The sequence below is a fragment of the Martes martes genome (assembly GCF_963455335.1).
Source record: "Martes martes genome assembly, chromosome: 5".
Lineage (NCBI taxonomy): Eukaryota > Metazoa > Chordata > Mammalia > Carnivora > Mustelidae > Martes > Martes martes.
In genome coordinates this window covers 144,363,316-144,507,494 of record NC_137892.1, presented here as the reverse complement: position 1 = coordinate 144,507,494, position 144,179 = coordinate 144,363,316, and positions in this window count along the sequence as shown.

The window sequence follows — 144,179 nt, the reverse complement described above, 5'->3', positions numbered from 1 at the left end:
TGTCTCTTAAAAATGAGGCTTGGAAACATGCTTGTAGCATTTCTTCTGCCTGTTTCATATGAACTTTCAGTAACTCAACATCTCCAACAAGTACTTCAGAATTCATTTGAGATTAATAATGCCTACCTTGTCTACCTCTGAGGATTGTTGAAAGAACAAATGAGTCTCACTGGAGAAAAGTGAGTGCTTCCAGGAGAGGTAATAGTGATTCAAATACTCAGACCAAAAGCTTGGAAGAGAATCAGCCAGGCAGAACGTAGAAAGACAGAAAATCAGCAATAAAAAAGAACAGACCAAAAAAAAAAAAAAAAAAAAAGAATGGATGATTTTGAATGTGATATGTCCTGAATTTTTTCTCCCTTAATATTAGTCAAAAACATAAAGAGTATATGTCTCAGTTATAAATGGAAACACTCAGGAAGGATAAGTAGAAAAAGTTGAAGAAATGACTCAAGGCAGATAAAGAGAAAGTATCAGCTGCATGTCAAAAAGTTATGTGCTAGATTATTTTCAAGAAATCTTAAAGAATACATCTATAGAGTTATTCAGATTTTAGAAAGTTCAGGAGCATAGAGAGGAAATGGACAGAACAAATCATGAGGAGAGAAGAACCAGAATTTCCAGAATGATTTCACTCATATCTAGGTCAAAAAAAAAAAAAAAAAAACCAGATATACAAAGAGTGAAAAAGTTACATATAATTTAAAACATGCATTGTCATATATTTATAATTTTCATGTAAAACCCTGGCAGATTTAGGATTTACACTGAAGAATAGCTATTACAACAGTATCAGATACACAGAATTTGATAAGAATAATATAGTTCCTTTGAAAAAATACCCAAAGTTAAAGTGTTAATTTATTTAATCTCTAATAAGCATTGCAAATATATATAAAGATGGCATAATTCCTGACATATTAGTGTCATAACTGAGTAAAGTATATGTAAAGAAATATTCTATGAGAGAAAAAATGGATAGATGACAAACACTTCTGAGTCTTAATGTAACTACTGTTAGTGTATCAGTCCACAATGGAAGGAAAGTAGGGCATGGATAGAATTTTTTTAAACGGAAACATAAGGCAGTTATCTACAATTAATATCAGATTAGACATACTTTGGGTTTTCTACACAGTAACCCCTCTTCTAGCTACTGGCCTATTTTACATCTGATCACTAGGTTCTTTTTAGAGTGGCATCGTTTTATGTGTCTCAATTCCCATGGGCACACTTGATTGAAACAGGGATGCTGTCAGTTATAATGTGAATTGGTGAGTCCATATCTAAGGTATTAGATATTGTGACTAAAGAAAGCTCAAGTTAATCTCATATAACTAATATTGTAAAGTTGTATTTTTTTTTTTTAAGTTGGAAGTTTTGAATGGTTAAGTATTATGTGATGTGGAAAATTCTGGTCATAACAGAGAAAATGTCAATAAGTCAACAGAAAGAAGAGGAAAAGAAAGTCAGATATTCTAATTGGTATTTGAATCTCTCATCTCACCTGGCTTTTTTTTTTAAACTCTTTTTTTATTATTATGTTCATTTAGCCAGCATATAGTACATCATTAGTTTTTGATGTAGTGTTCAACAATTCCGCTGTTTTTAATGAATTTCTACATCTCCGTTATTTCTATTATTTAGTTGATCCTTGAGATAACCTTGTATCTCAAGATTTGGGGGAGATTTCTGTTTTATTTTGTTTTGATGTTTTCCTTTTTTATGTTAGTACAGTTTTTTGTTTGTTGTTTGTCTTCCTATCATTCGTTCCTATTCCTGACATACAAGTATCTATTTGATTTTGGGGAAACTGGACTTTATTCACTGGACCTGGATAAAACATACGACCTGTGCATGCTAAGCTGACCAATTAATTTCATATCCCTGCCAACAGTGGTTGGGATAGGGATAAGCTTCTTAAGCTGAGCCATTACTAATAGTGCTAATCCTCTCTACTGGGGCTAGAATAATCCACAAGACACTATAATACTGGAGCAAAGGACTTCCTTTTTCATTTGGATAAAGATAAAGAAACATATACCACTTATAGTTACCAGGAGCTATCTTAGTATCTATGAGAGGAGCCAGCCTGAAGAGAGTTGACACAATGAGAAGAAGGAGGGAAGTGGGAAAGGGGAAAGAGGTGGTCCTTGATGACATTGTTGAGTTGATAGATCAAGCCTTACCTTTATTCTCCTTTGTGTTTTCTTTGTGTGTTTGTGTGTGTATGAACTTTCAAATTATAGGACATTCAGTTGCCTTTATTTTTAGTCCAGTTTGTATGAGGCTTTCTATTACTTGTAAGAAAACAAATCCAGATGATCTATTTAGTCTCTGTTGGATTATACTCCTTTGCAACAAAACAACTAACTTTCTAGACGTTCAGTACGTATTTTGCATAAATGGCTTTGGTGTCACTTAGATCTAGCACTCTGGAGTAGGGAGAATTTGCAAAGCAGGACATAATGACAAGGAAATTGATGTTCAATGTAAGACCTCTTTAAACTTTTAAAAAGTCTAGTATCATGTCACACACTTGTCTCCATATTGGGTCTCATGTACCTTGGGTGTTTCCTTCTTGAAGTGGAATTGGTAATTGCTGAAACCATACATTATGAAATGTGGCAATATAGGAAAATGCCTGAAATTCATCGGAGATCTTAAGAAGCCAGTGTGAACAAACATTTCTTTGACAACTATTCTGTGTCAGACTTAGTCTTAGATGCATTTAAAAAGAGATAATTTCTTCCATTCTCTTAAGAAGGTAGGCAAAATTATTACTATGATACAAATGAGGAGCCTATCAGCAAAGTCAAAGACAACTGATGTCTAACAAAGCATCGATTAAGTATTTAAAGAAGGCTTGCAGATCAGAATAGATTCACTTTATTTCATATAACACTTCATTAAATAAAATTGATTTGCACAAAGCAGTTTTACAACTTCTTACCTGTTGGGGTTGGAACAATGTAAAGTGTAAATAAACAAATCCCTTTGTTGTTATGCTCAGAAATAGAAGGGACAGATGTAAAAAGACCTAAAAGCAAAATAGAATTGAAGACATATAAATACCCCTCCCTTATTTTAGCTCTCATGAAAATGCCATGCTAAGCATCATTTTGGAGTTTGGTGAAGCACAGGAGAACCTATAATTTAAATAATGGCTACTGAAAAAATATGAAATTGCTAAATAATAATAACTTTTTCTGAGGTTGTCTTTATTTATTTTATTTTATTTTATTGAGCCCTTGTTGGAGACACAAAAACATTTGATGTTTAAAGTTTAGATGCCAGGGGCCATTCTTTAATGTAAGTTAATAGCTGTATTTTTAAATGTTGCTGGCATTAAATTTATTAAGAATTTAATCTCAAAATTGAATGCAACTGGCAATTATCCTGAGGGACAATTTACTTAGGCTTTAATCAATTTGGTCATTATCAGGTTACTTGCTGTAAATTTTTGGTTCATGACAGGATTAAAAAAAGAAGGCCTGCACAAATCTTCATGGAAAGGTCAGAAACTAAATAGATATTAGTCTTTAAACTGATGGGAAATAATTTTTACACTGTGGTATGGAGTTACTGCCACTGGTATGGGGTTTCTTTTGAGGTGATGAAGATGTTGTGGAATTAGGTAATGGTAATAGTTAAATAACTTTAAATACACTAAAACCAACAGAATCACACCCTTTAAAGTGATTTGTCATGTGTATTATATTTCAATAAAAATAAACATGAAGCTTCCATAAGAATTGAATATATGAAGTGTTTTCCTTTGCTTTCATTTAAAAATGCTTTTTCTTGGGGTCCGTGGGTGGCTCAGTCTTTAAGCGTCTGCCTTCAGCTCAGGTCATGATCTCAGGGTCCTGGGATGGAGCCCCACGTCCTGCTCATCGGGAAACCTGCTTCTCCCTCTCCCAGTTCCCCTGCTTGTGTTCCCTCTCTTGCTGTGTCTCTCTGACAAATAAATAAATAAAATCTATAAAAAAAAAATAAAGCTTCTTCTTGGGGTGCCTGGGTGTCTCAGACGGTTCGGTATCCGCTTTAGGCTCAGGTCAGGATCTCAGGATCCTAGTGACCAAGCCCCTTACTGGGCTCACTGCTCAGCGGACCTGCTCAGCAGGGAGTCTGCTTCTCCCTCTACCCCGCCCCTCCCCCTCCTTGTGCATGTGCTCTCAAATAAATAAAATCTTTTAAATAAATAAGTAAATAAAATTCTTTTTCTTTTATTTTTTAAAAACATGGAATAATTGTATTTTCTAATGCTGCCCTTACACAGTGCCACAAATGCAGTGTCTGAAAACAGAACACATTTTATTTTCTCACAATCCTCTAAGTCAGAAGTGTAAGTCTTCTGCTTAGTGTTACACAAAACTGGAAACAAAGTGGCAGCAAGGCTGAGTTTCTTGCTTGGAAAAAAAAAAAAAAAAAAGTATCTGTATCCAGGTTTATTAAGGTTATAGTTGGGTTAAGTGACTTGTGGTTGCCGGACCGAGTTTTCTGTTTCCTTGCAGGTTGTCAGCGGGATCCTCGCTAAGCTGCTTAAGGCCACCTACATTGGTTCTCTCATTACCCCTCCATCTCAAAGCCAGCAATATTGGAGTCGTCACACTTTGAATCGCCTCAATATCCTTTCTACTGAATCACTTAAGTCTCCAGCTAGAGAGTGTACTCTGCTTTTAAGGGCTGATGTGATTACACCGACCTGCCCAGATAAACCAGGACCATTTCCCTATTTTAAAATACCTAATCTTAATTAAATCTGGAAAATCCCTTTGGGTATCATATTCACAGGTACTGAGGTTCAGGGCATGGAGGTCTTTGGTTCTGAAGTCATTCAGCATACCCCCAGAATTATAAATAATTTATAAAGAAATGGAAAAGTTGGCTATCTTTTAGTTATTAATTTTAAATGTATCAGGAAAATTACATAAAAATGAATATGATATGCTTTATAGTATATACACATATTGTTTGACCATATTAATGGTGTTATGTAAATCTTATTTTTTTTTAAATATTTCATTTATTTATTTGGCAGAGAGAGAGAGAGAGATCACAAGCAGGCAGAAAGGCAGGCGGAGAGAAAGGGTGAAGCAGGCTTCCCACTGAGCAGAGAGCCCCATGCGGAACTCAGTCCCAGGACCCTGAGATCATGACTTGAGCAGAAGGCAGAGGCTTAACACACTGAGCCACCCAGGCAGTCCTTATTTTTTTAATAAGATATTTTCTAGGAGACTTTTATTAAAGGACTCCGTTATATTTGCGGGATTATAATTTATTCCATGTACTTTGAAGTTTTTGTGGATGAACAATCAAATAATAACACATTCATTATTTTGTATAATTCAGCAGTATAAAATATAACCACCTTTTCAAGTTTTCAATGTAAGTTATGTTTAAACTATTATTATTAGAAATATATTTATTTTATGTTTGGTGTTTCTTAATATCTTTCTTATTACTTAATTTTATATTTCACCTATTTTTGTCAAAATTTCATATAGCGTAGTCACTAAGATGTGAATTCTGAAGGTAAAAATACACAGATAAGAATCTGAGCTCCACTGATAATTAGCAATGTGACCTTGACTACATGACTTTTTTGCATTTATCGTTTCCTCATCTTTAAAGAATGGATGAAATGTCACCTATTTCAGAGGGTAGTATAATTGAATAAGTTAATTACATGTAAAACAGCACTTTAAAAAGTTGTAATGCTTAAATGATTATCAGATGTTTGCCATATACACACTATAAAAATGTACTTACTAACATTTCACTTACTTTTGAACTTTTTATGTTTCTAATAAATCTGAGTTCCTTTTTAATGTTGAGTTTAGTTCACTCACAATGATTGTATTTACTGATGTGTGTAGACATTTCCCACCTCTCTTTCTCTGTCAAAGTCTTTCAATCTCCCTCTCACCCCCAAGGATGCCAACCTATTGAGTCTATTTTCATCCCTAATTTTATTGGGTTAGTTGAGTTTCTTTGTTCTAGTATTTTTTTCTTTACATGTTAAGAAATTATACATTATTTTGGGTTGCTTCAGAAAATGAGTACTATCCACTGAATTTAGTATGTACAGTGTGAATATTTTATGTAACATAAATATATCCAGATGCTTATTTCTAGTTTGGGTAGGTTAATGAAATGCAAGTCACCCAATTAGCTAAAGACTTTCTGTTCCATCTCCTCGGCTTCACCCATCTGCCACCAGTTAAGCAGGCAGTTTCCATGCAAGTCAATCTTATCATGACCTTAACAGGGGAATTCTTTATTCATAGGCTGAGACTTAAAGTTCATCTGATCTTTTAGAAGTACAAATCCCTAGAAGGAAAATTCTTGTTTGAATGACTCTAATAAAAGAAATAAGCTTTTTCAGCAAACAGACAGAAGCAGTTTAATATTCATTTCTCAGATACACTAAATAAAAGCTAGATTTACTTGTCTTGATCAATAACATGTGAAATTTTATATTTCATATTGAATGCCTACTTAAAATGATGAAGGTATTGCCACTTAGAGAGCAGTTAAAAAGAGGGCTAGAAGATGATATATTTCAACCCTAAAATTTTATTTCTATGTACCATAAATGCAAAATGACTTGCAAAGTGACCTCTTTGGTACTTCTTTAGAATTCAATAGTTTAAATTTATAGTAATTTCAGATGCATTGAAAAATGAGCGTATCATGTAGGCAAATATATTTATTTTTATTTGGTTCTGATATCTGGTTTTATCTATTTTTATGAATATATATATGTTTTTTTCTGATTAGTTTATGGTTATAGGTCAATTTTATCACTGTTTTTATAAGAAAATCATCTAAAGTTTCAGCATATGTTTCCATAACAGATAGTACTGTATAAAGCCAATAACCCTAAAGATGAATAGAATTTGACTTTGCCTTGTTATCACACTATGAAGAAATCTGTTGCTCAGGTCAGACCTTAAAATAAATGTGGTAAATTTATATACTTTGTTTCCCAAACTATCTAGTTGATTCTGAATTAGCTGAAGGCTTCTTAAGATAAATATGTGAGATCTTGTGCTTTTTCACGTACTGATTCCCCCACCTTCAGTGCCTTATACGTAAAATTCCTATTTTATCAGAACTTAAGTATTCTTGTGCCAGTGTTTCTAAACCAGAGTAATATATCAATTCATTTTTTAAAAATATTTTATTTATTTATTTTTGAGAGAGAGAGAGAGAATGAGCATGAGTGGCAGAGGGAGAGGGAGAAGCAGGCTCCGCCCCAAGCAAGGAGCTAGATGTAGGATTTGATTCTAGGACCCTGGGATCATGACCTGACTCAAAGGCCGTCAGTCAGTTGCTTAACGAGCTGAGTCATCCAGATGTCCTATCAAACCATTTTAAAAGAAAATAATTCTCATTGGCTCTGTGATTAGCTTAAATTACTTGCATTTCTAAGTATAAACTATGCTAATAGTTCCTACAAAACAAAAAAATGACATTTAGCCGCAAAGATACTGCAGACCAAATGTAATTTCAATTAACATTAATTTCAAGTAAAGAAAAAATTTCTGAATATTTCTGAAATTAATTGCTTCTTTAATGTTAATATGATGTTGAATTATACAGAAAAGTTAAGTTTGGCATATCTATACAAACTATGCCAGACAATGACTCACAGATTTCTAAGATTTTCCATCATGTTGTTCATTATTCATTAATTGATTCTACTCTGGTTACTTTCCCCATTAACTCAAGTAATGTAGTAGTAACACAACATGCTACTCAATTATAAATAAAGACAAATACGTCCACAATGGGTTAAGAGATTATGTCAGCCATTGATACGTTGTTTTGTATTTCATTACAAATGAAAACATAAGATGAAAAACTTCATACAACTCACAGATAATTCCATCGAAGTTCTATCTTCTGACAGCTGATGATTGGTGGACTTAGTTTGAGACACACTGACCTACCCCGCGCACCTATCAAACTTTGATGTGGGTTTGAACCGTGCCATTTTTAGTTATGTTATAGTATGCAAATTACTTAACATTTTAAGCCTTTTTCCCTTCCTTTGCAAAATGTAGAAAATAGTAAGTAACTAAAGTTTTAAGATTTCTAGGTGGGGTTACTATATATATATATATATATATATATATATATATATATATATCTCCCACTCATGCCCCCTGCAACAGAGTGTAAATATATTAAAAAGACAGCACAAACTTGAGAGGCTACAATCCTAAAGAAACTGGGACACACACACACACACACACGTGTTTGTGCACGTACAACAATATTGTGTGCGTACAACAATATACAGTAGCTATATGTATATAGTCCCTGGCACAATGTATATCATCTTGGGCACAAAGCAAGCATTTAACAAATGGTAGGCACTATTACTGTTATTACCACATAAAAATGAATAACTGCATTGTTGATTAGATAAGTATTTCTCCAACAATATTAACTTGCAAAGCACAATAGCACAATAGACTTAAAATATTTTTTATTTTTTATTATGCTTCCTTAAGAAGCGTAATTGCAGCCCTTCAAATGATCCAGCAAGGGAGATACTTTATTCAGGGGTATATTTAGTTCCTTTTACATCACACTGGAGCAATTGTGTCTCTTCTACATAGAACTAGTTCAGTGGCTACATTAAATATATGCATTTGTGTGCTCTTTTTCCAAATGATGTAATTTTTATATCGATAAGTGTTCAGTTTTTACTGTGGCAATAGGCAGCTATACTAAAAAGTGAAACTTCTTTCACTATTCTTGGCATTCTGAACTGGTCATTAATTATCTGTATGAATTAACATTTTGCTGTGCATCAAAAAATGTTAAGGCTTTCTTCACAGGACAGTTATCTCCATTTCAATTGTACGTAATTTTTTGCTTCAGTTGCATAGTTACAGTACCATCAGGTGCCACATTTACAAATAATGATGGCCAGTTTTACTGGGAACTGTATTTTAATTGTTGTATCTCAATATAATCTGATTTACAGTGAACTGCTATGAAATGTGCATCTAATTGAACATCTCTATAGAAGATTTAGATGTAACTCAAATGGGTATAAGCTGCTAACTTTTTATGCCTGCACTAAAACACCTTCAAGACTGAAAAGAAATTTGGAGATGAATCCTAAGCTTCCAACGGATATGCATATTTCTTGGAGTGATCAAACAATTAAAAAATCTAAGAAAGTTTGTTGTATGTAATTGTGGACCAGCTTGTTCAGACCAAGTTTCCTCCAGAAAATTTAGAAAATATGGAGGAAAATACATGTTTTAAATCTGCTTAAAAGAATGGGAAGATTCAAAAGGCAGGAGGACCTGAAAGGCTGCAGTCCCAGAGGAAAGCAAAGACTAGAAATGTGAGCCCAACATCTGATGTCTATATTCTTCTTGACCAAATTACTATATCTGCAGATGGAGAGCTTGGAAAGTTGAGCTTCACAAAGCTAGAAGGACAAAAATTGAAGTCCAGAGGCTGCAGAAAGGAAGGACTCTGATAAAATAAATAAGTTTTAATTGGCTTTGGAGGCAGTTAGGTAGGTGTGCGTGGAACCAGCAACACGGACTCAAATCATGTCACACTCTCACTGCATTAAGGCAACTGGCTTCTAGCTTTATTGCTAAACACAAGTAAAATACATTCTTTCGTGAAATTGGCTTAAGTAACAAGATTTTAAAATTGTCCCACAAAATGATAAAAATGTCTTAAAGAATAATTGGGTTTTATAAGATTTGACCCAAAACTTGGAGAAAAATAAGATAATAGAGTAGGACTACAAATATGTGTCTTGATAGGTCCAAGAAATTTTCTAAATATAGAAAATGTGAGCAGAGAGCTAGGAAAATACAAAATAAACAATGTAAAGAGAATTTCCTAAATAAAGGGGAAAATCACTAAATAAAATTGAAATAAAAACTCAGTATATTGGTTTAAGCACATCTGAACAGATACTTAATGAATTGGAAAGTTTCAGAAGAAAAGACCTGTCGTGAATCATAAAAAGACAGAAGTTTGGCAATTAGAGCAAAGTGTATAAGAGACATAGGAGTCACAGAATGAGACAACAGGATAGTTACAGGCTATATAAGGAGAATACAATATCACACTTTCGGAAAGATAAGGAAAGCAGAATTTTCCAGATTTGGATATTAAACACTGATTTTATTTGTATTAATACAATTAGCTCTTTATTTCTACAATAGATATTCCTTTCTTAAAGTTTAGATGTGTTCTAATGCAAATATTCCATTATCTAATGAAAATATTCCATTAAACAAAAATGATCATAAAATTTGCATTAAAACACATAAAACACATATGGCTCTGTGGTTTGTTACGTTCTCTTTCTCCTCTTTCTCTGTTTTATATACATACATAGACGCACACACATAGACACACTAGCATAACTGGGCAAAACACACATATATTTAGATACATGAGTTTGAGGTGGTTCATTGTTAAATTTAAATTTAACTTTAAATTTAAAATTTAATGAGTTATAATGGTAGATCATTACAGTGGCACCTTATGTTACTGTAACACACATAAATCTTCTTCAGTGAATGTTTTAAAATTGGAACTCAGGATACCTGCTTAGAACCTTCAAACTTGATTTTTTTAAATTAATTTTTTAATTTTTTATAAGCACATAATGTATTTTTATCCCCAGGGGTACAGGTCTGTGAATCGCCAGGTTTACACATTTCACAGCACTCACCATAGCACATACCCTCCCCAATTCAAATTTGATTTTAAAAAGAAAAAAATATATTTTTTTTCATTAGCACCAATTTATTCCCACCCTAGGGCCCACTTTGATTCGCTCTAAAGAGCCAACCAGTCAGAGCAAGAGTTTCTTGTTGAAACTATAGAGTTGATGTTTAAAATATTAATGACATTTTTAGGAGAATCCTTGCTGCTTTGGTAGAGGAAGAGGATATTTGATGACAGGACCAGTCAACTCAGAATTATCAACAGTTCACAGTTCACAGTTTCCATTTGAAGACTGAGGGGGAAAAAATATATATATATATATATATATATATATTTTTTTTTTTTTTTTTTTTTAACTAGTCCTTACCAAATCAGAATTAGTTATACTTGGGGGGGTTAAGTGGCATTTTGTTGCAAGTGATAAGGGACCTTTATACGAAGCCTTCATTGAGAAAGAACCAGATATTAAGTTCCATTACCTCTGTGCTTCTTGGAGAAAATACCATGGGAAGGGTAGAGTGCCCGCTGTTTTCCACAGCTATTCATGATCAAGAGCTCCACCTATGAGCCCCTCATTGTTTCTATATTTTTCCCTAGTAGTTTGAAATGAAAGTTGACTCATATATTTATAAATATTATTCACTTAAAATCCTTTATTCAAAACATTTTCATAACCAGATGGGCTATATACATAGACATGTAGTTAGCGATTTTGGTTTTGAAAACATGAACGTGAACAGTGAATTTCTTTGCTGAAAATACGAATTCTGGGCACAATCTAACACTCGATCTTTGTGTGCCCTTGGACAAGTCACTTAATAGATCTGGGCCTAAATTTCTTCATCTGTAATAAGAGAGGGTTCCTTCCAGCACTAAGATTTTATCACTGCGAGGTGAAGCGCGTGCTGCTTTCTGCCTTTTCAGAGACTTGTCTAATGTTTTGTTTTTTATTCACTAGTAATTCAGATGTTTGCTGTGATGAAAGTGAACATTTAATTCAACTCTGCCAGACACAAATTACAAAAAAAAGTAAGTCACTTAATAAAAAAATAAAGCAGTAAAATAGATTATCCTTTTGATGACTATTTGTATCACCTATAATTAGCTACATGACTGATAGCATAATACGCACATAGTGCATTAACTCTGAGTAAACAAAGTTTACCAAAATCAGAATTTTGTTTTGTGATCTGACAACTGCTACTGTGCTGAACAGAGGATGTTGCCTGGAGACGAATTACAACATTTGATGCTTGATGTGGTCTACGATATTGTCTGAAATGAAGGAACATTATATACAAAGCTTATTATTGCAGTGATGGTTTCCTGCTTTCTGAATCAAATTAGGATTATAGCTGGAACCAAAACTAATAAAAGGAAACCTCTGTGTTTCCATAAAATAACTACTAATGTATACCCAATAGTAATGAAAATGAAAAAAAAAATTCCTAGTAAAACTTGTAAAATGTAAACTATCAATCAACAGAAATCCAATAATGCCTGAAAGTGACTACCTCTGAAAATGCAAAGGAAAAAGAAAAGCTAAGACTCTGTCAGCTGTCAACTACTGTGACTTTGGATATCAGGTTTTGAGTCATATTCTTACTTTTAACCACTGTATTACACAAAATCTTAGACTAGTTTTGAATTCGAGAACATTTATTTTGATTCAATACCTCAGGTTGAAATATTTGATAAACCAGAGAATATTTAACAAAGGTTTATTACTTATTAAATACCCCAGGAACACCAGAGGTTTGATGAAATTTAAACCTAGGAGGGAAAGAGAAAAATAACCAAATAATAGCAACAACAAGAATATTATAACAATTTCAGGAGCATTATAATTATATTTGACTGACTATAGAGGAAACACTATCAGTTTTTATAATTATATTTGACTGACTATAGAGGAAACACTATGAGTTTTTCAGTGTGGGTTTTTCATATATGGCCTTTATTATGTTGAGGTACGTTCCCTCTAAACCTGCTTTGTTGAGGGTTTTCTCATGAATGGATGGTGTTCTTTGTCCAGTGCTTTTTCTGTGTCTATTGAAACGACCATATGTGGTTATTATCCTTTCTTTTATTAATGTAACATATCACCTTGATTGATTTGTGAATATTGAACCACCCTCATAGACTGGGAATAAATCCCATTTGACCGTGGTCAATGATATTTTTAATATATTGTTGGATTCAGTTTGCTAGTATTTTATTGAGAATTTTTGCAGCCATATTCATCAGGGATATTGGCCTATAGTTCTCTTTTTTACTGGAGTCTATCTGACTTTGGTATCAGGGTGATGCTGGCCTTATAGAATGAATTCGAAAGTGCTCCTCCCTTTTCTTTTTTTGGAATAGTTTGAGAAGAATAGGGATTAGTTCTTTTTCAACTGTTTAACTCTTTTTTAAACTAACTCTTCTTTTAAGTGTTTGGTAGAATTTACCTGTGAAATCATCTGGTCCTGGACTTTTGTTTTTTGGGAGTTTTTTATTACTGATTTAATTTCTATGCTAGTTATCAGTCTGTTCAAATTTTTTATTTCTTCTGTTTGAGTTTTGGTAGTTTTAATCCTTTATGTATGTTTAATAGTTTTAATAGCTTGTATGTTTCTCAGAATTTGTCCATTTCTTCCGGATTGTCCAATTTTTGGTATATAGATTTCATTATATTCTCATAATTGTTTGTATTCCGTGGTGTTGGTTGTTATTTCTCCTCTCTCCTTTGCGATTCTATTCATTTGGTTCCTTTCTCTTTTCTTTTTGATAAATTTGGCTAGAGACTTATCAATTTTTTTTAAATTTTCTCCAAGAACCAGTTCCTGGTTTCATTGATCTGTTCTATTGTCTTTTTAGTTTCTATCTCATTTATTTCTGCTCTAATATTTATTACTTCCTTCCTTCTGCTGGTTTTCAGCTTCATCTGTTGTGCTTTTTCAGTCAGTTCAGATGTAAGGTTAAGTTGTTTATGTGAGGTTTTTCTTGTTTGTTTTGAGAGAGAGAGAGTGACCAAGTGGGGAGGAACAGAGGGAGAGGAAGAGGGAATCTTAAGCAGGCTCTACATCCAGCACAGAGCCTGACATGGGGCTCGATCTCATGACCCAGAAGAGATCATTACCTACGCCCAAATCAAGAGTTGGTCACTTAAGTGACTGAACCATCCAGGCACTCCTTCTTGCTTCTTGAGGTAGGCCTACTACTCTTGCCACTATTATTTAACATCTACTGGAAGTCCTGTCACAGCAATCAGACAACAAAAACGAAATAAAAGTCATCCAAATTGGCAAAGAAGTAAAACTTACACTATTTGCAGTCAACACAATACTCTATATAGAAAACTTGAAAGACTCCACCAAAATTGCTAGAACTGATAAATGAATTCAGTAAAGTCTCAGGATACAAAATCAATGTACAGAAATCTATTGATTTCTATACACCAGTAGTGAAGCAGCAGAAAGAGAAGTTAAGGAATTGGTTCCCTGTACAACTGCACCCAAACCAGTAAGATACCTAGGAATAAAACTGACGAAAGACCTATACTCTGAAAACTATAAAACACTTATGAAAGAGGGGCGCCTGGGTGGCTCAGTGGATTAAGCCGCTGCCTTCGGTTCAGGTCATGATCTCAGGGTCCTGGGATCGAGCCCCGTATCTGCCTCAGCATCCCTGCTGAGCAGAGAGCCTGCTTCCCCCTCTCTCTCTGCCTGACTCTCTGCCTACTTGTGATCTCTCTCTCTGTCAAGTAAATAAATAAAATCTTAAAAAAAAAAAAAAACCCTTATGAAAGAAATTGATGACACAAAGAAATGGAAAAACATTCTATGCTCATGGGTTGGAAGAACAAATATTGTTAAAACATCTGTACTACCCAAAGCAATCTATATATTTATACAATCCCTATCAAAATGTCAACAGCATTTTTCACAGAGCTAGAACAATCCACCCTAAAATTTGTATGGAATCACAAAAGGCCGCAAATAGCCAAAGCAACCTTGGAAAAGAAAAACAAAGCTGGAGACTTCAAAATTCCAAGTTATATTACAAAGCTGTCACGGCAAAAACAGTATAGTATTGGCACAAAAAGAGATTCATAAATCAATAGAACAGAATATAAAACCCAGAAATGGACCCACAGCTCTATGGTCAATTTTTGATAAAGCAAGAAAGACAGTCTCTTCAACAAATGGTGCTGGGAAAACGGGACAGTAACATGCAAAAGAATGAAACTGGACCACTTTCATACATCATACACACATAAATCCAAATGGATTAGATACCTAAATGAGAGCACACACAGTTTCTTCCAAATAAATAAATAAATCGTTGGGGGTGGGGGGAAGGGACTGCACTTGCTGCAATGAGCACCAGGTGTTGTATGGAAGTATTGAATCACTATATTGTATACCTGAAATTAATATTATACTGAATGTCAACTGAAGTTTAAATAAAAGGAAAAAACATATTTGAATTTCCAATTTTTAGATTTCAGTTTTCATCTTAAATATTAAATATGAGTTATCTTGAAAGTTTGGCACTTGTCTGCTTTTCCTGCCTACTCGTGCTTTACAGGTCAAGAACAGTTTCTGAGGGTTTTCTGTCATAGTGGTGTAGAATCTCCAAAAATAAAACAAAATATGAAACTATGTATAAAAGAATAGCTTATAAAAGAAAAGAAACTATTAATCATGAGTTTGATTCACACATAATAATCTGTGTATAAAAATGTAAATAATAATTCAGGGATAGTATGATAAGACTTAAAATGTTCTTGAAAAAGATCCTAATGTGTTTTCATCTGAGATAGCAATGTATTTATTATTTCAACAAAATTGTATTAGCACCTATTATGAACAAAAACTTAAAAGCATTGTTTGAGGGCTTAAGTTGCCTGAAAGAGTTAATACATCAGTTACTTTGGGGATATAAATAATTTAATAATGATTTTAGACAAAATGGTATACTAGAGTTGAAATAATGTAGTCAGTTTTAAAAATATGGGTGCCACATAATCATATTGGGGAAAATGAGTCAAGCATAGTTATATGTCCACAGTTCTAGGTAACAGGATAGTAAAGAATACCAAGTACTATTCTCTAGCAAGTACATGGCTGACCCATTTATTTATGGGTCCGTGGGATTGTAGCAGATATTATCGATTCTGTATCACTTCATTCCATCTCTTGGTCCATGTGCAGATGTGTTATGCATATTGCAGAAGAGAGGTAGCACAGGTTCCTCACTGCACTTCTTTATTTTCCAGAGTAGCTGGTGGTGGGCAAGTGGGAGTTGGAAGGTTGGGGAAGTCATTCTCCAGGGGTAAACCCTCAGGCAATGGGAAAGAAGCAGCATTGGATAAACCTCCCAATCTCCTTACCTCATAATGAGAATAATTTGAAGTGTGTCCCACATAATTTCCGGAATGTTCCTAAGAAGATTATATCCAAGTTACTTACAACAGTAATCCATTTATTGATACACTTTATTGGATTTGCTCCCCTCACTTTTTCATCCTCCCTCCTACTTTTGCTCTTTCTGAGACCACCTCTAAACAAACTACCTACACACAAGTCGTTGTCTTATGATCTGCTTTTGGGAGAACACAACCAAGAGAGTATGGCAAAGAGAGTTTGTATACCAAAGAAGAAAGTTTGTTTTGTTTTGTTTTGTTTTGTTTTGTTTTTTGTCAATGCAATTAAAAGAGAGATGGGAATAATGGGAAGCCACATTATGTAACAATCTAGACTAGGTTATGTCATTATGTAATATCGAGACTAGAAATTGGAAGAAATATGGTTAGCTTTTTTTTTTTTTTGCACTAATCTGCTATGCAATTTTTTCAAGCCATTTAAAGGTTTTGATAATATATGCCTTAAACTTAAAAAATAGTACAGGAGTAAAGATAGTAGGAATAGATGACTTTTAAAGTTATTCACAGTTCAAACAATATATACACTTGAAACTCTTTTATCTGATATCATTATGGCACACAATGGGTAAGTTAATTGAAAAGCTTGTTTAAAATGATGATGCATAAAAATGACAGATTCCCAATTTATATACTTTATTTTAAACCATACGCATGTATATTAATAAAAATATTTTGTGTTGCAAAGAACTTTTCAGTGTGGGTTGGCTTATTTTTTTCTTTCATAAATCACACCCACGATGCAGTCTTTTGGGGTTAAAGTGGAAAAATAATTTAAAGACAGTTGATTCAGGTGCTAATTATTGCTATAATGGCAATCAAATCACAGTATATAAATGTATCAAATAAACATGTTAAACATCTTAAAGAAGATGTTGTTGAAGCGATTTCACTACAGAATCACTTCCAAGATTTTTATATTTCCTGCAATATTTTATACGCCTTCCAATAGCAATAGTATATCTTCAATAACTAATTGAAAAACATTTTTGTGGCTATTTGCTTCTATCAGTCCTTTTTAAGTAATTACAATAAAAAATTTATTTTACATATATTACATTTATTTTTCATTATTTTACACACTCTGGTGATATAATAGTTGAGTGAAATTAAATAACAAATACAACCAGAAAAACACATCCCCTCGATACTGACTCTTGATGAATAAGCTGGTGGGCGGGTGACTGACTGCCGGAACTCTCAGTAATCCCTGTACCCCCGGACCGACGGACAAAAGATGACTCCAAACTTTGCTGTGAAAAAGAGGAGAAGGAAAGGAGGTCAACACTCAGAGATGAAGACCCTCTGTCCTTCTTTGCTCCCACTTTTAATGGTCCTTCAGGATAATCACGAATCCTTATCGCTGTTTCTCAAGCCTGTGAGGTGTGACAAGGGGTCTTACTGGAACGAGGAGGATCTGTTTATGGGAAAGATAGGGTATGCTAATCAGTGTGGTCAAGGAGTTCTGCTAAACATAGCCTAAGGGACAATGCATACATCTCTTAGATGGGTGCATTTGGCGGTTTGGGTTAAGAAAGGGTGGCGGTTTGGGTTAAGAAAGCCTTGGGCTCAGTGGGTTAAGCCTCTGCCTTCGGCTCGGGTCATGATCTCAGGGTCTTGGGATCGAGCCCCATGTCGGGCTCTCTGCTCAGTGGGGAGTCTGCTTCCCTTCCTCTCTCTTGGCCTGCCTCTCTGCCTACTTGTGATCTCTGTCTGTCAAATGAATAAACAAAAATCTTAAAAAAAAAAAAAAATTAAAAAAAAAAAAAAAAAAAAAAAAAAAGAAAGCCTTGGGGAAGGCAACTCCCTGCGGCATTCCAGCAGTAGAGTGGTGCTGCAGGCCTGGCATTCCAAAGGCCTGAGCCCTTCTCCTGCCCCCGGAGGCCTTCCTGTTACATTTTAGCAAGCCAGGTATTATGGCTGATTTCACGCTCTACAGGAACCCCCAACAGGTGACTTCAGGTGTAGCCACTTCGATATGTTCTTTAGGCAGAACAATTTAATCCAAGTCAGTTACATGAGGGTTTGTTAATAGATTCTCCTCCTCTAAACTTCCAAAATTTCAATTGAGCTTTAAAGCAAGTTGTGGAAAGTTAGCATGGTTTTAGCCATTTTCTCACTCAGAAGAGTGTATGAAGCACCCACATGAGGGGTCTTTAATTGTATTTATGTGGATAAAAAAACAAATAATCAACATTTAACCTTAGAATGGCATTACTAAGAAATATTTTGGAACTCAGTAAGTCCTCCACTTTAGAGATCATCCAGTAGCCCAAGATTCTTGGCATATCATTAGTGAGTTTTAGAATCCGAAGATACACTTGATCAGGAAGTTGCTGAATGAGCGGGGCTCTGTGATTTTCCTCTTTGCTCTCTCCTGTGAATCCAAAACCGCAACCTCAATTACTGGCTCTTACGTCAGTTGGCTTTGGAGATTACAGTTTTGCACTATGGCTCATGAGATGATAAGCCTGTAAGCTTAGCTTTAAGTGCTATGTGGACATAAAATATAACACATAAGTTACTAATAGAGCATAGTCAAAAAAATGATATGTGCTACTGAAAAGATTGAGCAGGGTAATGAAGAGTCAGAAGAATAGAGGAAGATATATTTGTGCAGACTGAAATTTCTAATAGGAATTTAGGATAAAAGTCACTAAGAAAATGACACTTAGCAAAGATTTGAAGTTACTGAGGGAGTATATTAGTGTAAATAGGCTAGGCTATTCTGCAGCAGCAATGAAAAGCCAAATCTCAGAGGTTTAAAACCAAAGATTAAATTCTCATTTGAAGTCCATTGCATACTGACCTGCGGCTCTGCCCTGTCTCATCTTCCTCTGAACACAGGCTAACAAAGACTCCATCATCTGGAATTTAAAAAAACCAAAACAAAAAAAACCCACCACCACCAACAACAACAACAAAAAGCAAAACTGCACTGACTTGCAAAAGCTTCCAGCAAAAGATGACATATGCTAATGCTGCTCACATTTTATTGGCTGGCGCAGGTCATGTGGACAAGCTGAACCTCAGGGGTGCAGAGAAGTGCAGCCTGACAAATGCTGTCAAGTTGGAGACTCCAACAGGTGTTCTAATGTCAATCACTGAGAAAGGATAATTCAGCCTCATAGCCAGTACTAGGATGAGGGTGAGGTGAATAAAACACTCAAACCTTAAGTGCAAAGCTTAGGGGCGGCACCAAAAATTCATAAGTGAAATAAATAATATTGGGATGCAATGTTTTATTTATTTATTTATTTTTAATTTTTGAGGGAATGCAGTGTTTTAAAAATAGCTCAAAATTAGTTCAAAAAACCATGATGAACAAATATCTAAATTTTAAATTAAGATGGAATCAATATATAGTTAGATTTGAGCCTGTGGTGGGGGGGAGCCTCCCTGAGTGGAAGTAAGTAATACTGATACGGTTTTGTTCGTTTGCTTGTTTTTTTATACTGATACTGTTTTTATTCAAAATATATTTTGTATATCATGGACTATTTTATATTAACATTGGTTGCTTGAAATAATGAATTAGGGGAGCCTGGGTGGCTCAGTCAGTAATGATCTGCCTTTGGTTCAGGTCCTGATCCCAGGGTCCTGGTAGCAAGCCCTGAATCGGGATCCCCCCCCCCCTCAGCAGGGAGGCTGCTTCTCCCTCTCCCGCTGCCTATTGCCCTTACTCGTGCTCCCTCTTTCTCTGTCAAGTAAATAAATAAAAACTTTAAAAAAAATAAAATGATGAATTAAAAATATTTTAATCTTCATTACTGGCCTCTGTGGTGCCACTTTAAATTTTGTGCCTGAGACGGCATTACATTCATATCACTCTAGCCTGTATATTCCACAGTAGCTATTACCAAGGAGGTAGTGGTAGGTGCAGTGGCTTAGAATATTATTCAGGTCTTTATATTTTCTAAATGTAAATTTCATTTTCATTTTTGAGGCTCTTTGAAATGCTGGGTAAACTTCCTAACCTATCTCAGCCCCACCATGTTTGTGAAACAAAGTTATATATCCTCATACAGTCATTGTGAAGATAATCAGAAAAAAATGCTTCTAACATTTCTTAATATATTTCTCCTGCCATGTAAGCACTCAATAAATGCTATATTTTATTATGATTTAAAAACAAAGAAAAGAATCTATTTCCCTAAAGAGGTAAAGTGCACTAAGAAAAACTTTGTGGGATGAGACACAAAAATGGATAGCATGAACATATTTTTAATTTAATAATTGTACTGTTGTCTTTAAGCTTCCTGCACTTGCATTTTAATATAGCTTCAGAGTACTAAAAATACAATCATACAAAACTCAGAAGATATAAAAATCAAAACATCAGCGAGTCACTTAATTTGACCTATGTATATCAAGGCAAAATATAGAGATGTCTTCTAGACACTTCAAGGAGCCATGCGACTATTAAGAAAACATTTGGGCATAATTGACATCACAGTATTCAAGGCAGTGGCAGAAGTATAGAAAGAATGATGATAGAAGGTAGTACCTTAACAGTAAGGCCAAAGCCTAAAGGTCAAATAAAAGAGGTATTAAGAATGAAAAAATATCACACACCTTTCAAGTATGTGATTTAGGTAAGAAGTACTGGGGCATTAAAGGGAAAGAAGGTCATTTGGAAAATATTAGAACTATTGTTACAGAGATAAGGATTGTACCCAATACTCAAAAAGGAATTTACCTTGTTTAGTCTTAACAATTCCATTTTTCTTGAAAAAAAATGCCTTGGGCAAAGCAAGTATTGAATATCTTGTGCTTTTTACTCATTTTTTCCTGTCAGCAGTGAATTACTAGTTATTTGGCTAAGCATCTCCCACATGTTTATATATACTATCCTGCCGCACTCACAAATGTGTAACCCAAAGGGCCTTTCTGTGCCACACTGAAAAGGAATTTAAGTCAGAAAGTCAATAGGCCAGGCAGAAAGAAGATCAAGTAAAATGAGGTGAGGAATAAAATAGTAGTTTTAGTGAGCAAAATAAAATAATAAGCCGTCAAAATGCAATGAGGCTTAAAAGTCACTGTTAATGATTTGAAAGAAAGCTAACCCATCTGTTTCATTAAAAGTTTAAAAAAAAAAAAAAAAAAAAGGCCAGATGAGTCTCCCAATGAGGCTACTTTGTGGATCACTTTACATTTGAGGGGGAAGAAAAAGGAACAGAGGATCAGGTAGGAATGACAATGGAAACTTGTCATGGAGAATAAGTTAGTAAAATTGGAGAATATTTGAACCTAACAGATAATTCTTTGGTTAAAGTAACATTCCAAATCTTTTTAACTTCCAGTTGTTCGTGGTGCTGAAGAAGATCATAGTATGACATAGATTCAAGGGAATTTTTAAGGTTTTCATTATTATTACTAATGATTATGTGCTGACCACTTAAAATTAGCAAGATGTACTCAGTAGTTCATAAGCATTAGCTTTTTGATGCTCAGATTAGGGTCGTAATGTATTGTTTCCATTTTTGCCTGTGTAGCAATTGGTTTGATTGTTGACAAACTTGAATAAAAGTCACCCATGTAACAAACTGAAACAGTGTCCTCATCGCAGACTTTAAGAGCATGTGTTATTTAGGTGATAACATACGTTTCTTCTCTGGAAAAGATATGTTTCCAGCGATATCTTATGTCTATGTTTGTATGTATTTATGTATGTATGTATCTACCTACCAACGGGTTTATCTGTAAATCTTATCAAACAGCAAAGATCCTACAGTACCACTCACCTTTTCCAAATATATCTGTAGACCGGGAGGGTGCCATTCAAAGAAATGTTTGCACAGTAAGCCGCTAGTAGAACAATACAAAAGCCCAGGTATCTTGCTTCTCCCCGGATGGTTCTTCCAAATCCATCAAGTGCTCTGAGTTTAAGTGGAATTTTCTTCTCTGTCTGACAGACATTACTGCAACCAGAGAGGTTTTGAGGCTCCTAAATAGACACGAACATTGGAGCTTTGCAAAGGCATCTTGCTTCCGAGTTCGAATCTCAAGCCGGTGGTGATACTTCTTACTAACTGGAACTCTTAAACCTTCCATCACCCAGAAAGAGCCAGAATAAGTGCATTGTTAAATCAAATGGAATATACATGAAAGATTCTACCACAGGTACTGAGAGAGAGAATTTTGCAGCATCACAAACAAGAAGCCAGAATTTTGCATAATGAATCAGAGAAAATTGAAATTGCTATAAACTCTGGGAATCTTTTATACTTGGATTACGAGAGTGTTGAGATTTCAAACAGATTTTTATAGCTTTTGTCATTGGTTATGGTGGTAGTGGTGATTAGATGGGATTTTGTTCAGGGTGTGTGTCTTGGGAAAGGAGCTTTTTGTGTTTAGTTTTGCTTAATTTATTGTTTTCATTTTCTCAAATTGTCTCGATTTAACCTTTTGTCTTTGCAAATTCCCTAGTACATCTTATTCCAGAAAAAAATTCTGGCTTTTACAGATCCTATGAATCCTGTCAGTGTAGTTTTGTGTGCGTGTGTGTGTGTTTGTGTGTGTGTGTGTGTTTATGAAAAACCTAATTGACAGAACCGTTTTAGAAAAAGCTGATTTAGCAAGCCACATCGAGAGTAAAATTTAAAGTCAGTTTGATTTACAAATGAAATTTTGGTGCTTTACTGGATCTTAATTGGTCAAAAAGATAAATTATAAACAGAAATCTTGGTATCATGAACCATTGTGAACTAGTTATGTTCGTAAAGTTAGGGATCACAGGTTATTAGTGATAAATAAATATTTTCTGCCTTCTAATGATACATATAACTCATTATCTGAGTTACATTTGATTAGAACTGGTTTTTTAAAAAGATTTTATTTATTTATTTGGGAGAACGAGAGCTTGAGAGGTGAGAGGTCAGAGGGAGAAGCAGACTCCCTGCAGAGCAGGGAGTCCAATATGAGACTCCATCCCGGGACCCCAGGATCATGACCTAATCCAAAGGCAGGCACTCAACCAACTGAGCCACCCAGGCACCCTATTTTTTGTAAGGTCAGGGTCTTAGCACATTTACAGATAAACCATTCACTTTACATTAAAATATTTTAATATTGTACTATATGAAAAAGGTAGCACCAATAATTATAGCTACATATTTGACAAATAGGTGGGCTTTTAAAAACTGGGCAGGAGGGATTATGTTATGAAGAATAGCCTGAATTTATGATTCTGCTTTCCTGTTATTTCTTATTTAGAAGGCTCAACTGGACCACTTGATTTAGGAGTGTAGGAGCAGATAATAAATACCATACGTTTTAGAATAATTCCCGACACATTTGGACTCGGAGATTTGAACAAAGCATTACTGTTATCATCTGGTAGAGATTCTGATCCTGCACCCTGAGACCCCTGGTTTAGTGGTTTTGAAGGGCTCAACAACCAGCAAAATGCAGACATTTACCAAGAGCTGCTATCGAACCATCTGAGTGGAGAAGCTGTCATTCTCCCTTGCCTAAAAGGTGGAATCTCTTCACACTTATTTTTCCTGAACTTGGTCACTTGGCTACCACGTAAAATGTTAACACTAAAAGAAGATGAAAGTGAATCCATTTTGCAATATAAAGAGAACAAAGAATAAAATGAAATATTCTGAAATAAATAAAAGCTAAGATATCAAATTTGGAATCAAAGTTTGGAAATTAAGTTATGTAAAATGGGAAAACTCGGGGCGCCTGAGTGGCTCAGTGGATTAAGCCTCTGCCTTCGGCTCAGGTCATGATCTCGGGGTCCTGGGATCGAGCCCCACATCTGGCTCTCTGCTCAGCGGGGAGCCTGCTTCCCCCTGTCTCTCTGACTACTTGTGATCTCTCTGTCTGTCTCTCTCTCTCTGCACCAAATAAATAAATAAAATCTTTAAAAAAAAAAAAAAATGGGAAAACTCTGTGTCATAAGTAGGAACAAGTTATAAACAAAATAGATTCTTTCCAGGGAGGTAATTTCTGAAAAAGCAAGGCTGAATATTAATAGCGATCTCTAGAGCAGATTCCGTGGAAGAAGGGAGGGTGAGCTCTGGAATCAATGAACCGGATTTAAAGATTCCAGACTCCAAAATGTCTAACTTTTCTGACCTAGAAAAGTCAGCTTTAACTTGCTGCATTGGTTTCTCAACAGTTTTCAGTGATGAGTTCCCAGGAAACTGATAATGGTGAGCTCTACTGTTTGTACCAGGTGCCAGTTCCGTAAGATATTTGCATTTGCCTTGCAAAATTGCTTGAATTTTTAATTAGCAAAAATCTGTAAATAAAGAACTAACTGAGCATTAATTTCCCTCCTCCCTGCTCTCTGTCAGTTCTAATTTGTAGACAGCAAAATGAAAACCAGTTTGTTGATATAAGAAAACTCTATTTACATGTTCATGTTGTTGTCATAATAATTACTGTTGTTTTTAACTTGCCCTGACAGGGAGTTGAAACTATAGAGAGTGATGAATAATTTGCAATGAATCAAGAACACGATGTGAGTATTTTGTGGACAACTTTTAGTTTAAAAAGCTTGCATAATTTGCTTTTTCATCACAGTATTTATAATAGAAATGTTTCCAAAGAAAGGGTTACAACAATTACGTAATTATTTTCTTTGAGCATAGATTTCACTTATCCTCCAAGGGAGCTGACACTTTGATTACTTCTTTTGACACATTTTGTCACATTTTCCTTTGTGGTCAACTATGATTACGCCATGAGAAGCAGGATATAATTGGAACTAATGTCTCTGATTTTTGCAAATAGCAGAAACTCACTAATTTTTTGATAAATAAAATATTAGTTTCTGGGGCGCCTGGGTAGTTCAGTGAGTTAAAGCCTCTGCCTGCGGCTCAGGTTATGATTTCAGGGTCCTGGGATCGAGCCCCGCATTGGGCTCATTGCTGAGCAGGGAGCCTGCTTCCTCCTCTCTCTCTCTGCCTACTCATGATCTCTCTGTCAAATAAATAAATAAAATCTTTAAAAAAAATCCTATAAAAAATATATTAGTTTCTTCCTTGAAACCAATAGTACTTTCCACCCACGATGAATTTGTCTTCTTTCATCACATAAAATTATTTTAAATTTCACAATTGTTTTAAAATTTTGAAACTTTATAATCATCAACAAAACGATTGGACTTCAGTGATTACAAACAAAGCCTCCTTCCTCTTGTTCACCAATTGAAATTGAATTCCCTTGTACTTTTTTTTTTCCCCCAGTACAAAATCTGTTTAGGTTCTGTTTCTTGTAAGTGGATACAAGGTGCTGTTATCCTGTGAACATGCACAAAGAAAAGATCAATGTAAATTAAAAATCTGACTTATGATGGTAAAATTGAGGGGAAAAAAAGGCAGGTCCAGAGAGTTGAATCCGATACCAGCACCATACTGAAAACAGAGTACCTCTAAAGCTGGGCAAAGCTAAAAATAATTACAAGGCAAGAGTCCAAGTCAGAGTTCACTCTTTTTATGAAAGAGGGAGTCTGGTGAACATTCTAGGCTACTTGGGGGAATCTGGATAAGCCTCAGCCTCAGAGCAGATTTGACCAGAAATAGGCTAGGGCTTGCAGGAACTAAAACTTTCTTTGAATTGTCTAAGTTATTAATTGGTTTTGGATGTTAATTAAATATTATCTAAAGGATTATAACAAAATACAGCACTTCAGGTTATCTCTAAATTTTTTCAAATACAATAATTCCAAAGCCCAGATTTTCTAAAACCATGTAGTACTATCTTAGAGATCACTAGGATCAATCATTTGCCCTTAGAAAATGAGAGAGACGAAAGCTTTTATTTTTTTTCACAGTTCACAATGCTTATCATATGCAATTGTAGTTCCTTATAATTTTCATAATTTTAATTCCATTTGTATTTTATAAATTTAATTACCTATTATTTCAACTTATTTTAATGAGTTTTCTTTCTCTTTAATGTCATCAATATTATCACTTTTTCATTTTTAAATATTAACTTACTAAATGGAAGGTAGATTAGATGTGTGTGAAAATAAGAAGCATGAAGATATTCTAATATTCTATATCTTAATCAAAAATAATGTATTGATTGATATGACTGGGTTTAAGTATGCCATCAAGCCATTTGTTTTCTTATTGTCCTTTTTTCTTTTGTTTTATTTTGTTCCTCATTTCTTCCTTTTCTGTGGTTTTTGGAGAAATTCAGAAAATCTGTTTACTATCCTATTTTATTTTCTCTTGAATATTGATGCTTAGGTATGTGTGAGTTGCTATTTACTGATCATTCTGGTGGTTATAATATATGCCATTATGTTATCATATTTTGCTTTGATGTATATTGTTCCAGTTCAAGTAAAATCTTATAATTTACAACAGTAGAATTCTTTTAGTAATTTAGTAGTGCTTGTATTATAGTATTGTTGCCATGTTTTACTTATGTGTAGTATAAGTATACACATTATGTAGCATTATTATACTACATTATATACACTATATATAGTTATACATTATATACACTATATATAGTGTATATATAGTTATACTACGTATAAGTATATAAGCTATACTTATACTACGTATATTAATGTATACATAGTATAAGTATAGTATACACATTACGTAGCATTATTATTTTTGCTTTAATGAGTTCTCTTTAAAGAAATTAGGAGAAAAAAAAGTCTTTTATATTAAGCCATATATTTATCATTTCGAATACTGTTCATTCCTTTTGTAGATCCAAGCTTCTATTTGATACATGTTCCATTCAGGTTGAAGAACTTTTAGCATTCGTTCCTTCTTTTTTTTTTTTTTAAGATTTTATTTATTTTAGAGACACAGAAAGAAGATGAGCACAGGGTGCCAGGTTGGAGGGGACAGGAGGGTGAAGGGCAGAGGAAGAGAGGGAGAGTCCTAAGCAGCACCGGCGTCTAAGTCCTAAGCACTCCAAGATCATGACCTGAGTGGAAACCAAGAGTAGGAGACTCAACCAACTGACCCACCCAGGGGTCCCTCCCCTTTGCATTTCTTATAGTAGAAATCTGCTGAAAACAAATTCTTTTTTTTTTTTTTTAATCCAAATGTATGTTTAAAGTATCCTTACTTTTAAAGAAATAATTTGAGAATATGGAATTATAAGTTGATAGACATTTTAACTTTTTTCAGAATTTTTACAATGTTGTTCCTTTGTTTCCATTTTGCACAGTATGGAATGTGTTTTTCCCCCACCAGCTGCTGCTAGTTACTTTTACTCTATTTTATTCATTTTAATATATTCCCTTTAATAGGGGAACCCTCCTACACTGTTGGTGGGAATGCAAGCTGGTGCAACCACTCTGGAAAACAGCATGGAGGTTCCTCAAAAAGTTGAAAATAGAGCTACCCTAGGACCCAGCAATTGCACTACTGGGTATTTACCCTAAAGATACAAACATAGTGATCCGAAGGGGCACGTGCACCTGAATGTTTATAGCAGCAATGTCTACAATAGCCAAACTATGGAAAGAACCTAGATGTCCATCAACAGATGAGTGGATAAAGAAGATGTGGTATATATATACAATGGAATACTATGCAGCCATCAAAAGAAATTAAATCTTGCCATTTGCGATGACATGGATGGAACTAGAGGGTATTATGCTGAGTGAAATAAGTCAATTGGAGAGACAACTATCATATGATCTCCCTGATATGAGGAAGTGGAAATGCAACATGGGGGAGTTGAGGGGGTAGGAAAAGAATAAATGAAACAAGATGGGATTGGGAGGGAGACAAACCATAAGTGACTCTTAATCTCACAAAACAAACTGAGGGTTGCTGGGGGGAGGGGGGTCAGGAGAGGGGGGTGGGGTTATGGACATTGGGGAGGGTATGTGCTATGGTGAGTGCTGTGAAGTGTGTAAACCTGGAGATTCACAGACCCGTACCCTTGGGGATAAAAATACATTATATGTTTATAAAAAAAGAAAAAAAAGAAAAAAAAAGAAAAATACATAAATAAAGTTATGTATTGATCAGCTGACCATATATATATATATATATATATATATATATATTCTCTTTAATATATTTTGTCTTTATTTTTGGTTATAATTCTTTATGACTTGCCCGTGTGTGTGTGTGTGTGTGTGTGTGTGTGTGTTGGGACTTATATACCTAGGGAACTTTTGGGGGATGGTGAAAATGTTATATATCTTTGTGTGTTGGAATCATGGGCATATGAATGAATTGTAAACCTAACATCTATGCATCTTATACCATCAAAAATTTATACTAAGTATATAATACTTGGAAAACTATCATTTAAGTAAAAGTAAAAGGGGGCGGCTGGGTGGCACAGTGGGTTAAGCCTCTGCCTTCGGCTTAGGTCATGGTCTCAAGGTCCTGGGGTTGAGCCCCACATCAGGCTCTCTGCTCAGCAGGGAGCCTGCTTCCCCTCTCTCTCTCTGCCTGCCTCTGCCTACTTGTGATCTCTCTCTGTCAAATAAATAAATAAAATCTTAAAAAAAAAATTTAAAAAAAAGTAAAAGGTGTTTACTATGAGAAAGTCTGCAGCCTTTGTAAATTGACTGATTTTCTCTCTGATTAAATTTAAGATTTTTCTTTCTCTTTATTTTCCTGGTGTTAAATCATACATATTATAGTTTTTGTTTTGTTTTGTTTTGTTTTGTTTTGTTTTGTTTTACCATTATTCATTTGAATTCCTGTGGATCTAAATCAGATGCTTTTTCTCCAACTACGATTTCCCATAGTGGATTTTGTTCTGTGTGGTGTAATTCTGGATTGTCAGTTCATTTACCTGTATAAGGATTTATTTGGGAGGAAGCTCTGAGATCTTAGTTAAAGGTTGATTCCTTCAGAAAGTATTTCTGTTTGTATCTGCCTGGTGACACAGGGCCTTATCACCCAATGACATTTTTTTTTTCTATATATAATAATCGGCTTAGAATTTACGAGACCACAGCAAAAATGAAAATTTTTATCTTCCATTTTATCTGTGTGCAGGTCACAGATAACCAATTATTAAGGGAAACTATTTGGCTGATTTCCCTGGGTTTCTAGCCTCAAGAGACAAGTTCCTATGTTTTTTACCTTTGCTGGACATTAATTGATTTTCTGGTCCACTTTTTTTACTTATGCTTTATTATTTTGAGAATTCTACTTTTTGCTGGGTTTGGAAGTCCAACACTGTAAATGGCATTATTTCCCTGTGTATCAGTTAAAACCCCATCCTCACAGATACCAAGTTTGACAAACTCCCCCAAAAGCACACCATGCTCCCATTTTTTCAGATTTTCAAGCTTAGTGATTTTGCTTATGATTCTGCGAGTTCATTTGTGCATTTAAAGTGATATATGTATATGTTATCTTTCATTTCCCATTCCTCTTTAGCAAAAGTATTTTTCCTCCTACTCTTGTCTCCCATATTTCCTAAAAAACAGACAAACAAACAAACAAACAAAAACTCTCTTATCACATACACAGTTTGTAACTGATAGTGGAACTATTAGAGTAATTTGAGATCCATTACATGATACTAGGCAACTAAATGCAGAAAATAGATTTATAAATTTAGGACAATCTTTCAGTTTCAGTCTAGATAAAATTTATTATTTATCAATGTTGTGTTCATTCTGTAGTTTTTAGTGGAGGAATTTGTGAAGATTTACTTTTGCAAAAATCTTTTCATTTAATATTTATCTTAAACTATGAGAATTCAAGTGCAACTTTTTATACACATGTTTTTAATTTATATTTACTGATTTTTCCATTGAAATTGATTCTAGTATCAATCACAAAAAGGTGCTGTCATTTTATTTTATTTAATTAATTTATTTTTTTAGGTCCTGTCATTTTAAAGAAATATATAGTGACTGTGACTTGGCTGCTTACTCATCATTTACTACCTTCTGTATGCAAACATCATGAGAGTCAAACATGGATACTCATCTTAATGAACTTTAACACATGCAGAAAGTAATGCATTAGGCAAATAAATCTGTATTTTAATGTTGTGATGCATGCCATATATTATTCTATAAATAACCAAGCAGTATGCTATGGATAACAAAGAAGCAAGCCAAGTGGGTCCTCCCTTAGAGAGTCATATTGATGTGTGTCCTTAAGAAGGAGGAAGAGCCATCAAATGAAAAAATATAAGTGAATTGAGAATTGGAGGAGCACATCAGACACAGAACAGCACATGCAAAATTAATGAAGTCGTGAAGTAGGGTATATCTTCATGGTTTTAATAATTTTGTGAAAATTATAGAGGTCAATGTGACTGGAAAATATTGAATAGATTCTTAATTGAATTTTTAAATAACTACTATTTGAATCTGCCTCTATTAATGGTGATTTTCTTGAAATCATTGAAAAATTATGGGAACACTCACTATGAAGAGAACGGCTGAAACAAATCTAAAATGATGATGAAATAGAAGTTAAGTAAAATGAAACACTAAAAATGAAAATAATTATAAAACTTAGCAATAGAAGCCAACCTCTACATCGTTTTAGAATCATCTTCAACATATGACATTAAAATTAACGTTATAATTTTGAAAATGTTCTTAATAAAATCAGAAACAAAATGGGATCTAAATAGCATCATCATATAATTATTTTACACCATCTTGGAAATGTTGATGGTTGCAATACACACAAAAAAGAAAAGGTAAAGATAATTTGAAAAGTTTTAAAACTGCCAACATTATAGTTGTGACTTTGTCTACTTTGTAAATGTATGAGTCACCAAACTCATACAAATGCTCCAAAACAATTTTTGTTCTGGAGTGTGACTATAAAGTGTTTAGTTTTTTGCAGTAGTTCTAAAGTTTGTAAATTCTAAAGGAGAATTTTAATAGTGTATGCCAATGAAGATAACTAGAGTATAGATATTATTAAACTGCAATTTGATTATATTAATTCATTTCTTACTGCATTGCTTAAGGTATTCATTTGTGCATTCATTTTTAGTACTTTTAATAGAATTTTAAATGTATCTATGTGACTTACCTTGCCTGTAGAACTTGAAACACCAACATGCTACTCCAGGCACAGGTAAATCACATAACTGCTTTTAATCTAACAAAATAGCATTCTATATTTATTGCACAAAGGGGATTTAAAATTTAATGCTATAATGGAATAACACATATGGAGCTTTTCAAAGACGATGGTATTATATGCAACCCAAAGTAACATTGCATAGAATATTGCAAACTTCATGAGTTTGCTGATCATTATCACAGTCAGAAGCAATGTGTTCCAGATTTTATTGATTAAATGTCTACTTTTCACGGATGCATCACTTTGCATTTTCCCCGAACTCTTTCCTATTCGTTGTATAAACTTTCAATTTCCGTAATATTTTTAGATGTATCAAACCTGTTCTGTTGACCTACCTGACAGTATAATATGGTCTAAAAATGACCTTGACTGTACTGCTTTCTTGTCCCCCATGATAATTAACAGAGCTCCTCGCTTAGAACAGATATGACCTACACGGCAGCCTGTTTATTGGCAGCAAGCACAAGGGAGATATATAGCATGCCTTTATAATTCACACTGTATAAAACCACAGGATGTCATTCTCACTTATTAAAAGTTATATAAATGTAAATTATATAGTATTTGGAAGCAGGAGTATTTGCCTTGTCTCTCCTCTTCCAGCTCTTTCTCCTTCTTTTTTTTCATTTAAACAATGTTAGGTGAAGCCTAAATCTTCTTTGTAGCCAGAATATAGGTAACTACTTATATTCTCTCATTGTCTGTAATCTTTATCATTTATGAAGAAATCTATGTAATTCCTGGACATGACATTTTTTCAGAACTCCTTTCTCTTCTTTAAAAATTACCGAATGAGTATCAACTAAGATTGGGACATTTTCACTGTATATCTAAAGCCAAAGCCTGCCAAAATCAAGAGCAATCTATAGTCTCATTTACCAAGAAGATTACTGGCAGTTATGTTTATTGGCATCTACGACAAAAATGATTCTGTAGAAATCATGGCATTTCCATATTTTGCAACTGAGTTATAACTGTTTAATTTCATTTCCAGATGCATATTACATCTAAACAATAAATTTGCCCTTTTAAATTAAATTAGGAGCAGTTTAAAACCAGATTGCAATATTATTAGAACTGGGAAAGTAATGGTTTGTGGTTGTTGATTATTTAATAAATTCCTGTTAGATTAATGGGAGGGCAGAAGATGGCCAATATGTCAAATAAATATACCAATAAGAGTGTGATAAATACTATGAGAACAGTATAAGCACATGGCATATAGAGAGTGAATTGTAGAGGAGAGGTTAATGAATTCTGACTTAGGTTTTGGGGACGTATTTCGTGCAAAAAAAAAAAAAAAACTTTATTCTGGGTCATGCAGTATAAAAATTATGTGCAGAAGAGAAGGTGAAGAAGCAGTCATGATATCTTAAGGCTTTCTGATTTGATATAAGTACTCATGAAAACCCACCTATCCTTTGAAGTCCCTGTGCTTTGTCAGTAACAGCTTCAAAAATTTCACCCAGTAATCTGAAGATCTAGAACAATAATCATTTTGTAAATCACATATATATTTTAAGAATAAGAACTGTTTCATACATGTCAGTTTTGAAGTTTATAGGAACTACTATAAACTTCTATAAACTACTATATACTACTATATACTTTATATATATATATATATATATATATATATATATATAAAACTGCTTATATATGGAATTACCAAAGATGAAACAGGTGACTCACTTCCAAAAATTTCTGCATCCCAAGTGTCTTCACATCTGTCTAGATTACTTAGACTTGATAGAAAATACTTGGCATAGACGGTGGCAGACTCAAATGTATACTCTTATTTCTATCTGGGAGGGAGCACACGTAAGACATTTGACCATCTCCAGGTATCAGCAGAAAAATCCACACACAGGCAACTTCTCTTTTAGACCACAATGTCAGATGATGAAACAAGTGGGACAACCCCCTTAAAATAACCAAAACCGAGTTCTTATTTACAATTTGAAGAAAAAGACAAGCATGGACATGCACCGAATAGCTCCCATCTGATATTAACACATCTGGAGACAGTCTTGATCTGTGTAGAATTCTAATACTTCACAATGGATAGTCCAGCTGTCTAAATGCACATCAAAATATATTTGCACTATAACACATCCTAAACATCTATTGTGAACACTGAAAACATTAGAGATCCATATTGGCTTTTGGTGGCTTCATATTTAGCATGAGAACTCCTTGTACACCTTCACCTGTGAAACCAGAGATCAAGGCAGGCTCTCTGTCTTTTGCACCCATTTATCATCAACTGTTTAAAACAGCAGTAGTTAAATTTAAAATTATTTATGAGTACTTACTATTTACAAGCTATTTGTTGGTAAATAAATATTCTAAATAATATAAATTAAACTAAAAAGGCAATGACTTTTCCCAGTTTTTCTGCTCCTATTAAAAGCACTGTTCATTCAACTTACTATCCCTTGTATTTACTTACCATCCGCTCTGCATCCTCATTGAGGTCATTCTCTTTAATAATAAACTTCATCTTTTATCCCCAATGTATTTATGTATGCAATATTATAATTGATATACTAGCAGTTTATTAATTCCCAGGAAGGCTTTGAGACACTTGTTAGAACTTGTAAAATGCCATACTAGTGTTCTAAGCACAAGAAGTAAGCTGAATGGAACTCTACCTGGGATAAGTATACCTTGGCCGGTATACCTTATACTCTACCTGGGATAAGTATACCTTGGCCGGTATCACAGTCTGGCTCTTAAGTGAGCTAAACACAGATATGTTAGAACTTGAAAAGACAGTTACCTTAACTCTTTGATGCAAGCTGAACATTAGCATGTTCTATTTCCTTGTCTTTCCTTGTTCTCTCATAAACCCTTTTACTTAGGAATCAACAAGACCACCCTCAGCAAAGTTGGAAGCACAAACATCTGCCATCGGAGTGGTCTTCAGAAGATATTCCAGTTAGATAACCCTCTTCTTCCTTGAGCTGAAGTTAGGAAGAATGTAATTTTTCTGAATATTGACAGAAAAATAGAGCTCCTTTGGCAAAATACTGAAATCCACTAAATCCACAAATTCTTTGAGTGATTTTTATTTTTTGTTGAAATTGGAAATGAAGCTGAGATTTAAGGTCAGGTCAATGAAGTGTGTAATGGCGGATAAAATAAAATCAACAGTTCAGAAGATCCAGGAGGCAATGAAAATGGAAGTCCACATACTGTAAGGGATCGTAGAAATCTGAGGTTGAACACCCCCAATAGCTTACAGAATTTTCACAGTCAATGAAGTTTAAGTAGACCTCATGAGGCAGGGATGCATCCACAAAAGTCTGGATTGTAATGGATTGTAACAATGGTAATGTGCCCAAAGGAAATCTACCTTTTGTAGTACAATTTCATCCAAACATTTTGTCAAAAAGATGTACTCTAGAGTACTCTATCAACTTCTATCTGCAAGTGAGGACATGGATACCATGAAAACAGAAGTGGAGATCTGTGTATAGTGATGGTTTGGGATGGTTACGCAATTCAAAAATCTGCAAAAGCGACTTTCTGTTTTCCCAGAACATTCCCTGACTTTGCACCTCTCCCCTACTTCCACTACTTTTTGATTTAAATTTTCCATATATCTCTCTCAGTTCCTTGTTTAACAATGTTCTTGTTTCAATTTAAGAATATGGTTTAGGGCACCTGGGTGGCTCAGTGGGTTAAAGCCTCTGCCTTCGGCTCAGGTCATGGTCCCAGGGTCCTGGGATCAAGCCCCATGTCAGGCTCTCTGCTCAGCGGGGAGCCTGCTTCCTCCTCTCTCTCTGCCTGCCTCTCTGCCTACTTGTGGTCTCTGTCTGTCAAATAAATAAATAAAATCTTTAAAAAAAAGAATATAGTTTAATTGAATGATCTCTTTTCTGTTTTTATTATTGCCTGATTTTACTTAACTCTAGTGCAACGTTCTATCATCATAAAAACAATTGACACCTAATCTGTAGGTAAAACATGGAGTTTGAGTTGTTCAATTCCCTTTCCAACTCTGGCTTTGTACTAGAGCTCAGTTTATCTAGGAAGCAGGAAAATCACAGAACCAAAATATTAGATTTAGCTAACATTTGAAAACTAAGCCTGTATCCCAAAGGTAGATACATGTCTAAAAATTATTTTTTTGCATCTTAGTTTCTATTTTTTACTATAAAAATAGCACATTTTGTCATCATTTTAAAAATCAGAATTATTTTGAACACTTTAACCATCAATATCAATATCTGTTAATCTATTGCTTAAATATTGTGGTAACAAAATGTCCAATTAAAATGTATATGTTTTCATGTGTACTAAGTTAATAATCAGCAATTCTACAGTTGCATTTTAATGAAAGTTGATTTGCATGAAAGCTTAACCAATTTCTAATTACATAATCTTTTGGAATAATTTAACCCTTTTAGTTATAGATCCTTCATTCATAAAGTGTTCATGAAATAACTATATCAGGTATGAAGAGGATATGAGGCAATAACAGTGCAGAGCAAGAAATCATTAAATATGCTCAGTTAATATTATAAGAATCTACAGGGTATCCTGTTTTCCTAAGCACTAGATGAAGATTCATCACTAAAAATTGCCTGTTAAATAAAGCCCCTAATTAATTATCAGCATTATGTTTATTATCAAAGCATTATTGAAAATGACATATCATTTTAAAGGATAAATAATAACACAATATCCTTGGCCTTTAAAATGTAGGTAGATATTCTTCAGGCATTATTATAATTCATTTCTTTTATATAAACCTAAAGAAATCATTCTATATTTACTCTTTAACCCAAGCTGAGCTGCAGGTGTTGTTCATGCATCATTGCTTTGGATATTTCACTGTGGATTATCAGGATATACTCGAAGGCTGAAAGCCCGTGTCAATTAACTACACTACCGCACTTAAGATCTCTATTACTGTAGAAGTTCTATTGGATTCACTCGGTTCCACATGATGTCTTCACCTTATCCCACATTATTCTCCTGACATTGATGCTTCTGCTTCTTGTTTCTTCTGGCCAAGTTATAGCTTAGCTTTTGAAATTAAAATGACAGTAAATAATAGGGCATAACCGAAAACATTATAAATATGTAGAAAGTGAATAACTATGTAGGCAAAGAGAGAGAAGAAACACAGAGGAAGAAAGGTAAAAGAGATTTGACTATAATGAAATAAAAACTGTATTTTTGTAATTATATAATTTTTCTTGTAAAAAAAAAACCTGTTAAGAGAGAGGTATCCTGGATTCTAGGATACCAAAATGCCTTGAGTTATCTGGATATTAGCAAAATTCCCCTAAGTCTGAGGTTGTGATAAGGTTGTAAGTTTGATGTGTATAAATTGATGGTTGGGGTTTTATGCACAATTTTTCATGGTGTTTTCTATTTTATCTTCTGCATAATTAATTGATTCCTCTGTGTTTCAAGTTTCAATATTCTTGGATTTCACATCTATCTATCTGTCTATCTATCTATTATCTATCCACCTACCTATCTACCTATGTAAGCCTCTTGAATTTAGACATCAATGACCACAATCTCAAATACTTATCCTGATTGGTCAAAGAGTACTGATGCTTTCTTTAATTTACTAAAAACAATAATTCATTTTAAATAAATCAAGGGCATTCTACATCTGGGCTGAACTTACAGGAAGTGTTTTTAATTTTGCTACTTTAAAATAACCTTAAATTTCCTTACTGTGGTATTTAGAGTGAGGCCACAGTAACAGAAAATCCTTGCACTTACTATCATTTTTTAAAAATATCATATGCTCATAAAGTAATTTTTAAAAAAATACATAAAACACCAAGAATAATTTGTATTAAGTTGGAACTAAATATTTAAGCTTCAAAACTATCTTAAATCTCCAGTAACAATGGTCTTTCTTGAAAGAAAGTCACCAGAAAGCCCATCTGGCAGGAATGAAGGACAAAACAAGGAAGTGAGAGAAGAAAGATAAAGGGAAGGAAGAAAAACATAAATTCCCTTGTTGTGCTTTTACCTCACAGAAGAAAGTTAAAAGGATTCAAACAGATTGTGCCACAGTTATGGCACATGCATGCCTTTTATTTTGATTGCTTCCAGAAAAATGTATAAAATATTTTATGTATGCACACATATTAGATTTGAAAGTTGAAATTTCATTTCAATTAAAATATTGTTCTTTCTCTTATGTTCATTCTGTAAACTTTGTAAAGAAAGCCTACTTGAAACTTTTGACAATTTTAACATGAAATACCCTTTTTAAGAATACTGCATTCATTGACACTGTTGTTCAATAGAACCAAATAAGGAGTAACCAAACTTTATTTTTACTTTGAAGGAAAACTGAGACCATCGAAGTTTTAAAGGGCTCTTCGATTAACGGGGCATATCATTATATGCCACCATTTTCCTGAAAAACAAAGATATATCAATTAAAAATTCCAAAATTCTGCAAGTGACTTTCTTTTGTATGCAAAACACTCAGTATTGATATTATGACATACCGAGACTATAATTTTCTTACATATATGTTAGGATATGAGATAGTCTTAAAAATAAAAAAAAAATGGATTCTAGACTTAAATTAACTAGGCCATTCTTCTAATTGCATTTTGTATGGGCCTTACTCAGAGAATATATGTGAATATGTAACAGAAGATAGTTTACACTTGTCATAGAAATTTTGACACATAAAAAGGGAATAATTCCCAGAAAGATGATGTTTAAGACAGTATTAGGAGGCTCTAGAGAGACTGTTTTGAATGGTATTTATGCAAAACTAATAACATGCAAAAGTTATTAAGACAAGAAAATGCTACCAAAATGATATAAAAACAGTGTTAGGTTTCAACCTGATCAGTAGTTAGGTTGAGAGTGAGAGCAGTGTAGGGGCATCTGGATGGTTCAGTTGGTTAAGCATCTGCCTTTAGCTCAGGTCATGATCTCAGGGTCCCGTGATTAGGATCAGGCCCAAGTCAGGCTCCCTGCTCATCAGGGAGTCGGTTTCTCCCCAACTTTTGCCACTGCCCCCTGCTTGTGCACTCTCTCTCACTCAAATAAATAAATAAAATCTTTAAAAAAGAGAGAGAGAGAGCGAGAGCAGGGTATGATAGATAATGGGTTCGGTTGAGAGCCATTAAAATATTTCATGCTGGGAAGAGAGAAGTTATTGCCCTATGTGCATTTAAAAAATAATTTTTGAAATAAATAATTAATTAATTAAGTTTTGAAACTAAGTGCAAAAATGGGCAGGAATACATATTGCTATAATTAAATGAATGAATGAAGGAATGAATAGGATAATTGATTAATATCCTATGCAAAAAAATTCCCAAAAAATTTATGGAGATATTCTGCTTTCAAAGAGATGAAACATAACTTTCTATTCCTTCAATGAGGGCTGTACGTATTGACTTTCTTCCATGTGGGATGGGATGAGGGGTGAACATCATATAATGAAGAAACCTGAGAAACACTGTTTCATCTAGGTGCCCAAGATTGGTATCAACAATCCCAAGTCATATTGAAAGTGTGAATCCCTGATGTGATGTGATGAGAATTGCACTGTGATTGATCCCCTCCCCCAAACCCATAACCCCAGTAGAACATGAGAAAAGTACTAGGTGTTGCCAGTTGAAAGACTTTCTATAAGATACCTGACCAGAATGCTTCACAACTGTGAAGGGTTTTTGTTTGTTTGTTTGCTTTCTTTTTGTTTTTATTTTTAATTTTTTAAAATTTATTTAATACAGAGAGATTGAGCACAAGCAGGTAGAATAGGAGGCAGAGGGAGAGGGAGAAGCAGGCTCCCCATTGACCAGGGAGCCCAGTGTGGGACTTGATCCCAGCACCCGGGGATCATGACCTGAGCCAATGGCAGTTCTTAACCAACTGAGCCATCCAGGCACCCCAGCTGCCAAGGCTATCAAGAAACAAGTCTGAGAAGTCACTGTAACAACTAAGAGGAGTCCAGGAGACATGACTATATAATGTAATAGGATATACCATATGGGATCCTGAAATTTAAAAACAGGACATTAGGTGAAAATTAATTACATTGAATAATGTATGGACTTCAGTTAATAACAGAATTTCAATATTGGTTCATTAATTTTGAGAAATATACCACACTAAAGTAAGATATTAATAATAGGGAAAAATGGGTGAGGGTACATGCGACATTTTCTAATATCCTCACCACTCTTCTGTAAAACTAAATTATTCTTTTTTTTTTTAAAAGATTTTATTTATTTATTTGACAGAGATCACAAGTAGGCAGAGAGTCAGGCAGAGATAGGGGGAAGCAGGCTCCCTGCCGAGCAGAGAGCCCGATGCGGGGCTCGATCCCAGGACCCTGGGATCATGACCTAAGCCGAAGGCAGAGGCTTTAAACCACTGAGCCACCCAGGTGCCCCAAAACTAAATTATTCTAAATTAAAACATTTATCTTAAAAATTGGACAGGAAGATACAAAACTGAAGAAACACAAACAGAAAACTCCTAAGAGATTATTGAAGTAATGAAGAAGAGAAATGACAATGTCTGAGATAGGATTATATCAAGAGAGAGGGAAGGATGTAGGTAGAACAGAATTACATTTTGGACGTAAAATGTTGTATCTTGTTGACAGACTGGATGTGTTGGGTGGTGAGAGAAAGGGGTGCATTGAAGATGGCTTGAATTTTCCCAGTGGAAGTAACTAAGTCGCTGCTATTACCTAGTTGATTCTGATTAGGCAAATATGTTAGAAAAAGGGAAGATTTTGGAGAACAAATTGACACATTTTATCAAACTGAACAAATTGACACAAATTTGGACACATTACTATGTTGTATGTAGGTCATGCATATAGATACTCTATATGTGACTTTTGAGACCAAAAAAGCGGTTTGAGTTCAGTTATCATTTTTGTGTCAAAAGAAGATGTACATAATTTAAATTGTGCTAATGATATAATTTAAGGAGATAATGCAAAGACAGAAAAGTAGAAAATCCACAATGAACCCCTTAGGAAACCAATACTGGTTATTTATTTGGGAAGAGGAGGTGAAGCCAGAAAGCAAACTGAATGTAAATAGCCAGGGGTATAATCTCATACAAAAAAGAGTATCATGGAAACTAACCAGGAGAAGACATGTTCAATCATTTTGACTACTATTGAGGAACCAAATTTTGCAATTGTAGTTTTATAGAAGAGAGTCATCACTCAGTATTTTAAATGATTTTCAAATAAATGCATATTGATACATAATTAAGTCCATTTTTTCCCGCAGGTTTCCTTAGTTTTAACCTCATGTGCTTTTTCTGTTTCATGATGTCACTGACAATATCACATTGGATTTTGCTGCCATGTCTTAGGCTCCTCTTCGGCTGTGACAGTATCTCAGACTTCCCTTGCTTTTTCATCATCTTGACAGTTTTGAGGGCTCCTGATTGGCAGTGATAACACAAGTATGTCTATGTAACTCCTTCCAGTTTGTCAGGAAAGTTTTAGTTAGGAGGGTAGTGGAAGATTGTGCAGAGAATAGAATATGTGAAAATGTCATCTCAGTAATTTAAAAAACTAAAGAGTATGTGTAAAAATGCATGTGTGGGGAACTGCCCTTTCTGGGGGGAAAAAAAATGAACAACAAATCTGACTTTGGATTATGAACACGAATTCATGTATCAGCCTACAATAGATTATGAAATTCTGATTTCATTATTCGACTAATAATCACAGGACAGAACCAAACTTGTGATATTTATATAATATAAATAGAAAAATGAATTTTTAAGTAGAACCCAATAGCATATTGAAACTATAATTGGAGCTTTCTGTTTCAGTATCAGGTACTGAGATAACAAAATAAAAAGTTGTTGGGGTTGGAAATTTTGGAAATTTTTATAGAGGAAAATTTTGACTACAAGATGGTTGAATGAAAATTGGTGAGAAATAGAATCTAATGTCATAGACAAAGATGAACAGGTTAATAAATATGAGTGAAGACAAGTTAAAGTACAAGGAGTGAGCTATATAAATGAATATTATAGCAGAGCATGTTCAAGAAGAGTTTTGGTTTTGTTTTCTTTTTTTAATAAACAATGCAGGCTGGAAAATAGCATTGAGAAGATTGAAAAATGCTGTATCTTACGTTAATACAAATTCTTACATTTGAATTTGAGTTTATATACATATAAAAATAAAAAGTAAAAATAAATTAAACATATATAAATATATATGTATTTTAAAAATATATAGGTATTTATATGTGTGTAAGTATGTAAGGATATGCAATTTTATTGCAGCTTAAAAATAAAACCTAAATACATTTCAATGATGATATAATACTTAATGCGATGTTTTGGTTGAAAAAAATCAAAATACCATAAAATAAGTGAACATATTGGAAGACATAGTTTCATTTTATATTTTAGGTTTTACAGTAGGATGAAAACTCTTCCTAAACAAGTAAGAAGAATGTAAGTCTTTGGTAGCATTATGAATTAGGAATATCAGTTTTACCTGGAATTCTAAACTTACTTTGTAAATCTTCTAAAAATTTAATTCAAGTCATTTTATAATCAAAATATAATATTTAGGTGCACATTATTTTTCCTATTGTCATTTATATAATAGTAGCAAAATCTATTTCATGCCAGGCTATGTTTTAAATGCTTTCCATGCGTTATCCCATTTCATTCTTAGAACAACTACAAAGTAAACACTATTATCATCTGAGATTTATCCGTGAGGAAAATGAGTCAGAGAACTTCCTAACTTACCAGATTAACAGAGCCATCAGGTGAGGAAGCCAAATTCAAATTTAGATGGGACAATTCTAGAATTTGTCGCTCAACCACTACAGTGTGTATGTATTCATCAGATATGTTTTGACCCATGGTTTGTCAGTTACAATCACTTTTTTAGAGGAAAATAAATGTAAGCCATTTAGAGATCAGTTTCCACAAACACATTTATTTTGGTCATTTTGCATGCTTTATAGTGACGGCTTTCTAATAAATGAGTATTAATTCAGCTGATCTGCAGTGGTTTATTTTCCACAACTTACATGTAAACACATTGTAAATGTCTTTAAGGATTGCTAAAGAAGTTAACACAAAAAAAGTAAAATAGAATTGACATACAGTCTTGTTGCAATATTATTTGTAAAAGACATTAAGTGAATTTGACAAATTTGTTGTGTAGCAAATTGAAACATCTAGATTTATTTTGGGTAATGCTACCCACAAAGTAAGGGTTTGCACTATTGATTCCATATTAAGTGAAATAGAGTTATAACAATGTAGAGTTACCCTTTGCTTTTCTTTTGCCCTTGTTTTTATTTAAGTTTACTTATTCATTGATAGTCTAATCCTGTTCTCTCTCTCTTTCTCTTTCACTCTCACCTTCTGTCATCTCTTTGGTTTGGTTTGTAATGTTTACCTTAACTCCAATGGAAGATAGAAACTAAAAGAATTGGGTATATCAAGAGAATATTTAAAATTTGCCTAGTTACCTTGGACTCTCCTTTATTTCTAAATTTCATTTAACCTCATAATTCAAAATTAGGAACCTTGGAAAATTGGTCATAATATTTTTTATGTGTTTATGACAGCCATTATGAAACAGATTAAATAATAACTTCTTAGAACTTTGAAAAATATAGTTATTAACATATCACATTATACTTCTTGCTCCAGACAAGGATATTCATCTTACTTTCCATATGGTTGTGATAAGAAATAAATAATATACTGTAGGTAAAATATTTAGCCCATTATCTAGATTTAGTAATCTCTAAAAAATGTTACTAAAATCTTTATTATTAGCCCAGGCATGCACTGATAAGTATAAGGAGATCCCATCATATTGCCTTTGCTGAATATTATCTCTCATAAAACTTCTCAGTTACAAGAGTTATAATAAGAAGAATGAATGAAACAAGAGGGTACCAGAGAGGGAGACAAACCATAAGAGACTCTTAATCATAGGAAACAAACTGAGGCTTGCGAGAGGGGTGGGGGCAGAGGGATGGAGTAACTGGGTGATGGATATTGGGAGGGTATGTGTTGTAATGCACACTAGGTATTATATAAGACTGAGGAATCACAAACCTGTGCCCCTGAGACAAATACTGTGTTATATGTTAATTAATTGAATTTAAATAAAAAAAGAAAAAAAGAATGAATTTTGTCTGTTTTTGGTCCATCATTTAGATAAAAATAATACCTGAAGTTTCTGTGTGAAGTGTGGAAAAGTAAAAGCAAAACATGTTTCAACATTTTTTTTATGTTTCATATGCATTCTCAAATAAAATGGGTTGAATGATGTCACTTAAAAATAATATCTAAAGGTAGGCCAATATTAATAGGTTACTCTGAATGGTGGTTGTCTATCTTGTTTTTAGGTAGAGTTGCTCAACAGATTTCTTTGCAAACACCTCCAGGAAAGAAATTGTCAGGAGAGTAGCCTGAAGGAGGGTAAACAGGCAGAAATATTTGGGAATGGTTTAGAGAAAAGTGTGAGTGAAGAACAGTCGATTTAGCTATGTTAAGCCAAAGGAGATAAATATTTACATGATGTTGTCTTGGACTTAAATTTTCATATCAGAATTTATATTTTTAAATCATTTATTTCATGAAACAAAACTAATTTTAAGTATAGCTTGAATCAATTACTGAGTGACTTTTTTTTTTTACAATGAAAATAAAGTAGCTGAATGATGAATGCCACATGATTAGCAATTGATTGAACTATTTTTAAACATTATCAGCTTCTTTTTTAGTTTGAAAAATAAAATGAAATTAGCATAACTCTGGAAAACTTGCATATATGAGACATTCAGTGTTTATGCTGTGGTTATTCTTGTTTTTAAAGAAGTGACTGTGATAAGACTAACATATAAAAAGTTATCTGTAATTAATAACTAAGGTTAGGTGAAATTCTTATTTTGAATTGAACTATTAATAAGAAGATATTGGGAAATATATCATATTTATTTAATTAGAGCATTACATTACTGCATTCCTTTAATCTTTTTTATACTAAACTAAAGGGAATTAAAAGAAACAAAATATAAAAAAAAAAAAAGAAAGAAACAAAATAGGGGCACCTGGGTGGCACAGTTGGTTATGCATCTGACTCTTGATTTCAGCTGAGGAGGAAATCTCAAGGTCATGATCTCAGGGTCAGGAGATGAAGGCCCATGTCAGTCTCCGTCCTCAATGCTGAGTCTGCTTCAGACTCTTTCCCGTCTTGCTCTGCCCCTCCCCATACCCCACCTTCACTGTCTCTCTCTCTCTCTCCAATAAATAAAATTTTTTGAAAAATGAAATAAAGGAGACAAAATAAATTATGGGGTGGATAGTATATAATCACACCTATGTAATGGCATATATGTTACTTATTTATTATATAAATGGACTTCAAAGATATGCATCAACTCTTAATGTAATGTTTCAATACCTACTTTTATCTGTAAATGATACTAGGCATTTTCTAATGTATAACTGGAGAAAAAACTGTTTACATAAAATTTTAGGTTGTCTTATGTATCTCTATATATATGTATGCATCTATGTATGTGTGTGTATATATATGTGTGTGTGTGCATATGTAAATATAATACACAGATACACATACCAAAAGAAAAATCATGGAATACAGATTGCATAAATCAAATAACCCTTAGCATAGACTATAAAAAGGGAAAAATAATCATTACAAAACTTCACACTGTAATTCTTTTCTTAAAATGAAATTAAAAAATAATACTTTTGTTTTTAAATCTAGAAAATTCTGAAATTTTGTTATCCTTATGAGAAGATTTTGTGTTCAGATAGAAATACTCCAAAGCCAGCAATTGTATTTAGGGATCCCACCACATATGAAATGTGAACACCCATAAAGAATTACTAGAAAAATCAGCCATAAGGCGGTTGAAAATAGTGTTTCCAATTTACCCATATGTAACAAACAAGATGTCTAAAGCATTATATGTGACCGTGTAGATGAGACATTATGTTAAATTTATGTTAGTGACAATTTCATGCAACTCTTGGAACTAAACTGTCAAAACCTTCTGATCTACTCTGAAACAGGGATGATTGCTTTTCTCCATGAATAGATTGCATAAATCTTGTCTCCCTTCTGTGAGATTTAGGCTGTTTGGAATTTTTATAGTCACCGTAGGGGATATTTAGTTCATGATTTGTTTTTGATATTTATTTGCCAAAACAACAACAACAAAAAATTCACAAGGGACACTGTGAATGCATTCTCAATCACATGGGTGGATATCCTATTTCTTGTACAAACATCTGTTTAGGAGATTAACAAGGAAGGTTCTCTTCTGAAGAACTCTCCAGAAAGGGAGAAATTGATTTTCTTATTTTTCTTTCTGTATTAAAATGGATATAATTTTATTTCATTCTTTTGGGCTTTAAGTTGGAACTACAAGCCCTTGTATTAAAAAGAGAAATATGTTTGTTCTAATGCACAAATATTTGGGGCATTGTCAGTGCACAGCTAAATGAATATATTCTTGCTAGTCCTGAGACTTTTCTGACTGAATGAAGACCAATCAGTGTACGGTGTTACTAATGTCTCTAAAGAAAATGTAACATGCAATGGGAAGTTTTTCTTCAAAGGATAGAAATTTAAGGTGCAACATATGGATTCCAATAAAAGAGAAATTGATCTTTTAGAGCCTGTATTCTGTGAGTATAAGGCAGAGAATAGCATTTTAACAGAAGGGTAAAAAGAAAATAATTTTAAAAATAAATAAAAACTTTGAATGGCACAATACATTTTAGATGTTGGTTGTGGTTACTTATATCATGGAAACTTTTTCCTTTCATATTCTTGAGTTGATTTTAAAAGTAGGCTTTCTTTATAATATGATTTAAAATGATACTTTCTAAGTCTGAATGAAAGGATTAAATAATCTGTTTGATTTACTTCATTTCTATATTTACTTCGATAACCACTGAGTAATTTAATTTGGAAATACAAATTGAATACATTTAGTTACATATGCAGTTTCAAGAGATAGAGTTACCAGTGGTATGTTCTCAAATTTGAATATGAAAATATACTGTATTATTTTAGTTTGAGGAAAATTGAAATATGTCATTCAAGAATGGATTTTTAAAAAATGAATTTGCATGGCAAAGTTTGAAATTTTCTTAAACACTTCATTTATTTTTTTACTTGCTATTTAATGCAGTAATTTTTGGAGTTCCCAACATTTGTAGTCTTTGTTTTGTTTTGTTTGTTATGTCTCTTTAATGCAGGGACTCCGTTTCCTATTCACGACCCCCCTAGCTCTTCCAGAGCTAACCCTACCGATTCTTGAAGTAACTGGAGTTACACTTGATAATTGTAAAACCTTGTGAAATTATTAAGTCTCAGTAGCTTTAAAAGCCAAACATTATGGGGACTCATTTCCCCAGTGCAGTTCCCTCAAGTTTGGGGTGCCTGCTGTGGGGTCTGCTTCTGTCCCTCCTCCAAGCTTGTGGTGTCCCTCCCATCTGTGGTTTGTCTCAGCAGGAGTTTGGTGCCTGATGGAGGTTATGTCCTTCCTACCCTTCCTGATGTGACCTCTCTACTATTAATTGTGGAAAGTCTGTTCTCTCAGTCCTTGTGTTCTTTTCTGGGTTAGTTGCACTGATATGGCTATTATCTAGGTGTGTCCATGAGACAAGGTGAACTGAGGATCCTCTGACTCTGCCATCTACCCAGAAGTCCAAGAGTTTGTTTTTTGTCTTTCTTTCATTGGTTTGTTTCTTAAATTCACATATGAGCGAAATCATATGGTATGAAGTCTGACTGACTTCACTTAGCATTATACCCTGTAGGTCCATTCATATTGTTGCAAATGGCAAGATATCTCATTTTTTCTTAAGACTGATAATATATATATACATGTATACACATATGTGTGTATATATATATGTATACACACACACACACACACACACACACATCTTCTTCTTCATCCATTCATCTATAGACAGACACTTGAGTTGCTTCCATATCTTGGCTGCTGTAAACAATGATGTGATAAACAGAGGAGAGCATGTATCTTTTTAAATTAGTGTTTTTATTTTCTTTGGGTAAATACCCAGTAGTGGAATTACTGGATCATATGGTAACTCTATTTTTAATTTTTTGCAGGACCTCCGTGCTATTTTCCACAGTGGCTGCACCAGCTTGCATTCCCACAACCATGCACAAAGTTTCTTTTTTCTGTACATCCTCACCGCCACTTGTTGTTTCTTGTGTTTCTGATTTTTCTGACAGGTATGAAGGAACAGCTCATGGTTTTGACTTGCATTTGCATATTCTTATATATGCATATTTGAATTTTTTCTTTTTATTACATGCCTCAGACTAAATGTCATTAATAATTGCATTTTTAAAAATGATTACTATTATTATCTGTAAACTTTTATTTCATTATATCTTAACTAAATCTCAAGTCAAAAAATTATATCTTCTCTGCTTTTAATCATTACATTAATTTATGATTTTCATAAAAACATAGCATGAGTAAAATAAAGACATATTTAAACATATTTTCTGGCTTTCTTATTATTTAGGAAGACTTTAATTTAATATATATTATGCATAAAATTAACTTTAAAACTATGCATTAAAGTATCATCTCATAGATCTAAAGCTGTGTAATTTTCTCAGTTTTGCTCCTTTTCCTAGTTTTATTTTATCATATGTGAACATATTATCCTTCTCTCTAGACAAAAACACACACTTACATTCAATGAAAAAGAATCTTGGCTTCAGTTCTTGGATCTCTCAGTCATTTAGCTGATAAAGCAATTATGTAATCAGTACATACATGGAGAATACTAATTGTGTTTTATTTTTCCATGGAAGAATACAAGTAAATTTCTTGTTAACTTATAGTTCTGACAAGCCAGTGCTCCAGCTGAATATTTTAGGAAGCTACAGTTTGGCTTGTTAAGAGTCTCAAAGGAGAAGTAAGATCAATACTTGTCACAGCAGGAGATGCGTCACTGTCAGTGGAATGCTGCAGTCTAGCAGTGAGGACGAAAAAAATACACCAGCACATCTCAGCTTGGTCTTATGTAATGAGCAGACTTCTATTAAGAAAACAAAACCACTTTCCCAGAGAATGTAATGCCCGGATCAAAAAGCTTAAGTGTCACTTTGTAGTTCCACTTACTTGTGTAGTCTGTTTTATAAAGGACATATATAGAATATACCAAACCTTTTCCTGAGTATGTGACATAAATGCCTTTGCGTTGTGTATATTGTTCAGGCAATTCTCACTTTTAGGAGAGAAACTCAACAACTAAACATGTTAAGCTTCAATACATCAATGCTCTGAAGGCATAAAACAGCTGATGATCTTTTTTTTTTTTTTCTTTCCTTCTACCCTTCCTTCCTTGCTTTAAAATTACTTTCCCATTTTCCCATTTTTCTTTCATGCCTGAGCAAACTTTTGAATTCTAGTAAATATACATGTAGATGTTTGTGGGTCATTTCTTCATAAAAATAACATGTTCTTTCTCATCTACATGCATTTTCATTCGGTTAAATGGTAACAATCATAATTAGGGGTAAGTAAATAGGCATAGATAAGTCACCAGCCGATCAGAAGTGGAAACAGTGGGGAAAGAAAATCTGAGGACAAGTCGTAGTGGAGGTGAGTGATGAGCGTCAGGTGAGGCCCTACTGAGAGCCGCAGAAGCTAGGAGCTGCAGTCATACTTTCTTCTAGGTTTTCCCAGGGACAGAGGCCTACGGACTCTTGAAGGAGCTGGTCCCAAATGTACACAGTGAATCCGAATGATGTAAGGAGTGGACTGAACTGGACTGAGTTGCACCACCCAGCTCACCTCACAAGGAAGGACACATTTTGGTGCGCCCCCCAGTGGCCTTGTAAGGATGGAGCAATTCTCTTTCTCCTCCACGCCATGACTGTCTGTAGGTAACAAACTGCCCTTGGTCTCCTCTGCCCAGTGCTAAGGAAACCCCTCCACCCCCCACACACATACTAACACCTCCTATTCACTCTATATGTGTATGTGTATAAAATACATATGTATCATTAGTGCCATAATTAGTGGTAAGTTCTAATTAGTGATAAAACTCCATTTATCAAAAGCAGAAACGGAAACAAGGAGAAACTTACTACTTTGCACAGTAATGTACACCCAGCTTTAGGTCCTGAAGCTGAGATTTCAATTCTAGGCTCTAGAGTCTTTGCTCTTAACCAGGGGACAACTAGTTATACAATAAAACTAAGTTGTTAACTGCACAGATGGTGTGATTTCATTTTTACAGTTTATAAATTGCCTTTCCAAAATGTTTTCCAAATTTTCATTCCACTTTGGGGATCAGAAAATATAATTATCAGGAAAGGAATAGCTAAACTCTGGAGTTTAGAGCTATAACATAAAGGCACACTCTAGGTTTTATGTTAGAAAAATTTGTTGACACATATTAACAGTGGTGACTCTGTTCTTACTATTCTTAAGTACCAATTTTCACATGTGATATACTTTCTAGGAGCTGGAAACTTGAGTTTAATAGTCATACATTAACAGACTCAATCCACTTGGGAATGCTTTAAAAGGCAATATTGAAAAATAAAATATTGCCTGAAACCCTTACACTTACACTAAGAATAAAAGGATGATGATAATTTTTCTGAGAGGAAACAGGAAAATAAATAGCAGATGCTTTCTGGGAAAATTGAAATTAAAAATTAAAAAGTTAGGTCTTAAGTTTTGTTAATAAAAACTAGGGAGGAAAGAGGGAGGGAAGGAAGGAAAGAGGGAGGGAAGGAAGGAAAGAGGAACGAAGGAAGGAGAAAAAGACGTGAAAATGAATGCTTTGCTGTTTAGCTGTATGAGCCATATATATAATATATAATATAATACTATATATAATTTTTTATTTGAAGCAATTATTAATGCTTAGATAAGAAACGTACGAGGAATGAAATGGAGCTTTGAGTCCGGGATGAGGGTGAAATGTCGTATGTCTCCAGTTAGTAAAATGGCCAAGTACAGTCTTGGCATTCAGCATGTGGTGCACAAACTGTTGTACATCAACCCACCAGAAACTGAAGAGGTGATATTTGAAACTTAGACAAAGGTTTTCACAGTAGCAGAATTATAGCAATTGTAAGTCAGCGAGGTTTGGACTGTGGACGTTTTTATCCTTTTAACTCTTCCAAGAATTTCAAATGGAAAAGAGGACCAAATGATATGGAGAGTAAGAATCCAGAAATAGTTCATTTCATAAAAAGTTACATGGTCTATCTCCAAGAGGAAAATGTGACAGCCAAAAGTCAGGGTATGAAATGATCTTCTTAGTTTAAGTTTTTGAGACATTGTATTCCTCTCCCCTGGAGGTTTCTGCCACTAAAGTCAAAAGTCTTATGTTTTGTAGTAAGAGGAAATTTTAAGGCAGAATATATGAATAAATTTGGAGGAAGACAAATGTAGATAAGGGAGGAAAATATGTGGATATCCTAAAGTCTACAATTACTACCTTAATGTCTTATGATTGGCTCCTTCAGACCACACAATTAATATGATAATTTTTTTGATAGAACTATTGTAAGTTTGAATAGTCAAACACAAATTAAAGGTGAGCTTCTCAAATCATCTATTTTGTCAAGTATTCATAGACCTATAGCTTTGAATACACGGATAACTCAAAAAGGTTTAAATTCTCAATACGGCTGTATGGTTGAAATCTGTGATTCTGTTTCCTTTTAAACACTCCAATGTATCTCTTTTTAAGAAAAGATTCTTCAAAGACGGCAGCATTTTTAAAATATTATCATGTGTACATATGTACATATGTATATAGTTAAAACACAGCTTTTTGCTAAAATATGGTTAAAGAGGCACACATTTGTAGAGCTGGAAAAAAGATCAGAGAGTACTTTCTTCAACTCCCATGATCTGTAGATGAGGAAATTGATGCCATGGTCAGTACAAAACTATTTAGTGTCACATTCTAGAATATTTCAGTTTAATTATCCTAATGTAATACATTCAAATATGTTTTTACAATTATATGTAGAGGCATACTTTCTTTAAAAATGTGATTATAAGGCAGTTTTGGAGATAGCATATTGATCAGCACTTACTGATTTTTTTTTCCCTGTAATTGGAAAAGATGCAACAGAAACTATGTAAAACAATATCCTGGGTTCTATGTTTATATCACAAAACTCTGACGGAAACATGACATTGCTAAACAGACACACTATTTTGGCTCTCGTATATGGGTTCTATGTAGAATCAGATTAAATTATTTTATTTATTTATTTTTTCAATTAAATTAGTTTTAATACGTAATCTAGGTCCTCCTCTCTACGTTAGGCCTTTTTAGCACAGAGATAAACCAGAGATAATTAGTCCCTTTAAAATCTAATGAGAAAGGCTACTCTATCTTCTTTTTGGCATAAGGCTTGCATACTACTAAAAGTCTTTCTCTCTTCAAGCATTTCAAGCTTATTCTCAACTTCATTTTGTAATTATTATTCCCTGAGACTAGAGTAGTCTCTGATAGGTCCTTCATATGTTCACTCCTTAAAACCATTCTGGTCTCAACTTCAAGGTCATATCCTTGGAGAAGCCTGTCCTGCTCCCAATGTCTCCTCCCTCATATTTAATCAGACCGCCTGATTGATCATCCCTGCCTAAAATTATAATGGTCATTTATTTGACAATTTGATCATCTCAACAGGAACTTGCCAGAATTCCAATCAAGACAAAGAAGTATTTGTGCTATTCATGGGCTTCGCCTCTTAAATATAGTCTGGTAATGAGCCCACAATAAAGATTAGTGAAAGAAATAGAAGATTTCTAGAAAATATGGAAGAAAAGCAGGGACTGAAGGGATAAATATATGAGCTCATTTCAACTCTCTCTCTCTATATATATATGGAAAAAATATATATGACATATTATATATTACTATATATCACATATTATATATAAATATATCACATATTATAATATATAATATGTATTTATTTATATTACATATAATAATATGTAATATTTATATTTATGTAGAAATATACATATATTTATATACATACACACACACACACACACACATATATATGGAAAGTCTATGTTGTATCAGACACTGTACTAGCTTCCACAGGAGACAGTTATGTGAAATAAATAAGTGAATAAGCGATTATAGAACCATCTCTAATGTCAAAATTTAGTGAGAAACACAGGTATGCATATACTGGCTATGCAAACACACAGGACTGGTAATGTAGGAACAACAATTTATCAGAATGGAGAGATCAAGCATATGACAATTGAACCAGACCTTAAAATATGTATTATATTTTGTTACACAGATATAGTGGTGAGAGAACATGTTGTATTAGTTTTCTATTGCTGCTTAACAAATTACCACAAGTATTAAAAAAAAAAAGTTCAGATTAGATTCTCTTTATAGCTTTAAAAGAGATATTAAAGTAATAGTTAAGATGCTATTGTAATTTAGCTAGATTTTAAACTGATTACAAGATCTCTAGTGCTAAACTATAAAAATCTCATTTTCATGTTTCCTCTATATCAATAAGAGTATGGCACAACAGTTATTTGGTTTCTAAAGATGTTTGTTGTAAAAAGTGGGAACCAACTGGAAAAAATGTAAACTATACAGGTAAAACAAAACAAAATAAACCAAAAGATCCATACACTCTTATGAGTGTATGCTGAGTAGTTATAGCAAGTATAATTGTTTAAATTTAGAGGAGAAAAGATAGGAATGCGGTTTTTTTTTGTTAGAGCAATAAAAATGGAAATTACATTTAGTGGGAAGTCACAGGGAGAAAGTGATTTCTCAAAGGATTTTATATTTTGAAAAAGAAATAGATTTCCCACCAGAAGTTGCCTTAATACTTAAAGCCAACTGGAAATTAGGATTACATTTATTTTGCTTCTAATTGCTAGTCCGGGGGAGTGAAGTTAATTCAGCCCTGACTTTTAACAGCACACTATTAAATTAAGGTCTTCTCCAGAATTGAGAAAGAAAGTATGAAAAAACCCAAATTTGTTCACAATGGAGAAGGCAGTTTTAAAAATGCGGTAGGTTGGCAAATCATGAGTCAATATTAAGTGACTGAGCAAAATTTTAATTACAAAATACATACTTAACTTTGATCAACATCACTGTACTTTTTCCGGGGATCAATGGATGTTAACATGGGTTTGAATGTTTTATTTTTTTTTATTTTTTTAAAGATTTTATTTATTTATTTGTCAGAGAGAGAGAGAGGGAGAGAGAGCAAACGAGCACAGGCAGGCAGAGTGGCAGGCAGAGGCAGAGGGAGAAGCAGGCTCCCTGCTGAGCAAGGAGCCCGATATGGGACTCGATCCCAGGACTCTGGGATCATGACCTGAGCCGAAGGCAGCCGCTTAACCAACTGAGCCAACCAGGCGTCCTGGGTTTGAATGTTTTAGTATATCTTCCAAAGAGTGATCAATGAAAATTTATTTAAAAAAAAAAAAAGAAAAGAAAAGCTCTGTATAGATCCAATAGACTTAAACATTTGATGATAGACTTTGATATTGTTTAGGATTCATTATTCCAATTTTAGAAAATGTTCTATATAAAACTGTAGTAGAAACATACTGTTGGCACCATATAGGCAAATTCATCAGGTATATATCAGCTTTCCCTGGAAGACAAGGATGATCACACTGTCAACTGTATGGGGAATGGTGACTCCTGGGGAACCTTTGAAACAAGAAAATCTCTTTCCTTAGGACTTAGGACATTTTGGTCCAGTTTGTTCTCACCACAAAAGTGTAATTATGTGAGGTGATGGATATATTAACTATCCTTATTGTGGTAGGCATTTTGCTACATAGATATATCTCACATATATATGATACTATATGTGTCATATATATGATATATATCTATATTTGATATATATATATCAAATCATCAAGTTGTATACCTTAAACTTACACAATGTTATATGTCAACAATATCTCAATAAAACTGGGGAGAAAAGGCACATGTTTACTCAGATTACTTCTGATTTTGGTGTTGGGAGGAAAAAAAGAAAACACCCTTTTTCCCCTTCTAGTTTCTTTGGCTGGCCTAGTAATTAAAGTGGCACAAAGCATACTGACAGGAGAAAAACAAATTTAATTTTGTATATATGGAAGCCCATAAAAATATGAGACTCAAAGAAGTGACCAGAGCAGAGGACTTTTGTGTCTTTTACACAAAGAAACAAATTTGTGAAAAGCTGACAAGACAAAGAAGTTTGGGCTTGGGGTAGGAAATTAGTGAAGTAACAAGGCTTGTTTAGATAACCTTCTTGACCCTAAGTGCCTTATTTCTGGTGATAAGAATAGTTTTACTGTCTTGTTATAGGGAAGGTACCTTTCACATGGGAGTTTAGTTTCTCCTTCAAGGTATAAAGGAGGGTCAGTGTATCCATCTTGCACCATCTCTTGCTCAACTACTTTTAATTCAAAATGATCAATATGCCCAAGGAGCATATTTTAGGGTGGTATATTCTGCCCCTCTTCACTGGTAACATGGGTGCCAAGCTGCCTTCGTTTTTCTAAATGTAGGATGAGATTTACAAGTGAGATAACTTGCAAAGGATACTAGAATTCTATAAGCTTTGTGGTAATTTAAAATTATTTTTTTGTATTGTATTTCATTCTGTATTATAACTGAATCTTTACTAAAAGTCCAAGTATAGTCTTTATTATGTTGTATAGGAAAGAAAAGTCTTACAACTTTTTGGTTCTGCACTCAATTCCTTATGTGTGCGTGGGGGGGCGGGGGGTGTCTTCCCTATACCACTAAGAAAGAAATGCTCCAGTATCAGCTGGGTGTCCTACAATTCAACTCGGTTCTGACACTACCAGGTGATGGCATCAAACTCCACAGGTTGAGAACTCAACCTCACAAGACTGCTCCCCAACCCCCTCAGATGCCAGTCACAAGTCCAGATCATCACCTGTACTTCGGACTGACTGTTTATAAATCAGAAGATCCCATGACTCCCTCCATGTGTTTGGTGAATTTGCTAGAGAAGCTCAGAAAGCTAATTCACTCACTAGATTGTCAGTTGGTTATAAATGGATATGACTCAGAAACAGCAAGACAAAAGAGACGCATAGGATAGGCATTCCCCATAGGATATGGGGGAAAAGCATGGAACTTCTCCAGGCACCCCACTCTCCCCAAATCTCCACGTGTTCACCACCCTGAAAGCTCTCCAAACCCAGTGCTGTTGAGTTTTTATGAGGGCCTTATTATATAGGCCCGATTGATCAAATCATTGGCCACTGGTGATTGGTTCAATTTCCAACCTCTCACTTCTCCCCAGGTCAGAATTGAAAAGTTCCAATCCTCGAATCACTTGGTTGGGTCTCCTGACAGCAGCTCCCACTCTTAGGTGTGCTCCAGAAGTTACCTCATTAACATAACAAGAGACACCTTCATAGCTCTCATCCTGGGAAATACCAAGAGTTTTAGGAGCTCTGTCCCAGAAATGGGGATGAGGAGGGCATATATATCTCTTATCATAAATCACAATATCACACCACATTTTGTAACACACTGGAAACCAAAGATCAGTGTCTCCTTTCTCATAGATAATTCCTGAGGCCCATAAAATTGTAGTTTTAATGACAGAAGAGGCAACAGGCTGGTGGCATGAATAAAAGGCTCTGATTTATTGTAATAAACATAGAGTATCTGTTCTCATTCATAACTAATAGATGAGAACATGCGGGTGCAAATTTTTAACAATAAAGCCAGTCAAGACTCATTCTTTCAAAGCCTAAGTTAGGATGACACACTGGTCTGTTTATATGTTATTTATAAGTATTCAACAAAAGTGTTTAAAGGATGCCTAGTTTTACTCCACTTCTTAGATTTAACATAGTCTTTATTTGGAACACTACTGCAGGTTGACAGAGATATTGTAAATTATTTTCCTAGATTTTCAGATTTTCCACATTTTAATTCGCATTTTAATGAGATTATATAACTCATGGGTTTCTAAAATTGATATTCTTTGTGTAATTTTTCTTCTATAATTTTTATCTACAAATTTACAAATTTTATTTACAAATTCTGCCTTTCAATCATAAATAGACATGTATTTAATTTCAACAAATTAGAAGTCATGTGTTGTAAATTTTAAATATTTAGATCCCATGGTTCTCCTGTCACCTTTTTGGGGGGTGGGGAGGGGAACTTAGCTAAATATTATATAAATATGAGACATAGAAGAAGAAGAGCTCTGAAGAGCTCTCCTCTTTTAAAACATACTTTCAGTTCAATTTACAATGTGGAAATCAACCATGTTAGTCATCAAGACAAATAGAAAGGTTGCTCAATTATCTTTTAAGTCGGAATGCTGACAGCTACAAGAACGGGGATGATATGGTTAAAGAGCAATTTATTTCTGTTTGGGGAGGAACCCTGGCTATACCATAAAAGATCCATTTTCAGATCTAACCTCAATAAGGAAGTGAGTCTCTCTGTCAGAGATAATGTGATTTAGTCCTTCTCTTGGCCACAATGTGACAGAGAAATATCACTGCATAACACATAGACACACAAAGAACACTCAAGTTGGAGAGATAAGCTTTTCTAAGGTTAAATGGAAAAACATCCAGTCAGCATTTCACCAAGCATACAGAAGAAAAGCCAGCTCACCGTAAAAATGAATTTATATAGTAAGACTTAAAGCACACATTGAACAATTTCATTATCAAAGGCAGAGTACAGGGTAGGTATGACTTTCACAAACCTTAAATTCAGATTGCAAACATGTAACATTATTTTCATATAACAGGACTTAATTTGTATCACAAGCCCTCATGTCTACATGATAATAGAAATTTTAATCAATTCCATGTAGACTCTGTCAAATTAAATTATTTTAAAGTATTAAGCACAGTGAATTTGAGGGTTTTGTGCTTTCAATCTCTCTCTTATTCTTTTTCAAACTGATCCTTATTCTGAGACATCTAATTAATTTGGGCTGAGCTTGTGATATGCCAATGAGGGCGGGTACCCGGGAGGAGGACACATTTGGTCCCATGCTCATTTCACTAGAGTATACAATTCTGTGGGTCCCTACCCATTGGCTTCCCTCAACACTGCCATCCACTGTCTTCCAAAGTAAGTTGTTCCTGTTTTGTTTTGTTTTGCCTGTAAACTCAGAATGTGATATCTCTTTTTTCCCCCTTTTATGTCTATGGTCTCCCTCCTTTTCTGTAACAGTAATTTTCTCTGAAAGAATGAGGAAGGTGAATCTAATGATAACAAAAAATTGTTGAGAATAAATAACAAAAGGCCCCAAATATTTAGTGTGATCTTTATAATAGTACCAATAGCACTAACTCAATAAACTGATAGACTGTTAGCATATAAACTAGAAAATTACAGTTACAACAAAGAAGAAGGAGAGGGATGGAAGGAAACAGGAAAGCAGGGAGGGAGGGAAGGAAGGAGGGAGGTAGGGAGGGAGGGAGGAAGGAAAGGAGAGAGAGAAAGAATGAGAGAGAGAAAAAAATAGAAAGGCACTGTGTCCGTGTTAAAACCCACAGAACCTTAAAGCACAAAGAGTGAGCCTTTGTGTATACAAATTTTTAAAGGACCACTTAGGAGTTGGGTAAACTATGAAATGGAGAATGTGATAAAACAATTGAACTGTGTTACAGTGTGTGAAACAACCACACGGGAGTGTATTTGGCATGGAGAGAGAGGAGATGCTGACCTAAATAACTATGGTAAAGAAACGGATTTTGTAAGACTAAAAATAAAACAAACTGTGCATAAGCACTATATTTGTTCATAGTTTCCCATGTGGTATAGGTTACCAGTTCTGATATTGCTATGCATGCATTGTGGCACAGAGCAGTTAATTAAATGGCTGGACCATCGTGGGATCCCACTTTACACTGTTGAGAGGGAACTTACAGGTAAAAAAAAAGGGAAGAGATTAGACTGATCCTAGTGATAATGGATCGGAGTTGGAGACATTCGTATGAAATCATATTTCGTTTAATATAGATGCAAACAATTGCATATAGAAATATTCATGCATATGTGTATATACATCACTTAGTACACACACCGTTTAATTAATTAAATAAGGAGGTCATTAGATTGAGTTGCTATAACACCTCAATGGCTTACAAAGTGCGTCAGAATCAAAGCCTGCAAATGCCTCAAGGTTAAGAAGTTGAATCCTAAGGACAACCAGTCACAAAGAGCCATCTAGGCTTTAAGCTATAACCAATCAATAGTTTCCTTACTTTGCCTTGGCACTGTTTCTATAGAAGTCCCTCCCGGGTTCCTACTGGTGGATAACTCCTAACCACTCTGGTTGGTGCTGCCTGATTGGAATCGATTTTTGTTCAAATAAACTCTTAAAAATGTTGATATACCTCAGCTTATTTTTTAACAGCACATGTATTTCCCTGCTTTTTGGGCTGGGAGAGCCTGGAAGCAATGACATCCAAAGAGCAATAACCTAACTAGCACCCGGGTTGGTTTCTAATACTATTCTCCAGCGAAATGCACCAGGGTTTCTGGAGAAATGACTCATTCTACACCTGAGGCAGGAAGTACACAAGATATGACTGGGACATGGTATAGTGCCAGACATTAAGGAAATGTACCTCCCCACTCAAAAAAAAAAAAAAAAAAAAAAAAGAAAGAAAAAAGAAGGAAAGAAAAGATTGCTTATGTCAAACAGAGGATCCACCAATTGAAAAAGTTTCCAGTGACAAAAGGGAGCAACTTGAGAACCAAAATAAATAAATTAGTGTTGAAATATAACTTAACGTTGAAGTAAATATCCATGAGTCCATACTGATATGAATAAATTATTGAATAAAGTAATACATGGAGGAGGACAGAGAAATCATTAGGTTGCGTTGACACCTTGCCCTCAACAAGGTGGAACATGGCTCTGGCACTCCTGAGTACTCCCCTTCCTCATTCTTTCAGAGAAAATTACTGCTACAGAAAAGGAGGGAGACAAAAGACCTAGAAGGAAAAAAAAAAAAAAAAAAGACAATCACATTCCGAGTTTCTTTAGGTTAAAAAAACTCATCTTAGAAGAAATAGAGATTCAATGACAGTTTACTATTGGGCAAGATGTTTTGGTTTTGATAAGATTTATATCAACTAATTAACTACCAAATGTATCATACTAAGGTAAGATGTCAGTAAGAGAAAGCACGAGGTTGGGGTATGTGTAACTCTCAGTACAATCTTCACAGTTTTTCAGAAATTGAAAGTTGTTCTAAAATAAAAAAGTTTTATTAAAAAAAAATAGAGGAAGTAAAGAAAATCCAGACTGATCTTTAAACCAAATTTATCATTTTGTTAAGGCAGTAGATTTTCTAATAAAGATGTTATAGTTGCTGGTGATTTGTCACAACCTGGTGCTATTATGGCTCTTCTGGGATTTCTTGTCCCCTAGTTCTGTTGATCCCATTATCCATGGGAGTCTTCTGGGTTTTTTTGTGTGTGTGAAGGACTATGCTGCTCCTTTCACAGTCTTTCCAGAATCACTAGTACTCTTTTAATTATCCTTCAAACATACTTACATGTTTTAAATAAACATTAGCTAAATTTTATTAAAATAGTTTCTAAAGCTGTCACGTGATGTGGTTGTACTATATAAGTGTTTTTATTCAAAGCTAATGGACACTTATTCTCATGACGTTAAACAGCAGATCGCTTTATATTTTCATACAATGCCTCATCTCCTTGTTCCACACTAAATTACTTTTTGCAACTTGATGAAATAATATACTATACTTTTATTAATGTTACCCGAAGATGTTCCAGTTGTTTACATATTATATTTTCAAAAGTAAACATATTTTTGTATTAAAAATGAAACATAATTATGTTATTCACAGTTGTATTCTCTTCAGAAAACCTTATGGTTTTAATTTGATAAATCATAGTGTTAATATAACTGACATTTCCTTGGTAGGGGGAGGATCTAATTAGATTTTATGTCACTCAGTAAAATTAAAAATTTAATTCAAATGTAAATCATAGCAGGATGGGAATATGGGACTTGAAAAAGCATCTGCTGAGGTTTTGGACTTTGGGTTTTACATTATTTTTGTTTTGTTTTTTGTTTGTTTGGGTTTGTTTGGGGTAGAGCCCTGCTTTATTTTCTACAGGCTGGCATGGTACTTGATGTCAAGAAGTTCTTGATAGAAACAAATCCCATTGGGCTTTATAGTTTACTTCACCCAAGTGAGCATATCACGCACATTGGAACATATGCTTCAGCAAAACCAAAATACCAAAACAAACAAAAAAAACCACTTTACATTATGAATATTTTAGCATTTTTGCAAAACGTAGTGTATATTTGACAGCTACGTCCATTGAGCCACAAGTTCCTATGGCCATGACAGGTGAAATGAATAAAAGCAAATGCTGTTTACAATCTAGAATATATACATATATAAATTTTATACTGTGTGTTCAGGTTGATTGGGGAAATTTCAGAGCACACACTGCTTCCATCTGCTATGAACAACAGAGACATATTCCTAACAAATAATTTAGCCCAAGGTGTCCTCTCATCTTGCTGGGTCCTACATGAACTGTTGTCCACCTGCTTCACTCGTGATGTGATCCGCACCACTTCGACCCACACAAGATAATTCTCCCACCACAGAGGAAAGTCAGTTTCACAAATACATGCCATCGTGCCTAATGACAGCTTGTGAAATAAAATACAAGAACACACAGAAAAGAAAAGTGCACTAAAGTTGGTGGCCTTTTATCACTTGGAATCTAATTTATAAGACAGTGGTAAGAAATTTAAAATGCTCATAAGAAATGTGATATAATTGTAGATCACTGTGCAAGCTAGTATCAATGAATTATGTAAAAAAGGAAAATGAAATCATCATGTTTCTTCAGTGTAATTCACTAAAAAAATTCTGCGAGTGGAGGAAGGCTTTTCTCTAGATAAATAAAACTTCTGTTATGGAATTAATAGGTTTCCAACTATTTTCCTTCCTTTTTTTGAAAATGGTTTCAGAATTGAAATAGATTACATTTTTCTTAAACACTTCAGGATAACAATCACAGATATATAGATATTTATAGTTTCTCTCATATAAACAGGACATACATCAAATGATTCATAGAATTTATATTTCATTGTCTTCCCTAGGCGTGCAGCTGTAATGAAACACAGGCCATCAGAATTACATTTCTTACACCACAATATATTATTTAACCAGTCTTCTGTATACGGAGAAATTTCTTTTTTATATTTCCCCAAATTGTGAGTCTGAAAGCCTGGACATGACTGGATGTTGTTGGGCGGGTGGTCACAACCAAGTTACTGAGGGATCACGGAGAGGGATGCCACTGTTGGCTGGGCTGTCATCCAAGTTCCAAATATGAACTACGTGCTCAGAGACTCGCATTACCAGGAGGCACCTGAGCAGCCACATCCAGACTGACGGTCTCCGGGGAATGCTTTAAAATACTCCAGTGCAGCCACACCTACCACCGACCACTGATGACTTCGTTGCGTGTGTATGATTTGTATACTAAAACAATGACATGGTACCAAGTGAGCCATATGGATTCTCTATGGGAACCATACAGATTCTGGGGCCACAGCAATATTACCTTTCAAAAAGGTCAACATCACCTTCAGGGGGAAAAAAAAATACATTGAGCCTTTTCCATTTTCCAACTAAGTTAGATTCTCCTTTAATGTTAGGGCACAGCATTGCTTTTGATCATGTTAACAGTTTTCTTCTCAAAATCATTTAACTGAGAGATTTTGGCAAAAGGATGTTTAGTAACTCTGAACAGTATTCTTTAAACCTAGAAAACTGACAGATTGCACATAATTTCTCTGCCACCCACAACCAAAAGCAAAACTATTTTCAGTGCATTGTTATTATTTACATGCTATTATCTGAATGGCCCAAGTACTAATGTCAGAATAGCTCAAGAGGTTCAGGATGGGTTCTAGCCGGTGAGCAGAGGGACCCGATATGAACACCAGAATACTACCGAGCCTTGACTTAACTATTTTAAAGGTAAATGAAGTTCTTTAACACGGCAAGGAGGAAACAAAATACTTCAAAGGACAATACACACTACAATATTATGAGTGAATTAATTCTCTGTTGCTGCAAAGAATAATTGCCATGTATACATCAATGTTTCTTACTAAATTGCAGATATATGAATACATATGAATAGCGATCATTTATGTCCTATCAACAACAAAATCATTTGATGATTTTTTATTCACGTGCTTGTGCCATCCAGAGATCACTTACTCCTTTCCTAAGCAATTTTACCACTCAAATATGCAAAAAGGCTTACACGGGTTAAAAAGATAAAATTTAGCCTTAATTCTAATAATGGGTTAACCAACTAAGCCACCCAGCCACCCCTCTGAAAAACCACTTACATCTTCCTCACTTTTGAAATATACTTTCACTGGGTATAGATTCCTACATTAACAGGATATTTTTTATACTTTGAGCCGTTTAAAGATATTATTTTATCATCTGATAGGTCACATCATGATCTAGCTTGCATGGTTTCTGATGAAAATCTTGTGTAATTTTTATTTTGGTTCTGCCGTATATCTGTGTGTATTAATTCTCTTTTCACTCTGGCTGCCTTCAATTTTTTTTTTAATTCTTTGGTTTTCAGCATTTTCAATACGATATATGTATGTGCATGTGCACACATCTGTGTATTTATTTCAGTTGGTGTTCTCTGAGCTTTGTGAATGGTGTCTGCCATTAACATTGGGAAACTCTTATTTCTTCAATTATTGATTTTGTTTTCTCTCTTTTTTCTAGGATCTAATTACATGTCTATTATTTCATTTGCTACCCCCCACCCATCACCAAGCTCGTGGATGCGTTCATTGTTCTGTTTTTATCACTTTTTTAAAAATTTGTGCTTCAGAAGGAATACTTTCTGTATTTCAGTTTGCTAATCCTTTCCTTCCCTAATCCATTTAAAGCATTTTTTCATTTCTGTCCTCCTGCTTTTTTCATTTCTAGCCTTTCTTTTGGATTTTCTTTATAATTTTCGTTTTGTGCCACCATTACCCATTTTATTTTATATGATGTCCACCTTCTCTACTACAACTTTTAACACAATATTCACAGTTATTTTAAATGTTATAGTATTGATGTCCTTTATTACTCCTGTTCTCTTTATTTATTTATTTATTTATTTATTTATTTGACAAACAGAGATCACAAGTAGGCAGAGAGACTGGCAGAGAGAGGAGGAGGCAGGCTCCCCGCAGAGCAGAGAGCCCGACGTGGGGCTCGATTCCAGGACTCTGGGATCGTGACCTGAGCCGAAGGCAGAGGCTTTAACTCACTGAGCCACCCAGGTGGCCCACTCCTATTCTCTTGCTTGCTTTGTCTCTTAGCAATATGTTTTTGTTTTACTCTTTGCTTTTCATATGCCTTGCAATTTGACATCTTTTTTAGGGCAGTAGATACTGAAGTAAGTAGATTTTCTGTGTGACATTTTGCACATCTTTCCTCTTGCTAGGTTTGAATGTGGAGTTTAAAGTCAATTTATTCAGTAGTTGAATTTATTTGGGGTCTGTTGTTGCTCTGCTTACCCTCAGCGTACTACAGGCTTTGAATTTCCAACTTCGTGTTTAGGGTGGAAATTGGCTTGCCGCATGGGATTTATAAATGTCTGCCCCACCCTCAGTTTTGTGTCTTCTCTATGTATTCTATCTAAGGATATTTTTCTCCGTGGTGCTTTAATTCTCTCAGCAGTATTCCACTAGTGTTTACACTTGAAATTTGTTAGCCTGGTGATGAGGGGGCAATGCTCTCTCCTTATCTTTATAGGCCAAGTGGAATCCAGTAGTGTAGTTTATTTTAGACTGGTGCCATCATATCATACTGATTCTACAATATATCAGACCAAATTTTTTCCCCTCTTTTAGAAAATGCTGTGAGTCTCTAAATATGGATTGAGTTCGAGGCAGTTTTGCAAAAGAGGTGGGCAACATGAAAGTCTAGAGCAAATGGTCATCAATTTTCTCATTTCTTCTGGACCTGCTCAGGCTTATCCTGATACAATGCTCCCATTATAAAATGGATTGCATTTACATAAGGCACGTCATTTGACTCAGGCAGCTCACGTTAGCAGTCACATGAGGGCCCTTCACAAACACTCTGTCTCTATCAGGGCTCAATAAAAAACAGCAAATGGCTTTCCTTTCCCTGCACAGAGTGAATTTCTCTGATCTCAATGGCATGGTCTTATAGCACAACCCTAGGGGGATCTTTGCTCAAATGCCACTTTGGCTTGCTAGAACCACCGCACACACTGTTTTCCATCACTGTTACCCCCAACCCCATCTTATGCAGTGGGTTTTCTGGACTTAGTGGTAGAACAGTTTCCACTTCAGACTTCTCCTGGTGCAGAGGACTCATGCTCCGAGATGCATAAAAAAACTCAGCTGTGTGAGAGATCTGATATTTGGAAAGGAAGCCATTTCTCTAAATGCTCTATAGTCTGCCTCTAAATTTCAGGTAGTTCTACTGAACATATTAACTTTTTATTAGTAGAGGAAGTCTGAGATGAAATAATATGCCCTATTCCTAACAGTGGGATGCTCACAATGCTGCAAATCATTGGATCTTTAAGCTCTTCACTAACATTAAAGTACCCCGAGTGTTCATGGCACTTATCTTCCCTCCTCCATTCTGCATTTGTTTTTTAAGATATTTATATCACTTGCCAAACACTGAATATCATGTCCAATCTGCATGTATCAATGTGCTCTCCTGCCCCATGGACCTCTTATGGCAGAGCCCAGGAGAATTTACAGAGTCATCAGGCAACAAAAAATGTGTATAACTATAAACGTCTTTCTCATGCAAAGAAGATACGCTTTTGATTTTATCTATCGATGCAGATTGAGAAGAAAGTATTCAGACTGTCACGGCCACGTACCAAATACTAGGGGCTACGTTAATCTAATCCTCTAAAGATATCATATTTAGAACAGTGGCTGCAATTGGGACAGGGATATGGTTAAGTATGTATCGGTGCACTGTTGTAAGTCATGCCCCTTCTGATTTCTGCAAAGGACTGACAAGGTGAATTGAAAACAGTAAGAGCATCCCACTGCATTCTTCAAATATGTGATACTGGGTGCTTATCTCTGCAGTTCCTCATGTAAGCGGTAGTGCTTCTGATTTTGATTTGCTTTCTTGAGTAGGAGTGAGGAAGCAGTTTCAGGGACTCCCGCCTAACTCTTTATGTAATAATAATCATGCTCCAGCTTTTAGGGAGCCATGATGAGGCTTCTGTCAGATGCTAAGTACATGCAATCCACCCAAAATTACTACAGAGACATGATTTTGATTGAAAACACCCAAGGACTTCTCTTCATGGCTTTCTACGACTTTGTTAAATGTAACAATCTATTATAGACACTTTGAAAGTCATTGGAACCACTCACACATGATGATCAAGCTATTATTTGTACTGAAGACTGAATTGAGTTAGAAAAGCACTCCTTTGCTCTGAGGTTTACTCAAAACTTAGAGCCTGGACAGAGCAGCATAGACACATTTATTATTCATTTCTCCAATTTCTGACCAAGCTCACAAAGTATTTCACATTTTTCTTAGAAGTAGTAGATGCAAGGCACAATGATGTGGCCTTTATTTTGCAGGGAATATTTTAATAGGCTTCCAATCAAATGTACCATCAGAAACTACCCTAAGGGTAGAGCCTTTGTATTTTCATAGACTTTATCTCCTATCCCATGATAGAAATAGCTCTCCCCAGATTAACTTGAGTGACAGCTACTTCCTGATCCCCAGCACTCATCAGCGTATTGATACTGGCATGCTGGATCAGTGTGATGTCCTGTAGGACACTGAGATAGTCAAGTTTCTTGCAGACAGTTTTGCAGCATAGGACTGGACAAGGCAATTAGCCTTCCCCATGACTCCTTTTCACTTGTGGTATACAGTTTTTATGGAGACAGAAAAAAAACAAATCTTTGACAAATCAACAACTACACAAGAGAGTGGAAGATCTGCATGTATTCTAGGGAAAAGACCATATATAGGGCATTGGCATCAATTGAAGTTCCTAACTAACTATAATTCTCTAAGGTCTATCTTTACAAGGAGGTGAGTTAAATGCGGCTATAGTAGGATTCACCATAATATATCTTCAAATCATTGAGGATGACTTTTATCTCTGTGGTTCTCCATGAAGACGTGTTTCCTTTTTATTTATATTTCTAGAAAGCTGTGCAGCTCAAGCATCTCTACCCTTCATTCCTATGATAAGTTTCTTTTTTTAAACATGTTTTTTGGGACCTGGAGCTAGGATTTTTGCGTGTGCGTGCGGGGATATCCGTGAAAACTAACTCTGAACCTACTGAATTAAGTAGACTCAAAGCAGAAATCACATAGATTGTCCAAAAACTGTAAGAGTCCCCTTTGACCAGAAAGCCATGGCGATACTCCTCCTCACGAAGTAACTTTAGTTCAGGGTTAGTGCCCACTAATCCCTTAACATGTAGGATATTTGTACTTGCTATAGTTTCCATATTAAACAGCAGGAAATTAGCATTCTGGTCACTCAAAGTGCTCCGTATCTTCTAGATTTACTGAAGTCATACGTGAGGCATGGGACTATTACTTCCTGTTATCCAGTCCAATCTCGCATCCACTTAATTTTTGCTGTTGACATTGTTGTTATACCCAGGAGGCAGAACTTTCATAGGTTGTCTGTATATTTGAATTATAGAGACGTGTGTGACTAAGCCCAGGCAACCTTTAATTCAAACCATGAAGTGACTACTATGGCCAAACTGCCTGCGTGAAAAGCATACCCATAGAGCCACTAAGAGCTGATGCTGCTACTTGACCTCTGTTCTCCAGCACTTTGGCAGATCCAGCCTAATAAAAACAGACTTACCCTTGGGCTGCAGACTTAGAGTGGGGCGTGGGGTGGGGGGAGTCCGACAGGAATTCAGTGTATTTAATTTTGGGGGGGTAGAATGCATCAATATTATTTTTGCTATTTAAAAAATTAGTAAAGAAATAATAATGGTCTATGGGTACCAGGCATTTGCATAAACTGGAGAGTTCATAAAAACCTGGGCCATGTTTGTTGGGTTTTCGTCATGATTATTCATTAGGATATTTAAATTATGGTGTGTTGTTTAGGAATGTGTGATAACGATTTCCAGTTCTTAGACTGACCTGGCTCCACTGTCCTTCCAGGCACTTGAGAGTTCGTATTCAGCCCCTTTGAGGAAAGGGCTACTAGTTCTGATCAGCGGGCTCTGAGTGACCCAGGAAATTTTCTGAAGCACTTTATTATAGGAGTCTTCTTGTCCTGCTGGGACATCCCTTGGAGCCTCGTGTCATAATGGTGACATTTTAAGGAAGTAGACTTTCCATCAGCCTGGGCTCCTCTGTCATGAGCAGAAGCCCTGCACTGCGTTGGACATATAACACGAGCCAGAAATACAAGTTTTTGACATTTTGTAGTACATTTTATCACAGCAGAGCCGAGACTACCCTAGCTAGCTGAGGATAACGGGTAGCTATCTATGGAAAAATAATGCTGGCTAAATTAAGTAAAATTAAGTTTCCCCCAAAGAATGTAAGGGGTTAAATGGATTGATGGGAGCCTGGGAAACAGGTCTGAGAATGGGATTGAGGAAATTCCAGGGGATCCAGAATATAGAAGCAAAAATCCTCTGATAACAGTAATAATCTGGATGTGTATTGTGTTACAACAGACAACTGGTTTTTCTTATTTCTTCTCAATCCTTTTCCAGGATCTGTGGCTGAAATCATATGGTACTTTGTCTTCCATGACTTATTGAAGGTGTTGGGATTTACTCTTCCAACAAGTAACAAAAATTGGAAAGAGGCAGATGATTCTCCGAAAGGAAATAGGACGTTATAAGGAAGAAAGAACTGGCAGATGTCTGGTGGTAAAACCTCACAGAAGTCCACAGTACACTGTCTGTATTTGGAAAATGGGCACAGAGGACTCCAGTGCCATCAGGACAGAATGGTGCTCATTCGGCATTAGACACGAACTTGCTACGTTCAACGTAAAGAGACTTCTGTAATACAGTTGAAAGTTTATTTTTTCATTAGTAGAAAACACTGTTAAATATTTATGTGAGTTGTTAAATGTTATTAAATAGCAGAACAATAATTATTTTGAGGGTTTTTTTTTAAAGATACTGATTTTGTATGATACTTTTCTCCCTAAGATTTCTGGTTTCTTAATAATTTTGACATTTGTATTCTTTATTGGTGAATTAAATACAATTAAATGTTTCTCTCAGAATTTACTGGCATAAGAATATCACAGTGGTATATTTCAGTACAGCCCAAATATTGAATGCCAGAATTATTGAAATATTTTCTTAATTGCATTCTTCATGTTGTATTTTTGTATGGCTAGGGCTTTTATCTAATCATTAACTAATGAGGCTGTAGACCATTTTTTTGTCTGTTTTTTATTACTTTTATATGCCTGATTTTATCAAATACATATTAGGAAAAGCTGAAACACTGGCTATGAACATAATACATTTACTTAAAAATAGTTTTTGCATTATATAGGCCATGTTTAATGTTAAAAATATAATACCAACCACTTCAGAAAGCTTTGAGTATATTACATGAGAAATAAAGTGACTTAGTTGAGTGGATTAAAAGTGATTTAAAAGTTATCTTTAAATTAACAAGTCACTTTTTCACATGTGTGTAGAATTTTATTCTGTAGCACAGAACAAATCTATCATTACCTTCATACTCATGTAATTTCTAAAGTCTTTTGGTCTTTACCAAAGTTTTGTCTAAATGGAACAATTTATAGATAAGTTATAATATTTCTTATTTTCTTTTTATGGTTTACTGCAAAAGGTATTATTCCCCCTATAAAGTGGGAAATGATTAATTTATAAATCATTATACACATAATATGGCAAAAGACTTGAAAAATTGCATTATAGTCTAGTTTCTGGAGATAGTCAATAAATAAAAAGTCAACAATTGAGACTGTATTAATGACATCATGGAGGAATTCATGAAGGAAAAAAAGTATTAAAAAAAATATTGAATGCATCTTTAAAATTGTCTTGTTACGTGATGCCTGGGTGGCTCAGTTCGTTAAGCATCTGCCTTCTGATCCCAGGGTTCTGGAATTAAGTTCCGCATCAGGTTCCCTGCTCAGTGGGGAGCCTGCTTCTCCCTCTGCCTGCTGCTCCCCCTGCTTGCACTCTGACAGATAAATAATTTAAAAAATCAAAAGTAAAATAAAAATTGTCTTGCTACATGTAGTTCTGGAACCTAGAACCCTACACAAAAGTTCACACTACTAATGAGAATCTAGTGACAACTAGTGATAATTGCAGAAACATTAAAGTATGAGTTCCTTAGGAGTCTACGAAGCTTCAGAGAAATATATCTAGTCTTAGACTTACAATATTCATCAGGAAAATTGTGTGCCATAACTCTCTTATTTAGACAATTAGTGTCACCTTCCTTTGTTTATGGTAACCAAATACACATATCCTGATTTATTTAGTGATATATTTATTTCATTTTTTTTGATATATTTATTTTTAAAACTATCACTTACTTAGCTTTATTTTGCATCTTATTAAATATATTCCTTGAAAACATAGAATATTGCCCTATTGTTATTTTCTAGTTACTATTGTGTTCCATGAGGTCTTATCTATAATATTGTATTAAGGTTTAATTTATAACTCAAATTTTATTACTTGTGCACGAAGTTACAAAGCCCAAATTGTTGTTCTCACACCCACCTGCTTCCTGGCTTAACAGCATCACTGTCTTCAAATTTCACTTTTACCTGTTTTTGATTAGGTCAAAATTATATCTCCAAGATATTTGGGCACGTTCTCTATAAACTCAACCTCATGTTATTTTCTCATTTTAAAATTTTTCCAAATATAACACTCGCCATCTTGTTTTTTTAAGATTTTGTTTTTAAGTACTCTCTATGCCCAATGTGAGGTTCAAACATAACCCCAGAGATCAAGAGTTACACGCTATATGGGCTGAACCAGCCAGGCGTCCCTTTTTGCCACCTTTTATGTAGTTTCTTTATTTGTGTATTACACTCAGACATATATGAGCTTATGTATATACAAATACATACTCAAACACCTTCACTGAGTACACATACACACCAGCATGAAGATGATGTAAACCCCTGTAATTCCTCCCTAAATATTCATTCCCTAAAGTTGAATTGGCTCCTTTTAACTGTATTATTTTTTCCCAATATAATATGGAGCACTAGGCAATAGCTAGTGATTGGCATAAATACCTTTCTAAGCTAGTCCCTGTAAATTCTCACCCCTTCCCAAAAATATATCATCTTCCAAGCAGAAATACTTAGGTTAGATCACATTTTATATTTTGTGAAAGACTGTCACGAACCATCTTCAGTGTAATACTTTTTCTTCGGTGCATTAATAAGGTAATATGATTTTTTTATACTTCTGTGATATCTTTACTATTCTTCCATTGAATGAGGTGTTCCTTATTCCTTTGATAAATCTGTATTTATTCCCACCACTAGGACCATTTAGCCTTGCATTTGACAATTCAGTTCAACAAATATTGGTATAGTGAGTACTCCAAGAAAGGTGCTTTTCTAGATCCTTTCGCTGGACAATGATAGTACATAAAAGCATATATCTAAAGGAGGTATGTGCTGTGGAAATAAATAAAGCAGATTAAGGAGTATTAGAAAGGAAGCATTTGTGGGATGCAGTTTTAGTATATGTGCTGCCGAAGCCAGCACAGTGGGATGCAGTTTTAATTGAGGTGGTCAGAACTGGACTCATCAAGAGGGTAAAATTTGATCAAGGATTGGAAGTAAGGGAGGAGGTCCTGAAGATGCCTGAAAAGCCTTTCAGACAGAGGAAAGAGAGAATATAAAAGGTCCCAAAACAGACAATGCTGAATGGGTTTGAGGAAGATCAACAAAAGCAGTGTGGCTGGAAAAAGATAAGTGATAAGCAGGGTACTTGACAATGAAATCAGAAATGTCATTAGAGGTAATGCTTTTGGCTTTTACTATAAGTGAAGGCAGGAGCACATTGAAAGGTTTAGAATAGTTGAGTGTATTGATCTGATTCATGTTTTAAAAGCATACACCTTGCTTCCCTTGAAAAGCAAATTATAGATGGCTATACTCTAATTATCTTGACATTTCCCCCTTCTTTCTATTCTCCTCAACATTGTTTTTATTGAGTCCCGTGTACAATATTTCTCCATTCACCTTTCCTTAAATGTCTTGTCTTTTGAATTCCCTTCACTATGTGACAAAAATTTTCCTCCAGTGTTTCCAGAAATCTTTTTTTCCAGGCATGCTTGAAAGATTTTATTCGCCATAAAAAAATCTGAAGGGGAAAATAGGTATATTTCAAACATTTCATCTTCTCCTTTTATGGAGATTTTATATGGCATTTTCAGGATACAAAACGACTTGCTTGTATCGCTAAATAAGTCACTTAGTGTATAAACTTCCAGAGTCGCTTCAACTAAAATCCTACATATTTCTCCTAGTAATTTCAGTTATTAGCACAGTCCCTATCTTTGTTTCCAATGCTCCTGGATATTATTGCATTAATAAGTATGTATGTTTGAATTTAACTACCATGCTATTCTGTCTTCTAACCCTAGTGCATTTAACCCAACACAATACCTAGGAGAATCATTTTCTCTCTTTGACAGTCAAATTATTTAGTATTAGCATTAACAAACTAGTACTTTGATCCTCTTCCTGTTTGCTTACTTTCTTGTCACAATATCAGTTTCTACTTTTGCTATACCGTAGTCAGAATTTACCAAGACTGTACCCAGATGACCCTTCACCATGTGCAGTTGAACTAATTATTATTACTTTCATAATTAACATAACAATATGATGCTAGACTTCCTTTTCATTCTTTTGTAAAAGCCTATTTTGAAGAGATTTATAGTTTCATATTGGAAGTGAATTTATTTCTACAGATGCAAGTGTTCTGCTGCTGCTTTTGACAGTAAATATAGATGACTCTCATCCAACTTACTAACCAAATGCAAGCTTTCTTATATGTCATAAATGGCATTACTGTTCAAAGATGAAAGCAGAATTGATGGTTGGGTACTAAGTGATGAGGTGCATAATCCACTTACCAAGAAAGATATTTACATTTGAAACATTTTAAATGGATTTTACTTCAAAAGCCATCAATTAGATATATATTAATTCAATTTTTGGAGCATTACTTCTGAAACTTACAGTTATTTTTTTCAAAACAATAAGCTTTAACACTGTGTTATTATTTAAATGGCCAAAAGTGGGTTATTGAAGTTTCACAAAGAATTCTTAAAAATTGGGCTTAAAAAGGCTTGCTATTTGTAATTTCACTCCAAGGTGTGTTATAAATAATCTTAGTTTTTAAATATCTAAAATGTATAACCAATATGATAATCAATTACTGTACTGTAATGAAGCATTAACTTAAGGATCTATTAAAATGTGTGGAATAGGGGACGCCTGGGTGGCTCAGTTGGTTAGGCAGCTGCCTTCGGCTCAGGTCATGATCCCAGCGTCCTGGGATCGAGTCCCACATCGGGCTCCTTGCTCAGCGGGGAGCCTGCTTCTCCCTCTGCCTGCCACTCTGTCTGCTTGTGCTCACTCTCGCTCCTCCCTCTCTCTCTCTCTCTGACAAATAAATAAATAAATCTTTAAAAAAAAATGTGTGGAATAGCTCTGCTGACATTAAATTATCTTGTATCACTGTGGAAAAACAAAAACAAACACGCACATGTCATGACAAAAAACAATCAACTTTCTCCCACACATCTGTGGGTTGTCTAAGATGTTGTTATTAACTGGTACAGGCTCACTGATCTCAGCTGGATTTGTGTAGTTAGTTGATAGGCTGGCCAGTCTACGGTAGTCTTGCCAGGGCTAGGGCTTAGCTATGCTACAAGTAAACTCTGAAACTCCAGCTGGATAGTCCGCACTTGTCCTTATGGTGAAAAACGTAGGAGAAAATAAAAGATCTCATTATCAAGCCATAAAAATATTGATGTGTCTATGAAAGAACACAATTGGTCAAATTTTGGATTTATTTTAATGTAAAGCAGACAGGCTTTATACATAACGAGAAGTGAGATGTGTTGGGAGAAGAAAGCGAAGTTGAATCCCAAGTTTTGGCTTGAACAAGTGGGTGAATAATGTTGTCATTTACCAAATTGTTGAAGCAGGGGAGAAGAGCCTGTTCAGTGATGAAGGGGAGCAGAGCTTGCACCCCAAGTTATGTCTAAAAACTCTTAATCAGTGGAGAAAGCAATGAAAGTTAATATCCTCATAATTAATTAAAATTAATATCTGCATAATAACTTCCTTCTTTGCTCTGCCTTTTCCCCCAAAACTAGCCTGCCCCCAACATCTTTCATCTTTAGATGGAGATGGTATTTAAGTACCAGCGGTGGCCATTTGGGGGGAACACCTCAGTTTTCTTGGTTATCTCCCATGTATGCAGAAGCTATACATGTTAATAAAATTCTGTCTTTCATTACAGGGGCATCTCAGTAAAGAACCTAGAAAGGTAGAAGAAATTATTATTTTTCCCCTATGGTAATAAAATGGTGATGGAAAAAAGAGGATTTATATTTTTTGCATGTTAAATTGAAAATGCATTGTAGATACATGGGTAGAGATATCAAAAAGCTAATTTACTACATGAGTTTGGAAATCAGACAATGTCAGACTTGGAGGAATTTATTTGGGGATTGTTAGTACATATGCAAACTAAATAGAAACCAAAAGTTAAAAAATTAGAAACAAAGAAAAAATAATATTTGGGTCAATATCCAGTGGGTAAAAGTAGGTAAAAGATAAGGTAAACCCTTATTATCATCAGATCTTTACAGAAAAAAAGTAATTATAGTACCCTATAAATTAGAAATAGTGAATAACATTGAAACTTTTTGTAAGTTAAAACAAACATTAGCTACCAATTAAATTGGGTTGGATCTATATAAAGTTAATATCCATAGTTTATGTTTATTGAAATTTTGGAACATATATGGAATCTTATTAAAAAAAAAAGATTAGTTTTAAAGACAGCCTAAGTGTAGGTCTGGCCTAGAACTAATAGAGTCATCCAAATAACACAATACTCAAAATAATCAATAGATAAATAGCATTAAATGATAACCCCAGACTACTAAAAATAAGATTCTGGGTCATATTAACTTCTGTCAGCAAAGAAACTTTGCCTTTCTTAGGGGCAGTGTGGTTTACTGAGAAAAGAAATCAGGAACTAAAAATAGGTAAGTATATTTTTTAACTCTGACATACCAATTTTGAACATATTACAAGCCTTTCTGAACATCAATTTGTGTGTGCACATCTAACACTGACTAAAACAACTGTTAAACCTGATATATATATTTTTAGGATAAGCAGCTTACATTTTGCTCGACTAAATGTTAACACAAAAGCACCTAGAAAAAAAAAAAAAAACAGGCACTAGAATATCTAAAATGTATGATTTTTTATCTCGTTAGAATGCAGCAACATCTTGGAGACAACCAGATAGACAATTTGTCCAGGTGCTGGGCAACTCAGTGGCTCAAGAATGTGCATTTGTGCCACTGCTTAAAATTACACTTTATGGATGGGTCTTCTGTTTTGTAAGAATGAGGGAGAATACTAACTAAACAGTAAGAAGAAATTGTGTTTTGTTGTACACCTGAAATGAACATAACATTGTGTGTCAACTGTACTTCAATATAAGAAAAAAAAATTAAAAAAAGAAAGAAAAGGAAAAAGAAAAAAAATATATTCTACAACTTTGTTCAAAAGGATAGTGAGAGATTTGGCTCACCAGACATAGGAAGGTGGCCCTAAACTGATGAGAGCTGTAATTGAGGACAGGTTTCCAGGTAACTGCAGCTGGAAAGACACAATGATCTTTTCTACCATATTTATGTAATAAATATAATCAACATCAGTGGGAAGTGAAAAACAGTTTGGGGAGGAGGTGGACAGAATTGAAGAAACATATGAGTATATTTTTTTACTGAACTATTGTCATCATTGCAGATGGTCTAGGATGAATCATGACAAAACATGTGTGGGGTACCCTTGAAGTCTTAGAGCTCCCCCGCCATTTTGATAATTAATTGTCAAACTCCTTCATGGAAAAGATATGAATATGAATATTCAAATGTTACTTCCATGAATACCATAATAAATCCTTATATTGTTATACTTACTTGAATTACTCTTGTCCAAAAGTCTATGTCAACAAAAATATTCTTCATAAATGAAATTGGAATTCTAAGTATTGAAGAATATTTTCAAAGGAAATGATAATAAACACACATAATATTAAACATTTATGATAGCAAATATATATATGTGAGACATAGATATATACTTCCATCATAATATACTGAGTACATTATATAATACATAATAAACTATAATGAGTAATGCATTAGACTTTTTTGGTATAATAATGTAGATACTATTATTGATACTTTTTTTCAAGGAAAGAAAATAAGGAATAACGTAAAAATCCTCAGACAAGAGGTACTTCACTTTTACTAAAAGTTTTTTCAAAATCACTTAATGTATGTTAGTTTTGATCAAAAACATATAGCATAGTAAATTGAAGACAATAGACCGCTTCTAGAAATAAATTAGTATATATGTGCATGGAGATATTCTACTAAAATAGTATAGCATTAGTGCACAGATTTGCCTTGCTGGGATTCCTCTGCAAATTGGGGACTCATAAAATCTTGACAACCTTCTCATACATTTAGGAAGAAAAAAAAAATCACTGGACATGATTTCTCGTAAGAGATTTTCCTGAATTCTTTCTGTTTAATATTGCTTTGTCATAGATTGAGGTCTAAAATATTTTTGAGTCATTTATTTTTTATGGATATCTAATATCTAAATATCTAATATCTAAATATCTAATATTTGGATATTTTAGATATTATGGATATCTAATATCTTAAATATTTTTGAGTCATTTATTTTTTACGGACATCTTATTGTCTCATGTAACATGCATTTGTGTAACAGTACATCATATGGAAAAGCTGTTCATGTTCTAATTGAACATTCTAGTTGAATGAAAGGACTAATCTTATTGAATCACATAAAGGAGGATTAATTTAAAAAAATGGTAGAAATGTTGAAATGTGTCAAGTAGCTAAGACAAGTTTCTCTGCAGAAAAGACAATCAAGACAATAGAGACTGCACTAGTTCCTAACCAACTACCTAACTAACCACTGGATTTGTCATCCAGCTACGCATAAGGAGCAGCACAAAGCAGAGAATCAGAAGTGCTAAGTAATGTCTAAGCTTAAATTAATGATGCGTCCAGGGAAGCCTTTCTCACCAAGGAGAGTGGGGTTTGAAGTTGTTGGTTGCACGACTAATATGGATAGAAGGGGAAAAATGGAATTAGTTTAAAGTTAATCCATTATAATAATTTTGGATATTCTGAAGTAAAATTGTAAGAACTCTTTGTTATCCAATTTTCCCACCATTTACAATACATTTTTAAATTTAGTAAAATTATTATATATAGCCAACCCGCATGAACACACATGCACACAAGCACACATTCTTCATCCGTGGACATACATATGTTGTCTCTCCGCGTATTTGTTCGAACTTATTGTAAGCATTTCAAACAGGCCCTGTTCAAATAGACCTCACTACCCACACAGCTTGTATGTACATGTATTCCTTATCTTAAAGAAGGGCGCCTTCTTTATCAGTTATCAGAATCATCATACTTGGAGTCTTCTTTGATTCATATATGTTATGGGCTCAATTATTTCTTCCAAAATTCATATGTTAAAGTCCGAACCTCCAGTTCTCCAGAATGTGACTGTATCTGGAGATAAAGCCTTGTACTATCTGGTTACATTAAAATAAGGCCCATTGGATGGGTCCTTGTCCAGTGTGACCAGTGTCCTTATAAGTACTTTGGACACACAGAGAGACACCAGGGGAAACATCATGGGAGGAAGCTGCAAGGAGACGGCAATCTGCAAACCCAGGAGAGAAGCCTCAAGAGAAATGAAACAAAAAAAAAAAAAAAAAAAAGAGAGAGAGAGAGAGGAACCAAATTTGCAGACACCTTGATCGTGGACTTCCAACCTCTAAAACTATGAGAAAATAAGTTTCTGTGGTTAAACTCACCCAGTGTGTGGTATTTTGTTATGGCGGCCTGAGCAAAATACTACAGTAGATTACTCTGAATCCTAATATTTAGTCAGTAAATTGGATTAAGACAACTGCCTTATATCTTTCAAAGCCTTCCCTTCTTTTGTAAGTGTCACAGTCAATCCTATTATATGTCCCCCTCACTGGACATCTTACTCAGAAATATCATTTATTGCCTCACTGCCGTTTATCTCATTGTTGTCGGAGTTATCTTCCTGATACAAGGGTGTTCATTTATTCATAATTAAACTATGTCAATGATTCGTCATCTACCATGGAAACGAAATGTCTTAGCACAACTGGAAGACTCCCGTTTATGGCTGTTAGTCATGCTGCACATCTGTCCTTGAACTTGAGTCTCAAACATAATAATCAGGTAATCCCACTCATTTGAGACACTTATTAAAAAACAGAATTCCCATGCCCCTTCTCTGGAGATTCCACTTCATTAAGTCTGGGTTGCGTCTTGGGAATCTGCATTATTAACAAACTTCCCAGGTGATTCTTATTAGCAGCCAAGCTTATAAACCATAAAGCATAATAAATTTTTGTGGTCTTTTCCCAAGACATGTGCTTCACTAAGACTTACGTACTTTACATTTGCTAAATTTAATTGGTCCTTATTGAGAAGTAAAATACTGTCTTATTTCAAACTAAAGAGAGCTTAATACTTAGATGTTAAGTTACTTAGATATTATATGAGCATTCTTATTAAGGAAGTAGAAAAACTGCATAAAAATTGCTAAACATGGTTGTGTAAATGTCCTCTTATAATTTGATTTGAAAGGATGTGGTCAGTAAAGATCCATTAGTAAGGGCACTACTCAGGTAAGGTAAGAGAAGGTAGAAGAGATTGGGGCATTCTCTGGTAAGAATCTATCACAACAGCAAAATATTCTCAAAGCAAGTAATGCTTTCTCCAGTTAAATCTTAAATATGCATGTTCATGTGTGTGTGTGTGTGTGTGTGTGTACCTTGAACAAACTTGGAATTGAGATGTTTCTCTAATTCTGTAAAATCAAATTAATTACATCCTAAGTAGACATCCTCCATGCTTGTTATTTTGTGAAATTTGTTTTACATGTATTGGTGAATAAAAAACTCTCGCTTATGCGAGTGTTTGTTATTGTAGCGTAACTTCAAAGTATTCAATAAAAAAGCATAATTTAGGCAAGGTTTCTCTCTTAAACATTATCCTCCTTTCACAGGAAAAAAAATCGCTGCATCTTCTCATATTAAATTTTGAAAAGTCACTCTCACAGCTCCAATGTTAGGAAAGTATAAGAAGAAACAAAAAAATATATTATTTTTCTAACAGTCCTAGGAATCCAAATTTGTTACTTGGAAAAGTTAAACTGGAATATCTATCTTTGCAACTACAGTAAATAATAAGAGAAATAGAAAATAATTTGCAGTGTTGCACTTGCTGTATTGTATTCCAATGACCTGTTATAAGGACCTACATGTGTCAGCTCGGGCCTTGGAATGAGATGTGCAACCTTGCTACCTGTTGCTACTGCTGGTCCCAAAAGTAAACTGAAACCTAGTCCGTAGCCTTAAACTGAGGGCCAGAGGCTGGAGGGTGGAGGTTAGCCTAACACGGTTAATTGGAAGCCAATCTGCAGGCCATTGAGATTAATATCACTCTACTTGATTAAAACCACTGAATTTATGGCTTTAAATTTTACCACAATTCTTACTGTGGAAATAACTCTCTAACATTTTCTCTCTCTTTACTCTTTCTCTCTCTCTAGTTGTTTCTATCAAATGTTTAGTTTAGTTACTTTACTTGTTGTAATTTTTACCAAGAGGGTGTAAGTAAGTGTATTTTCTGAAAGGATTACCTACAAACCATGTTTAATTGAACTTTATCATTCCTTTAATTTTATCCATTTTATGGTAAATTTAATAAATTTTAGCCAGTAAGTTACAAATTAATCACTTTTTACTTATGGATGATACAAGGATAGTGCATTTTTCAGTTTGTAAGACTTCAATACTCTTTGGGCCTACAAAGAGAGTAAGGATTTGTTTGTGCAAATAAGACTTTTAAGAGAAGACAATTTTTTTCATTTTGTCTTGATAGCTGACAAAGTAGATTTTTCACCTTATTTTGAGTATTTATACTACAAACTATGAGGCAGTAGGAGAGTCACCTATTTTTTTGCCACTCACTAATTTCATCATTAAGATAAAGTACTACAACATGACCATGACCTTTAAGACCTTTTCGGATCTTAAAATTATAATAAGAATTTGACAATCAGAAATTTTTATACACCTTCATCAAAATTACAAATTTGGTACTATAATTTTAAGAGACTATTTCAAGATAGACACATTAAATTAGCAGTTTTATTCATTTGTTTTATACTAAAAACCAGAATGTGAAACTCAATTCAGACAGCAAGCATTACGAAACATGTGCACACACTTGTTACAAATGGCTACTTCAAAAAATATTGAAGGTTTGATAATACTTACCATTATCTTTGTTTGCCAAAGATTTTGCTAAGTGTGTACAGCATGGAGAGAAAACATGTGCCTTGGTGAATAAGATTCTATTTTAGGAGATAAGGTAGTAAAAAATAACATTCATTGACCAAATAGGTTCATATATTAGTATTATTTTATGTCTCTAAATATTACTTTGATTTGGGGAATTATTTCTTTTTTATTAGCTGACTATATATTAGCTAGCATAATTCTGTTTTTTGCAAGTTTGCCCTCATCATTCAAAATACTATGCATAAAGTTCTTGGATTCATTTTCTCTTGCACCGTTTGATATATTATTTTGTTTCTTAGACTGTTTCAAACATCTAAAAAATGAAAGCAACCAATCACATAAAGACAACCTTCATCAAAATGCCACATTTACAGACTCTGGTGAGTGATGATCCTGGGAAAGCAAACCAGGGTTGCTCATGAATGCAAAACTGTCAGTGTGTTCAGTCCTAAAACCTTCTACTCTTAATTTATTTCCTTATTTAATGCTAACATTGGTATTTGTGTAATTCTTTTCATCATATATACCAATACATAACTCTGCCATGCTGGTGTGTGATTGTATTCATAACTTCTATGTAACCGTATTAAATGTATTATGAACTCAGTGGTCTACTGGTAACCCTACTTATGGGAGATTAACACTGGCATTGTTTGCAGAAATACTGGAAGGAATGAGCTGTCTGGAAAAAAAAGTAATTAAGGAAAAATATAAAGGTGATAGTCAACATGGGCTTCAAACCTAAGAAGAGATTTAGAACATTAAAATATGGAAGAACAAAGAGACTGTATTTTTGAAGATAAGGAAATGATTAAACGATGTAGTGAAACAATCTTCATGTTGGTCCTCCCTCCTCTGTCTATTGTTTCCTCTGGGTCTTCTCTCCATAATCAAGATCTGTAACTTATGATTTGGCTAGTAAGTAATGCAATGTTCTAAGACTTTTTCTTTACACTTTTATAAACTTCCATAGTGTACTTAATGAACTCATAGTGAAAAAACAAAATTCGGCTGAGTAAATTTAAAGATCTCATTGGCTTTATTCAAGGATTCATGAATTGGGCAGCATCTCTTCATCCTACCAAGCAAATAGAAGGGAGTTTGGAGGAGCCATACAGAATGAAATGCTTTTATAGACCGAAACAGGGCAAGACAGGAAGTTACTAGCAAAAGAAAAGAAAGGATTATTTCAGGCAAGGTCACCTTTTCTCTGAGAGGGAAGGGCAGGAAATCTGACCTGTAGACTCTCTCACTAATGCTTGATGAGAGAAAAACTCTCAAAGGCCTCATATTCAAGGGAAGACATTTTGGATTTCTTTCTAAGTCAACATGACTGTATATAAACCTCTTTCACTCCAAAAGCCTTATTTATGGTCTGCCATGCATGCATTATACATCTGCTTTGTGAATGAGTGCTTGAAGGAAAACCATCTTGTCCTTGAGATACCGATCAATGCTCCTACTCCCTGCATTTCTTTACTATGAAACTTGAGATTCCTGCCTATATGCTAATCTATAATCTTTTGAGCTTTTACAAAATGTAAAAAAATATATAACCCTGTAAAACCGTTCATACAATGGAACACTTTCTTTCCTGTGGACAGTGTGTTTCCCAGGCAGCTGCCCTAATGTGGGCTCAAATGAATCTCTCTTTCTCACTTTTAGAGATTCTAAAAGATTTGTCAATTTGCATGGATGTATTGATCAGGAAATTCCACTGATTTAAAATTCCACTCACGGGAGAGGCTAAAACTCCATTTAGGTTAGGTATTAAGTCTCAATGGGGCTTAACATCAGAGACTCCATTTGGGGCCTGTTTCTTTTTTAACATTATCAACAACCACATTTAAACAATATTAGCTTCCCTTCAATATCTGATATTTTAAGTAAATTTTGATAGAAATTACTATAAACTGATAATTTTAAAGAATTTGGATGTGGATATCTTCAGATTAATTTAAATTAGCTTAGTCAAATAGACATAAAATAGAAATACGTGCAAACTTTTTTTTTCTCCCAAATTTTGTTTATCTACTAACTAGGTTGTGAAAAAGTAGCTTTCTTTCAATTCTTATGTAAGTATTTTTTATCAGGGATTTAGCTGTTGGCACATTACTTTTGAGGGAAAGCAGAATTTGCAGCCCCAAAATATGCCTTTTTCTTTCTTTCTTTTTTTTTTTTTTGCATAAGGATTATCTTGAGCTGGTTATTTTTAGGAAATAGCAGATAAGGAGAAGCTTTGAAAACCAAGTGAAAGTTTCCCTTTAGTAGGAGACATTAAAATTTCTACAGGAAATCCCATTCGTAAGGGTGTCTCTCTAACTAGGAGAAAAGGATGACTAAATCTCCAGAAATTCTTCTCAGTAGAGAAGGCAACAATTTAAATCTGGATTTAAGTCTGCATAACAACCTTACACCTTTTTACTTTACCCTTTTGCTTTTTCTGGTAACCTCCCATAACTGACTTCCCACTCCAATGTCTTCTTTTGTCTTTACTAAAGATGGTTTTTAAGGCAGCAGCTTGGGCCACTTGGGGTAGTTACTTGGTTTTCCTGTATATTTTTCCATGTATATAGAGGGTATACATGTTATTAAAATTCTGTTTGTTTTTCTCTTGTTAATCTTATATTACAAGGGTTTCAGCCAAAAACCTGGAAGAGTAGAAGGAAAATTGTTTTTCCTCCCCCACATTTTCAATAGCCTGTTCAGAAATTGTTATCAGAGGAATCAGCACTTCATCTTAAATTTTGAAGAGAGCAAAAGGAGCATAATGGAAAAGAAATGTTGAAGAAAAATAACAACAATGAAACAGAATCCAAAGTGTGAAAACCTGGGTGAACTGGCAGACCAACCATTTGCTAATGCTATGATTTTGTTCCTTTGAACCTAAAGGTTCTTATCAGTGAATGGTTATGAGATCTTCTCTGACTATACTTATATATATGAAATACGTAATATGTATTGTCTACCCTATTGATTAAGTCTTTCAAAGGTAATATGTCTCAGAAGTAAATATTTCCGAAATGTCTCTAAAATATGATTATCTTGCTGATTTTTATTCCATTTGTGTGTATTTCATTATGGAGTCTCTGAACACATTCATGTCTTATTAAATTTCAAAGAAGATCTTCATTTCTAATTCCATTTTACAAGAAAGGATGTAAAATTTCTATTTAATTAATTATGTTAACTTAATCTCAATAAGCCTTTATTCAGCACAAGGAGCCAAACTGTGTCTGAAGTCTTTTTCGTACAAATGAGCACATTTACTGTTTCCTCCATTTTCCTCCTGCTGTTTCTTTTCAATAAAGTTAAATGTTCCCAGTCAATCACAGTTAAATAATTTCCTCCTGAAGTCTTTAGTATCAATCAATTATGATAAATTAAGACAGACTAAGGATAAACCTAGGGTTGATGTATGGGCAAATTTAAAACAAAATAAGGCTTACATTGAAGGGAAGTAGTTACAGGCAGCAGAAAGAAACTTTTTATTATTTAAAAAAAATCCCACAATTTTTATTATAAAAAAAAATCATTTCAAACACACATGCACACACACATATACACTACACACACACATACACACACACACACAGTTATTTTTCATTCTTCAAAATATTTTCATCTTGCTACTTTGTATAACTTGAAAATGAATAGAATGTAAGGCTTGCTTCTTTTTATTTCCTATAAAAAATATCCACTTCTTAACTACTTTCATCTGTTCTGTCATCTTCTTACATACTTTACAAATAACCTTAGTACTTGGAATAATTTCTTGTCTTTCTCCTATGTTTCTCTTCAACAAGAAATCAATTATCAAAGCATTGCACTTTATGCAAATAATTCTTAATTCTACCATGAAATACATTTTATAGTCAAATAAACACTGTACCTTTTCTTCTTTCCAATATGAGAAAAAACATTACCAAATGAGTAGGTCAAAATTGTCTGCATGTAATGTACTTTCCTAAGTATATTTTGTAAATTCTCTTACTTCCTTGAGGTAGATATTTAGTTGAACGGTACAAAAGTTAGATATAATTATATATAACTGCTGGATTTTACATAATGAGTAGGGGTAAAACACTGATGCTAATATCAGGGAGTGGTTTCTACAAGTTTGAGATTGTATTTTGCCTTAAATTTGATCTAACCATTTTATGGGTTCATTGGATATATTGAATGGTACGAATAACATGATGATAACTGCACACAAGTAATCTGTATAACATGATTATGATGACACCATATCTTATTACCAGGTACATAGAAAATACTTTTGTGTCTTAGATTCTTTAAAGAAACATTTTTGAAAGTCCGAAAGAGGGGCACCTGGGTGGCTAGGGGGTTAAGCCTCTGCCTTCAGCTCAGGTCATGGTCTCAGGGTCCTCGGATCCAGCCCTGCATAGGGCTTTCTGCTCAGAAGGGCGCCTGCTCCCCACCCCCACGCCTCTCTGTCTACTTGTGATCTCTGTTCGTCAAATAAATAAATAATAAAATCTTTTTAAAAAAAAGTACAAAAGACATTAAGCTGTGAGTTAGCAAAGGACTAAGAAAGACGGACTGATTTTCATAAACACTGCACTAAATATGAATCATCAATGTGCTGTAGCTACACAAAGATAATTTCTTGTTCCTTTTAGCATCATAATAGCAATAATTTATATTTTAATTAATTTATTTATTATATTTAATTTGGTTTTAAAATATTGAATTTTACATGTATTTCCTGAAATAATCTTCAAAATAATGTTAGAAATTATTAACATCCTTTATAGATGCGTGCACTGCATTTCAGCAAGTTTGTGTGTCTTGCCCTTGATCTTGCTACTAATAATCTTTTTCTCCTTGTTTAGTTTATGTAACATACAGTAACACAGAGCTGCATTTACTTCTGGATGGTATGAGTTAGGAAGGTGACAGAGAATCGGAAAGTGTTCAGAGAGTGAGTGGGGTAATGAGGAAACTGGGAGTACTGGGGAGCTTTAAAATGGAGCAGAGAGGACCCTGGGCAGGGAGTTCTTGAGGTAGTAGCCTCTGTGCAGCAGAACAACATTGTTGCTCACTTTCTCCTCCTTGAATCTCTTTATTGTCCTGTCTTATCATACTTTCCTAGCTATTCCAATGTACGTCCGAACATTTCTTCTCTTTCCCCTTGTCTTCCTGTTTTGCTATACATATATAAGGGACCATATATGGGAAGATTCTGATGAATCCAAACTTGAGCCCCTAGAATCCCCAAACCTTCCTTGTCAATAGTGTAGCTTGTCTCTCTTTCTGAGGACACTGATCTTCCCTTTCCTGAAGAATCTGTACTAGGTGGCCTGAGATCACTGCCCTGCAAAGCACTGCTGGTACTTCCAAGGACCTACTCCTACGCTCTCTCACTGTTCCTAGATCTATCATCAGATTGAAGTCTCAGCTGAACACATAGGTAAGGTACAAAGTATAACTGGTGAAGAATTGTTAGACATGGGAAAATAATTGCAAGATTTTACCAATTTACATTGCCCCAAATCTGGAAAACATATATGCTGATAGAGTTTAAAGGTATGGATGGAATCATAGTGGAATGGATATGATATTGTCTTAACCTGTTTGGGCTGCCTTAAGGGAATATTATAAACTGGGTGATTTATAAACAACAGAAATTTATTTTTCACAGTTCTGGGTCTGGGAAGTCGAGGGTCAAAGCACAGGTAGATTTGGTATATGGGGTGGGCCTGTATCCTGGTTCACAGGTGGGCATTTTTTTCACTGTATCTTCACATGGTAGAAGGGCAAGGAAGCTTTCTAGGGTTTCTTTTATAAGGCACTAATCTCATTCATGAGACCTCCATCCTTTTGACCTAATCACAAAGACCAAACATCCAAATAGCACCACAGTTGGAATTAGGATCTAACATATAAATTTTGAGGGGGCGGGCAATGGTGGTTTTGTGCACAAACATTCAGCTATAGCTTAGGTATCCTAGGTTCCAGGGATGATTCTGTCTGTAAAAGATATCAGCAAGGTGTCAACGGGAAGAGAATCGTGGCATCTTCTTCCATAATCATGACAAAGACGGCTTAAGGAACACAACACAAATTATTTATGAAAATAGTCACAACTTCTCAAGTAACTTTCAGTATCGTGTGAGAAAGAAATCACTTTTACATTTATTTTTATGGGGTCCAGATGTAATCTGGAACCTGAAATAAATATCGACAACATTGTTCATACTTTTCTTGACTTATTAAAAACTCAAAATAATGATTGTATGTAAAAATGCATAAATGAATACATACACCTTTATCGGACACAATCTAGAATTACCTCGGCATGATATAAATAAACTGATAAGTAAACTGATATAAGGTAAAATTGATTGTTATCTAGGAATAGAAGGCCAATAATTTACACATATCCAAGGTTGTTTTTTTTTTATAGTGTGGACTGACATTATCACATAATGACACAGGATGTGCAAGACAGAACAGAGTAATGGTTGGAAGAGACCACTCTAACAATATTTTAAGCTGATTTTTCTTTTCCTAATAAACCAATCTCGAAGGTTTCAGGTATTTCAGATGTGGCTATCGCTTTTGACCCTCTCTTTCCACACTTTCAAGGTAAAGGGCCGAGTGGACATTGGACTTATTTCAGGCTCACTGTCTGTTTGGAAGTGAGACAATTTCACAATCACTCCTGATTGGCTTCTCGGTGACAGAACTCAGAGTGAAATCAATGCTGAATGACCAGAGAACTTACACCAAGCCGGCAGCAGAAATCTAGTGGGCGAGATGGGGACAGCATGTGTTCTTTCAGACTTTCCCCTGCCAACTGCGCGGAAGCACGCTGCCTGTGGTTTCCTGTTATCCCTGCAGCCTTTTAAAAGTGTGAATAGGACTACAATGAGTCGAAGCCTTCTGTTTGAACTGATGTCTTGGAAACTTGTCTCTACTAAATGTGGGTCAGATTTCTTCCAGCTTTCAAAAAGGACAAATTAACCAAAGATATTTTATTCTATTCGTACCATTTGGTCTATGCTTAAGGTGACTGAGATTCTCAATACTGGTCATATGCAAGCATTGTTCTCCATATAAGCCGAGAATCACTTTTATCGTAGAGGTTAAAATACATTGGGACTATTGATAGAATCTCATTTCATCATCTACTTCCTTGAAATTCCAAAATATCTCCCCCATGACACATGCCCAAAAGTAGATAAGAACAAAATGAAAAGAAGGAAGTAGAGCAGAGGTGCTATATTGGTAAATCGCTATACTATATAACTTTATTTTCTGAAAGAGTATTGATACTTGTCCTAATGTGTATGTGATATTTCTGGGTATACGTATTATCAACTTATTTTACTCATTATAGGTTAAAGAATGATATTGGATTATAAAAAGCAGGTAATTACAATGACACATATTTTGTGTGAGCCATCCCTTTATGTACAAATAATTGCATGCAGCAGTCATTAATAAATCCATACCTTTGTGTATCTTTCAGTGGGCACATAGAACAAGTTAGGAAATAAATGCAGGCATAGTTTGCTTTAAGAAAACTTGGGGAAAAAATCCTCAGAACACACATATTTCGTTATGATAATTTTCATAATTAACTGGGGATTTCTAGTGACTTAGCACTGAATCATGTAATTTATTTTTAAGGGAAATGACACTGATGGGAAGTTCTTAGATCTATATCCTCTGCCAATAAGAACAACAACAACAATAACAACAACAAAAAAGCCAAACAAAAAGCCAAAATAATACTATAATTACTCAAAAGCTAATCCATTACATGCTTCCATGGGAAATCCATATTATACTATTTATTCTAACAGGGTCATAGTTGAAGAGATTGAAACAATAGCCTTAAAAACAGTTCATTGTTGAGTTTTCGTTTATGGAATAATTGTAATCACCAGTCTCTTAAAGATTCACCTGAGGAATGACTTGATGAAAATTAGCAGAATTTGAATTTCCTTTGTAATTTCTCTTTCCCCATGAAACCAACTAAAGTGGTTAATTGTGTGTGTTTTCACCTAATTAGAGTCAAAGAGACAGACTGTAGGGAAATAAGAAGACAGCATCAGCATTTCTCCTCATTAGGATATTCTGACACTGATTAAGAACAAATACCTATTTTTATGTGCTTCCACCAAATAAAGGCCCACATCCAGCTAACTCATTTCATGACAAGAGTTGTGATAGATGATACTATTTCGTGATAGAAATCATGACAGATGATGTGCTTCTTAAGAAACAATTCAGGAAAGAAGGTCATCATTTTATATAGTGAAGAGCTTTTAGCAATCTCGGTTACTAGAATTTGATCAAAGTGCATCAGAGACACTGACTTCACTCTTAAAAAGGCAATTTTATAAAGAGTTATTAATGCAAGTTAACAGTTGACATTAATTTTATATGCAGGGTTGAAATTTTAAGATTAAAAGAGTCTCCAAAAGAACAAATAAAGAAGAGAGAGCTGTCTTAGTTTCTCAGGGCCACCATGGCAAGTCACAACAAACTTGATGGCTTAAAAACCACAGAAATTTATTTTCTCACAGTTCTGGTGGCCAAAAGTCTGAAATCAAAGGATTAGTAATGTTGGTTCTTTCCAGAGGCTCAGAGGGAGAATCTGTTCCATGCCTTGCTCCTAGTTTTTGGTGTTTTTGGTGGGTGCCAAAAATCTGGTGGCTTTGGACACATCACTCCAATTTCTGCCTCTGTCTTAACATGACTTTCCTCTTTTGTGTCCTTGTGTCTCTTCTGCCTTTTATAAGGAAACTATCATTGGACTTAGGATCTAAAGATATTTAGCTTAATTTTATTTGCAAATACCTTATTTCCAAATAAAGTCACATATACAGGTACCAGGTGTTAGACTTGAATGTACTGTTTGGGACCACTACTGAACCCACTGTAACAGCACATAGGGCAAAATCAATATCTTTATAATAAAAACAGCACATGAAATTGTTGGGATAGACCCATACTATAGTGAATGTTCATATCTAAATTGCTTATACTGGAGAAATGCCTGCATAGTTAAGAGCTATATCAAAGCAGATTTTGTTGTTCTTCAGAATCCTGATTTCATTTCCAAATTTCATAATTTACTATTATTATACTGTTGGTTTTATCATTGCTTACTACTGCTTTGTCATTAGGCACTACTATAACATGAAATCATTATTCATGTACTGCTCAATGCATGCCTGGAACTATTCTAAGTAATACAAGCCTACGAAGTCGATACCATTTTAAATCCCTTTGTTACAGACATTAATATTTGAGAATGGAGAGGGGCACAACTTGTCCAGTATTGGACAGTTACTAACAGTGAACCAGAATTTGATTCAATGTCTGTTCTACATCTGAGTGTAAAATCAGTTTTCTATGTCAGGAGCATTTTATATTCAGTTTCAACAGCATGAATATTACTGTTTCAACTGGATTTTGTGGTCTAGAAAAACCAAAATAAATGCATTAAATATGTTTTTAAAATATTTCTGCCCCTAGGGGGAAAAGTATTAGGTATAATTAAGACCTTCAACTAATATTTATTTTCATATAACCAATCTTTCTGAAGAGTGTTCTTTAGTTCCCCAAAACCATTATGGATCCCAGTAGCAAACAATGTCCAGAAAAAAATTTATTACATATGTGTGGAGGAACTGTTGTGTGTCTGCCTACATACATGGCAGAGTTAGGGCAAAGCACAAACATAAAAGAATTCCGGGCTTAGATCTGATCCTCACTACCACAATTCTCCTGGGCCTTTGGGGTTCACTGAACTCTAGTAGAATTTCACTGTGCTGCGTGCAGCAGCGAGTGGCTGATTTGTAAGGGAGAATTAGAGAAAATAATGTAACCGGAAGTCTTTGGATCTGAGTGGCATTATTCTGATTTTTTTGCCATAGATGAGCAAATCTGAAATGTATTAATTAGAAAAAATGTGAATATAATTGTAGTGCTCACCGTAAGACGTTTGTTATAGACATTGTTCACCATGTTTCATCACATCTCATTTATGAGGAACCAAGAGAAAAAATCCCTATTCCTATTATTCTGTTGTCCTACTGTATTAAAAAAAATGTGTCTATTGAACAACGGATAATGTATATCTTATATATATTTTTTCCTTTATAGAACGTTAACCCCATATTTCTAAGGTTTTCACGAATACCACCTGTGGCTTCATCATGTTTTCTACTCCTAATATCTCCTTATTCTATTTTTACTGATTTTTTCAGTTATATTTTTTCTTTTGCTTTATTTTCAATATCAGCCTTAGACCCAAGCACATGTGTCCTGGGTCTTGCTCTTTAAAGAGCCCCATTAGGATCATCTCTTAAGTCCAAAATCCACAAAACAAAGGGGATATGAACATCCATGGCTCACATATTCCTTTTAATATACTTTTCAAGTACCCAGACTATGGGATTTCCTTCCCAAATGATCTCAAGTCCATTTTCAGGGCCCGTGAAGTTCATCTGTGTTCATCTTGTGGGATACACATTTTCCAAACAGTGTTTGTATCATTAGACCCAAGGGGCTGACAAGGAGCAGCTCCACGCAGAGGGTTGGGCAGACTGGACATGAGGTTTATGGTGATCACCATGTATATGTAAAGCCCCTGTTCGTGCAGAACAGAGCCACAAGAAGGAACAGAAGATGTAATGGCCAAGAGTCTGATGTCCATGTCTCTTCACACCGCTGTATTTAGAGGCTGAACGAAGTTTAATTCTTAACTTTTAAATATTAATGCATATGTATGTGGGGGTTCATATGTACTTTTGTTCTAGTTTCCACAATTGTTAGGGAGAAGTGTGCTTACCATAGCCTGCATTTTTTGTAACCATTCTTACTCCTGTATAGAGTAAGTAAATTTATAAACAACTGAGATCACAAAGCTACCCTAAGAGATATTTAGTCTCTTAATTGTTACAAATCTATTTATGTATGCATTTTGGTATCCATTTACCAATTTTTATCAATAAATTTATCAATAAATTGATCAGTTAATAAATGACACCAAAATACCTTCCTTATCCTCTTGAGATTTCTATGTTTAGAATATTGCTTTATTAATATTTCCCTCAATAAAGTCTGAGTTATATCTGGATTTTCTTTTAACTCAGTAAAGCTGGAGAGCCTATCATGTAGAACAAGCGGGCATCGACGAGGCTGTGAAGTGCTCAGACAATGTTGGTGAGTCCTGCATCTCTCCCTGCTGCTTGAAAGAGATGTTTTTTAGGATTTGTGTGTCTTCTCCTGATCTCACAGAGCCATACCAGCTGTTGAGATCCATATATATATATATATATATATATATATATATATATATTTGGACAGAAAGAAATTATTGGTAAATTTTAAAACTTGCTCTCACTCAGTTGGAAACGAAGTGGCCAAACACAGAATTTAGTTTTTTGGTTTTTTTTTTAAAGATTTTATTTATTTATTTGACAGACAGAGATCACAAGTAGGCAGAGAGGCAGGCAGAGAGAGGGGGGGAAGCAGGCTCCCCGCAGAACAGAGAGCCCGATGTGGGGCTCAATCCCAGGACCCTGAGATCACGACCTGAGCTGAAGGCAGAGGCTTTAACCCACTGAGCCACCCAGGTGCCCCCAGAATTTAGTTTTTAAATGACCTCTTGCCATCAGCAAAGGGCTACACCTTGACAGTGCATTTCCCTGAAGTTTAATATTGCAGCCATTGACAATTTAATAGTGTGGGGGTCACCCTGTTCTCTAGTTTCAAGTAGGTTTTCCTACTTTGTAGAGAACACCTTTTCAGAGCCCTTGTTTATTTTTAACCTGAAGATATGCTTTTTTTATCATCGAAGGTGGAATTTTTTGTGTTGCCTCTTCATCTGTTATAACTGAATGATTATGCTGACCCAGGATAGTTTCATAAAATACACATATAATATTTCCAAATTACTATCCAAAATCTGTTTTACAAACTATACATTTTCTTGAGTATTCTTGTTTTTGGCTGATATTTAATAAACTACCTAAAATGGGGGATTTTCAAAACCAGACATGGTCTAAAAAATATAATCATAGATTAGTGAAAGACTGTTAAGCTTTTGCCTGGAAAGGATACTAGTTTTAAACTGTGTTTGTTGTTTTCTGTAAGAGTTCTTTACAAACAAAAAAATGGAGAAAAATTTATACAGATTATGCCTTATTTCACCATTTAAAATCATGCCAGAAAATACACAGTACATAACCATTTATTGAAAATAAGTATAAAATGTATTATAAGTATAATATATGAGAAATCAGAAGTCACTAATGATTCTAAAATATTCAATGATTTACTCTTTAATTTTCTGCTACTAAAAGATTACAATGCTATGCTATGCCTCAGTAGATAAATCTTATTGATTTGAATACTAATATATTGAAATCAAAGATCATCCAGTATTACATTTTGTAATACAAATGAAGAGGGTGTATTCCTAGAATTGACACACATTTAAAATACTTTAAAAGTGTGTATGTGCATATGAATAGATTTATGTGTGTGTATATACATGTATACATAAATATACTATGTATAAAATGTATGGAAACATATGTATAAGTATATAGACATATAAAGTAGTGAAGTCTTTGAGACTCATTATTGAACAGAATTGTGAAGATAAGGAATGCTACTTGTCATTTAATATTTCAATGTTTCTCTCACTGTTCTTAATCCTTTCCCACATATTTTATAACTCCATACTAGTTATATTTCTATATTATATTGCTGATTTATGTATATGGATATGTATATACAACACATGTACATGTATATATATATATTCTTAACATATATTTAAATTAAAAATGCATATTTTAAATATAAACATAGCTATAAAGATGTGGATAAGATTTGGAAAAGAGTTGTAAGAAAATTTAGCAGAATTCTTAGATAATATTCTTAGTTTTAGAGATGATTACAAATTCTATATTGAATATCATTACCCATCTTCTGTCAAGTTCAAATATTACATTCACCAAATGGACAAAATTAGGACATAATAGCTTATATAAAAAATTATTGTATTTAAGTAAAATAAAAGGATATTTGAAGTTCATATATAATGAATTATGCTACAGCAACTTCAAAATAGAATTATTATCAAACAGTGGTTACTGTTCAGGATATGTTTAGCTATAAAAACAAATGCTCTCCCTCTTAATGCAATCTGGCAAAAAAAAAAAAAATCTGGTTAAATTTCCTGTCTGCCTCTGATAATGTATCTCAAATTATTAGATCAAGGGAAGAAAAAACAAATGTGTTTTGAAACAAGGGCTTTACAGTATTATGAATCACTTTCTTCTGTTATGATTTAGTCTTAATATAATAAAAGATTTTCAAGACTCAAATCTCGAACGACATTTTTTATAAATATTACTAGCACAAAATAAACCTATAGAGTCATTTCCAGCTAAAACTGAAATATCATTTGTTATAAAATTTACTTATTCTACTTATTTATGAACTTGTTTCTGTTTTAGTTTTCTTCCAGAAATAATTTAAAGTTACATTTGGTGGTGTATAACATTCATTTGAGTAAAGAGTAAAACAAAGAAGCATATTAAATGATTTGAAGAATAGGATAACATAAAATGTTTATATAAAATGGTTACCAAAAAAATGGTTACATACTTGCCAAGGATAAGCTTCAATGCAGTCCTTAGTTTTCTAGCAGTACGACAGAAATGAAAAATCTGGTCTGTGTACCAATATACAGAGTCCATAAGATCAAAGGAAATCTACTTGCTCAAAAATGCAAGCAATCGTAAAAACAAACAAACAAACAAAAAAAAAAAAGAAAGAATTTTTCTCAAAGAAAATATCCCTTATTTCCCTTATTGAATCCTACCTATAAATAACATGAATGTTTGTTTATTTTAATGGTAATGGATATACACAAATGCATAATTCAATAACTGTGATTATTTGGGGAGGAATCAGAAAAATATTGCATGATGCAATTACTCACTTTTGTTAATGTCTGAACTATTAAACAGTAGATTTCATATTATGTGGAAAAACTGATAAACAGGGCAGCTTGAAGGAACACTCCACAAATAAATACTCTTCTCACTCTTCTCTCAGAAGGGCCTTTGATAGATATCGGGCAGAAGGGAATTTGAGATTGTATTCCCTGGCAAGTAATTGGAATAAAGCAATTCTATGCTGCCAGATAAATATTGACCTACATGTGCTAACGGACAGTGAAGCTTGGAATAGAGTTGACCTTCTCTTGTGGAAATTGAATCGTCTAGCCAGGATGTGTGCCTGAATGAAAGACTATCTGACATTGGTTCAGTGGTTACTTGAATGAGCGCCTGTAGGCAGGGTAAAGAAAGATCTCTTGAGCATAGTTTCTAATCCACCATGCTGTACAGATGGATGGCAGACCAGAGTATTCATACAGCAGACTCACATCTTTCTTAACTAAGTTAGTTTTAAGTCAAGAGCAATTATGTAGCTACCTGAGCTATTAATAATAAAATAAAATGAAAAAGCCCACAGAACATTAAATACTGAAAAAACATTTCTTCTTTTATTTTTTTTTAAAGATTTTACTTATTTATTTTTCAGACAGAGATCACAAGTAGACAGAGAGGCAGGCAGAGAGGCGAGGCGGGCAGGAGTGGGGGGAAGCAGGCTCCCTGCTGAGCAGAGCGCCCAATGTGGGGCTCGATCCCAGGACCCTGGGATCATGGCCTGAGCCGAAGGCAGAGACTTTAACCCACTGAGCCACCCAGGTGCCCCCCAAAATCTTTCTTCTTTTAATATACTTTTTTTTTAATCTAATGTAAAAAGTTAACGCATCTACATAAAAAATAGGTACAAATCTAAGTGCTATATGGGACAATTATATGGAAATAGTTAAACATTGGTAATTATCTAAAAAAATCGGTAGGAACTTCACATTTATAGCAGGTTATTTTCTGTCCTACTGAGTTATAACGATAAAATGAGTATGCCTGGTGACTGTTAAATCTATTTCTTTAGTCATTAAAGTATTTCATATAAATATCAGATATTTATGTTTTCTCTATAGCTTTAGCACGTGCAGACTATTTTTAGTACAATAGTATCACATCACCTAAGAAATGTTTCTTTAAAGCTGAGATGAGGGACTATCCTTTTATCACACAGAATCCATCCATTACTCTGTCAACAGCAGATTCAACTGATCAAACTTTTCCTGTAGTAACAGGGTGGAGAGTTTAAGTGAGAATCATTCAGCAATGATGGAATGGGAGAGTGGGAGTGAATCGTAGCTTACACAACTTAGGTTTAATTCAAAAGATTAATTTGGATACACTTGGAAATATCACTTCTAAATTCACACAGACTAAAATCATCATAAAATGACAAATACGCAGATCTCATTAACTGAAAAGAAGCATCAAAAAAGTCTCTAAGAATATGAAATATTTGTCTTAGTTTGGGATGCCCGAACAGAATAGTATAGTCTGGGTGGCTTGTAGAAAATACATATATATATTTCATGGTTGTATAGCCTAGGAAGCCCAAGATAAAGATGCCTGCTGATTTGGCTCCTGTTAAGAACTCTCTTACAGATGGCTACCTTCTTCCCGTAGCCTCATCTAGTGGAGAGAGGGAGAGAGAGAAAGAGAGGAAGAAAGAAAAACAGAAAAGGAAGGAAGGAATAAAGGCAGAGAGGAAGGAAGGAAGAAAAGAAAGCGAGCCCTCTGTTTTCTTCTTCTTCTTCTTTTTTTAAAGATTTATTTATTTATTTATTTGATAGAGATCACAAGCAGGCAGAGAGGCAGGCAGAGAGAGAGGAAGGGAAGCAGACTCCCTGCCGAGCCGAGAGCCCAACGTGGGGCTCGATCCCAGGACTCCAGGATCATGACCTGAGCCAAAGGCAGAGGCTTTAACCCACTGAGCCACCCAGGCGCCCCTCTCTGTTTTCTTCTTATAAGGTCACCAATCCATCATGAGGGCACCACCCTCGTGACCTCATCTAAACCTAATGACCTTTCAAAGTTTTACCTCCTGATAAAAATACATTGGAAGTTAAAGTTTTAACATGGGGATTTGGAGGGGGAGGAATATAAGCATTCAGTCCATAGCAATATATAAGCAGCCATCTTTTAATTTACATAACATTTTATAGCATACTCAGCACCTACAGATTATACATTAAATTGAATAGCATTGAAAAACCTCAGGTTTCTCCTTTCCTAAATTAGAGCCCACAGATTAAGGGCTCAGTCCCACAGGACTGTTTCCTACCACACTTCAGAGGCCAATTGCAAGTAGGAGGTCCCTAGGTTGCCTGCAACATCTGTTCAATTTAGGTTTAAATTGGTAGTTCCCACCAGACCCTCTTCAAGTTCTATTAATTTCCTAAGGCAGCTCAAACTACTCAGGGAAACATTTGTTTACATTTACCAGTTTTTTTGGTTTTGTTTTGTTTTGTTTTGTTTACTTTTTACAATTTTATCATTTTACTTTATATTTATAACTGGCAGTGAGAGTTTTTAATATTTTGACAGACTTTTAAAAGTCACAGAACAATTATTTTTCCCAACGATTATTAAATACACTTTTTTTTTTTTTTTTAAAGTAAGCTCCATGCCCAGCAAGGAGCCCAGTGGGATACTTGAACTCACAACCCTGAGATCAAGACCTGAGCTGAGATCAAGAGTCAGGCACTTGAGGCACCTGGCTGGCTCAGTCACTTAGGTGTCTGCCTTCAGCTCAGGTCGCCATTTCAGGGTCCTAGGATCAATCCCTGTGTCAGGCTCCCTGCTCAGTGGGGAATCTGCTTCTCCCTCTGTCCTGCTCACTCTCTCTTTCAAATAAACAAATAAAATCTTAAAAACAAAAAAAATGAGTCAGACGCTTAACTGACTGAGCCACCCAGGCATCCCTCCCCACCAATTATTAAGATTGCTTTGAATAGCTGTGTTTTATGACCTGGCACTGCTGTGCAAGGCAAAGACTGCCTATAGCTGGGGACAATGCCTACTACAGGGAAAATTAATTTTTATAAAACTAGGTGGTTGAGTGTTAAACTATCTTGGAAATAATCTACATGTCTAAGTGCCAAAATATTTCTTCTCCCTACTGACCCTCAAAAAACAAAACAAAACAAAACAAACCAAAACCAAAACCAAAACCAAAACCAAAACCAAACAAAAAAACCTTTTAAGATAGTAAACCTTTCATTGTTTAGACCATACATTCTTGGTAAAAATTTTTTCTTGATGGCAAAATCTTATTGCTTCTATGTACGAAGCATGGGTATACTTAAACAATATATAAACAGGGAGGCGTTGTATTTGTGGTATTCAAGCTTTACAGGTTGTTGATTAGGATTAAAAGGGCTAAAAAAAAAAGGCTTTAAGGAAGTGATAATGAAGAAAACCGGTAGAGAAACGCTGGTTGAAACAGCAACATTTACCAGTTTATTTTAAAAGATATGATAAAGGATGCAATAAGCAACCAGAGGAAGAGATACTAGGGCAAGGTCAGGGAGGGTCCAAAACACAGGGGCCTCTGCCCCTTGGAGTTAAGGCACATCCCCCTCCTGGTATGGATATGTTTCCCCACCTGGAAACTCTCCAAACCCCTTGCTTTTAGGATTTTATGAAGGCTTCATCATGTGGGAAAGAGGGATCATTAACTCCATTTTCAGCCCTTTTTTCTTCCCAAGAGAATGAAAGCCTGGGCTGAAGATTTTACCCTTCTAATTGTGACTTCTTCTGGTGACCAGCCCTCTCTTCCAGGAGCCATCCAGGGGCTCACCCAGGGTTGCCTTGTTAGAACAAAAGACGCTCCTGTCACCCAGGAAATTTAAGATTTTCAGTAGCACTACATCAGGAACCAGGCTCAAAGACCAAATAATAGAGCAAAAGATGCTCCTTGAGCTCTTACCACCCAAGAATTTCTGAGGGTTTTAAGAGTTCTGTGTCAGGAACTGGGGGCAGAGAACATTATCTATCTTTCTGTTATCTCATGTTTACCAAAATTGAAAGTGTGCTTTTCTGTAAAAAAGGCAAAAACACTATTTAAGGATCAAACATAAAATAAAATGCAAAGAGGAGATACAAAATATCACCTCTCATCATAATAGAATAAAGCTACAAATCCATTGCTGGGAAATTAAACACTATACTTCTAAACAACCACCAAGTCAAAGAAAAAAATCTCAAGGATATTAATAAAATATATTAACTAAGTAAGAGTAAAAATACAAAACATTAAAGCTTGTAAAGCACACTAAATCTCAACAAAACCAAAATTTAGATCTTTGAAAATATTAATATGATGATAAATTCCCAAAAGATAGTGGGAGATAATGAAGATACCCATAAATCAGATGAAAAATGTGAATCTCTACCTCTAAGAATCTAAGCAAATTCTAATAACCCAAAAGCAAAGAAGACAATTTACAAAAAAAAAAAAAATGGTAAAGGACTAAACAGTTCTCCAGGAAGATATACAAATGGCCAATATCCACGTGGAAAGATCCTTAATGTCATTAGTTTTTAGGGCAATGCAAATCAAAAGATAATTGACATACCACTTCACTTGGATATCTGTATCCAATTGGATAACTGTAATAAAAAGGAAAATAACAAATGCTAGCAAAAATATGACATATAGGAACACTCTCATGTTGCTGGTGGGAATATAATAAAATGGTTCAGACTGACAAATCCCCAGTAAGATTAATATAGAATTACCCTATGTCATAGCAATTTTACTAAATGGATATCTCCAAAAGAACGGAAATAATTTTTTTAAAGATTTTATTCATTTATTTGACAGACAGAGATCACAAGTAGGCAAAGAGACAGGCAGAGAGAGAGAGAGAGAGAGGGAGAAGCAGGCTCCCCACTGAGCAGAGAGCCTGATGCAGGCTTGATTCCAGGACCATGGGATCAAGACCTGAGCTGAAGGCAGAGGCTTTAACCCACTGAGCCACCCAGGCGCCCCAAGAACTGAAATCATTTAGTCAAACACAAACATGTACATGAAAATTTATAGAAACACTATTCACAAGAGGTAAAGCAGAAACTAGATATTCTTCAATCAATGAATAGATAAACCGAGTGCCTTTTAGCTATATAATCCAATAGCATTCAGCCCTAAAAAAGAAATTAAGTGTTTATACATGCTACAACACAGATGATCTTTAAAAACATGTCAAGTGATATATGCCAGTCACAAAAGGTGACCTATTGTACGCTGGATCCATTTATATTCATAATAAGAAAATCCATAGAGACAAAAGCATATTATTGGGTGACAGAGGCTGGGGAGGAATTGAATGGAGAAAGACTGCTTAATGGATTACAGGGTTTCCTTTTGGGGTCATTAAATGAAATAGATAGTCAAGATGGTTATAAAACACTGAAAATATACTTACTGCCATTGAATTGTACGTTTTAAAAATGGTTAAAATGGCAAGCTTTCCATTATGGTATTACACTACAATAAAAATGAACCTGTACACCCCTATATTTAGATTGAAAATTTTCCCTCAAAGAAAATCCAGCTCCCATTAAATTTTTCTAAATGCTTAAAGAATAAATTATAATGATTTTACACAATTGAGCAGAAGAATAAGGTGTTCTTCCCAACTTATACATGAAGCCAACATAACTTTGATATCAAAAACTGACAGGCTATTCCAAGAAACTAAAATTTGAAACCTCAAATAAAAAATATCAGCAATCCAAATATAGTAATACATAAAAATCATACTACAAAAGGAGCAACTTGTATTCATTGAGGAAATCAAGGTGTATTTCCAGTTTTAAAATCACCACATTAACGACAACAAAGTAGGAGATGAAGGTGTACAGTCGAATATTAATAGGTGAGGAAAAATCATTCAATAAAGTTCAACAGGCATTCATGCTTTAAAGAGAACATTTAGGTAAAGAAGGAATAGAGGAGTAGTGTCCTAATCAGATAAGGGGTCGTCTATCAAGTAGCCTATAGCAACATCACAATTAATAAAAAAAAAAAATTGAAGCCTGTCTCCTAGGGGTCCTGATGGAAGGGCAACAAAAGAGTGAACTGGGATGAGCCGAGCATCAGAGACCAGGGAGTGCTCAGAGAACTGTAGAATCAGGCAAAAGACACTGTAGTTGCTCTTCCCAGACGGAGCCCATCTCCCAGAATGTTGTGAATTCTATAGGATTCAGGGGAGGCAGGAGAATCCTGGGATGAGAAAGGCCTGGGTGCCCCGGATGCCCAGGCCCTTCCTCTTTCCCCAGACGTATCTGTAAGGAATCTGGGTCACACCAGCCCTCAGGCACACCCCCATGTTCATAAATGCCTCCTTCCCCACCCACCACCCAAAAACCCAATTTACATTTATTCCAAGAAATCAAGGTGGGTTTACAATTCTAAAAAGAGCACATTAACCACAATAACCACAGCAAGCCCTGAGGAAACTCTAGAACTTGACTATTAAGAGGAAGGAACGTTGTGTATGTGATATTTTTATTTGATCGTAGAAAACCCACTTGTATAAAAACGTTTCCACTTTGGGGAAACTAGAATATTAAACAGCTGGGTAATGAAACAGTTGAAAGTTATATTTTTCTTAAGACAGAGACAAGTTGTAAGTTGTTACATTTATTTATTTATTTATTTATCTAAAGTTGAAATAATCAGTAACAGACTGTTAGCTTTTTTCATCTTTCCACCAGAGGAATAATATCTCTTATAATCCCCAATTGTCTTTAAGGATGTTTTTCATTACTTTAATCAACCATAAGTTTGAAAGATGGCTACTTGAAGTCTTAATACAAAATCAATTTCTTTGTCTCTACCACAGGCTTTTAGGGTATTATAAATCTTGAACTTCAGGAGATGAAGTCTTTTCACAGGATTGATTGAACTTTTTTCTACATCAGCATACATGTATCATGGTGTGGAATATTTTTTTTCAGAATAAGTTGTATATTAAAGACATACAGTATGGCAATAATTTCCTATATTTTTCCCTACTATGTAAATTCTAAAGCTCCTACTAATCTTATAGATTTTAAAAGTGTGGAAAAAAAGGTGAAAGACAAGTATCCAGTGATATTGAAAATCTACAGCAAAAGTCAGAACCATATTCTTATTCCAGAATGAGACTGGCCTACTGTCTATTACCACATAGCATGTCTCTTCCCAATTGTACTGGACAACTTAGCCAATGTAATAATGAAATAATAAGAAATATAAATTATTGGAAATGAATAAAGAAATAAAATCACCATTATTTTCAGGGGAGATAACTGTGTATTTAGAAGACCCAAGGGATGCCTGGGCAGCTCAGTAGGTTAAGTGTCTGCCTTCTGCTCAGGCCATGATGCCAGGGTCCTAGGATCAAGTCCTGCATCGGGCTCCTTGCTGAGTGGGGAGCCTTCTTCTCCCTCTCCTTGCTGCTCCCCCTGCTTGTGCTCGCTCTCTCTCTCTCTAACAAATAAATAATATCTTAAAAAAAAAAAAGAAGAAAAAAAAATCCAAGAATCTTCCGAAGAACTCTTGCAATTGATGAATTCACTATGCTGCAATCCACTATACTGTTTGTCATCTAGACAAACACCAATCGTTTGTCTAGATGAAAGCAGTAAACAGAAAATAAAAATGTTATAAATAAAATCAATCACAATGTTATACCCCAAATTAAATAAATGTAGCACTGTAAGACATCTACACACATACACATGCACACACAAAATTGTTGAGAGAAATATAAGAACTGTATAAATATAGGAATATATTGTGCTTATGTATTGGAAGACTCAATAATCTGAGTATGTTAATTACTGCTGTATTTATACTAGATGGAGAGTAAATGCAATCACCATCCAGCAGATGTATGTGGATATCTGGGTGTGTATGTGTGTTAATTGGTGACCTGATTTTAAAATATTATATGTAAAAAAACCCGAAAATAGGAAAACCACTTAAGGAAGAACAAATTTGGAAGAATAACATGGTCAGCCATAAAAATCATTATGAGGCTAATATAAATTTGACAACACCATGTAGGCACAAGGATAAAAACAATGAAACAGCGCAGAGTTTAGAACTATCTCCTTCATATAAGTTCATTGAATTTGTGACAGGTAACATTAAAATTTTCAGGGGACGATAGATTTTTCAATAAATGGTATAAGATCTACTGGATACATAAAGGAAGAAAAAAGTTAAACTTGACTTTTATCTCAAACCATATATAAAAATGAATTCAAGATATATGGTATCTCTAAATGTGGAAAATGAAACTATAAATGTTAAGACAGGAAAATAGTGTTATGACTTAATATAAGTCAAAATTTTGTAAAACAGGGCCCAAAATGCCTTGAATCAAAAGATTGACATATTGGATTCATTAAATTAAGAATATTAATCTAAAGGAAAAATCAGGAAAGTGAAAATGTATCTATTGGTGTTAGAGATAATATTCAATGTGTATGTAACCAACAAGCTTCTAGTATTTTAAGTAGATACAGGACTTCTTCAAATCACAATAAAAAGACCAGCCAATAGGAAAATGTGAGAAAGAAAGCAAAGATGTGAATGAGCAATTCACAGTAGTATTCAAATAACCAATAAGGAAATGACAAGTTGCACATCTTTATTTGTATACAGGTTAAGCAAATTAAAGCCAAAGAGAAATAAATGCTCCTACCAAAATGGTTACTATTTCCAAAGATGGAAACTCATAGTTGCCATTGAAGAAGTAGAATAATAGGAAATATTACACTCAGGAGATGAGAGCCTATATTGGTAGAAACATCTCAGAAAAGTCTTCAGCAATATACTAAATTTGAGTACACACATACTCTAAGTTCTAAAGGGTTTACTTTTAGAAATATATTCAACAAAAATGTCTGTATAGATGCATTTAGAGACAAAAGGATTAAAGATCATGGAATAAATAAAACCTAGGAGAAACTAAATGCTTATCATTAGGTTTATAGATAAATTATTTGGTGTTCAAACAATTGATATTCAGCAATCAAAAATGAGCTAATGGAAAAGAATTTCAGGTCATACATTTGTACAAAAACTGCTTAGATACATAAAAGTATACACAGTATGACTCTATTTATATGAAGTGAAAAGGACAAAAGTAATCTGTGGTGATAGAAATTAGAAGAACGCTACCCAGAGTTAGGGTGGTGTTTACAGAAACCTTCTAAAGTGTTTTTGTGGTTCTGGTAATAGTCTAATTTTTTAATCTAGGTAATAGTAACATTATGTGTGTTTACTTTGTTACAATTCATCAGTCTTTACACATAAGATTTATGTACTTTTTTTAGAAATTTATTTATTTATTTGAGAGAGAGAGAGAGCATGGCATGCACCCCCGTGTGAGGTGGGGAAGGGCAGAGGGAAAGAATCCCAAGCAGACTTCCCCCTGAGTGTGGCACAGGATTTGGGGCTCCATGTCATGACACTGAGATCATGAGCTGAGCTGAAATCAAGAGCCAGCACTTAAGTGACTGAGCCACCCAGGCACCCCAAGATTTATGTACTTCTTAATGCATATTTTAGTTCAACTAAAAATTTACCTAAAACAAGAAAATGAATAGGCACATTACTAAATACAACGTAATTCCTGCAAGTCAGATTCTTCTATATATCCCTGAAGGACTAAATGTGTTTCCTGTCTAGTACCTAAAATAGTGGGAAAATACAACAAAAATCATAATTCTATTATACAATACTAACAATTTTAATCTTTGATGAGATCATTACATGATAAACATAAAGTACTGGAATATAAGTTTAGTAAAATTGGGTAATATTTTGAGTGTATGGTTAATCACATTACATGTGCATACGAAAAGAGGTATTATGAATTCTTTTATTCAATTTCAGCTTTAAGTAAAAATGCTAATGTTAATGAAGTGAAACAAATCTTATTAAAATGCCCTTAGAATTGTCAGAAATACAGATTGCTTTGTTCTCAATTGTAGGTGTGCTCAGAGTCTCATAAATGGAATCATCCATCTTTAAGCACACCAAAATTACCTTTGCTTTAATAATTATATATGTAACCAAACTTTGTGGATCTCTATTTGTTCATGTTAACAGAACAGGACAATTTATAGACAAGTACATTTCTTGGAGAACTGAATGTATTTTGAAATGAAAAATTTCAATCATCCATGAAATTAAACAAAGCTTTAGGAAGAACAAAATTTTTCAATTATGGATTCTGTCCTCCCATCTTAGATTCTCTGCCTAAATTCCCATGTCAAAGTAAATAGTGTCTTATTCCAAAACAAGCTCCTATGAAGTTTTGTCTCATGTAGATTCCTGTTTTACTATAGCAGTCTTTATATGCGGTACCTGTGCCAGTGGTTTGACTCTCTGATGGGACTTCCTTATTGCATAATTCTGCTTGCTGACTTGATCCTGTTGGCCTCCTAACACTCTGCTCCATTGTATATTTCAAAATATTTTTCTAATTCAATGGGTGTTTACCTATTTGTAGAAGGGAAAAAGAAAGGAAAGGAGGGGAGGAGAGAGGGAGGGAGAGAGGGAGAGAGGAAAGGAGGGAGGGAGTGAAGAAGGGAGGAAGAGGGAAAAAAAGGGATTAGGAGGATCACTTTCCATCCTTGACAGGAGTGGTGTGAAATGATAGTCACCCGAGTTTCTTGTTTTCTGTCTTGGCCCTGAGATAAAAACACCATTCATTTGCCATTTTCTGACGGTTAGATTTCATTGCCTGTTATTCTTTGTTGATTGTTTTCATTTTATTTAAGCATTTTCTTAATGTTAATTATGAAGAAATCATGGAGGCTAAAATAACATAAGGTGGAAAATCTAGACAGGAATAGTCTGTAAGTTTTAATACAAAAAATTTCTGATATTAGAATAAAAATGGAACGCAGTCTGATCCTCCCCAGCTACTCATTAAATTTCCCTCAGTCTTGTCTGGTAAGGATAAATTCACCCAATTCTTTTATTCACCTGTTAAGCATGTGTGTCCTGTGTTTCTAGATCCCACAAGAATTTGCTTGTACTGTAGAACATATTAGGCAAGTTGTAAGGACAGATAATATTGCTTTAGTTAGATAAAGTACTAAGATAAAATATGTACCTTAGAAAATTGTACATGGTCTTGTCTCAATCCTAATATATCTTTCTTTGCACGAGAAAATTTGTATGATTAAGGCAAGATTAAGGCAGAAATTTCTGAAAATTTGTTTGAGGTAGAATTTTAAATATTCAAAGCATTAATGGCATATCTGCAAACACTCTCTCATAACTCTTTGTGAACATAAATTTTATTAAGAGTATCAGATAAAATCTACATGCTCTTTTCGATCGAAAATATTCAGTCATAAACTAAAGTAATGCCAATATTTTGGTTCAGTTTTAAGGAAGACTACATTGAAATTAGGGATTGCATCCCTAGGATTGGGGTAGGATTTCCTACCGAATTAAGACATAATTAGAATTGGTAGATTTTGTGACTAAACATAAAGACGTAAGGGGTGCCTGAGTAGCTCAGTCGTTAAGTGTCTGCCTTCTGCTCAGGTCATGATCCCAGGGTCCTGGGATCAAGCCCCACATTGGGCTCCCTGCTCTGCAGGGAGTCTGCTTCTCCCTCTCCCACTCCCTCTGCCACGTCCTCTTCACTGTGTCTTTCTCTCTCAAATAAATAAATAAAATCTTTAAAAAAAAATGAAAAATAGAAACATGGATACAGTGCCGGGAAGATATTTGATCTAAACAGATTTGGATTAAGAATGCATGCAAGTCATTTAATAGGCAAAGGGAATGGCATGTACCTAAAGAGGTTAAAAAAAAAAAGACATACATTGGGGTTCCCATAACTTACTGGTTGAAGTGCAGAGTTTGAAAAGGGAGACTGGTGAGAGCTTAGATAAAGAGGTAAATGGGCCTTAAATTAAATACTTTGCATTTTGTTCACAATAGTTTCAGAAGTACTAAATAAAATGTTTTCATGAAATTGGTTACCTAAGAAATTCATGAAAGGACAAAATCCAACCAAAGGTAGGTATGTTTTGAGATATCATTTAACTAGGAAATGTATTATGTTAGAACTCTGAGGCTATGTCCAAATGAATTTTGTGTGGTATGCTTTACAAAATAATGTATTATAAAGAAGTTACATTTTAATTGATATTATTTAATAACAATAGATAGAATAGTTCCAACAATAATAAATGTGTAATTTTGAAGATTGAATAGAGACTAGATTTTTTTTTCTTTCTGTAAATTCATGGATGCATTTTTTTTAAAAAAGATCCTATAAGTTGGTTAAAGAGGAAATTTATGAGGTAGAATTTGTGGAGACATTTCTTTTTACGTTATATAGAACCCATTTCCATTTGGCTCTCTATTTTTATTTTTATCATTATTGGCATGGTCTAATGAACTGAATATGCATCTAATGTATTACTGTACTTATACTGCTATAATGAAATAACCTGAGCAGAGAAAAAAAAATCTCCATCATAATGCAAATATATGGTATTTCTTTCCACCACTTTGTTTCCAGGCTGAATGTACCTATAATCATATACTATTTCTTCATTCATGTACTTTTTCTATAATTACAAATTTGATTATGAAACCAAATGTTTGGAAATGGACTTAGATTAGTTTCTACGATTATGTCTCAATTTGGTTAAACACACACACATCATATGATGAAAATGGGAATTTAATGATAGTATCTCTATAATTCAGTGAAATACATACCAACTTTAGTAATAAGATGTGTTAATTTGGGGCACATAATAAAAAAAGAAATTAATCCATTTAAAATAACTTTTTACTTAGTTTTTTAAGATATGTGACTTTTAACGAAGTGAGTGTTAATTTATTTTTCTGGCAGTACACTAAAGTAGAAGTATACAATTTTAAAGTCAAATATCTTTTTCACCCATACTAAACCCAATTTCATCTTGCAATATTAGCCAGTTATACATTATTTTAACAATCTATGCACATTAGGAAAAATGTAAAGGGTCACATATCAGACTTTATTATGCCTTTCATTGACCAGTATCTTACGTGTCTTGAAATCTTAGTAAATTTAAAAAGCACTTTAACGTTATTGGTGGCACCTGTATATGATTTTATGCACTCTGAATAAATCCTATGTTATTAGTTTCCTATTCCTGCTCTAAGAAGTTACAACAAACTTCATAGTTTAAAACACAAATTGATTACCTTCAAGTTCTGGAAGCCAGAAGCACCAAACAAATCTAACTGGGTTAAATTCCAGGTTTAGAGGATGCTGAATGCTGGATGCTCCTATGGAAAACCCCATATGTTTCTTTTCCAGATTTTAGGAACCAATGCAATTTGTGATTTGTGGCTCCATCCTCCCATATTCAAACCCCCCAAAATCAGCTCAAGTCTTTCTCACACTGCCACCTCTTTAACTCTCTCTCCCTCTTCTGTGTCTCTTGTGCATTTTTAAGCCTCCTTGTGCTTACATTGGGACCATCTCAATAATTCAGGATAATTCCACCATTTCCAGATCAGCTGATTAACAACGATAATTCTACCTGCAACTTTAAATCGTTTTGTCATGTAACCTAATGTATTCACTGGTTCCAAAGATTAAAAACACACAAAAAAGACGTGGACAGCATTGTAGAGGGGTGGGCTCATTATTTTGCCCATTATGCTTAGCTATATCTGAAGAAGAATTATTCATAATATATGCTTAGCTATATCTGAAGAAGAATTATTCATAATAAAGTGTGAACAAGTAAGTGTCCAGCAAATAGTCATAGTGTTAGTAAAATTGAGATGCTCAAAATATAAAACTTCAGGAATTACCAAACTAATATGTTAAATTCTATTATACTTTGTAATATACTACTTGCTGGATGTTTATGCTTAATAAAAAGTTGTACAGAGTTATATTCATTATAAATTATGGAGTTACAATGCCTAAGTATAAAATGGCAACAAATTAAATAATTATTAAATTATGTGATTTTTATCAATTTTTCAATTTAGCTATGGACTAAAATAATTTATAGTTTTTCATGTACAATCAGGAAGTAAAATTTAAGATTATCTATCTATCATCTATCTATCATCTATCTATCTGTCATCTATCTACCTATCTAAATTTTATCTTCATACACATGCATACATACCTTAATATCTTTATGACCTCTGGATTCATCATGTATTCACAACAAATATAATAATTCCAAAAATTTGATAAGATCAGGAGAGTTTAGTTCAATGTAAAATAATTTATTTGAGATGCTATTTGTACCAGTTATGCTCAAAAATAAAAACTAAATCCTCCACTTGTTCTATAGTACAGGAATAGTGGTTAATAAAAACTTCGCAAGAATTAATGTACAGTTTAGAGAAGACATGTGTGAAGGAAATATGTCAAGTCATGCCTCAAGGAAAGTCAGAGAAGTACCAATGTCCAGGTCATAGAATCAGACTCTGAAAGCCTCATTGTTTTTCTGAAAACGATGCAGTTCTCAAAAATTTTTGAGAAAGCTTTCCCTGAGTGTTTGCAGCAAGAAAATGGAAGGTACTCACATAGTACCCTGCAAAGTAGAACTTTGTAGAATTTAAGTGTGTCCCCATATCTAGTAATGATTACTTCAGATAATAACAATTTTTTCTTTGTCTACTTTTCCAATCCCCCAAGAGTTTCTCTTATTTAACCTGGAAACAAGTGACAGAAATTCTGGAAGCTGGAATTACTATATTCCCCTTGGGGATGCAGAAGTGACTTGAAAAGACAATGGTGAAGGTGCCCAATGCACAAGACAATCTAAAGCATGGTTCTACCATGGTTCTACTCTCAACTTTGTGTAAGGTGCTAAGAGCGTTAAGAGTGGTTAAGACGGCTTCTTCACTGGACATCATTTCATTCTTTCTCTCCTCCTTCTCCTCCTGCTCCTCTCCTTCTCCTTTTCTCCTTCTCATTCTTCTTCTACTTCTCTGTCTGACCCTGTCTTACTGCTCCACCTTCCACACATAAAATTACTTTCTTTCCAATGAGGAATGGGTGGATAATTATGAATTTATGCAGATAAGGTTATTTTATGGGTAATGTGAGTGCAAAGAGTGCCACCTAATCAAACGATTCGGAATCAGTATTATCTAGAAGTAGTGAGAAAGGAAAGATGTTGAGTGACTGCAGAGTCTAGATAATGGGTTGCTTTATATTTATGGAGCTTAGACTTCAAAAATATGACAAAACTGGTATCTTGGAAAGATCACATTGGAATCAATTTAAAGAACGCATTGAAATAGCAAGTTGAATACAGGGTTCCAGTAGCAGGCTGGGTGGTAAGATCATTAGCTGAACAAAGGATTAACAGGAAAGAACGGGTACCTTTTCTTAATTCTTGGCAATTAAACTGGTAGGTTCCAGCAATTCATTGGATGAGGAGAAGAAAGAGTCAATAATTAACTTAAGTTCTCTAACTTAGGAAGTTTGATGGGTTGTGATATCATTTACCAAGATTTAAAAAATAGCAATAGCAAGTATGTCAAATAGATACTGAACTGAGTTTCGTAGATAAAGTTCTTTAGGAAATGGAGGGACCTTCACCTTGAGTTTTTGATATGTGATTGGATCTAACATTTGTAAATATTAACAAGGTATGGACAAATACACCCTAACATTTACACAAACACAAAGACACACAAAAGAGAAAAAAATTGATGTTTCTGTGTTGATGCAAACAGTTTAGTCATTTTTTTTAACATACAAAAGAATGTATAATCCATAGACTGAGTAGTTTATAAAGCTAGGTAAAAGGAAATCCAAACAGCTAAATTGAGATTGGATGTAGACAAGATTGAGAATCTGTCATTCTTCCAGTAAGACAGGGGCAACGGTGGGCATGGTATTTAATACCTGTGATTTAAGTGTTTAAGGAATTTTCACATCATACTTTATTACTGAGGTCAGTAATGAGGATAATGTTGTGAAGATCAAGGGTAAGATTATAAAATATTTTGTAATGCTTCACAAAAGGACACAGATTTGAATTTATCTACATTTGTTATAACCACAATTCTTCTATACCTACTGCTAATCAGGGAATTTTAGTTTTATAAAAAAAAGAAAAAATGAATTCCGTAAAACCAGATTATTTTTTACAGACTCAACTTATTTAACCCGGTTTACATCATCCCCTCCAACAGGTGTCTTTCTAGTTGCTCTTACCAAAGAGGCTTTGATTAAGGCATATTACTTACTTTGGCCATGTTAGTGGCCCTGACATAATGGCTTGAAAAGCATTTGTGTGTAGTCTTCCATTAACATGAGAAAAACATACCTGTGTAAGCTATCCTGGAGAAGAAAGATTTGAAAAAATGTGAAATAGAGATAACTCAGACAAGATCAGTGTAAGCACAGGTGATGACATTGTGTAACTATCCTCCATGTAGCTGTTACACTATAGATGAAAGTATTTATGGGTTGACTCTAGATTTGGAATGTTAATAATAGACATAAAAACATTATTTTGTTGTTGTTGTGTGCAAATTTATATTCTTAGAATGGGACTCAGAATCAGATCATCTATCAGGTTTTGTTTATATTAGCATAGTTTTTGCCCTTCATTATAAATCGTATTAGCTGAATACAGAAATCTAAATTAGCTTTTCTGTCCTTATTGCTTATTCAAGATTTTTTTTGTTTTGTTTTTTTGTTTGTTTGTTTTTGAGATTTTGTCTAAGTCATTTGCCTGTCTTATTGCTGACTCTTTAAAAGTAATCTGCTGTGGTTTCCACTAACTGTCTTTGAGTTTTATTTTTCTTTTTGGCACTCTACAATCTAATGATAATGTCTCTAGTTAAGGTTTCCTGGGGATTCATAATCTGAAAGACATGTAGAGCTTCTTAAACCTGAAGATTAATGTGTTTCACACTTTTGAAAATGTCTCAGCTAATATTTTTTCAAAATACATTTTCTACATTCTGTTTCTCTTATTCTTTGGAAATGACAATGCTATATACATCAGAACTTTCATAATACTCTGTATGTCTCTCACTTCCTTTTCTGTATTTTCTATCCATTTTTGGCTGTCTGTGTTTTCGTATGGATGTTTTCTACTAATGTGCCATCCAGGCCACTCATCTTCTTTCTGACTGTATTTAATTGATATGTTGAATTCTTAATTTTAATTATAATTTTAAAACCTAATATTTCCATTTCATCTTTTTTATTTAATATTTTAATGATCTTTTCCCTTTTATCTGTTATTTGAGTGTATAAATCACTGTTTATTAAAGTTTTTAACATAACAGCAATATCTGAGATTGCCTTGGTTCTATGTCTACTTTTTAAGTTTTGCCTTTTTCTTCTTCTTTTTTTTAAGATTTTATTTATTTATTCGACAGAGAGAGAGAGAGAGATCACAAGTAGGCAGAGAGGCAGGCAGAGAGAGAGGGAGAAACAGGCTCCCCGCTGAGCAGTGAGCCTGATGCGGGGCTCAATCCCAGGACCCTGAGATCATGACCTGAGCTGAAGGCAGAGGCTTAACCCACTGAGCCACCTAGGCATCCCTGTCTTTTTCTTCTTAATTTTTCTCATTGGTTTCAATCGTTAACTTTTGTACTATGTACAAAAACAAGGTAGAGGGTCTACATGACTTTATCTTTCTAGAAAATAGTTACCCATTTTCTGGTGACAGACATTTTCTCCTGAACAAACTTTAGTCAGGGTCCTCTGAACTTTCTACTTGACTAGTCCCAAACTTGGGCTTCAATCTCTGTCCTTCTAGAGTCCAATTTTAGCAAGAATCCTGTCACTTCAGTTCAGCTATAATCCTCCCTTACCTTGTTGTTCCCTTTTATTAATTTTCCATCAAATGATCCCTTCTTACTCTGTTTTTTTGGCTATAAATTCCCACATTTTCCTTATTATATTCAGAACTCAACCTCTCTTTCATACTACAAAACCCCATTGTTGTCAGAAGTTTTTAACAAGTGTCTGAATAATTTATTTATTAATTTTTTAAACCCTGTCAGCAACTAGCGTAAAGTGGAATAAGGCTGTTCACTTTGGTCTAATCATAGTTCGGGATGTCTTAGAGAAGGGTTTCAATCCTCATGGAGGTTGTTCTAAGTCTAATTTGTCTGTAGTTTAGGGGTTTATCTGTTTAGGCCTGTCAACGACAAATCTAGAGTGTATACGGAGGCCCCCGTTAATTGGAGGTTCTTGAATTTCAATTTTTTGTTTCCTAGTACAATAAGATTGTCCAAGATCTGCTTTCGTTTTTGACTCCATTTTCTATTTTCTGCTTCACTTAATTTGCCTTTTGCCCTGTACGACGTAAGATCTGGAAGGTGTTTTGAGTGGAAAAATAAGCAAAAGAAATCTGGCACACATTTCTGATGGACTCTTTCCTTTCCGATTGGATCATTCTACTGGCTGTCAGCGGAAAGCTGAAGTCCAAATCCTTTCTTCCCTTACCCACAATTGAACTCGTCTGAACCGCTGTTTGTTTCTCCATGTTGGAGCTTCACACACCTATGAATCAGCCAATGCAGTGAGGGGAAGTGACCACACAAACTCTTTCCTTCTCCCCCAAATCAGATCCTAAAATCCTGCCTCCTTGATTGCTCTTCCATGACTTTAAGCAGCTGTTTCATGCATTTTATGCTGTTTGTATAATCAGTTTGGAGGGTCGTTCTGATATAAGCTCATCTGTCATAGCTATAAGTAGAAGTTAAAGAATTTTTTTAAACTAATGACCATTAAAGTTGATGGAGATCTTTACGTAGCTGGCTCTTTCTCATCCATGAAATTTCAGCTCAAATATCATATCCTCACACGACCTATTCCCTGACATTACTATCAAAAATTGCCACTTGCTCCAAGTCTTTCTTATACCATGGAGCTTTATTTTATAGCCAGTATCTTACTTATCACTATATTAAATAAATGTGTGTGTGTGCACGTGTGTGTGTGTGTGTGTGTGTGTGTGGTGTGTGCCTATGTTGCAGTTTATTTCATTCCACAATGAATATCTTGAAACAGAGTGAAATTATTTGTCTTGACTGTCTCAGTATTCTCTGCATGTATAATGATACATATAGAAAAAAATAGTAAATATCTACTTGTAGATTAATGAAAGTATGAGATAATGAATGGAATATACATATGATTATTCTGTTATTTTCAATATATATGAGATATATTTATTAAATTTATCCAAATCAAAAAATTCATGAGTATACCAACCAACCCTCTTAAACAAGCGTTCTAATTCCAGAGTCCAAGATGAATGTGAAAGACACATACAAAAAATAAAATAATGGAGGAGATCTTGCCATACTAGATAAGATACACTACAGAGTTTCCACTGAAATCTCGTGATTTTTAAGAAAGCTAGATTTATAGATCATACAAACTATTGGAATACAAAAGGAGGATTTACTATGTATGGAATTTTAGTATACATCAAAGGTGATGTCTCAAATTAGCAGACTGAACAAATCAGATATGGATTAAACTTTGCTTAGAAAGTTGTCTATACATTCAGAAGAAGAATGTAGCTGGGTTCTCCTCTCCTATGAACTAGTAATTGTCACTTCAGTTAAAAAGAGAAGCATGATATCTGGGTCCTGAGATGGAGCTCAGGGTTGGCTTTGCACTCAGCGAGGAGTCTGCTTCTCTCTCTCTCCCTCTCCCTCTTCCCCTCCTTCTGCTTGCATGCTCTCTCTAAGATAAATAAGTAAGTCTTTATTTTTTTTTTTCAAAAGAGAAGCATGACAAAATTATCACAAACTAAAAAAAAAGAAAAAAAACACAAACTTTTTTTTAGCAAAAGAATTTACATTCTTTTTTTTTTTTTAAGATTTTATTTATTTGACAGAGAGAGATCACAAGTAGGCAGAGAAGCAGGCAGAGAGAGAGGGGGGAAGCAGGCTCCCTGCTGAGCAGAGAGCCAAGTGCCAGGCTCGCTCCCAGGACTCTGAGACCATGACCTGAAGACAGAGGCTTAAACTGAGCCACCCAGGCACCCCTTTAAAAAAAACCTTTTAAATATTAGAAGAACCGTTAGCTGAAATTTTTCTAATACAGAGAAAGCATTGTTAAGAGAAAATATTTCGAGGTTCATTGTTTGGAATCATTTTTAACTCAAATAAATGAAAGTGAAATTCTTCCAAGATGAGTGATAGGGGCACCTGTGTGGCTCAGTCAGTTTAGCATCTGCCTTCAGCTCAGGTTATGATCCCAGGATCTGGGATCGATCTCTGCATTGGGCTCCGGCTCAGCAGGGATCATGCTTCTCCCTCTCCCCACCTTGCTGCTCCCCGTGCTTGTGTGCACTCTCTCTCTCTTTCTAAGTAAAATAAAATCTAAAAAGAAAAAGACAAGTGATAAATTTTTATCACATAATGATATGACTGGAGGAAGCAGTTGTTAGAATTATTTCAGAACCTAATATCAGAACGTCTCTGGTTCTTGTGACATTTTCCTAATGCCTCCTACACCATAGTCATTAGCTGTTGCAGGTGCAGACATCACAGTCTTATTCAAAGTGCCAGAAAAACAACTGAAACCATCTACTTTCACCATCTTTGAGATGGGGAACTGGAAGAGAGAGAACGTGGCTGGAAATGGTGGTGGTAAACAGTCAGCAAGATCATTATTGGGGACACAAACCTGAAAGTTATAATAAAATGTAGATAAGGCACAGTAGTCTAAGTTCAAAAAGAATGACAAAATGGGGGTGGCACATTAAAACCTACTTAAAAGAAAAATTGGAAATAAGCAGAAACAAGAAAAAAAAGTTCTTGTAAACCTGTTTGATACAGAAAAAACAAATAAAACCATCTCCCAAATCTATAAACAGGAAATATATAAAATCACTTTAAAGTATCAATAAAAAAAGAAAGATGCCTATCATCACTGCTGAACAGAAAGCTGCAACTTGAATCAAAAATGAAACCTCACTTTTTCTCATAAGCTTGGCAAAAAGAGTCCTGATATACAATGCAAGAAAATGAGAATTTTTATTGTATGATTTGTATAGGAGTGTATAGTGGTATAAATTAGAGAAAACTTTTACAAGTATTTCTAAGTTATTAATATTTTACATAATTTTCCACTTAATCTCTCAATTCTACTTACAGAAATCTATAGAAGTAACAATAATAATAACAGCCACCATTCATTGAGTATTTATTCTGGGCTGAAAGTGATCTGAGGTATGTGCTTCTACAAAGTATTTAACTCTCAGAATGATACCATGAAATATTTACTAGCATTGCCTCATTTTATGAGTGAGAAAACAGACGCAGAGAGATTAAAGTAGCTTACCTCTGTTCACAGAGCCAATCAGTAGCAGATAGATTAGTCTCAAGACATCTAGATTCTTCACTGTGTCATTACACTGTCCCTTTAATGTAAAAAACCAAAATGCCCATGATAGTGTATATGCAAAGATAACCTTTTTATATCTTTTAACTAAAAAATTGTAAACATTTTAATATCTACTAATGTGAGAACAATTATTGTTTATTTTACTCTAAAAATATGGAGTTATTTTAAATAATTAGGTAAAAGAAAAGCAAATGAGTGTCGTATTTTGATATTATGAGTTACAGTAAGAAATGTGCATTTGGTCTTCCTCCCATTTCTGGTACAGAGCTCCTAAAACCCTTGGAATTCCCTGAGGAGACCTAGTAGATCTTTTGTTATGTTAATGAGGTGGCTTTTGGCAAAAAGGTTGGGAGCCCATTGTTGCCAGGACACCCAAACATGGGATTATGGGGTTGGAAAGGTTAGTCCCATTCCCTGATTTCTGGGGCACAAAGATGGGCTGAAAATTGAATCATTTTGCCTGTTTAATGAAGCCTCCATAAAAGGATGGGGTTCAGAGAGCTACTGGTTTGGTGAACATGGCAAGACCGGGGAGAAAGTGGCACCCTTGAGGAAGGCATGGAAACTCCATGTTCTTTTTCCCATACTTTGCAAGCCCTATGCATCTCTTTCCTCTGGATGTTCTTGAGTTATATCTTTTTATAATGAACCAGTGATCTAATTAGTACAATGTTCCTCTGACTTCTTCAACCTGCTTTAGCAAATTAATCAAACCCAAGACAGGGGTTCTGGGAATCTCCGGTCTATAGCCAGCTGGGTCACAAGTACAGTTAATAACCTGGGCTTGTGACTGGCCTTTAAAGTAGGTGGGGACAGCCTGGTGGGACTGAACCTTTAATCTGTGGATTCAGTTGTAGGCTCTAGGTAGATAGTATCAGAATTGAGTTGAATCTGACACTCTGCTAGTATCCTAAAGAGTTCTTTGTTGGTGTGAGGAAGCCCCTCAGACAACCATCCTACCATACATTGGAATTATCATACTCGAAAGAGTATGATAACATACATATAGTAAAAATGCATATATAGACAAACATGATGAAAGAAAAGGAAGTCACAAAATATTAAAAATAATTTTTTTAGGGAAAAACTGAATTGGTCAGATTTTCATGGTTTTTTTTCATAATAATTCTGTTCTTTAATGAAGAACTAATAGGGATTTGTGAATATAAAGCTTTTGTTATAATTTTACCTAGCCACAAAAATTATTGAAATATAAAATCTTAAATATGGTGGAAAAAGAGGATTGTGGCTAAGATGTGTGAGGGGAAAGGAGTGGTGGAGGTAATGGGATGATAAGTTTTCCTTTCATAATTACGTTTTTAAGCACTTTTGCATTGTTTTTTAATATATTAAAAATAATACTTGCACAGAAATGTGAATGTACTTAATGCTACGGAACTGTGCTTATAAAATAATTAAAATGGTAATGTTTTATGTTATGTGTATATTACCCCCCCAAAAGCAGAAACTAATAAAATAAAAAATAGAGAAGAAATTACCAAAATGAAGGCTAATTTAGATAAAAACAGAAACACTTGGAGGAAACCTAATGAAGAAAATAGCCCATGAGGATTATAAATGTCAAAGTGGGAGTGTTCTTATAATTTGCAGTGTCTACATCTGTTGTTCTCCCCTCTGTCATTTCTGATCTGTATGGAGTACATCTAAAAATCTCAAAAGAACTGGGAGATATTAAAAAAAAAAAAAAGCCTGGGAATATCACTTCATATTCATTGCCCATTAGAATGTGTACTGTAACAAAGCAAAGCAAAACAGAAAATAAGTATAGATAAAGATACAGAGAAATCAATACTGCTGAATTCTGGTCAGAATGTAAAATGATTCAGCTGCTAAGGAAAACAGTATGGTAGTTCTCCCCCCTCCAAATTAAAAATAAAATCAATAGATGATGGCAAGGATGCAGAGAAGGGAAGTCCTCTTACACTGTTGGTGGGAATACAAACTGGTACAGTCACTCTGAAAACAGTATGGAGGTTCCTCAAAAAGTTAAAAATAGAACCACCCTACCACCCAGAAATTTCATTACTAGACATTTACCCAAAGGATACAAAAATAGTGACTCAAAGGGGCACATGCACCTCAATGTTTATAGCAGCAATGTCCACAATAGCCAAAATATGGAAAGAGCCCAGATGCCCATTGACTGATGAATGGACAAAGTGGTACATGTAGGGGTACCTGGGTAGCTCAGTTGGCTAAGTGTCTGCCTTCAGCTCAGATCATAATTCCAGGATTTTGGGCTTGAATCCTGTGTTGGGCTCTCTGCTCAGTGGGGAATTTGCTTCTTCCTTTACCCCTCTGCCTGCTCATGCACACTCTCTCTCTTTCTCTCAAATAAACAAATAAAATCTTTTTTTAAAAAGTGGCATATAAAGGGATGCCTGGGTGGCTCAGTCATTAAGCTTCTGCCTTCAGCTCAGGCCATAATCCCAGGGTCCTGGGATTGAGTCCTGCATGGGGCTCCTTGCTTGGCAGGGAGCCTGCTTCTCTCTCTTCCTCTGCCTGCCGCTCCTCCTGCTTGTGCTCTCTCTCTCTCTCTCTGTCAAATAAATAAATAAAATCCCTAAAAAAAAGTGGCATATAAATAAATAGATAGATAGCTATAATGGAATATTACTCAGCCATCAAAAAGAATCAAATCTTGCCATTTGCAATGACATGGGTGGAACACAAGTCTGTCCAAGAAAGACAAATACCATAATATTTTCATTCATAGGTGGGATTTAAGAAACAAAACAAAGGATCAAAGGGGAAGAGAAGGAAAAATAAAATTAGATTAAAAACAGGAAGGGATGGGTGCAGGGTAGCTCAGTGGGTTAAAGCCTCTGCCGTCAGCTCAGGTCATAATCCCAGGGTCCTGGGATCGAGCCCCACATCCGGCTCTCTGCTCCGTGGGGAGTCTGCTCCACCACCCCTGCCTACCTCTCTGCCTACTTGTGATCTCTTGTCTGTCATAAATAAATAAAATCTTAAAAAAAAAAAAAACAGGAAGGGAGGCAAACTGTAAGACACTCAACTATAGAGAACAAACTGAGGGTTGCTGGAGGGGAGCTGGATAAGGGGATGAGGTAACTGGGTGGATATTAAGGAGGACACTTGATGTTATGAGCACTGGGTGTTATATACAACTGATGAATCATTAAAGAATCACCATATAATCAAGCAATTTCACTTCTGTACATACACCCCCCCCAAAAAAAATTGAAAGCAAGATCTTGAAGAGCTATTTGTGCACTCATATTCATAACAGCATTATTCACAATAGCCAAAAGCAACTTAAGTATTCATCCATAGATGAATGGATAAACAAATGCATGTTTATATACAATGACACGTTACTCAACCTTAAAAAGGAAGGAAATTCCAATACATGCTACATAGGTGAAATGTGAAGATATCATGTTAAGTGAAATAAACCAGTTGCAAAAACAAAAACAAAAACAAAAAAAATGCTGTATGATTCAACTTATATGAGATACCTACAGTAGTCAAATTTATAGAAACAGAAAGTAGAAGTTGCTAGCAGTTGGGAGGCAGGGAGAATGAGGAGCTATTGTTTAATATGTATGAATTTCAGTTTGCAAGATGAAGAGTTCTGAGATGGATGGTGGTAATGGTTGTTCAATAATGTAAGTGTACTTAATACCACTGAATGGTATGCTTAAAAATGGTTAAAGGATAAATTTTATGTTATGTGTATTTTGCCACAATTAAAAAAAATAAAAAACAATCAATTAAAAAATAATATGGAGCATATAACTCTTTTTCCAGATTATTTCCATTGATTCACATGTCCATCTGTATACATGCCTCAAGAGCAATACAGAAAAATGTCAATGAATTTTATGAGTGTTATATAGATTGTATGAGCTCAGATACTTTAGATATTTTAAGTTTTTCAGATATTTTAAGTTTTTTGGTTGTGTTTTTCTTCTTCTTTATGTTTTGCCATATTGTTTGAAAACTTCCTGATAAGTATATGTAATTTCAAAAAATAAAGTATAGAAATATTAGAAAAATCAAAAGAAGTCATCCCAATAGATAACACTGAAAATAAAACAATCACCAGGCATGAAAATAAAAGAATGTTCAAGAAAACAGTAACATATATTTAAATGTTACTCTTTGTTAATCTGATCACTTCTTTTTTTAATTTAAACTCAATTAATTAACATATAGTGTATTATTAGTTTCAGAGGTAGAGGTCAGTAACTCATTTGTTTGTATAATACCCAGTGCTCATTATATCACATGCCTTCCTTACTGTCCATTACCCAGTTACCTCATCCCCCCACTCTGCTCCCCTCAAGTAACCCTCAGTTTATTTCCTATGGTTAGGAGTCACTTATGATTTGTCTCTCTAATTTTGTCTTGTTTTATTTTTCCCTCCTTTCCCCTGTGACCTTCTATTTTGTTTCTTTTTTTTTAAATTAACATTTAATGTATTATTAGCCCCAGGGGTACAGGTCTGTGAATTGCCAGATTTACACACTTCACAGCACTCACCATAGCACGTACCTTCCCCAATGTCCATAACCCCACCACCCTCTCCCTCTCCCCCTCCCCCTGGCAACCCTCAGTTTGTTTTGTGAGATTAAGAGTCTCTTATGGTTTGTCTCCCTCCTGATCCCATCTTGTTTCATTTATTCTTTTCCTACCCCCCAAACACCCCATGTTGCCTCTCAGCTTCCTCATATCAGGGAGATCATATAATTGTCTTTCTCTGATTGACTTATTTTGCTAAGCATAATACCCTCTAGTTCCATCCACATCATTGCAAATGATAAGATTTCATTTTTGTTTATGGCTGAGTAGTATATCACGTATATGTATATGTATGTGTGTGTGTGTGTGTGTGTGTGTATATATGTGTGTGTGTGTGTGTGTGTGTATATATATATATATATATATATATATATATAAAACGCATCTTCTTTATCCATTCATCTATTGATGGACATCTGGGCTCTTTTCATAGTTTAGCTATTGTGGACATTGCTGCTATAAATATTGGGGTGCAGGTGTCCTTTTGGATCACTACATTTGTATCTTTCGGGTATATATGTAGTAGTGCAATTGCTGGGTCATACGGTAGCTCTATTTTCAACTTTTTGAGGAACTTTCATACTGTTTTCCCAAATGGCTGCACCAGCCTGCATTCCCACCAACAGTGTAAGAAGGTTCCCTTTTCTCCATATCCTTGCCAACATCTGTTGTTTCCTGAGTTGTTTAATTTTAGCCGTTCTGACTATTGTGAGGTGGTATCTCACTGTGGTTTGATTTGTGTTTCCCTGATCTGAACGATGTTGAGCATTGTTTCATGTGTTTGTTGACTATGTGTATGTCTTCTTTGGAGTATCATCTGTTCACGTCTTCTGTACATTTCTTGATTGGATTATTCATTTTGGGGTGTTGATTTTGATAAGTTCTTTATAAATTTTGGACATTGTCCCTTTATCTGATAAGGCAGTTGCAAATACCTTCTCTTGTTCTGTTGGTTGTTTTCTGGTTTTGTCGACTGTTTCCTTTGCTGTGCAAAAGCTTTTTGTCTTGATGAAGTCCCAGTAATTCAATTTTGCCTTTGTTTCTCTTGCTTTTGGAGACTTGTCTAGCAAGAAGTTTCTGCAGCCAAGGTCACAGAGGTTGCTGCCTGTGTTCTCCTCTAGGATTTTGATGGCTTCCTGTCTCACATTAAGGCCTTTCATCCATTTTGAGTCTATTTTTGTGTATGATGTAAGAAAATGGTCCAGTTTCCTTCTTCTGCGTGTGCTGATCATCACTTTTAAAACTGGAATGCATTTTGTCTTTCCTCCCAAGAAAACTAAAGATAAAATATGTCATGTTCCTGAAGCCTTGGTTGTAGGAGCAAAATGTTCAATGTAGATTCAACATACGTACTTGAGTATACTATATTTCATTAAATGCTTTATACACTTTCATCATAAAACATCTTGTGTTATTATTTTTCCTACCCATTATTATGATCCAGGATGGGTAGTTCTTCTTTTCCAGTCTACCTGATATCTACTCATCCTCCAGCAGAAACAAAAATAAATAAATAAACGTCCCTGATTAACCTTATGATACTTCATTGCCTCAGGTATAAAATCTAAAGTGCTCATCTTCATCAGCTAGACTCACTGTGATATTGCTCTTTTCTAATTGTCAAACATATTTTGATTCACATCAAAAAGCCTATTTAACTCTGGCCAATATTGCTTTTAAACAATGCTTCAGACAGCATGCTAATTTAATTATCTTTTTTTCTCCCCAAGCATCAATTTACCACTTTCCCACCTTCTGTTCTTCTGTTCCAATCTTTAATGCCATGGTCAAGACAAAAAGTAAGGCCTTCTCTGTCAACTGTGAAAGAAGTTCTTCCATCATTTTATATATCCCTGTGATTTTTTTTTAAAACCAGGATAGCATTTAATTCAGGATCTGCTTAATAATAACCTTCTATTTACTATTTTATCCTTAATTTTCTTTCATCAAATAGATTTGAAACTAATTGAGAGCAAAGGTTATGATGTATTCTTCTTCATTTTTTCATAATAAATAGCACAGTTTTTGATACATGATTGTCATTTATTACTTGATTCATCCAAAAATACTTCTCTTTAAAGGTAAATAGTTATCTCTAATTTACCTTTGATGTAAATTATATCCATTTACCTCAGGCATCACATTAAAGTAAGTTTTTACCATTAAAATATTTGTTGTACTTTAATTCTTAAAAGTATTACTTAAAAGGAAAAAAAAAATCAACTCTAGTTCCAGACAATATTTTGACTTTAAATGATGAACATTAAATGCTATTAAATCAAGTAGGTGAGTTGATAGGTTTATTGAGGGTAGGAGAGTAAAGGAGAACTTTATTAACACTACTCCACAAATATTTATTGCATATCTGCCTTGTGCTAGGGAATCTATTAAATGCTAGAGATAGCAGATGGAACAAATTCGGCACGGCCATTGGTTCACCTATGTAGAACGTACTGTAAAGTGAAGAGGTCTGCAAGCGATGTGATGAAGGGTGATTAGGGCCATCTTATTGTAAGCACAAGATATTATGGAAGCAGAGGGTGCTTCCCAGAGGAAGTATGGTATAAGTGGATAGTTTTAAGTGTCCAAGTAAAGAAAAAATGTGACAAATGAAAGAAAAGAGTATTTTCTAGGACTTGAATAAAGTATATGACTGCAGGGTAAATTGGGTGGCTAGAGAGTGAAGGGATGGCAAGAGATAAGGCTGTTCTATCAAAAATACATGCAAACCATATCTGTCACTTCTGTCATCTATGACAAAATCTATGATCTCTTCCCTGCCTAGTCTACTGCAATAGCTTTCCAACTGGCCTCTTAACTTCTCCTCTTTCTCTTACACAGCAAAAGGTATGAGCTTTTTGAAAATATATAAACTATATGGTAATAATTACCCACTTAAAGTCATCTAGTACTTTACAGTTTTATGAAAGGCAAATTGAACCCTGTCTTCCTTGCAAGCTTCATCTCTTTATAATACTCAACTTGCCATATTTTAACCACAGCGATCTTTCAATTATTCAGGATCAAGACAATCCTTCTTATGTAAGAGACTTCAAATTTATTTGTCTTGTATCCTGAATCCTCCCTTTCCCCTGATCTTTTTGCTGGCACCTTTAATTCTCAACTTCAATATTTTACTTTCAACCAGGTCTCACTTGGAAGCTCAGGGAATTTACCTTATTTATTTTGTTGATCACCATATGATCAGCAGGTAGGAATCAGACTGGCATGCAGCTGGTTCTCAGTAAATATTTGCTCAAATGAATGAGCAGAGAAAATTTAAATAATGACTCAGTAAGAAATGACAAGTTGTAAGCTTGCCTGGCTGCTGTATGTAAATGGATTGGAGACCATTTCTTTAAAAACAGAAAAAAATAATTGGAAGACAGAGTAATCCCATTGAGCAGGGAAGAGATAATGACAGCAAAGTCTAGGAACATGGAGAATGGTGGGGATATACATAGTTTGAAAGGGTATTTTAGGCATATAATTTATGGCACTTTTTAAATGATTGGATGTGGTTAATAAGGGGAGCATAGACAAAAGAGTCATGGAAGGATTTTCTGCCTCAGAAAATGAGGTTAATTGTGCCTTTTTATTTTTAAGAAAGGAAACAAAGAAAGAAAAATTTTAAATTTTGGAAGTTGTGAACAACCTGATTTTAGGTACCTTTTGGACATATACGTAACAATGTCCAGAAAACTGTAATATATAATGATATGCAGCTTAAGGGAGCAATCTAATTGAAGCTAAACTTATGTCAATCATCTCTTATGGTTGACAACTGGAAAAATGTTATTGAATGAGCTTGCTTGAAGAGAGGACTAGGGAGAAAGAAAATAAGGTTCTTAAGACATTTAAAGATAAAAACAAAACAAGAAGAAAATTGAGTCTGCAAAGAAGATCAAAATAAATGGTTTTGGACAAAACTAAGGGAATTTGATATCATGAAATGCAAGCGATGAGAATGCTTGAAGTGTGAGGATATAGTCCACAGACCCAAATAATGCCTAAGAACAATTTACATAAAAAGAGTCTGTTAAATTCTTCACCAAGATAACTGCTAAGTCTGTTTTATTTCATTTTGGAAGCGGTGGCTAAAATTCACACAGTTTAAGGCTGAATGGGATTAGGACACAATAAGATGACATTTTTTTCAATAGGTCTACCAATAAAGGGTAAGAAAAGAAAAACGGTAGTACTGAGAGGGGATTTTATGTACAAAGTATTATTTGAAGATGAAGAGAATTCATAATTAGCTCTTTATGGGAAGTATCTAATTAAGATCTGAGTGATGAAGACAGCTGATTCAAAAAGGAGTGTCTCACTCTAAGGCAGGAATATTGAGAATCATATCCAGCTAGATGTGTCACAGACAAAAGAGATTCAAGAAAATGTATAATAAGCCTAGTGTCCAGAAAATAGTTCTGTTCTTACCCAGTGTCTTTTATTGTCTCTGGGAAGTACAAGTTAGTGTCACTATTTCAGAGTGGGACAAAGTTGGGCTCATCAAAGATAACAGAAAACTAAAGTTTTGAGATGGCTACATGACCCTACACTAATTGGGTGAAATTATTAAATTGATGAATTTTATTTGTAATGTTTTTAACTAAATTCTACTTTATATTCCCATGAACTTCAACATGTTAAAATGCTTCTTTTGTGTAAATTTGCATGACTACAACAATTAAATATTGTAGGATAAAAGAAATAATAATATCACATACGTACCTTATTCTTTACTTATAACATTTGAAAAATCTGATGGGATTGTCTAAAAAAACCATTTCACTAAGAAGGGTGCCATGGTAAGAAGGGCCAGATTATATTCAGATGGTCAACTTTCTTATTCAGATAAGGCCAACATGTACACTTATAAACGCTTTCAGGTAAAACTGATTTGCCTTGAATCTTCCCTATATAAATAATTGGTTAATATGAAGACATGTATTAAAATTGTTGACTAAATTTTAGACTAACATAGTTCTAGATTATATTAATATCACAGTTATATTTCCCTAACTGCCTTTATGCAGAATTTAGCATGTTCTATTTTGAAACATAAGAAAAAACTTTGAAAACATTTTCAAATTTATAATGCTGCCTAGAGATAGCTTATTCCCTGCTATGTCAAGATGTCAAAGATCTATTATTGTTAGAGATCTATTATTATCCTTAATGAATAAATAAGCAATTATTACATTTAAAGAGAAAGTGGCTTCACTATAAAATACAAAATATAAGTAAATAAACACCAAATTCTTACATATCAGCTTTTTATTGTCAATGCAAGAAACTCTAATGGGAAAAAATACATCAAAATATGTTGTATTGCTTTTGCTATTATGGTTCTATATCAACCTCTAGAGAAAGTATTATTATTAATAGTAGTTATTGCTCTTGAAACCATATTGCCTTTCCAATAAAATATAATCCAGAGGTCTTGAACTTTATAAAACTAGCCTGGAAACAGATGTTATAACAGCAAAGGTACTTCTGATTTTCTATCCAAAAGTCATAAAAGTAATTACAGGAGTTGCTGTCCATGTTAAAGCCCTGATGATTTTACTGAATAATATATATATATTTTTTCTTTTCTCAACTACTTAGTGGTTTTACCTTTCACCATTTGGTAAGTTGTGAACTAGCCCTTGGCTTTAACAGAACAGGACCAATTTCTTGAAATATTTTTGAGAGTGAGAGCCTCTGTACACACAGATAATGCCCAATAGTATGTTTTCTTTATTACTTGAAAATATTCATTCCAGATTTTCCCAATTGTTCAGTTATGCCTAAACAACATTGAAAATCACATGAAACACTTTATTCTATAATTATGTGAATTAGTGAAATCAGCTTAAATAAATATATATTAGCTTCATGAAGCAAGACTATTGTAAAGTTTATGCACTTTACATTTTTTGACTAGGTTGTCTACTGTAATAATCGGTTAAATTCTGTTTGGGGTTGGATTCTGTACCTTGGGCATTTGGATTGAAATGTGTGAGAAGTCAAATTATTTGATGATATGAAAATTTTTTATGATTTTCTTATATTTACATACAAATAACATAATTATAAATAATATATGATGAAATTCACTTACAAATGTTTGCATTTCTATAAAGAAAAAAATAATGGAACAATTAAGCAACATGGTCAAACAGACAGTTTCCATTTTGGTCCATGATAAATTTCCTTCTTTCTTTCAAGTGAATCTGACCATCTATTTTGATGTCCTAAGTCATTTTTACCTCCACCGTATTCTGTATATGGAGAGTCCTGCCCTTGAATCAGGAAATACATTATTTTCAGATTATCCTAAGTCAACCAGTCAAAATTATCCTAGTAAAATCCTGTCAGTGTCTTCTCTGGACATAGGTAGACATCTAAGTTTGTTGCTGTTCACTTACTCATGTCATATCTTTTCCTGTATCTGGCTGAGTTAAGTCTATTCCTTCTTTCCCATTATGTGCTTTACTGTAGGTGGGCAATAGAAGAGATTCTCAACATCTTCGCCGAGAAAGAATCTTTTACTGATTAGAGCTGAAGATATAAAGGTTTGTTTAGATAGAAATGAAGATATAATGACACTTCATAATATAAAAGAGTGAATTTCCTTCCTCACAGTAGCAGCTCATGAAATATGTATTTAACCAAGAAGAGCCAAGAAGCTGGAATACTGGTTAGGAGGAGATACTTAACATGTATATAGAAGAAATGATTTAAATCATGTGAAAGTGGGGGTGTCTGGTTGTCTCAATTGGTTCAGCCACCAACTCTTGGTTTCAGCTCAGGTCATGATCTCAGCATCATGAGATCCAGCCCAATGTCAGACTCCATGCTTAATGCAGAATCTGCTTGGGATTCTCTCTCCCTCTGCCCTTCCCCAATGCATGTGTACTCTCTCTCTCTCAAAAAAATAAATAAATATTTTTTTAAAAAACAATGCTTTTATAATTCACAATTTTGTTTTACTGATATTTTGTATTTTCCCCAATATTTGTAATATTTCAATAATGTTAGAACAAGGTTTGTAATAAAAAATTACAAATTTAACTCTTGCAAAAATTAGACCAAAATAAATAAGCTAAATATTCAAAGTGATGGGGAACCTGGGTGGCTCAGTCGGTTTAGTGTCTGACTTTAGCTTGGGTCATTATCTTGGGGTTCTGGGATTGAGCCATGAATCAGCTTCTATACTCAGTGGGGAGTCTGCTTGTTTATCTGCCCCTCCATATTTCTTACTCTCTCTCTCTCAAATAAATAAATAAAATCTTACAAAAAAGATTCAAAGTGGTTCATTCATTTAAGAGTGGGGGAGAGGGAATGAGAAGCTTTCGTATTCTTTTATACTTGCATAGCCTAAAGAGGATAGTAAATTACACATTGACAGTTATAAATATTATTAGAACTATTACATTTTCTGTGGAAAGTATATATTTTATACAATTGCCAGTGAATATTATCCAGTTTACTAGATTTAAGGGCCTTCTACCAATGCTTTGTATGTAATCAATTTATAATGTATTTAGGATTGATGCTCTAGAATACAATTTTTAATTACTTTTTAAAGAGTCCTTTATCAAGGATCTACTACTTCTAGGTTGTTGGCTATACACTGAATCTAAATTTATGACTGTATCTTCATTTTTAACTATCTACATCTACATCTACATCTATTATCTATATCACTGATACCTTGTCTATATATCCACTGACCTCATAAAGCTTTCAGTCTAGCAGGAAGAAAACTTAATACTAGGAAATATTCCACATACTACAGCTACATAAGGGAACAACTGGGATCAAAAAAGAAGGAATATTTAGGCTTCTAGTGTAATTACGTTGGAAGTTATAAACTGGGAAAGTGGCCTAAATTATTTAAAATTTGAATAAATTGTCAACATTTAAAAATTAATATTAGAGAGAATGTCTGTTTCCCAGACTGCTTTGAAAAGCTGGAAGATGTGACAATACTGAGCAAACACTCACGTAGCACAGGTCGACAGGCCCGACAAAGGTCACTTCTTATAGACAAGGGACACATCAGCCTGGATCTATACATCCTACTATCCCATGTTTACATATGGGCAGTAGGGTCGATAGTTGACATTTTCATTTGATACTCAGCTGGTTAAAATTTACTTTATATATTAAAAAGTAAAAAGTATACAAAGTGAGAAAAAAATAAAATAAAATACTAGGTTTTCTCGAATACATGGCCTTTGTAGGTATGTGAGCTTCTTCTAGGGCAAGAGATTTAAAGCTTTCTGGAGTAACTGACATACAAGCTAAAAACTGAGCAAAGGAATAACAAGGGGGAGTTTAGCTGTTAGGCATTTAATCTCTCAGGTAATAAATATTCACGAGTACCTAATATGTGGCAGGCATTGTGGTACATTGTTTTAGAAATATATGTAGTCCCAGCTCTGCTAAAGTTCACAGTCTACTAAAGGAAAAGTATGTGCCAAGACCTAGTATCTGGCAGAGCATGAAACAGAAATTGAATACGTTTACTATGGTAAAAGGTAGAACCTAAGAGTAAGAATGTTGATATGTTACTTTAAAGAGAGAGACAGGATCTATATTGAAGGCCTTATGAGCCATGTTAAGAAAATCTGACTTTATGTCTTTACAATTTGGAGAGCTAATCGGAGAGGTGGCCCATGGAAGTGTGTGCTCTGGTTAACTTACTTTACCAGTAAAATGAATGACAGATGATCATGGGCTGAATTAGTGATGGTGGAGGGGGTCAGAAGTGAACTGAAGAGTTACATAATTCCGAAGTGAGCATTTGTACAGAGACATTCACCCCATCTTTCTCAGTGTCTCATGTATTTCCTGGTACAGAGAAGACATCAGCAATTGTGTATGAATTATTTTGTTACAAATTGCCTTATTTGTTACCAGTTGTGCCTGAAACACAAAAAGCCCTCAATAAGTGACCAATATGATCATGAGGAAACATACTGACATGGTAGTGAACATCAGCTCTGGATCAGAGTGTATTTGAAGGCAGAATTCAGACTACATTCAAGAACCCACTTTTCATTTGCTATGTGCCATGGAGGCACATTATTTAAGTTTATTTTGCCTCAGTTTCTTCATGTGTAAATGAAGCTTTTATTATTAGTTGGTGCAAGGAATATGCATGCAAAGGACTTAGAGCAGCGCTCAGCAAATACGGAGAGATCCAGAGTCCTGGGTCTATCCTAATTAGTGAGATGGGCACTTGTGCCTCTCTGCCCTTGTCCTGCAACAATTCTTTGACCCAAGTGAGTACAAGCTTGCTCAGCAACTTCAGAAATTGTCTAGTTGCTAAAAGATAGCTAGGTATGAAAATAGGAAAAACGATAATAAAATCACAGTAGAATATGAAAGATGCGGTTTCCACATACAAACAGATATTGCAGTTCTAAGCCTATTTACAATGACAACTATACAATACATTGGCTACATTGTAGCTTCTCTTGAACTTGAATCATAGTATCAGAGAAATGTAACAAGGCCAGAAGGTAGAATTACTTTAAATAAAGCATGATTACAGGGGCACCTGGGTGGCTCAGTGGTTTAAGCCTCTGCCTTTGGCTCAGGTCATGATCTCAGGGTCCTGGGATCGAGCCACACATCATGCTCTCTAATCTGCTTCCCCCTCTCTCTCTGCCTGCCTCTCTGCCTACTTGTAATCTTTGTCTGTCTCTCAAATAAATAAATAAAATCTTTAATAAATAAATAAATAAAGCATGATTACAAAGGAAAAACCTAGCAGAGAGGAGGAATAAGAAGAGAATGCTCACACTAATTTGCCTTCCCTTTTAGATTTGAAGGACCATTCACCCAGCAAGCCAGTAGACTAAAAAGTGTAATTCATTTTGTTTTAGTTAATTGTTGGTCTAAACAGATGTTGCCTTCTGCAGCAATGAGTAAAATTTATCAAGATGCAGCGTGCCAACCAATGATGGTGGCAAAGCAGTCTTCTAAACCATTGGAGAGAAACAATCATAAAATACAAGTCATCAAAATTTTTGGTGTGTGTGAATTTAAAAGGCTTTTCTAAAGTGATCACTTATCTTGGCCAATGACTGCCCTTCTTGCCTTCAAGGTAGAACTTGAATCAAATGTTAGTTAGCTTATTTCCAGATGGTATTAGGAAGCGGGAATGAGAGATACAGAAGTAGGGCAGAAAGAGAGCAAAAACGAAAAGATAAATTCAAGAATTAGGTATGGAAGATGGTTTTGGAAGTTGGTCTACAACTTGACAGCTAATGTTTAATTCTGTGACAGTCTGTGGAGCCCTCAGAAATGAATCCCAGAACTTTGAGCAGGGGTGAGCCTAATAAAGGGGAACACTTATCCATTGTCCACCATTACCTCATTGGTTAAGTGTGGCATTTAGAGGATTCTCATGTAAATGGCTTTTGTGCCACAAGGAGAGGCCATAAATCTGGAAGCAAGAGGCACAAAGACCAGAAGCTGGCAGGGTGATCCTATGGAATAGGTAAAATTTGCTCTGAATCAGTCAATTTAAAATTGGCTAGCTGTGCTAGCCAATTATAGTGGTATCCAAAAGGAGTCCAATATAGTCTGAACATTATCAGGGTAAAGTGGTAAACTATAAGGATGAAGAATATATCCTGTAAGTACTCAGTGAAGGAGGAGATTTTCTTCAGTCAATTCAAAATTTACTGGCCTCAGACTCATAAACAATAATAAATACCCCAAGAATGGGAAGAGTTTCCATTCTGTTTTATTTGTAAAATGTTATTACCCAATAATTCCATTCCCCGCAAATGAGTAAAGATTGTTTTTCTTGTAGTTGGTGTTTTTGTTGTCATTCTTACAATGAGGCTAGAAAGACATTCTTGCATATGAAAGGCTTCAGGTATCATTAGAAATACATACATTTCTGGAAAAAAAAAATCTTAAATGATTTTCCAGACAAGAGAAGTAGAGTACAAAAAGGAACTAAAACAATATGGAAGAGAAGTTATAAAAAAACACGGAGTCAACACTTCAGAGTGTGATAGACAACCTGTAATGTTTTCCTACTCTCTTATTTACATAGACCATTCCACTCCACCCCTTACTTTCTACATTCATTTCTTTCCTAGAGCTTAGTATTTGAAGATATTTATGTGTATAATCAATAAATTATTCTTGGTCTCCACTAAACTACAAGGGCCAGAAGCATGAAAAGCATATATTTTGTTAGCCATCAGAGAGTCAAGACCATATTCATTCTGTCAAATTATATGCACTCAGTATATATTTATTGAATGAACTAATGTATTAACTTCCAACTAATGAAAGAGGAAGGTGTAATTGTACTCCCAAAAGCATAAATAAGTGCTCTGTAAACTCAAAGACTCTTTGAAGTTGTTTGATTTGTTTTAGAAATTCAAGCCACATTTTAAATTTTATTGCCTACTATATCCATGTTGTACTAGTTAATAAAAATCATGGTTTTATTTGCTTATCTGGAGTAATACTTTTGCTCTAGAAACATGGCAAATGTTTACCAATCCAATGCTGAATGTCTCTATTTAGGAAAAAAAAGTCTAAATATAATGTATACTTAATATTTTACTAGACTAATTCACACTTTTAAATAACTAATAAGTTTTCAGCAAGACTTTCAAATGGTTATTTATAATTAGATAAATTAAGATTTAAAGATCCATCTCCCCCACTTCTGCAACATATAAGGTTTGCTCTCTTTTTCCTTTTTTTTTGAAAGGGGGAGGGGCACAGGGAGATGGAGAGAGAGAATCTTAACCAGCCTCCATGCCAAGCCTGGGATCTTGACACAACACTTGATCTCACAACCCTGAAATCATGACCTGAGCTGAAATCAGGAATCAGAGGCTTAACCCACTGAGCCACTGAGGTGTGCCAAAGTTTGCTCCCTTGTACGTGGTGTCACTAGGCTCTAATTTCTTGCTTGACCATAAAACAATTTAAAAGATAAATGTTACCTTTTACCAACATATAAAAACTCTACCATTTGGAATTTTTGTATTTAAGACATGAAGTGTGAAAGTCATCTAACTTCTGGGGAGTAGAAAAGAAAAGGTCTGGGGATGGGGGGCGCATTATTTTCCTTGATGACTATATTTCAAAGGGATAGCACCCAGGTCCTTCACAAAGGCAGTTCTGGACTGTAGAACTGGCAAGAAAGTTTCAAAAGATTTACATCTCAAAGGGGCAAAGAATGAATTTTCAACTTGTTTTTAAAAGTAATGCTCTAAGAAAAGCTAGGTCAGGGGACTACAGTCTGGAAGGAGCTTATCTAATGTTAAATCAAGAAGTTTTGTTTAGTAATTCAATTTGTAGTCTGACCCCTATATGGTTAAGAGATAGACTATAAGGAGTTACTGTTCTGAATCTATTATTTTCTTATAATTTATGTATTCTGTATTTTTAGGTAATTTATATAGAGAAAAAAGTGGTTCTCTCAAATCGAATTACAAACTAATTTCCACACAGACAAAATGTTACACATGTTGGTATAAAATGATCCCAGATTACACCACTCCTAAGTGTTCCCATGATAGATTTTCACTTTCATTATCTAAAAAAAAAGCAGATATTCAACTTTGACTATTTAAATATTGGAATTCTATGACAGGATACAGTGTTCTTTCTCTTTTTTGAGATCTTATTTATTTATTTATTTGAGAGAGAGAGCGAAAGAGAGAGCACAAGCAGTAGGTAGGGGCAGAGAGAGAGGGAGAAGCAGGAACCCCACGTGGGGCTCAATCCCTGGGATCATGACCAGAGTCAAAAGCAGATGCTTAACCAACTGAGCCACCCAGATGTTATTTCAAGATAGAAACACATGGTTCCAGCAGACCATTAAGTAATGATTATTAACCCTAGAGAATCAATGTAGAAGTAGTTGTAGGAAGACTTGGTGATTGGCCTTCATCAATCTGTATGGTCAGTGACAAAGCAGAGTAGGAAATGTATGTTACTCTAACTCCATAGTCCATATTCTCTTTTTTTACACATGATGAATATCTTATCACAATTGTATAATATATCAATTAACTCTGTATATGTACTTTAATAATGCATATGTAGTACATATATGTACTATAGTATAAATTTCGCTACTACACAAAATAATTAGCAGACATACTTTTTCAATATTAGCTTCTAAAAGGAGAAAAAAAAACACAAACATAGATTTAATAAAGTTAGAGCAGTCATTAAAAATATTCAGCACATTGGGGAGGGTATGTGTTATGGGGAGTGCTGTGAAGTGTGTAAGCCTGACGATTCACAGACCTGTATCCCTGGGGCAAATAATACACTATATGTTAATAAAAAAATTTAAAAATATTCAACATGTAAATTTGAGAGGAAAAGAATACATATCTTGTGGGAAATAAGTTTTTTGTCTATAATGGAGATTAAATTAAGAAGTATTTAGAAATTGGGTGTGGGGGTGTAACAGGTATGTTAAGAAGCAATAGTAATTTACTGAAGAAGAAAGTAATTTACTGAAAAATTACAAAGTGTAATACCTTGAAAATGTGAAAAAACAGTTTTTAATTTGTTATTTAATTAATTTCTACACAGTAGGAGGTCCAGGGGAACCTAATTAATTAATATTCCTCCCTAATGAATTCTGATTAATTAGGAGTTCATTTAATCAATATGTTCTTCAAATGAGAATAAAAATATCGCCATATTTCTTCTATAGCTGGACAGAAAGCTTGCTTTTTATGTAAGCACAAAAACTTTATTAAAAATAAATCTTCATAATGAATTAGTATTATCATTATTTTCTTCCTTATCTCTTATATGTACATATAGCTGGAGAATAACTCCCGGTAAGAGGTGAGTAAGTGAAGGGATTCATGGTGGGAGTGAGGAGGCAGGCAGTGGAGAATTCCTGACTCATTTATCTTAAAAATCAGGAAAGGAGAGAAAAAAAACATGGTTGTATCCATCCTAGATATTTACTACAAACTCAGATGTGACTAGGGCTGTCACTTTCAAAGTGTATTTTATTAGCTCTTCCCCTCAAATATCTTCCTCAGAGAATTGTTTCAAATGGGCCATGTGAGAGTGGGTTGAGCTTGGAAATGTGCCCAAGGTACTCTGCTGTTGATGATTTGGTAAATATTCATTGAATTTGCAGAATTTACCTGAAGAAAAAAAAATCCTTGGGTTTTGATAGGTCTTGAACAAGGAGCTTAAATTTTATCAGTCATTTGCCTTTTTATTAAGAAAAAATATAGCAAACACTTGACTGCTTACTGAGTGGTAGGAATATTTATTTCTTACACCAGCTCTATAAGCTAGTTTTCACTAGGGTCACGTTTTTCATGATTGGAAATCAAACGTTTGAAAAGGTTAAATATCTTGGCCAAAGTCTTTAGAGTAATTAAGATTGATGGAAATTATATTATAACCCAAACCAACTAAATTTAACAATCGTGATTTCATCACTCCTGAGTTTGCAATCACATTTAAATACCTTGAGAGTATTCTTCTAATATATTGTTGAAAACAAGAAGGTTTTATACATATTCATATTCAATTTCATGCTAAAAATCTAAAAGATACAGTATTTTGCTTTCCCAAAGTATTGAACTTGGTGTCAGCAGAGCATCCCATAAGGCTAAGTTGCTTAAATTATTAACATTTCTGAGGATCATTTCATTAATATATGATACCTGAAATATAGTATCATTATGTTTTTCGCCAACTGTTAGGGGCCATAGATTTGCCTATAAATTTGTATCCTGGTTCTTTTAGTTTCTCCAAAACAGGGAAAAGAAAATATAAATTTCATTAAATATCTTAACTGTGCTTATCACATGACCATAACATAACACTAGTACAGAGTGTGTAGAATTGGCATAAACATCCATGACTAAAGGAATGAGATAATGGAATTAGTTAAAAAAATTTCAAGAAATCCACTAACTTAAATGTATTATACATATAAATAGATGGGCATATTTTAAAAATAACATAAAACGTATTTTCCATGCTATTCCAAAATTACTTAAATGGCCTTTTTTTTTTATTAAAGTTTTTTTTCTATTTTTTTAACAGAGGGAGAGAGAGAAAACACAAGCAGGGGGAGTGGCAGACAGAGGCAGAGGGAGGCGCAGGCTCCCTACTGAGCAGAGAGCCTGATGTGCGGCTCCATGCAGGGCTCAACCCCAGGATCCTGAGATTATGACCTAAGCAAAAGGCAGACACTTAACCTACGGAGCTATGCAGGCACCCTTAAACAGCACTTTAACAAGAAATTATAAAACAGCACTTATATATGTCCAAAGTGGCCATTTTGAAGAAATTATACTCAAAGATGTATATAAATATGATCAGTTCATTACAAATTAACTGACAGGATTTTATATTTGCATAGTATTAATTTCATCATATGTCTTAGTTACCGTGTTACAGAACTGACAAAATTATTAGTTGTGCCCAAATTAGCTCCCTGAAGTACTGTAAAAACCTTTACAAAATTGTTAATTCCAATGGGAATTTATCTATTTCAAATACAGAAAAGCAAGGGAAATTTCAAAGTTAGTTTTATGAAATGATAAAATTCTGTCCCCAAGTGGTCAAAAACTACTCCAAAAAAGCTATATACCAATGATCATTTATGAATATAAATTCAGAAAAATTAAACAAAAACAGCAAACACAAATTGATAGCATAGTGAAAGAGTAAGAAGATTAAAAATCATGATCAAATGGAGTTTCTACAACTTCAGAGACCCAAGGGCTTCAAAAATATTAACTGTTTGAATATAATCAACCATAATAACATAAGAAGAATCATATGATAATCTTAATAAATTATAAAAATTAGAAATATCTGAGTAAAAGCACTAAATAATAATTGATGGAATAATATGGTTTCAGCTAAAGATTTGTTTGACAGAGAAACATTAAAAACTTTTCTGCTAAAGTCAAATACATAATGCCCCGTTTTTCGCTGCTCTTTAAAAACAACGTGGGAAACATTTGCCAGTGCAGTTAAACAAGAGAAAAAAAACACAAATTTGAGAGAAAAGAATAAATACTATAGGTGATGTAATAGTCTGAATAAATCAGGGAAAAACACCATGAAAAACAGGAAAACTTACTAAAATAATAGTAATGAAAATATACATCATAAAACTGATAGTTCATGTGTATCCAAACAAAAGCACATTAAAATATATAGAGAAAATCCCCAGTTACAATAAAAAACAATTTTAAAACATGACTAGAAAGGACCATAAGTAAACCCAGAAAAAAAAATAAATTTAAAATGAATATTAACATCTATAAAACTTGTCAGAATCGCATGAAAATTGACTTGAAAAAAACTAAGAAAACATACATGTTTGGATAAGTGATATCATAGTAGGAGTTGGGTAGAGGTAAGAATGAAAGAGAAAAAAGAACATTTCCATAAAAATAAACTCTTGAGAGTCATATAATCTAATTATATGCACTGATCTCCTTAGATTTTTCTTTGAACTGTTTAAAAAAAAGAAATTAAAAAATGAATTTATAATAGAAATCTGTGTCATTTGAACAATGACTCTATAATTGCTTATATTGAAATGTTTATTTTTTGATGTGATAGTTTTATTAAGGCTACATTTTATTCTTAGAGACATCTAAATAAACATAATAATTCTCCCACTTGTATTTACTTTAATTTGGGGACAGGGAAGTGGAATTAGGTAGGAATAGAGATGAAACAAACTGGACATGCATTAATAATTGTTGGTGAATTGCAATGTTCCTTCTACATTTTATTTATTTATTTTTCTTAAAAGAATTAAAAATGTTTCCTAGTTTAGAGTATAAATTATACTGTCAACCTATACTTAATAATTTACATTTACCCATTCTACAACCAACAAGTAGTCAAGAAAATATAATGCATTGCTTATATCCTTTATCCTGAACACTTATAATTACTGCAACTAAACTGATCCTTTTCCATACCCCCTCACCCCCACCAAACTAAGGCGAAAACTGACCTTAGGTAGGGACAATAAATCTTTTTAATCTTTATAGAAATCTTGTAAGATATATATGGACATCACAATTTATCAATGAGGAAACTCTAGTTTCAACTCTTCGAGTTCCTACAGTTATCACTTTTTTTTCCCTTAAATTAGAATATATAGAGCCACCTGAATATAAAGGCAGTTCAACTTTAAAACTCCAAAGAATAAAGTGTTTTCTTTGTATTGTGGCCCCTCATATTTTCACTGTATTCTTTCAATTCTACAATAACCAGACCTTTGCTTTATAATTAACAGCCAAAGGGAAGCACATTTATTACTTAATATCTTCATTTTGATTCCTGCATGGTCATTTATTTCACCATGTTGTTCAATTAACAGCACTTCCACGGGCATTCCAATTAATCTTTCTTTAACCTGGGCCTATTTGGATTTTTTCTCAATAGTATATAATATTTTATATTCTAATTTCTCAATGTTAAGCCAACCTGAGATTCCATGTTATCAATAAGCCAGTGATTTTCTCTTTGTGTTTTCATGTTTGGCATTTGTTTGCTTTTGTCTTTCTAATTCAATATTTTTCTCTGTGATCTCTTTAGGAACCTATAGATCTCTGATCCAGACCAATGTTACGCTTAATAAAGATTTATTAAAAATATAATTAAAAACACTCTTCTTGACATCATAATAGATGTTGTTTCCATCCAGCATTTTATTTTGAGGAAAACCAAGGAACCATCATTTTAATCATAATGTTAATATAAATGTAAGCCACATTTCTTATGGGAGATATAAACATAGTTGTTTTCATTTAATTAGATATGGCAAAAGACCTTCAGAATTAAGTATCTATATTTAGAAGGTTAATTATCAATTCATAAAATGACCTTGAAAAAGATGTGCCTGCCTCTAGACTACAAATAGATGGACTTTTATGGATCTTAAGGAGCAGCTTAATTGTGCCAATAAAATCTAATATGAAACAAAATGGGTTAGGTGAAATTCTTAACCATCACTAATTAGGCATATGCTAGAGATATTAAAATTACCATCAGACCAAGAAAATTCCATTTATTTTCCCTAAATTCTGATAATAATTATAAGCTATTTTTCACTATGGCTTTCATTTAGAGTTAGTGTCCTTATGGATTAATGTCAAAATCAAAGGTTCATACTGAACTCCAGGAGGCAATAAATAATGCTGGTTAATACCACAGGATTTGGAGTCAGGGAGATTAGATGGATAGTTCTCAAAATGGGACAAATCTTTCCTTCCCTGGGGGACTTTTAACAATATTTACAGAAACTTTTAGTTGTCACAAATGAGTGGGAGAAACAGTTGCTACTAGCATCGAATGAGTAGAAGCCAGGAGTCCTACAATGCACAGGACAGCTCCTCACAAGAATTATCTGGCCCTCTAGTGTTCATAGGGTCAAGGTTTATAAACCCTGGGTTACAGTATGTTCTCTGCTGTGCAGTCTCCACATTACTCAATTTCATCAAGACTGAATTTCCTCATGCATGAAAGTATATAAAAACCATATATATCCTAAAGGATAATTTTAAAAATTAACTAAAATAATATATTTGAAAAACAACAGTCAGTGAATAAAAAAGAGCTCAAATAAAAAGAGTTCTTTTCAAAACTTTTTCCCTCACATGTACAACTTGCCACATGTAAGATTTTCACACTCTTCATAGTCACACACAGAAAAAAACATGAACACATTTCTCACTGTCTATTAAATATTTCAGAAATAAATAAATCATTAAATTAATTCCCTTCTGCCTCTTGAACTCACCATTTCTTTCCATCATATTGTCATTTTTTTAAAAGATTTTATTTATTTATTTGACAGACCAAGATCACAAGGAGGCAGAGAGGCAGGCAGAGAGAGAGGGGGAAGCAGGCTCCCTGCTGAGCAGAGAGCCTGATGTGGGGCTCGATCCCAAGACCCTGAGATCATGACCTGAGCCGAAGGCAGAGACTTTAACCCACTGGCCATCCAGGCGTCCCGCATATTGTCATATTTTTCATTAAGGTTAACTTTTTCTTATCTGGGCTCATTACAAACGTTTCTACCTCTAGTCCCATCCCCCTCAATAGCATTGTTATTACTAGTCTTATAAGGAGTCTTGGGAAAATCAGCTTAGATAAGAAGGAGATATATGTTGGCTGGAGATTTATACCATTTGGCTAAACCAGAAGGAGAGCCAAGTTGAATTTTGGAAGCATAGCAGGACGCTGAAAATCTCCAAAATGCGGATAAAGAGCTGTGTGTGTGACTTTTGGCTTCTGTGCAGGATGTAAAAAGCTCAAAACAGCATCACTCTCACTCTTATGAGTAGACCAACAAAAGCAAACCAACATACACGGGCACACACATGCACAAACACACACAGAGGGAAGGAGAGAAAGATTAGGAACACTGATCAGTTGGAAAATTCAAATTTTCATTGTCCATCAAAGAACTGAAGTACAAGGTGACCAGACACCAGTAAGAATTCTGGAAAAATATTTAATTAATCAGTAAGAGTACCCAGAAAAATATTGTACAATATTTTAATGCCCTATACACTGAGAAAATTGCCAGTCTCTCTCAGGTCTTTCTTGAAGAATGATACCATACACACACACACACACACACACACACACACACACACACACACATACACACAATATTGCAAGAGTCCTGAGAAATCGTCACTCTTGGCGCAAGCTCAGGGGCAGGGTGAATACTGACCACCATAGTAAGGGAATGGACAAACGCAAATTATTCTCATCTTTCTTTCACAACAAAAACCCAAAACTTTTGAGAGTGACAATGAATTACTTTACCTGAAACAATATTGGAAAAGAACAGAATTGGAAATTTCACATTTTACCTATCTGATGACCAGACTTACATTAAAGTTTCACTGATCACAATAATGTGGTTGGAAAAGGTATAGGCATATAAACCAAAAAATGAACAGAAAGCCCAGAAATAACACAGTATGTTCTATGCATGTATCTATATTTCTCAAGTGATTAAAATTCAATGGAATTCAACTTGACAGGAAATAAAAGATACTTTTTTTTTTAACAAATGGTGTTGGAATATTCTGAATATTCAAATTAAAAAAACAGAACTATACAAAAAAATACCTAAAAATAACTCATTCTCCTAAATGTGAAAGTTAAAACTACAAATTTTCTAGAATAAACATGGGAAGAAAACATTTGTGCCCTGAGGATAGTTAGAAAATATTTAGATATGACATTGAAAACACAATTTAAAAAAATCATAATAAATTAGACTTTATCAATTATAAAATAGTTTGCTCTTCAAAAAGCATTATAAAAATTAAGAGCCATAGGAGTGCCTGGGTGACTTAGTTGGTTAAGTGTCCGACTCTTGATTCTTTATCTCAGCTCAGGTCTTTTTCCATGTGTAGCATGCAAAGCCCTGAACAGGGCACAATCTCACAACCCAGAGATCATGACCTGAGTTGAAACAGAGAGTCAAATGCTTGACTCTGAGGCACCCAGGTGCTCTCTCACTCAGGTCTTGATCTCAGGGATGTGAGTTCAAGCTGGGCATGGAGTCTACTTAAAAACAAAACAAACAAAACAAAAGAACTTATAGTCATAGAATAAGAGAATATATTTGAAAATTACACTTCTATGTTTATATTCAGAATTGAGAAAAAAAATCAAACCTCAGTGATAAGAAAATAAAACAAGGCTATCCCTATAAAGTTAAAAAGTGCCATAAAGAAAATGACTAGGTTAGAGATTTATTGAAAGTATCATCTCCCTCTGGGTTTTTGCTGATCCATGTGGTCTATATTTTTGAATTTGAATTAGACATGGGTTGGAAATATAAGAATCAACAATATGGAGGCAGTAAGGTTGGAAGTTGGAACAGGTATCTTTGCATGGACACATGCACTCTGAAAGGCAATATTTTGAGTGGATAAAATAGTATAAAAATGATAATTTCAAAGAAGAAGGAGGAATTGCCACTAACACTATTTTCTAGATCCTAACCAGTGTTCTTAGATAGTAAAAAAATAAAATAAAATAAATCATGTAAGAATTTGAAAAGAAACACAAATTTATAATTAGGAGATAATGAAATATGCATGTAACATACCACAAAAATGATAACAAATACAATAAATCAATGAGGGACAATTCCTAGATATACAGAAATGAAGATAATATTTAAACTAACAAAAATATTTTAAAAATAACAAAATTGTTTTATTTTTCAATAAAATATACAAGATACCTATTAAAACAGAAATATGGATCCTCTCCTGCTCTAAATTACCTAAGCCATATGAAAGGTTCTGGCCAAAAAAAAAAAAAAAAAAAAAAAAAAAAAAAAAAAAAAAAAAAAATTACAGGCAGAAATAATGTTTTTCAACTCCAAAAACAGTCAGGGAAATCGTTAGTTATCATTATCCACTTCATTCCTCCTCTCCTTCTATATAAGGGAGGTTGTTATGTCCCATGTGATATAATAAACACCTAGTAAATGCTCTATCATCCACTGTCCCAGAAGGATAGATGTGCCAGTATTCCCTGCCAACTTACAGTTGACACGATGTATGAATAAAAAAACAAAAACCAAACCAAACCAAAACAAAAAACTTCTGTTGTGTAAATCCATTGAGAATTTTGTTGTCATTGTTAGTATTTCTGCCCCATAAACTATGCTTGCTAAATCAGAATATGGGTATCAGGAACTAAGCCCATGTTATTTTTACAAAGCAACTAAATGTGTAGCAACAGTTTGCAAAGTGAGTTCCAGTGAGTAGGTTGAAAAACCAAACATACTATCCAAAATCATTGTAAACTTTACTTAAGATGATAAAAAATTTATGGGGCACCTGAGTGGCTCAGTCGGGTTAAGCTTCTACCTTCAGCTCAGGTCATGATCCCAGGGTCCTGGCACTGAGCCCCCCATCGGGTTCTCTGCTCAGCAGGGAGCCTGCTTCCTTCTCTCTCTGCCTGCCTCTCTGCCTACTTGTGCTGTCTGTCAAATAAATAAATAAAATCTTAAAAAATTTTTAAAAAGCTTTATCAGTTCTATTAAATTTATCAAAAAATCATCTTTTCAATTATCGATTTTATTATTCTAATCTTAGATTTATTGATTTTTGCTCTAATCACAGTGATTTCCTCCTTTCCTCTTACATTGGGTTTAACTTTCATTTCTTTCCCTTGTTTTCTCAGGTGAAAGTAGAGGGTATGCTGGTGTAAACCTGTTTTCTAATATAAACATTTAGTATTTTAAGTTTTACTTCAAACTACAAATTTTGATTTTATTTTTATTTGCATTTAGTTTAAATATTTTAGCCTCTCTCTCTTTTTATTATTATTTTTCACTCACCTGAGTGATTTCACTCACCTGAGTGAAATCTTCAATTATAATTGAAGTGATCTCTGTCAACTATATAAATAAAATCTTAAAAAAAAAAAAGATACAAAATTTAAAGGAATAAAAAAGGTCCAGAAAATTCAGGCAATGTTAGATAAGCCAATTGTTTTAGTTTCCTTTGGTTAAGAGGAAGATAACCCTTCCAATAATTTCCTTGGTTTACTTACCTTCAAATGTGATTGGCCAGGGGCACCTGCATGGCTCAGCTAAGTATCTGCCTTTGGCTCAGGTCTGATACCAGGGTACTGGGATCAGAGATCCTGCTTCCTCTTCTCCTGCTCCCCCTGCTTGTGCTCTCTATTTCTCTCTGTCAAATGAATACATAAATAAAATCTTAAACTGGATAGATGAGGCTATCTCTACTATGGAGTGCAAGTTGCTTTAATATGCCAATTGAATGTTAATCACACCTGAAACACCCTTACAGAAATACTCAGAGTAATATTTAACATAATTTCTGGTTCAGTCAGTTTGACACATAAAATTAGCCATCACAATGTGTCCATTATTGCATTTACATGGTATATGTAAGGTTTCTGCTTAATATTAAAATGCTATAATTATTTCAATTACAATATTCAAGTCACATTTAAAAATCTAGGTGAAGAATCTCAAGGTCATGTAAAATTTAGTGTGACCAAAGCTGGAATCAGTTGTATAGAAGGTGAGAAAATAATTCAGCAAAGAATGTCAGTGGTTGAGCAGAAATACAGCTCAACCATGAGCCGGAAGAAAAATCAGCAATGTCTTTATGGTCAAAGAGAAGACAAGAAATGATGTTCTTGGAGAGCCTGACAATACTACTAAATAAAAATCAGTGCTACTTGACTTTAATTTGACCATGACTGAATGGCATTCTTACATAGACTTAACCATCCATGTTACATAGAACTACCCATGTGATTGGCAAATTACTCCAGCTAGGAAATCTAGGGCAAGACAGTAAATGTCATATATTTTAAAGTTTAATAAATTAGCATAATTTTAAATATTGCATTTTAAATTTATTTTAGATTTGTTATTCCTTTAGTTTCCTATTAAAGTCCCTATTGAGGGGTGCCTGGGTAGCTCAGTCATTAAGTGTCTGCCTTCAGCTCAGGTCATGATCCCAGGGTCCTGGGATCAAGCCCCACAACAGGTTCTCTGCTCAGCGGGGAGTCTGCTTCTCCCTCTCCCACTCCCCCTGCTGTATGCCTCTCTCCCTGTCTCTCTCTGTCATATAAATAAATAAAATGTTAAAAAAAAAAATAAAGTCCCTATTGAATGAGTCCAAACTGGATTAGCTTATTTCTATGCCATATGTTTGGTGAGGTCCAAGTAACAAGGGGAAGATTGAAGGGACACATAATTCTGTAAGGATGAAAAAATGTAAGATAACAATGTATTATTTATGTTAGTAAGAAAAATATTGTTGTTGTTGTTTTTAATAAATTAATCGCTAAATATATGACTTAGTGCAACAGCAGTTTCTTTTCTTCTTACTTACATGAAGTCCAAAATAGGTTTTCCTGGTGAGTAGATGGCTTTGCAAGTGGCTATTCAGAGACCCAGGCTCCTTCCCCAATTTGGTCCATCCTGATTTAGAACTCTGAATCCTCTGAATTCAGGCAGTATGTTGGGTGAAAAAAAAAAAAGGAGGGGGGTAGATAATCATGTATGAGAAGTATTTAGGCCTAGGACTAGAAGAGACCCATGTAGATTCTGATAGCCTTCTATTTGCCACAACCTAGTCA